We start from the raw sequence: 144,179 nt of genomic DNA, 5'->3' as shown, positions 1-144,179 counted from the left end.
TAAAGGTCTCCGTTTAAGGATGTACACCTCTGAGGAGCCAAACATTTCTAGAATTAAACTTTTTTTCTTAACCTGATTTTTGGGTTTATATGACTGTAAAAAAATAATTGGTGGAGAAAAAATCATGTTGTGATGCACTTCTTTTTTTGCTACGGCCATTTGAAAGTACCCAATTCTGATGATTTTCCAATTTTTCATCAAGTTTTTCCCATTTTGGGGCTATTATCATGAAAAAAATCACAGTTTCACAATTAAACTATTTTTCATACTTTCAATAAAGTTGAAGTTGACAATCTGAATAAATTTAACTTAAAAAACTATAGGTTGCATTTCTGTAAATATCAACAATGCAATTTCCCATAGGAACTCCTTTCACGGCTAAAGCTGTACCACTTTTACTATGAAGTTTTGAAAAAAAATATATCCTAGAATGGAAAGTTCTTATGCACTACTATTTTTTCAAAGGTCAAAATATAGGGCTGTGCGGCATATTTTCAACGTTTATATGCCCCGAACTTCTAAGAGTTTAAACTTACATTTAAAATTCTATACTACCCCTACTTTGACTTAAGGATTTCCACATATTTCAATTTTATCGCTATGAATATGTATATTTACCGGTAACATTCCCAAGTTATGTCTCTACGAGATGAAACATAGAGATCATATCCGGGAACCAGTACGTAAACAAAATTAATTATCTATGAATATTATATATCTCCCTAAAAGAGGCGTGGTTTGAGAAACAGCTGTATTTACAAAGTGCACCTTATAGGTAGGTGTTAATATAAGAAAGTTTTATAAAATGTTGTTGCTTTTTCGTGTCAAATTTACCATGCTGTCAATTTTGTAAATTTGGTATTTTTCTTTTTTTTGGGGACAAAAAGCATATTATTTCAACTTCTTTGTTATAAATGATAGAAAAAATACATATATAAGAAATTTGAAAAGAAAAAAATTGATATGGGATGTACACGTTTCTGGTAAAATCATATCTTGTAACCCATACCTATTTTCTCAACATTTTGGCTAATGTGACTGACTTGATTGGTAATAAAATTCGAAAATCTTATTATCGAAGAAAACTACTTATTGTAATTAGACAATTTTTTCACAGAGTTAAGTTTGATTATAATATTTATTTGAATTCATTGATATTTTCAACTTGAATCACAAGTTTTGGAAATAATTCCAGAACTAGATTTCAACGAGACTGAAACGCCAGAAGAATACATCCTTAATATGAGATAATGCTCATCTTAGAAACCAAGCGGTTAATCTAGTCTGTTTCCTTTAGACTATGTACTAAAAGTATAGGCCTCCTCAATGCGAAAATTTTAACATAAATATCTTTAAAAACTAAACATTATATACCAAATACCGTTGTCTACACAAAAGGAAGTTTTCGTTTTTTTTTGTGGATAAACTCATTACGAAAGTATTTAAGGACAATACATATGTAAAATTTACTCAGGAGAACCCTTTATATTATCAATACATTAGGAGTTCATTCAAATCTTGGTTAACTGTAAGCAAACATATTGTTTTCTCCTTCTACTATACATTTGAAGGTTTAAAAATATGTCCAACAAATAACAAGTTTCTATTAAACTTTCTGTATCATCCAGTACTATAAAGTCATATGAATAAAAGGAGATTTGAAGTAAACGACAATTACACAACTAAACAACGACACAAAAATTAAAAGACATTTGGAGATCAACATGTGTGTTTTTTTTTACAGTAGACAGGTTAAAACGCACATAGTGTACCAATCTGTCAACAACTCAAATAACCCTGAAAGACTTTAAAATACAACTAACGAAGTTCTGGACTTGTTAGAGGAACATGAATATCTAATGTCTGATGTAGTTAAATTTGTTTTTCAAACGTAATGTTAAAAATGAGAAATTGGATTTTCTTTTTAAGTATTTATCTCATGTACTATTATTAATTTGTGTAAAAAATTGATTAATCCACTTTGACATATTTGATTATATTATTCTCTAAAAATTATTTACATTTCAGGCAATTCATTTTTCATCATAATTGAATATTTTTTTTTCATTTTAAATGCTCATAGTGGTGTTGCTTAAAGCCGACTCAATACACTTTCATCTGTATTTGAACCAAATTTTTCGATCATTTTTACATTTTCCATAACACATTTTTATTGATGACTGTAGACAACTGTGGACTCTGTGCGGATTACCTATATACAAAATACCGTCCTGAATATGCATGAAATATTTGCCACTGGACGTTAAGCAACCAACAATCAATCAACCTATATACAAATATGAACATTTATCTGCAATTCGTACATTTTCCCCTTGATCTTACTGCCTAATTTTTAAAAGATCATGGACAGCAGGACTTGATACTCTCTCTCAAATATTAGGCAATGGCGTTATGTATCAGTGCAACAACGTCACGTGCTCAAGTCAATCCGCGTTTTTATCAATGAAATGCACGCGACTTCATTCGTAAAACCGGACAACTATCCCAACGTTTTGTACTCGTCAAAGAAGTTTTATTAAAGTCATATGAAACAAGTTTCTTGAAATTTTAATGCTATCGAAACTATTGAACTAATGCATGCATATATACTAAACTAAGTCTTGCATTAACGTTTTTTTTTAATATTTTTACACATCTATAACGTATTATCGACAAATACTATTTCATTTAGTGGTAAATCGTGATAGATAAGCGAATTGAAAGAGCCATGACACTTATTTTTATATTTTTCAATTTGTTAATTATAATATTCCTTATTATTTTTTGTTGTATTAAATTTGTTCTTTTAGAATTTGTTATTTCTATTTACCTTCAAAAGCACGTGTGTTTACATTCTTTCATCACGGTTTTCCCCTTGCACTTGCGCTATGCGGTGGCCGAAGTTATAGCAAATGGCTTCGTAGTTAAGGTCGCTGCATACGGGGAAAATATCTGCGAATTAGTGTCCGGGAAGTCAATAATTCAATATCGGTACATTTATGAAGATTTTGATCATATAAAGGATTTTCTTTAAAAAGAATTACCATTTACTTCTTTTAGAGTAAAACGTACCCATTCAAGTATATAACACATGTTCAACTTTTTTTTTAATTTGAAGTTTCATATGACTTTAAGCATTTCATATTACTTCATATTCTCAACCAAAAAAACATACAGTTAAGACAAATTGCCGATAAAAAGCGGGCTCGATTGATATTCTTGCTGATAAAGTCAGTGTCAAAAAACAAAAATGCCATTCTTTTATATGTAGATGTTTAAAATGAACTTAAATATAGCAAACGAATTAAGGCACATGTTTAATAATTGTATTATAGAGATTACATGATAATGATGAAGCCAGTCGAGAGAACATTAAAGTAATGAAGTAGTGTTAACCGAAAATCAATATTCAAAGTAGTTGATTTCACTCAATTTTTCTAAATTTACAATTGTTTAAAATAATTGTTTTATAGTTGCTTTTTTAATATAGCATCCCTTTCTCAATATAAATATCAATGTTCAAATTGCACATGTTGCAGAGGAGAAGATACAGCTGAAAAGTTGTACCACTGTTACAAAAAATATATATTTTGTCCTCATTCGGAATACTGTTGTGGATTCCTATAGTGAAAAAAATATGTATAACGTTACATGAGAGGGGTATTAGGGCCCTTTCATAAGCCAAATATTACTTTTTTGTAAAATATTGGAAATTAGTCATTATTTCTTTATTGACGAACTACTAATTGTTTTAAAGTTATAACTTTCTTATATTTCACAAAATGTTGTAAAATGTTTCTAAATAAGTACCCTAATACCTGTATTTGACAAAATAAATCAAAATTTTGGGTCACCAATGCTCTATAAGGTCGTACTTTATCCGGCCATTTTAACCTTTTTTATTCGAGCGTCACTTGTGAGTCTTTTGAAAACACAACGCGCGTTTGGTGTACAAATATTTAATTCTGGTATCTATTGTGACTTTGCATAGGGTTTGACTTGCAATGTTATGGTTTCTAGCATCATCAATAAACATACATTAATAGCCGAAATGGGCATCTGGTGCAGTAAAATTGGTACCGTTAATGCTATTATGGACGAGAGGAATTATACAAAAATCTTTACAATTACGTTTGTATCTCCTATTCATCTATATTGTCGCAATTTCAAGGACAATGAGAGCTTATGTGAACAAGAATATAACTAGCAAAACTTGATTGCGTGAATTAGTTCTGCAATCGGGAAGTTTGAAATGCAACTTAGTTATTTCATTGAAAACACTTAAACCTATCATATTTTGAAAAAGTAGCTATGCATATTTTTACAAAAGTAACTTAGAGTATTATGTGTTAAGATTAAAAAACCCCAATTGTTTGGCGTTTGCATATTTGATTTAATACGTGACGCTCGTGCATGTTCACAGTAGATGGGCTTCATTTACAGGCGTTTAAGACTAAAGTATTTTGATTTTTAGATACCAGAATAGTAGATTAATCGATGAATGGAACGATTGTGTCTTTTTCCTGGTTGTGACATTTTGTCTGAAAGTGGATACGCATGGCATGGCGGGGAATGCATACAGAGCGGGAGACGCGTAACTTCTTGACGCGCACAGTCTCGCTTCTTGTTGCGTTCCTGCGATTTCCTTATTAATGTTTTTACCTTGATCATGTTGATTGGTATCTTGTAAAAAGAAGTATGAGATTTGAACATCGGTAATCTATCTACTGTTGCCTCTTATTGTGAACATTGCTTTAAAGACTTACAGACCCTTAATTTTAACAAAAGTACCCGGCAACTGTATGTGTATGATGTTAGGAATACAGCAGTATTCACACAAAACACTTCAACAAGTTCAATTAACGATTGAAGTACGTCAAAAGGCAACAGAACTAACAAAAATACACATCAAAATATGACAAAATAAATCATAGCAAATTATTCCAGATAGGGCCAAGTAGCCCGTAACATCAGTACCGAAGGCATTTGGTTAACACGATTGGAAAGATATCCGTTTAGAGATATATATTGTACCTATTAGTCTATTTCCTTATATATTTCATACATATTCTTCTGATTTATATGATTATATATATATATATTATGAAAATTTCAGGCAATAACGTAATGCCTAGGCGTTAGCCTATTGCCTAGGATTTAATATTAATGCCTAATTTCATTCATTGCCGCTAACATATATATTATTTAATAAACCAAACGTTTTCTCTTTTGAATAGGTTTTTATCATAAAGCCCTTTATAGCATACTATACGACATGGGCTTTGCACATTGCTGGAAACCCTACGGAGACATAAACATGTAGTTGCATAAATCCGCGTCCTTCGGTGTCTAGTGGATAGTTAACTCATCTCCTTATTATTTATGATAACGAGGTTCCTGACTTAAGCGTGGAACAGGCAAATTAACATGTGATAGGGGTTTTGTGACCTTAATCCTCTCCCTTTTAATCTAGATCCTCTTTTTTTAAGTATCCTCTAACAGCTGTATACATTCTATATCGATATTTGCTCAACGATAGGCAAAAAATTGAAAATAATGACAAAAGTTAACAACTAAAATGCACTACCTAGCTAAGATTATAAGCTGTAATTATAAACCTGCAACCAATTGAATTGGAAATTTGGATATAATGTACAATTTCTAAAAGGTATTTTTTTAAATATCAATTGATTATTCGTTTATTCAAAGTGTATTCTGTGTAGGAGACGAAGCTTCAGTTCACGGCGATATCTTAACTTACCAAGAAATATACCACAAGGTGGTATCAAAAGAGAACTTGCACGCTTCCTGTGTCTACACCTTACTGTCATAATATTGCCTTTATATAATCTGTTTAATATTTCTATTGACAGGAACCAAGTGCTATGTCACGTTCAGGGAGAACACTACAATATTCGTTGATAAGTGTGATACAGTTGTTCTCAACTGCACTTGTTTTTCTGCAAAGGAAAGTTCGTGGAATGGTCCGAGTGGATCACACGCTATATCGAATGAAACTATACTCACTGCGTATGCAAATGGCCTACAAAGCAATCCCAACTTAACACTAACAAATGTCGTTATATATGGTAATTATACTATAGGAATGTGTCACCTGAAGATAAAAAACTTTTCGACAGCCAACGATGGTTTTTATGAATGCAGTTATTTCCGGTCTGGTAACTTACATATTCAAAGATTCAACGTATTTAGTAAGAGTAAGTTTAATGTAAAGTTTAACGGTGACTTTAGTTCGCAAATCGCGTAATTCTTGAATAAATTCATCCAATTTCTCTCCCGACCAAACGTTTTGGACACCATATAACGTCAACATGGTCTTTGGGAGTTTAAAATTTAATGAATATGTTATGTGTTAGTAATACTTTTCTCTCAAAACATTAGAGATCATTTACACTCTTCTTTATCATCCAATAGCATAGAAAATGATACCAATCTATCCATTATGTCATTAAGTAAACAAATTTATTGTTATGTATTTTAAGGATTAAAACCACACAATATTAGTTATATGTAACTACTATTGGTATACTTTTACTTGATTTTATCTGCATTGAAAGATACTCATATATAGGTACATATAATATCAATGAACATATATTGTAATTTCAAACAGAATCGTATGACTTATGTATACTTTCATTAAGTGTATAGCCTTTTTATTATAAAGGACCACCGTCAAATTTGAAAATAGTGAAAACTTCAGAGAATAATATCATATATGGGAAAGAGGGAGTTCTGATAGAGTTCAAATGTACTGTAAAAAATGGTATACCAGCAGCAACCTTGATTTGGAGTAAAAAAGGTCTGACTGTTTCAAATGGAAGTAGTGACACTCTGCTGTATAAATTTACTCCAACTAGATACGATCATATGCAAAACATCACATGTTACATCAATAGCGATTTGTTGACATCTCCATTGTCTCAGACAGTATACTTAGATATACAATGTAAGTCAGTAGATACCGCTACAAATGTAATTTAAATATGAAAATATATGATGTTTATTCTATACATAACAATAGTATGAATTAATGTTCAGACCATATACAGATGCAGATTTCCAATAAGCATAATATTCCTTAAGAAGGAAATGTGTATGCATATGTGTTTGCTTTCGTCTCTTTGGATACGATACATTGCCTTTTACATATAGGTATAACACGGTTGTCAATGCCTAGAAAGAGTAAACTTCATCAGGTATGCTTTGGACAAACTGTATAGAAATACATTAATATATTAATACATTATATAAACGTTGGTTCCAACACACTGGTGTATGCAACTCAAAATGATGGATTCCTTATGAAACAGATATTTTATGTTATTTAGAAATTTAAAAAGCCATTGTTTAGTTGAAAACCTGATGTTCTTAAGAGAAGAGTTCATTTTCGTTTAAATTACTCAAAGAATATAGTTAACCGATGTGTTAAAATGGGGATAAAAGCATCGGAATACAGTAATTTTCAAGCACATTTCTAAATTCATGAATGTAGGCTTTGTGAAATCAGTAAAAAAAAAAGATAAGAAAAAGCAATGTATATTATGATTTATTCAGCTTTACTATCATTTATTGTTTACAACAGATAAACCTCACTTGACAATTATTCGAAGCAAAAACGGATCAATAATTGAAGGTGAATCTGTGAAATTGTGCTGCTTTTCAAACAGTAATCCACCAGTACATTACATGGCATGGTATCAGAACAATTATGAAGTTTTTTCTTGGAGACAAAATGGTACATCTAAATTTGATGGACTCAACAAAGATTTCTGCCTCCCGATTTCTACAATATATAGAAATCATTCTGGAATTTACACGTGTTTTGCAGAAAATAACATTGCAAAATCGACTTCCTCAATAGACGTCACTGTTTTTTGTGAGTAATTTGTATAGTCTTATCGCTTTTAAACACTTTTTTTTCAGTTGTAATACATTGTTCAGGTCTAAAATATGAAGCCAACTGCGAAGGCTATTTCAACTTATATTCAATATTTGCTAAGATTGTTTGAAGATTTGAATAAATAATGAAGTTTTTCTAGTATTTCTCATATTAGATATCAGCCTGCGTTCTATCTACACAACCTAAAAAATTCATATCTACAAATAAATTTTTACTTGCACATTTCCATATTGGTCTATTCATCACTTTCAAAAATACAGATATTATATCAGTTTGATGTTCTACGTAAGTGGAAGAATATACATGTATGATTAATAGATAAGTACATGATCCTTTTTTCATCTGCCCTGTTATCCTTATTTGACCCGTTTCAAATGCCTCGGCTAAAATGACTCCTCTCTAGATGATGACCCGTCCGATATTGAAAGAGTCCATGTTTAATTCTGAATAATTGGGTACACTTGAAGATATACAAATTAAAATAAAATGAATAAAGGAGTTTTAAATTGCTTGTTCTTGAATCATGACATGATAAATTTCACAAAAGTGGTGTCGATTACTTTAGAATGTAATCAATTACATTACAATTACACTTAAATTCAAATGTTATTGATTACATCAGAATACTTTTCTTTTAAGTAATTATGAATTACTTTTTAAATTACTAATGATTTACTGTGGTATTCAGAAAATTTCATTTTAAATATTTGATACTCACATAAAAAAAGCTAATCTGAGTGAAAATTTGTGATTTTGATATTTTGAATATAAGCATTTTATTCATAAGAACTTAGAAAATGAGCAGTGCAATATTGTATTGTATGATGACATAATTTTATTTTAACAGATCTACTTTGAACGTAAATATCTCTGTTAAAGGAACAACATTGGGTGTTTTAGTATTTAAGCCTCAAATACATTTTCAATTTAGAAACGAAATTAACAAATAGTGATTATTTAATGATCGAGTAGCCTTTTTGTCTGTGTGGATATAGTTGACACTTAAATGTGTTTTACAGGTGTTAATCACTAATCCAAACTTTATAACAATAAATCAGCTTGGGTAATTAAAATGAATTGTTTTGATGGGAAAAAATAATACATTTGTATGCAGTTTCTTTTTTACTATATGCATGATTATGAAATTTATATTTTTATACAAACATGTTAAGAAAACAAATGATAAACAATTATGGAATTTTGTTATGCAAATTGTGAAAAAACCAGTTAGTTCAAACTTCCATTATCAATTTAAGTCAAACATCAAAGTCACCATAAAAAAAAAAAAATTGTACTTGACCTCAACAGTCTGAGAGATTTCTGCATCTCAAGGAAACAATAAAATATTTAAAAAGCAAACATATTATATCACAAGGACTCAATCTCAAAATGAAAGTTTTGAAAAGGTGAATAGATGTAGTAAACTGACAAAAAGCCAAACATATACACCCTACATACCCTTAAGCACGAGTATACAGAAACTGAAATTATTTAATAGTTCATCCACATTGAACCATGATCAATCATAGTAAACATTAGTTTGAGGATTTGTTTTATCTATGCTTGTATATATATATAAAAAAACAATTTCTATGTATAAAATTTGTAATCAGCAAGTTATCATTTGAATGTAATCTAAAAGTAATCATGACTACACATTTGTTTTAAACTGTAATCGATTACATTACGGTCACTTGTAATCAGAAAATGCATGATTACTGATTACATGTGATTACACTGCAAAATGTAATCGATTACAATTGATTACGAGTACCCCATAGCTGCAATTGCAACTGCATTGCATGAAAATACGTTTGAATGGTCATTGCATGTTTTAAAGGACGGATTTGTTATAAAGACGCCTTATAAACCTCATTAAAGGTACATGATCTATTTGTTTGTATATCAGACGGTCATTTCGTACTGAAGACTCATCAGAAACATTAGAGTGAAAGCAATGTTTGACATTAATTTGACAATTTATAGATGCACCAGATGTACAAGTTACGTACACAAATTCAGAGCAAAGCATAACTCTTCACTGCATTCCCGACGGAAAGCCAGACAGTTACACATTTTATGATTGGGAACACATATCAGAATACAATGAACACATTCGTCGTATTAATGGAACACCGGAAGGTCAACTTATTATAGAAAAATCTCAGATCAGGAAAGCAATTGAAGACGACGGTATTTACGTGTGTACTGTATCTAATGGTGTCCCTAGTCAAAAAGGGAATTTTAAACAAGAAGGTCAAGTTTGCGTTGAATCAAGTGGTAAGAGTGTATGTAAATGAAAATTAAAAGCACTAAAACGACAATATTTAAGTGTAGCATTAGTGATTTTACATTTTAAAATTTATCTAATATGTGATTGCCTTCTTGAAGCTTTGTTTACATCTCAATTGATTCAGTCCATTGGACGCATTTTAATCAATAGCAAGTTGTATTGTTTGGTTTGAATAGATATAAGAAGATGTGGTATGAGTGCCAATGAGACAACTCTCCATCAAAGTTACAATTTATAAAAGTAAACCATTATAGGTCAAGGTATGGCCTTCAACACGGAGCATTGGGCTCACACCGAACAGCAAGCTATAAAGGGCCCCAAAAAATTACTAGACTAAGTGTAAAACCATTCAAACGGAAAAACCAACGAGAAACGAGAAACACGTATGAACTACATAAACAGACGACAACTACTGTAATCAGATTCCTGACTTAGGACAGGTGCAAACATTTGCAGCGGGATTAAACGTGTTAATGGTACCAAACCTTCTCCCTTTTCTGAAACAATAGTATAACATCACAACATAGAAAAACACACTATAAAATATCAATTGGAAGGCTTAACTCAATCAAAAAAATGATTGACATGTCAGTAACTGCTAGAAGTCTGTTGTTATTTATGTATTATTGTCATTTTGTTGATTTTCTTTTGTTTCCTATTCTGACATTGGACTCGGACTTCTCTTCAACTGAGTTTTACTGTGCGTACTGTTGTACGTTTGTTTTTTCTACATTGGCTAGAGGTAAAGAGGAGGGTTGAGATATCAAAAAACATGTTTAACCCCGCCACATTTTTGCGCCTGTCCCAAGTCAGGAGCCTCTGGCCTTTGTTAGTCTTGTATAATTCTTAATTTTAGTTTCTTGTGTATAATTTGGAGTTTAGTATGACGTCCATTATCACTGAACTAGTATACATATGTGTTTAGGGGCCAGCTGAAGGACGCCTCCGGGTGCGGGAGTTTCTCGCTGCATTGAAGACCCATTGGTGGCCTTCGGCTGTTGTCTGCTCTATGGTCGGGTTGTTGTCTCTTTGACACATTCCCCATTTCCATTCTCAATTTTATTGAACCATGTTAAAGCATAAATGTATGAATTTCAAACTCAAATATTACCTATATAATCAAGTTTTAGATAACTGATCTTTTTCCTCGATATTTTATTACAATGTATGATACATGAAATATATTTACACACGTGTTAAATCAGGACAAGTTAACACAAATGGTTAATAAAATCTTTGCAGTGTTGATCTAAAATGGCAATGCATAAGCATTATGATAGTATGCGAATCTCAGTGGGCCAGTGTCAAAGATTAAAATCAGAATATGCATAAAAGAGACACCTTTTAATCATACATTGTAACGTGATAAAACTAAGTAAGGTATTGTTACTTCAGAGGGGAAGTAACATCTGGAGGCCGACTCGTCAAGTCGAGTCCTTATTCTAAATGTAATTCGTATCGTTATTTGAATTTGCAATGTTTGATATAGATATGACAAACCAAGAAGAGCCTCGATTGGTATGTTCTCGATCTTGACAATACAGTATAAAACTCCGAACACTGAACTCGGCTTCAAACAGCTACACAAATATAATCAGAGAGACCAAGGAAAATATATACATTTTAAATAAAAAAAGCTAAGCAATAATTGAACCATGGACATTAGACATGTTAGAACATGCCAATATAATATGTTAAGCAGTGGCCGACATCTTTACAAAACCAGAAGCGCAGGAATTTACGAGATATCATCATCACCTCACATAAAGTTAAAAAGGCAGCCATAAGAGTGCTTCGAAAAAATAACAGGGTAGATACATTATTTGTTCAAATAAAAAAATAAACATTGAACTATCACATGAAACCAACGCTCCTGAGTCATCCAACAGTCGATCAATTGAAACACATCAACATTTTATTCTTGATTGTCCCTGCTACATATAATCGTATTCTGTACAATCAAATAATAAAATGTGTTAATGTTATCGAAATTGTAAACATCAATTTAGCAACTCTTCTTACCTCATTAACGGTGAAAATCTCGAAAAGACAAGACCAAAGCTATATATGGTGATCAATTTTTAACATAAATGACATATTTGATTCTGCAGTTCCACGATACTAATCTTAACCACTGGTTTTCTTATACAAGCACATTTGAGAAATTACGATGCGAAAAAGAGAACAGTATTTAGTCAATGTGTGCCAACAGGCCATAACGTTGAGAGTTAAGGATAAATAAAGACTATATCTATTTGAAATAAGCCTGAACCGTTTTATGTGTTCGAGTTACAACTGTCATTTATTTTCACCAGATGGAGCATATTCATATATTTTGGATAGTACAAAAAGGCACATTAAAATACAAGTCGACAGATGTTAATGGATTTGTTTTCATTAATATGGTTTGGTAAATTAGAAATTATAAAAGCAGGTTTTAACTTTTTAGGACAGGGCGTGGGCATTTGGAAAATATCATTATGACGATGTCTATATTATTATTGACTCAAAAACTACTCCAGCTAAGTTAAAATGATGACATTATCACATCAAAATGTTTTCGTTCTTCGTTATTTTGTTTTTGATTGACCAGAGTTTCAGCTCTTCACTCTTTTAGGACATTTTAGCTATAGAATAAATCTCGGATGTCAAAGCACGTACATTATCACATTATGTCGGCATTTGCTCATTTGGGTTGGATGTTTGCAAAGCAGGAGTAAAAAAAACTAATTGAAGATGGAACCGGGGAATGTGTCAAAGAAACAAAAGAGCAGAAATGAGTCTTCAACAACGCACGAAAATCCTGCACCCGGAGGCGGGTTTCAGCTGGGCTCAACAATATGTACTAATTTAGCGAAACAGATAAAGAACCAAACATAAAAACAACATAAAAGACTAACAAAGGCCAGAGGCTCATGACTTGGGACAGGTGCAAAAATGCGGCGGAGTTAAACATGTTTTGTGAGACCTCAAGTATAATCATCATAAATAGATACAAAAAAAAACCGAATTGAATGTTTGAATGTACAAAATAATTTAATTAAAGTTGAGGTCATTGAGTTTCCTGTGAATAATCAGATTTACCTGAAAAACATGTTTTGTCTATTTCAGCATCACCAGTTTTTGTTGCAGACAATACACCAGTTCAAATTGGACAATATGGAAAAATGCTAAAATTAACCATTATAGTTTATGATAAGCTCTATAATAGCAAAGTTTTGATTAAGAAAAATGGTACGACTGTTAGGGTTAAGCCAACAATAGAAAATATAACAACACATGATACATCTTATGGGACAAATATACGAGTTTCTGGAATTCAATATACTTTTCACCTGCATTTGACATCAAAAAACGATTTCACGAGCTACATGGTGGAAGCATGCAACGATGTAGGATGTAATTATTTTGACGTACAAGTACCATCTGCAAGTAAGTTCCTCAAAATCTTGAATGAATATTTAAAAAACAAATATCTATTTAATTTGTTAGACATAATACACACATATTTGATTATCGTCAATTTGTTAATCTATAAAGATGAAAATGATTCAAGAAATTGTGAAATGCCAAATAGTATATTGTGTGACGAAATGCATTTACAGATGAAAATTATCAAGAATGCCCTCTCTCAAAAAATGGGTTGCACGCCACTGAAATTCAAACACATCAGTTACCATAAGAAACATTATCTACCAATTGCTAAAAGAGAGTTAATACTTTCTTTTAAATATCAAACTTTATTACTACTACACTACGATAAAATAAATCAAGAAATAACCAAGACAGTGTTTAAATTACAACATGTTTAGAATTATCCATTGGAAGTTCATTGTATGATAACAAATCAGTATTATAATTGTATTTGCCGCAGCTTGTGCCAAAAGTTACCTGGAATTTTTTTTTTGTTTTTTGTTAGAATTTCAAGTAAGATTGATTTTAACCAGCAAATGGAAAGGTAAACCTCAACAAATATAAGGAATTTTTAATGCTTGTTTAAAAGCGTCCCAGGGTTTTGAAAGATAGGTCAAATAAATATAAATTTTCAATATATTTTTTATGCCATTTTAATTCAGGAGGATAGAAAATTCGTTTCTATAAGTATAAAACAGATTATAAATACTGCTGTTAAGAAGTGTCGTTTACATCTTAGTTTTTGTTGGATTTCTTCCAAAACTAGTTCTTCTTTCCTTTATTACAATAAATTTTATTAGTTTTAAAAATGTTTCTAACGACTGCTTACGAAACTATTTTATTAAATCGTTTTCTGTTACACATTACATCTACAGGTAATCCGGAACAGCCATCAAATGTTTCAGTTAAGGCAACAGGACAGATAGTTACCGTCTCATGGATCCCAGGCTTTAATGGAGGTTTCGATCAAGATTTTTTCTTAGAATTTGACACAGACTTTAGTTTGAACTTTACAGTAGTAGTACCTGACAAGGATACTAAAGATGAGAACATGAACCACAGTTTAGATAACCTGATTCCAAATACAGCATATTTCATCCGAATATTTTCAAGAAACAGGATAGGATATAGTAATAAAACAGATTACGTTGCTTTCGTGACCTCACGTAGGTGCCTTCCAAACCTACTTATATACTGGACTTCAGCTTAACTGCAATCAAGTTATATTTTATAAAGCGGCATACCTTTTTATAAAGCATTAAGATTTAGAGTGCAAAAAAAAAATCAAATGAGGAGGAAAAAGCCTATGGGCGTCTTTGTGGTATGCACTGCGTCTATCAACATCTTAAAATGTGTTCACACTCATTATCAGTTATTTTTTTTAATTATATAACTCCTTGCATATATCCATTTTCTATGGGTTTCAAAGTTTTTGGATTGAGCGTTCCTGAACAGCGCTTTTGCAGAACCAATTTGTACAGTGTTATTTGCAATTTTTTGGGCATTAGAACCCAGGGGTATCATCGGATTATTTGTGCATACGTACTGAAATTATTATTAGCATATATATTTGCGAATTCGACGTAAGAAATTAATCAAATAAAATATACTTCAATCTTCCTCAGGCAATGTTATTGGCGGATTTGGTTATTCTTCGTTATATAAATCAAGATAAATCATAAAAACTTTTAAAGCTTTTCGGACATATCAAATTTATAAAGTATTACATGTATTTTCTTTTATTAATTGTAATCATTTCATTTATGCAGAGATATCACAACAAGAGTCTATTTTTCATAGAAAACTTATAGTACTACCAGTTGTTACCACGATTGGACTATGTTTTATTATTGGAATTGGAATTGTACTGTATATGAAACAGAAAGGTAAATAGTAATGTAAACAATAAAAAACACAGAAATCACATCCAGATTTATGGTGAGATTTGTGTTGTTCCTTACTTTTTTCAGTGAAGTGTTTAAAGACTGTTGATTGATGTTTCTTCTTTTTTACTTTTTGGCTATGTTGTTGTCTGTACTTTTTCCAAGTCATTTGTTTTTGTCTCTTTGTTCTGTTCTGCCACTTATTTCGACAAGATCCAATAAAGATAAACGTATTATAGTGGTCATTTAACCCCATAATATATTTGACTTCAAGTTCTTGCTTGAAATACACTAAAAACCAGTAAAAGTATGAAATGGCCTATATTTGTACTCGACTGTACTGATTTTTACTCGACCAGTCTGAATTGGTCTGAAATTTACTTGATAATACTCGACTGTAGTCTGAACCATACTTAACAGTTTGAACTTGTACTCGACCTTTACTCGACCAGTACTTAACCATTTTATTTTCGTCTGAACCATGCTCGACCTAGTCTGAACCATGCTCGACCTAGACTGAACCATGTTCGACCTAGTCTGAACCATACTCGACCTAGTCTGAACCATACTCGACATAGTCTGAACCATACTCGACTAAGTCTTAACCAACCTAGACCTAATTTTTGTATCTATCTATTGTATTTCATCAATTTAGGAACTGTTTTAACAGCTATTTCCCCTGGCTAGAAATTTGAACAACAATTTGAAATTTAAAATGTATTCAATATGGCATTGAAACCAAAATTTCACAATAAACATAATATAAATTCAACACCATATTTATCAACACTTTCATATATATATCACCTTTAAAATAAAAATAAAACAAGCTGATCAAATAATCTCAAAACTGAATTGTGACTAATATTTTCAATGTTATTCAAATTTTTTGAATGTTTCAGATATATTTTATGGTTACTGGACAATTTTCACCATTTACTTAAACCTTGTATAGATTTATGGTGTCAGTTGAGTTTAGTTAATAATGCAGTGAACATTTTTTTTATTAAAATATATTTAAAATAGTATATAAAGCAACTTAGTAAATTTTAAAAATAACACCTTATATTGTAAAACCAAGAATTTAATATAATCATGATAATAGAACTTCCATAGCAATCCTTGATAACCATTTAAAAAAGGAAATGTGTTCCAAAGTTGCAGAAAAAATTTATTTCAATTAAATTTAAATAACTTTTGTCAAAATTAAAGACATGGCATACAAGAAACACTTTAATAAGGTTTATTTACCTCAGTACATGTGTGTTTTACAGGTAAAAAGAAAGCCCTTTTTTTCTTAAACTCGTGTATTACTTATCTAGTGAAATCAAAAGGCCTTGCGACTTAAGTTTTACAGGATATGACAATTTTTAATGAATGTTAATTAGAAATTAATACTCTCTGACCAGGTGTGATCTTTTTAATGAGTTTGCCCCAAGCAGGAGGTATTACTTTATACTTTACCACTAATCAGAAGAAAAATTTTATCTATTTCTTTAATTTTTTTATCCATTTTTGATATATATTATATATAATGTATCCCAAATTATAATAAGAATAGATATATTTCTAATATAAGGTTAAACAATTTCAGTGATTTTTTGGCTGTTGTTACCTCATTAAAAAGATAATTATATAACTATTGTATGTAACCATGAAACCTATATAGTTTTTCTTTAGGAATTTAGGAAAATGAAGTTTAAAAAAAAAAAAAAAAAACACATGCCAAACAAGAAGCACCTTAATAAGGTTTTATTACCCTCAGTAAAGGTGTGGTTTTTAGTTAAAAGAAATTTTTTTCTTTAACAAAACTCTAAAACTTTAAAATTAATATAATTAAATTATTATATAAGATAATTTAATCGAACTATCTCTATTTGATAAATCTGAGAATCATGTACATGATGTAAGGATGTAAAAATATGTTTTTATATATTTCTTTATTTTATTGTGGCTGTTGTCATGTCAGAAAAAAAGAAATTAATTTTAACATGTTTAACAGCTTAATTTTAAAAAAAGTATGGGTTTTTTGGTCAAGTATGGTTCAGACTGGTCGTGTATTGTTCAGACCTTCGGTCGAGTATGGTTTAGACTGAAAAAATTGGTCGAGTACAGGTCGAGAATGGGTTAAGACTGTTTCAGACTGGTCGAGTAATAGTTCAGACTATTTTCAATGGCAAAGATAAGGGTCAAGTACAAATCAGTACGGTCGAGTATGGTTAAGACTGGGGTCGAGTAATGTCGAGTAAAATTCAGACCAATTCAGACTTGTCGAATAAAAATCAGTACAGTCGAGTACAGATATAGGCTATTTCAGACTTTAACTGGTTTGTAGTGATATGATTCGCTAATCCAAAATGATAGTTCTTTACGATTTTGAATTCATAAAATAAGTTATTGAACAATATACAATATACAAGGTCGTACATGTAGGAATTCTCTTGATACATCTTTAAATGCTATTTTTCTTGATTATTTTTGTTTACAGCAAAAGGAACAAATTTCAGGTATGTTGTAATAGAAAAGATTCTCCAATTTTATCATACGAAAATGGAATGGAACAATTGAGATAACTGAATGCTATATACATTTCTGTTAAATCAAGTATGTAAATAAAGATAGTTTTATACGCATATCGCAAGTTTTTTCCTCAGTGTTGAAGGCCTTGAGAGGAAGAACAGCAATAAAAGCGCTGATCATTTGTTTTTTGTGTCTTTGCTAATGCATGTACTGATTTTTTTTTATCATAGATGGATACCATATTGTTACTTTTCTATTATATAAATCAATGACAAATTTCGAAATAGTAATATTACGGTGAAATGATATTGGCAAATATAGTGCCCTCTCTTATGAAAATGAGCATTGAACATAACACAAAAGAATTATTTCTTAAATAAATTGCTATCACCATGATTACTACATTACTTTTCGCCAATGATTCTTGAAACAAAATCTTTAATACAAATTCATTTGATGCTGAAGATGAATAAATCGTTATTAATACATTATTTTAGCACAAAAGTGCCAAGTCAGTTGTTAATCATAACACCACAGACAGTGTCGAATTAAAAAAGTGATCAGTTATACTGTTGTGGAATGACAGTCTACATGACTTTAAGAAAGAAATATCACTGGAAAAGCAATAAATAAAGTGAAAACTAGGAACATTTTTCTTACTTGGAATAGTATTGCTATTCAAAAATTATACACATATTAACTTTACTTTTAGTGGCACTGAAGATGAATATGCATCGGATACTCAAGGTACAATTAAAACACAATTAATTGTTTAGTTTAATGAAAAGACAAATAACAAAAATACCAAACTCCGAGGAAAATTCTAAACGGAAAGTCCCTAAGCATATAGCAAAAGCTCAAACACATCAAACGAATAGATAACAACTGTCTTATTCCTGACTTGGTACAGGCATTTTCTTATGTAGAAAATGGTGGATGAAACCTGGTTTTATAGCTAGCTAAACCTATCACTTGTATGATAGTCGGATAAAATTCCATTATATTGACAACGATGTGTGAACAAAACAAACAGACATAATAGGTAAAAATGTCAAAAATAGGGGTACGGCAGTCAACATTGTGTAATAATCTTAATAACTACAAAAACAAGCAAATATTTCAACAAAGACAAACAAAAAGGCATATAGACAAAGCAAATTAGCAAAAACGCAAAATAAGAATACAAAAATTTACCGTAGCACAACAACACAATGACAGGATGTACAAATACCGAGCCACGTCAAATGGATACTGCCAAAATAGGCTAAACAGTAAACGTAACAATTTGTAAAGACAAATAAAAGAATACTATGACACGTTATTAAGATGATTATGAATCCATTAGCAACTGCATACTTTATCATAAAGCTTTAAAAAAAAACTTTGTAAAAGGTTATTTTATTCGAAATAAAGTGTATGAATAGAAGTAGTAATGTCATGATTATCTATAAGCTCGTTCATTCATTTTAAAGATGAGAATATGTGGTATGATAAACAAAGCTACAAATCTCCAGAGGAAACCACATGACACATAGGTTAACAACTAAAGTTCACCGTACGACCTTTAACTATGAATGATTAATTGTCAGTTGCTTAACGTCCAGTGGCAAATGTGTCATGCATGTTCAGGACGTCAACAAATCAACAATACATACAAAAGGTAGGTCCTGTATCAGAGGGCAACCGGAAAGAATGTCAGGGACAGCTACTGAAAAATGAGGATATATTAGGCATGTTAGATTGGGACATAAATTTCACATTGTAACAGGTCACTTATGAATCCCTCAAAGACTAAATGTAGAGACCATACTTCTATTTCCCAGTCACCTTTGGGGGTAAAAACATCTTGAGATTTGTTAATAAAATACATTATAAGCGAAGACCAAAAATATAAATAACTTTAAAGGTTGCAAAGATAAAGACTATTAAGTGTAAAGATAAGTGTAATGTGTTTATGTTTCATTTCTAGGGAGTTCCGTTGAAGACCGCCTGTACCAGTCTGCTGAATGTTTAGATCCAGACACCAGACGAGGTGAAGCAGAACTTGATAACCCAATAGCATCATCTTCGCATGAACATCAACTATACCAGATGCAGATGCAAACTTACAACGAAAATGATGGTAAATATTTTATATCGTTAATAAAAAATTTAAGAGGAAGATGATGTTAGAAATATCATACATACACATGTGCTTAAATGGGGGAGGTATTACAGTACGTGTCCATATGAACAAAGTCATGCTGTAAAATGTAGACCCTAAAAAAAACGGGACAAATTTGCAATTTCGTCAAGAGCAGATTTCTCAATGTTTCCTTAACGATACATCTTAAACGACTTTTTTCTGCATGTCGGTTTTTGTGTTTGCTTTTCACGAATTATACTACATTCGAACATACTTTGATACAATTAAAATCAATTAAATGGCTTCTGACAGGTATATGGAGAGGTGTCTTTTTTTAGTACTCAACTACCCAACTTGTAATTAGGTAAATTGAATGGCTTTTTTAGTCTGACTTCCTAATTGGAGGTATAATTTTTTTCGACGTTTGGCAAGGTAATTAATTTTTTAAGTTAGTAATTTTTTTCAAAAAAAACAAGATAGTAAGATTGTTTTCTGACACGCATAAAAAAAAGTAAAATCACAAAAATACTTAACTCCGAGGAAAATTCAAAAAGGAAAGTCCCCAATCAAATGGCAAAATCAAAAAAAACAAACACATCAACAAATGGATAACAACTGTCATATTCCTGACTTGGTAATTATTTGTTTGTAAATTGGTTTTATTTCATTAGAACGTTGTCCCGGGAACATTAGCATGCAAATTTGTACGTGTATTGTACGGATATCACATTCTATTTATCAAACCGATAAGGTACTTTCTTTTAGCAAACTGGGAAGTCAAAATAACGTTTTGTATTAATATCATTTGGGTATGATTTAGCCAGATCGGTGAATGTGTACTGAAACTTGTGTCTTACTTGTTTATTCAAAAATGTATCAGTGTTAGTCCGGATATGAACTAAAACCTGTAACGAGAACAACGATTAACACACCAAACAGTATACCCGTTACATTTTTATATTCACAGGTATTAAAGTTGAAGCTGATGAATCTCAATTATTGTCACATTAACATATTATATCTGTTTTGGTTGCTCACCCAATTTTGTAAATATAACGGAACTATAAATAGCTGTCATTGAAGTGGGAGGTGTAGCTAACTATTAAATGAGGTTAAATCCACCGCTATCTTCGGAAAATTCCTGTACCAAGTCATAAATATGGCAGTTGTTTTTCACTTGTCCCGTTGATTGACAGCGTTTGATTTTTTCAGTTTTTATAGACTTTCCCCTTTTAAATTTGCCTGGGAGTTCAGTAATTTTGTTTTAACTATTTACGCTTAGGTTAATTATGATATTCTACTTCATAGAAGTATCCATTTACCTTCTTTATTGGTGATCGTTTATAAAAAAATACGAATTAAAATTATGAAATGGGAGAAATACCATGGGGCAATGCCAGAGTCTAAGAAACATGGGCAATATCCTTTCTAAATAGAAAAACAACAATAAGATAGTAACAATAGATAAAATAAATAACGATAGCACAATGATCATAATTGCTTATTGCATTGTTTGTTTTTTAATGTTTAATCGTTCTAGGAAGGAGTTTGCAATGTGCATTAATTCAGAGGGTTGCGGAACAAGCAGTAGAACCTATGCCAAAGGTAAATGCATTATATTTTCAGAGTATAATATTATTAGGTTACTGTTTAAGATTGAAGGGGACAGAAAACATTTATAGATTAAACTTCATTAGTCAATAGAATATATTAGAAACGTTGAAAATACAAGTTTCATATCAACAAAGACACATAATGTCGAATAAGACGGCATGTTTTGCCAAATGGAAGTTTCTGTTTAATCTAAGAAGTGATTCCTTTTTAATCAACATTTAAAATATATATTTTAAATTGTTAATTTATATATCGCTGATGTATGTTACCACATTTTTGGCTGCTGGACCCCAGTTATTGTCACGTCTGTTTTGGTTGTTCACACTATTTTTGTCAATATATCGAACTGTAGTCAACTGTAATACGGTGAGAAGTTTAGCTAGCTATAAATAAAGGCAACAGTAGTATACCGCTGTTCAAAAGTCATAAATAGAGTGAGAGAAAAACAGCCAAAGCAAGTCAGGAATATGACAGTTGTTTTCTAGTCGTTCAGTTGGTTGATATAGTCGAGTGTTCGGTTTAATCTGTTTTTACCAGAAAAACGCTTCGGTCGCATGAAACTTATAACGTGTTGTTTATATTTTTTTCCTCTTTATTGAATTTACGTTGAAGTTGTTATTACATTTAACACCTCTACAGAATAAGATTAAACCCCCAAGGGTGACTGGGGAATAGAAGTATGGTCACCATTGGTCTTCCTCCGACCGGCAGTAAAACCCGTGCTAAAGTGGGGCGTCCGTTTGGCTGTGCGGGATGTACAAATTTGCAGCCACGTCCGGTCAGAATGGGGACGTTAAATCCGATGCCTCGTGTAAAGAGAGTGCCACGCTCTTTGCACGTTAAGAACCCTTGCAACAACTCTTTGAGGGGTCCGTAGGTGACCTGTTGCAAGGCTAAATTTCTGTCCCTATCCAATATACCCTCATTTCCCGTGGCAGTCTAAATTTCTCCGACCTTAATACCTTAATTTATTACAGAACCTACCTATTGTATTTATTGTGAACTTGTTCTCGTCCTGAATATGCATGAAATATTTGCCACTGGACGTTAAGCAACCAACAATCAATCAATCAGAATAAGATCCTACAAGATAATGTTAGTTTTATGCATCAGCATCTAACATTTATATGATTTAAATATCCAGTTATATGAAGTCTAATACGGTTTTGCCATTCTGGTTGAAATTAAAAGTAGTACATAAAACAGATCTTTAAATGGTCATATGTCGTGAAAGTAAGTATTGTTTTTCAAGTGAAATGTCAATATATATAACTAATCCACTTATGAACCCGTTTATATAATGTAGAAAAAAACATATTACTTATCTGCAGAGACAACAACATGTTTATCAAGGAGGTCGACAGATGTTTGAGAACATTTAGGTATTTAAAGATATATTTTACACGAACGTTTATAGACTGATTACGTTCTCCATTTTGTATCAACGACTTCGCAGCTTTAATCAATTCGAAAAGAGTATCTACATATGCTGTGTCATCTTTTGCTCAAACCATCATTGTCTGGCATAATACCCAACAAAGGCGAAAGATATTAAAGGGACATTTAAACTTAGAAGTCCAAAACAAATGACAACGTCATGGCAAAAAGCGAAAAAAGATAAAATGACAAACAACAGTATACAAAACACAACATAGAAAACTAAAGTCTGAGCAACACGAATCCCACCAAAACCGGTGGTGATCTAATGTGTTCCTAAATGATAAGCAGATCCTGCTCCACATGTGGGACCCTTCGCGGTCTAATCTATTTTTTATTTTCATTGGAAGGATTTTGGCTCATACTTATTGTATGCAAAGAAATAGACAATGAAAATAAATTGTTTCGCAAAGGCGTTGTGAGTTTATTTTCGATTTATTAGTTTGAAAGTCCCTTTGGTATCTTTTGCGTCTGTTATTTATGTACAGTACATTTACAATATTCCAATAATATGAAGTCGTTTTGCTTCAATGTTTTGTTTTCTTTATTAGAGTTTTAGTTTTAATTAAAGTGTAGAAACGAATGTGATCAATAACATGAATAAGAGTTTAATCCATTATCTGGCGCAATAAATATATTTACCCATCATATTACATTAATTTTATTTCTTTATTGCAGATTACTGAATCCGATTTGAACTATGCAGAAATTTTATTTGAGGACCGACAATTGCCTTGTCCAGTAATTATTCACGGCATTGATGATAAGACAATCTATTCTGACATAGTTATTGGAGCCCAACAGCAAAATCTGATATCCACCAACGACAGTTCAAGCGAAAGTGAAGATGATTTTGTATATGTAGACGGAATCGAAAATTATACCGACAGAAGAAAAATTAATGCATCTCAGCAATAATTGTTGTGTACATACCATGTATATATGTAATATTCAATTGCTATTGTGTTTTATCGCTATTTTACGAAATTTTCCTATGATCTTACTGACTGATAATTTACTTTCTCAGCACAGTAGAGTGATATGAAAAATTATCGCTAGAAACTAAGGGTGCACGTGCCGTTGTCAATGAAATTAACAACGTCGTCATAGGTAAAATAGCGATAAACAGATTATCATTGGTCATCTCAACTCGATTGCTTTTCTCACTTTCGCCGTACCGGCTCAAGCGAGAAAATCTATCTCGTTGAAATGACCAAAGATAATCTATAACTACATGTAAATTGTCAAAGACATCTGTATATATCTGTTAAAATGTTCTGTGTGACCTGCTAGTTACCGTGTTTTTTGTGATTTCTGATTTCTCAACATTTGTACAATATGCACAGTAGAAAACGAAAACATACAATTAAATAATTCGAATGTGTTCTTCAATGCGGAATAGAGGCAAAGGAGGAATCCACAAAATATTAAAAAATCGAACCCGATGAATATATCAAGAATAGATTTCACTGCTTTTTTTCAATAAATATTATTCATTCAAGCAAAATGTGATTTATCACTTGCTGTCATTTTGAATGAATTAAAACAAAACTCATCAAAGATACCAGGCTTTTAATTTTTTATACGCAAGACGCTCATCATTGGCACACAAACAGTTGGAAACCAAATATATAAAACAAAATGAAAGGGCATTAACAAACCGAAAATCCTAATATGACCAAGGCAAACTATGCCTAACAAAACATTCAATTTTAAATTTACAATCTTCAAGATATATCCGTTATCTTTTATATAAAACGCACAGATATGATTTCAGCAGATATCCTGTAGTGATATCTGTTGCATTTTGCATATTGTAGTCATTAAAAACCGATTACATTTTTAAAACTAATATATATAATAGCTAAATACTCTAAAAATTTCAAAACTCTATTAATGGATCATATACTATGATACATAATTTCAAATAATCTTCCACTACATGTCCTTGGTACATGTAGTAGATACTTAACCAGCCGTAAGCGGTTGAGCTGGGGACGTACTTCTTTATCTCAGTCAGTTAGAGCGCTGCCTTGTAACATAGAGGTCCCGGGTTCGAGTCCTGGAGGAAACAATGTGATTTTCTAACATGAATTTTCTCTCCGGTTACATTTGAACTTATTATACTTCACGTCAAAATGTCAGATTTTGATTGGATAATACAAGGGTGATAATTTACTCTATCCCATGGCTCAGCGGGAGACAATTTTTTGAATGTCACCCTCTCGTGCGGACAAATCAAAAATCTATTATTTAAAGGACAATGAATGGAAATCACATGAATGAATTAAAGACAAAGCTCAAGGTCTATGCTTTGGCTTCAGAAGAACTTTTTCATAGACTGCCATAATGAAAGAACTGTTACGTTATTTTGTACGTGACTTTAAAGTTAAGTACCTTAATTTAAAAGTTTACATTAAAAGACACTAATGATTGATCATTCAGTATAATAAATTAAATAGCACATAGCTGAGAGGGTGATGGAGCAGATTGGTACCATTCGAAAAAGCATTGTAACCTCAGTTGACAATGTTTCCTCGGGGAAACGATCTGCTCTATCACCCTCCTTGCTATGTGCTATTTATATATTAACACCTACTGTAAATATTTTGTAATAGAGTAAAAACAATAAAAGAACTGTAAAGATTAAGTTTTTTTTTTCTGTTTCTAAAGTATTATTATTTAGAAAAAAATCGAAAGTAGTATCTGCGGTAAAGGTACAATTTATCCCAAATATTAAGTCCATTATTTTGAGAGGAAAAATGTTTCAACTTGAAATATAGATATGTGAGAACGAGGAGAAGAAAGACTTTCTTTATCCTGTTTACTTTATAATGAACTGACATTAACATGCAAAAAAAAAGAAAAGAATATGGCAGAAAATCTTTTGAATTTTAACTACATTTAGGCACATGATTTAAAGAGCGAAATGTTCGATATGCTAAACATTCAGATCAGAAAGGTCGTTTGCCACCTATAACAAAATGTTAAAAGATCTTTTTATCTACGCATGCTCTATATGTTTTAAGTAATAAAATAGTATATGCATTGTCTAATTTTTCCATTGAATTTTATGAAAATTGAAAATGCTAGTATTGACATCTAAAATGAATGAGCACACGTAAATTTTGAAGAAAAAAAAACAACAACAAATAATCCAACGACATATCTCACCGTGTAGAATGCCACATACGGGGTGTCGGCTATGTTTGACACGGGGTTGTGGTTTTGAAGCGGAGAAAAACGATGAAGGTAAGTTCAAGTATCAAAATTTCTTTTTTGAGAATTGCTAGTACCAAATAATGTATTGCACGGAAGGAACCGAACCATAATCTACTTCCAGCAAGCAGAAGCAGACGTTTTCTTTAATATTTGGGACCTATCGAACGCCAAATTTGAACAACCTTCAAGCTAGGATGAATTTATCATCTCTTTTGACCCATTTGTGTCAAATTAAAACGATATGTCTATTTACGAATAAGGATATGACATGTATAAGATCACGTGACAGCTTAAAAATTACACATAACTTCAGCACGATTTAAGTTTATGTATATTACTGGAAGTTTATGAACTTTTTTTATGTGGCTTTTTAAACTCTTTTTAAGAGGTAAGAATCTTATATTATTTAGAAATTATTGTCTGAAATTTGCACATACATGTGTACAATGTCCTTTACTTGGAATTAGAATATAACACAAATGAATTGAAAGGAAAAAGGGGGGGGGGGAGAAAAATACTAAGATGATAAAAAAGAAAACGCCGCAAGTAGAGGAAAAACAGACATTACCATAGCCCAATATATGACGACGAAATGTCAAACTAAGCTTAGAAAATAAAACAGACCGTACTCATTGGGTCGAATACATCCGAAAGTGAATATTGGTGGTCCGAGAGGTATGCTAGTATAAACTGTTACGTGCAAACATTTACCAAATTAGTATAATTACACTTCTCATCCATACCAAATAAAACGTTATAACTAAATAATATTGTTTTACTTAAGTTTGATACGAGTAATGTACGGTTGGTTCGTATCTCTGACGTATGTACGAACTTAAAGGACTGTTTGGTTCATAATATCACAAGGAACCACAAACCAAGCATTTAAAAATGACTTATTCGCTATCGAATAATTGAAAAATTATTTATATTTATATCTGCCATTTCCTTTTCTGTTAATTAATCAAGTCGAATATGATAGTATCATGCTTAAATCGATACCTCTAAAACCATACATAGGTCAGTTTTATGATCCCCATCAAGAATATTTTGATACGATATGATAGTGTATCAACCCACTTGTAAGTGTTCGCAGTCTTAGATCTATAGATACCAGAATAGTCGTCTAATCTGTAACTTTACGATTGTGACATTTTAAGTGTGGATTCGCATGGCAGGTGATACATTAAGATAAGGAGACGCTTATCCTATCATCGATTTGGAGATCGGACAACTACTGCTATCTATATTTACAAAATACATGTTAGCAAGCAATACATCTGATTTTTTTCCATGCATTTGACATAGAATATATATCTATATATTTTTTAAAACAACTAGACGAAAATCCAAACACGAAGAAAAAACTCAAAACAAAAACCACTTCGTGTTGATATCTTTTGCAATACATATTTATATAACTATAGTTTGATACAGATTTACAAAAAAATGTCATATATCTAAACGTCAATTGGCATTTTCAAACCTCAAAATTATTTTAAAAAATATTGCTCTTTGTAATTGGTGTTCATGAAATAGCAATTCTGTAATTATCATTAAAGTTATAGACTCTAAAAACATTCAAAGGGAGATAAGGCGTCAACCAAAAATAAAATATAGTTAAGTCAATTTCAGATATGAAAAATGAAATCATGAACAAGCAAACCATGCAAACTACAGATTTGTAATTTCTTTTATTTACAATACAAAACTGGGTCAATGTAAAGTAAAACTTTTTCAAATGAATTATTTTCATGTCACAGACCTTATACATACAATGCAGTGCACATACTTTGTATTTTGGGATTTACATAAGAAAGAGCTCATACCTATTGTACATATTATTGTTTGGTGGAATTCTCAGAAAATATGTAGAGATACTATTGTTGTAAATTGATATAAATATAATAGGCTGTCGAAAATTAAAAAAAGGAGCGGTAACAAAAACCCTATAATCTATCAATCAGAGCTAAGGTTTTACGGATTGAATGTTGAGTGTTGCTATTTTTAGATCTATATAGATATATTGCTGAATGCTATTTGTAAACATTTGTATGGTAGAAAAGGTAAATGTATGGGTTCCTAAAATATATATTAAAATACCATTCAAATATTCATCAATAACGGAAGAAATACAGTAATGGATAATTAAACGCACAAAATTTGAGTATAAAAATAGCAAGTGTAAAAAAGGACATGACGGATAAGGGTAAGCTCAGAATAAACTCTTTCAGGAAGGAATGACAGTAAGGGCAGGTATGTTTCTTACTCATTTACTTATTAAAGCACCCCCTTTACTCCGACGAAACGCACATGAAACAAATATGACGTTATCGCGTAACGTCATGTGAAATTTAAACGGAATTTCAGGGTCCCTTTATTATATTATTTTTAACTGACAAAGTTACTTTTTTTATCCACTGACTAAGCAGAATAAAGTTTCTAATTTTAAGAAATAAAATGAAATTTTAATGCAGTTTGAAATCGATATTGAGACAATTAAGATTCGGCAAAAGAAATTGGTAAAAGAAGCATATACATATAAGTTCACCTATCCCCAGCTCAGTATATTTCTAGGGTTATGATTGGTAAACGCACGTCGTAACAAAACCCATCTCCCCGGGTTGTTGCTAACCCATATACCTGGACGTTGCTACTAATTACACAGGGGAACCTTATGCGCGTTTTTCTTAGTTCAATGGTTGTTCCTTGTGAAATATAGAATTCTGTAGATTATCCATGATGTCTGTAATTAAATATTTAATCAACTAACGATTTTATCTTATTATGTCGATAATTTACACTCATTTGAGTAAATGCTTCACTTAGCTTCCACATTGTCAATGAATGGGACTACTGACCTAGTTATGCAAATGACCCACGTTGACGTCACACCGTCTATGATGTAACTCTCAAAACATTGAGGGCCAATTTCGACCCATTCTAGTTTCTCTATCTCTGGATTAAAAACGTCTTATATTTGACTACCTGTAAGGTTCTACCAAAGGTAGTACCCTACACCTTGTTAAGAATATGTCAAATTCCCAAATTTCAATAAAAGATTTTTAAATATTAAAACAACCGTTGCTTTCACGTTACACAAGTTATGGTCGAATTTCTCTAAACATCGCAAGATTTGGATTGAGACCGGGAATAAATTCGTTATCTACGTATATATCCGTAGATAACTTATATTATCTTACAAAATAAAGTTGTTTCATGCAGACTTGGACTCTCAAAAGATAAATAAAAAAAATAAAAAAGACGGACCATTGTTGAAGAGGCCTATTTGAGGATAGCTAAATGTATTATTTGAAAGAGTAGGTTCGATTAACCTCTAAATCGGCCCCCTATTTCTAGCTTAAATTTCAAGCAATGATGTATTGACCAACATCAAAATCAATCATAGCTTAAACAAAGACTAACGTGAGGGTACCTAAATTGCCCCTATTTTGACATTTTTTATACGACCGCAACATTTTTGCGGTAATCTTATTTGCGGACGTAAAATGATATGACGTTGTCGTAGTCGTTGTCGTCGTCACCGTCCTAAGACATTTGGTTTCCAGACAACTACTTGAGTATAAGTGTATGGATCCCTTTGAAATTGTACCACAAGGTTTAATTATGAACCACAAAAGTAAGATTGTGATTGTTTGTGGGGGTTATTGTCCTAACAGTTAAGGAATTTTGAAGTTTCAGGACAATTACCTGTGTATAAGTGTATGGATATCAATGAAAATGAACCACAAGGTCCCATACCTCCAAAAGAGGTTGGGATTGATTTAAGGGGTTATTGCTCTAACCGTTTAGGAAAAGGGCCAAACACAATTCTTTTCTAATACTTTGTAGAAATTGCTTATTTCTTGGCCAATTTCAATGGATTTTAGTTCAAAATTTTAAAGTCTTGGGGTTCTTTAATATACTTAATCTAGCAATGTATTCTATATTTACTATGCCTAATGGTGGTTAAAATCCAAAAATTGTTGTCACATTTCACCAAAATCTCAATATTTGACCTATTTGGGGTGTTTATAACGTTTTATAAGAATACCTTGACGAACTTAATTCGAATACACTTTCTTTTATGTCTTTCCATCCATCATCTTGAAACATTTTTTTTTCCTGAAAATATGGACTTGATATTCGGGGCCAAACATGGTCCCTACCGAACGTTCACACAATCTTATCAAACAAAAGTTTTCCTATGTAATTAAATTATTAGTCGTTTGGTAAATCCGAATGCAAATATATTTGCTGCAACTCATTTATAGCCTTCTTCTCTGATGAGAAAGGTCAATATGCTTGATATACATACTGGAAGTGTGATGAGATGATTGAAGTTGTTAATTTTCATCTTGATAATATTTATGTACGTTTCGGCAACAAAGTTTATCGACAGGTTGTAGGTATTCCTATGGGCACTAATTGCGCCCCTTTAATAGCAGACTTGTTTTTGTACTGTTATGAATCACAGTTTATGAACAAACTCAGTAAAAATCCGTCTAAATTGCATGTAATTGATAAATTCAACAACACTTACCGTTATCGAAGACGAAACAATGATACATATTATGAAGTCCATGAGTTGTAAATTGTTAATTGTATATTTTTATAATTTGAATTAAGAAATAATTATTGGAAGCCATAGATTTGTTGGAAATTTACACACGGCCCAGGCCATGTGTAAATTTACAACAAATCTATAGCTTCCATGACTTATTTCGATTCTAATAGGACAAATACTGTCATTAAAAAACTGAAGCGAGGGTGGGTATTGCGTGTGTGTGGCTGTTCTATTTTACCCCTTGTTAGATAAATCTGAAAAAACTCTAATAAATTTGTAGCTTCCATAAATTACTTCTTAAATAACCGTTAGGAAAAATTAAAAAAAAAGGTAGTTAATTCTTTTAATTCTCATTTTTAATTTACATTTTTTCTCGTAAGCTACCGTCAAATTCACTGTTGACATTTTGTTGCTAAGGAGCCGCCATGTTGACTTCCTGAAATCAGTAAATGTGCGAATAATGCAATAGAATAGAAAGAAAAAAACAACACCTACCTCAAAACTTCATTTTAATACAATATTATCCGAATTGGGAGGGTTAACGCAACGGAAAAACTTCAGCTTTTGGCGATTTTGTTCGTACGACTTCATGTTTTGAAATGACGTTAATGCACAAAAAAAAAACATTATTGGAATTTCGCGGAATTTTACTTTATTAAGATTTTGTACATTTTTCCGAGCTTAAATGCATTAATTCTTTTTGCTTTGCCTCAGAATAAGAATAAAGGTTCTGTAGGTTTCTTTTTCAATTGCAATTTTTACACAGCGAAAGCGGCATAGCGTTTGCACATAGGTTACGATACATGTAGATTTGCGTGGGAGGTATATTTTAACAGCCATTATTATGTACATCTCGGAGTCTGCGCTAAGTATAGATAAATCGAGAATTTTATCACGGTGTTGTTTACAAAGCGAAAGAAGCACGCCATATTAGAATTATTTCGATTCTAATAGGACAAATTAAGTAATTTAAAAACTGAATCGAATCTTCAATCTTCAATCTTTGTCGTGATGACAGAGTAATCTCTCTTGTAAATTATCCTCTCTTGTAAAATCATAATCCCTAATGTAGTTTCTCCTTTGTACTTAAATGTTGTAGGTGGCGCTTTTAAAAAATTATAAAGAAAAAAATGTACTAAGAAAAAATTAAAATTTAAAAAATTGTATAATCAGGTTTTTGAATTGACACGAAAAAAAAGAAAAAGAATGTCTATTAAATTATCCACTAAAACGATTTGTGTCCTCTATGTACTCCGCTAATAATTGAATGATATTTTCTGCATTTGACATATTGATTGTTAATAAATTGTCTAAATCTGTTGGAATTTGACCTGTTATGAAGTAAATTTGATGAAATAATTTGTCTCTAGCATCGGAATAAAGATCACATTCAAAAGGTAGTGTTGTACATCTTCTTTTTGTTTGCAGTGATTACAGGTTTCAGAAGCGAAGGAAAGTTTGCCGTGGGTATTGCTGTTCTAATTTACCCCCTGTAAGATAAAAACTACACATTTCAAATAAATCTAAGTCTTGCATGAGTTATTTCTTAAATATTCACTAGAAAAAATGTGTTCAATCCTTATAATTCTTAACCCAAACATTTTTTCTTCGTTGGCTACTATTTACTACAAATCCACAGTTGGCATGTCGTAACTAAGGAGTGGGCCGCCATGTTGACTTGCTGAAATCCACAAATGTGCGAATAATGCAATAGAATAGAAAATGAAACAACACCTACCTCAAAACTCCATTTTAATGCAATATTATCCGAACTTAGGTCGTATACATAACGGCAAACCTTCAGCTTGAGGGTTTTCATTCGTTTGACGTCATGTTACGTTAATGCGCCAAGATCATTCATGACATTTCGCGGAATTTTATTTCATTTTGGTTTTATACATTTTTTAAGCTCTTGTGTATTAATTTTTTTGGGTATGCATTAGAATAGGAATAACGGTTCTGTAGTTTCTTTTTCAATTTCAATTTGAACACAACGAAATCGACATAGTGGTTGCACATAGGTTACGATACATGTGGATTTACGTGGGAGGTAAATAGTAACAGCCATCAATATGCACATCTCTGAGTCTGAGTCTCTACGTATAGATATATATCGAGAATTTTATCACTCTGTTGTTTACAAAGCGAAAGAAGCACGTCATATTAGAATATACGTTTTAGTATGTTTTAAATCAAATATGAGAATTTGAATCAAATCGGTGAACATGAATTTGAAAGCCAATGCCCCTTTGAGACATGTAAGACATTCAAGACTAAATAAGAATGTTTAAGTATAGTTTCATTTATTCTTATAAGGATATGTAATAATAAGAAGCTATTCATTTAAATGAATACTTTTCCCCTTGGTACAAGAGAGGGACGAAAGATACCAGAGGGACAGTCAAGCTCACAGATCGAAAACAAACTGACAACGCCATGGCCAAAAATAAATAGACAAACAGACAAATAATAGTACAGATGACACAACATAGAAAACTAAAGACTAAGCAACACGAACCCAACCAAAACTGGGGGTGATCTCAGGTGCTCCGGAAGGGTAAGCAGATCCTGCTCCACATGTGGCACCCGTCGTGTTGCTTATGTTATTGCAAATCCGGTAAATATTCTAATTCGGTAGGTCACATTCGTGAAAAGGGAAGGGTGTTGTAGTTACGACATAAGGAACATATCCGATATCATCTGTGAAACCGTTATTCCATTACGGTCAACCAACTCGTGATGGCGTCCGTAAAATTTACGAAGGGATGATTTCAACTTCACCATTTGGAACTCTTGGTTTAATAGCTTCCTTGTGAGCAGCAATCCTCTATCAAGGAAATCATGATAGGAAATACAAGCCCGGGAATATCGTATCAATTGGGAGATATATACTCCGTATGCAGATGATAACCAAATCAAGAAGCTAAAACCGTGATAGATTATTATTTTAAACACGAAAGTTGGATGTTCGCGAAGAAGTACGTAGCAATTCGAATTATCATCAAATCTAAGATTAGAACTATGTTCATAAAAACGCAATTAAGCTTCTGCCTCATTAATATTTAGTCATATACTAGGCATAACTGACATCTTTTAACCAGCAACTTGAGTTGTTTTGTTTATTCTATTTGAAAAGGTCATAAGTCGAGAGTCCTACCCTTGCTGCAAAGCCAGTCCAAAACAACGACATGTAGTCCCATGACATCCAGACATAATTTCTTCCTACCAGAACTTGGCAAAAGAGAGGAAAGAAATGTCCATCATGTTTATCAATATAGAAATCTGCAAATACAATTATAATTCCGTCGCAACATAAGCATAGTATGCGCAAACTTAGATCGGTGCAATAGCTAATTATTAGATAGAATTAAAGCACTGGTCTACTGGTCTAAGCTCCTCCCTTTTTTTGCTTTTTCGTTGAAAAGAGACATGACCCCTCTTCTTGGGTTGATAAAAAAACAACTTTCGTTTGCTGATTTTCTTAGTTGTATAAGCTTTTGAATAAGCATACTTTAGATGGACATTTAATGGCCACAGTGTACAATGACGTTTCTAAAGATTAATATCTCTGGTTTTTTTTTAAGCAAATGTTAACAAATTTAGGACTGCAGAGCCAATAGTCGCGTCTATAGAAAATTGCACAATGCTTAATTCGAATATTGTACTGAAAATTGACACCAACTTATAGTAAAATCAATTTTGAGAACATACTTATGACGGACAGACGACATGTTAAAAGCAGATTGCACTGAAAAACATGAAAACACACTCATACCACATCTTCTAACATCTTCATTAAAAGATTAAGATTAATCATTTTTACTGCTGAAAGTATTGTTAAAGAATTATTTAGTCCGGTATATTAAAGATTATATCGCGAAATGATATATACTTTAGAGAAACTTTTTTGAGGGTAACTCCGGAATTAAAACAGTGACAAAGTTTCTCGTATACATGCCTCTTGAATACACCAGAAAAACTAGTGGGCACACATGTTGACATTTGAAAATTAAAGAAATTGAGTACTAGTATATAAAACAATGTTTCCTTTCAAAATGACATTTAATTGATAAAAGTATATAAAACCGCCAAAAGTGCATAATAAAAATTCAAATAATTATTAACATTTGAATTGGTGAGCTCGAGTATGTTTAATAAAACAACGTACCACCATCATAAACCTGTGAATATGGTTTTTTTTTTTATCTTTATTCGCCAATTGCATATGTTCAAGGCCAGCAATAAATGTCTTGTCATTTCTACCGATGAATCTTAGAAACTTCCTCCGCAGAATCAATACCAATTTCAAAATATTCACATTTTGTCTATCCAGACTTCTGTGCTGGTCGCGGACTCCAAATCCAAATAGCTTGCAGTTACTAAACTCGAGTCTGTATAGAGCTAAGCAACAATCCTCACCTAGAAAGTTCTGGTCGTGAACATTCATGGCTCTGAGGTGTGTGTCTGAGTAAACCACAAACCATATAATTATCTTCTATGTAGCCTCCATAATTAGGACCGCCATAGCCAGAAATTCATACTCTTAGGATCCATGAGTTGACAATCCTGAATTTGCATTCTTGAGTATTCTGCGATTTCCTTCTCTGAAACTGAATGAATGAAGCGTTCGTCATAATCGATTTTAATATTTCCGATTGTTCGTATTCAACAAATGCTACAGATTTCTCTCGAGAAATAATCCTAGCTTAACATTTGAGATTCAGTCACACCAAAATAGTTCTCAAAACATCCGTACAAGTCCTTTTAAAAACGTAAAACGGATTGTGGCGTGGATAGAATGTATATTTTTGGTCGGACAATGTCTATAATGCCTAGTTAGTTCTTAAACAGTTCTTAATATGTCCACCTTTATTCCGCCTGAAGTTCGTTAATATCCTTTTCAAATCGGGTAGAATTGCCCATTCACTTCATGGAGACACAATTTCTAGTCAGTCCAAGCTCGTCTTCTTTCCGTTTGAACCGGTTCGTAACATATTCGTAACAAGTGCGAATCAGGAGCACAGTTTCTTATCTGGAGAAGTGATAATTTTTTTGTAAACGAGATGCATTGCAGGGAATCACAGACGAAATTTGACCTTTGTAGGAATAATAGAAAGTACTTGTTTATTCTTTTTAAAACATAGCCGTATTTAGCAGGACAAACATACATAAATTTGCCATGTATTTTTAACATTTATTCCAAGTATGTTGTATTTATAAAGGTAAATATCCATTTGCACTGAACTAGTACACATTTTTATTTAGGGGCCAGCTGAGGCCCACCTCTGGGTGCGGGATTTTCTCGCTGCGTTGAAGACCCATTGGTGGACTTCGGGTGTTAACTGCTCTTTGGTAGGGTTGTTGTCTCTTTGACATATTCCCCATTTCCATTCTCAATTTCATTTGCATGATCTATAATTTTGAGGTGTCCAAATACTATGACAATTATGTACCAAAGACGGTGGAATGGTCACTGAACTTATTGGACTGTGTTCTCAACCATAATCATTAGTAATAGGAGAATGGGTCCGTGTATATTTGCGTCCATTCGTTTTTGAGTTTGAAATATCAAAAACAAAAAACAAAACACGAGAGTGTTTTCATTTTTCGTTTTTGATTTCTCAAAAACCAAAACGAAAAACAAAAGTGTTTTCATTTTTCGTTTTTGATTTCTCTACAACCAAAACGGAAAACGTAAGTGTTTTCATTTTTTGTTTTTGATTTCTCTTAAACCAAAATGAAAATCAAAAGTGTTTCCGTTTTTCGTTTTTGATTTAACTAAACAAGAATTTTGTATTTAATTTTAATTATTTCTCGTTTTATAATGTACAATGTTTTCCTTTCTTGTTTCACAGTCATTGATAGTAAATAATGCCAATGTAAACACCCCGGTGTTCTTTCAACATAATGTAGACAAAATAGACCGCCTGACTTATGAATTGAACTACGGTGATAAATGAATCAAAGCCTTTCAAATTACCTTGTTTATATCTTTAATAAAAAATAAATTATTTTATTTAAATATTAAACGAATCATAAATTTAAATTGTACAATACAATATTATATAAAGATGGTACAAATAAATAGATTGATTACAACATCACATTAACAAGGGAGGTTACTACTTTCAAAAACTTATAAGAAAACTACCCCGGTCGTTAAAGTATACATGCACAGTCACTGTGGTTATCAGATCTTTACTCGAAGATAATGTCGACGGATGCAAAAGACTTTATCAATCTGAACAATATCAAAGGGTGCGTGATCTTTACTTTTAAATTTAGAAAGGTTGATCTCAGATGATTAGAATTCATAACCAAGGTCCATTATACGAACATTCAGGACGATAATGTGTTTTGCTTGATCAGTTGATTGAAAAACAAATTTCCGCAATTTCACAATTCAAACCGTGATTAGCATTCAATCATTTTGCCATTCGGAGCCTACTCGGTATAAGTTTTGCTTATTTTTGAAAGCTATATGGTGACCTTAACTAGAGCCTGGGTGTGGATGGGGGTTTACAGAATAGAGAATAGTGGGCAAAAAATATAAATAAAAGAGACAATGGACCAAGAAATAAAAAAAAAAAAAAAAATAGAATAATGAGGTGTTAAAATATAAAAAGAATAGAATAATTGGCAAAAAGTATATGAATGGTTCTTTTCCTCGTTGAAGACCCTCTAGCTACTTTCAAGATGAAGAACAGGAATAAAAAACCTGTTCATTGATAATTTGTATTTTTTCTATGTATTGTGTGCGATTTTGTCCCATGCACATCTCTTTATTTTCTATTTTAGGGCCTAAACACGGCTCAATGCAAGTTTAGCCCTTCAACATTAAAGGTCATGTGTTACATTATTGTTTCGGATAAGAGTGAATTTGTTACCTATTAAAACGTTTAAACCCGATGCATTTGTTTGCACCTGTTCTAAGTCAGGAACCTGATGTTCAGTAGTTGCCGTTTGTTGATGTGGTTCATAAGAGTTCTCGTTTCTTGTTTATTATATAGATTATACCGTTGCATAGTTTTCCCGTTTGAATGGTTTTACACTGGTCATTTTGGGGCCCTTTGTAGCTTGCTGTTCGGTGTGAGCCAAGGCTCCGTGTTGAAGATCGTACTTTGACCTACAATGGTTTTTCTTCTCTTTGGTCGGGTTGTTGTCTCTTTGACATATTCCCCATTTCCATTGTCAATTGTATTATCGGTAGGCATGTAAAATTGCCAAACCATACACGACCGTTCATTAGTCATCGTAGATCTATTCCAAGTCTTAATAAGTCTACACAAAGCAGAAAAGGAACTTTTACAACAAGGAAAATTACACAACTGAAGCCATAGTCATAAAGATCGATTGACTGATTGGTGTTCCTTTAACGTCGCCGCAGAACATAAAATTATTACCTGATCTTCATTCTCAACATCTTCAATCTCTATTGTTCCCAAGGAAGCAACCATTTGATTCTCTAGGGTGGGGCAGGGATTTTTACCCGAAGTCAATATTTATTTTTAACCCAGACTGAAAAACATGCCTTTATCCATGGCCACACACAAACACAATAATATTTTCAACATTTATTCAAAAAAAAATTTTTTTACACTTTTATATTTTTATGTTGTTTTGAAATATTAATTTGACTTGAATTTATACGAATTTACTAAATATACATGTTTATACCAAGCCAAGTCCGTTTATGTCTTGTTTCTCGCCTGACTATACAAAAGGCCAGGAGAGCTTTGGCCATCATTTGTCGTCTTTGATAGATATGGTTGACTGATAAGCTGTCTATATAAAGTAATGGGACAATGGCATGGAGACATCACCAAATCATCATATACAATACACAAAAAGACACCTAGAGCTTACCATATGGTCTTCAACTACCCACCAACAGGCAGTAAGCTCTGGTTGGCCTTAAACACAAATCCAAGGGCACAGCAAAATGAGAAAATATCCAATTAAAACTGGGTGACCTGGGAGGAAAACATTGGAACTTTCCTAAGAAATACAAATTTCACCCCCCTCCCCCCTCAACATTTTAATAAGGAGATGTGGTATGATTGCCAATGTGACAACTATCCCCAAAGTTCAAATGAAGTGGATGTAAGCAATTATATATAGGCAACTGTACCACCTTCAACAATGAGGAAAAAACCAGTAGGGTATAGTCGGCTATGAAAGGCTCTGACATGAAAAATATGAAACAGTTCAGTTGAGAAAAAGCGGCACAATAAAACGAAAAACAAATATGACAGACATCAACAAACGACAACCATTGAACTACAGGCTCCTAACTTGGGACAGGCACATACAGTATGTGGCGGGGTTACAATGTAAACATGCAAGTGAGCGCTCAACCCTCCCGTTAACCTGGGACGAGTTTTGTTACAGAACAACATAAGAACAAACTATAAAAATCAGTTGAAAAGGGCTTAACATATCAGATCGATACAAAACAGAAAAAAACATCTAACAAAAGCACAGACCGGACGTGGCAGGGTATTTATACATCCTTAACAAACAAAAAAGGACACAAAGTACAGATCTGAGAGTAATCGCAGTACTGACAGCTAGTTTAAAGCCAATAACAACTAATACAAAAATCATGTATCTAAGACTAAAATATCAATCAGTACACATCCAACTTCCAATGGATTTAGTGTAAAGACGTCATTAACAGTCGAAGAAAGACATGACCTTGTGCAATGCCAAATCATAGGTATCAACAGATTGTAGTACCTTGATTTGTATAACAATAATATGTTACACAGTAGTATAATTTTAAATTACAAAATTAATATTTATACCAATAAAAACAATATTCAAAGATCTATTTACAGTGTTCAATTGGTAACCTTTTAAAATAAGTTTATTTAAAGGATTGATAAGTTTACCCTGATCGTTTTTAATTTACATGCATACAATTTCTATTTATATTATTATTGATAAATACAATATTGCAGAAGTAGTGGAAATAGATCTACAAGTGAGGGAAGTTGTTTGTGACTTCTGGGAACTTTATTTGGATATGCCTGTTATGGTCTAATTGAGATTTACAAGACCTTCATTCAATTTCAGCACATTTTGTGAATGTATGTCCCATTTATAGGCATTATGTTTTTCAGTCTGTGCGTCCGTTTGTTCTTCCGTTCATCCGTCTGTTCCGCTTCAGGTTAATGTTTTTGGTCAAAGTAGTTTTTGATGAAGTTGAAGTCCAATCAACTTGAAACTCAGTACACATGTTCCATATGATGTGATCTTTCTACTTTTAATGCCAAATTAGAGTTCTGACCCAATTTACGGTCCACTGGACATAGAAAATGATAGTGCGAGTGGGGCATTCATGTACTATGGACACAATCTTGTTCAAATCCTTTATTAAAGAAGTTAGTAAATTTACTTCAGATAAAAATACTAAATTAGACGGACCAATCTAATTAAAAGATATATCTCTGATTTCGTTATACTTAATATAACTTTTTTGTATGAATTTTAATAAAATTACTGGACAAACGCGTTCAATCTTCGGACTTAATTCTTAACAATTTAACCGAGCGGAGCGAGGCAAAAAAAATAACGTCTTTCAAGCCAAATTTTATATGTATGCTATACACACAAATTTATTGTTTAAACTTGGTAATCAATTAATCTAAAATACAGTCCTAGATAATCAAATAATCATGAAATAAAAGGTCTAGTAATCAAATAATCACTAAAAAAAAACGGCCAAGTAATCACATAGTCAAAAACCCCATGAGGAATCATTAAAGATGACATATTTTTGTATTAATATTGATTCACTTATAAGGTCTTTGCATCGGAAATAAACTAATTATCTCTAAAACCAGTTGTTGGCATAATACGGGTCATTTTCTTCACATTGGTATAATTTACTAAACGTTTATTGAAACCTGTAATGTGAAGACGTGAATGAAAATGCGGAGTTTGTGAGACCAGGTTCAAGCAAGCAGCCACTCGCTAGCAGTCACTTCGCTAGCAGCCAGTTTTCAGATATTTATATAAACCCAAATGTTGCATAAGATTCAAACGTACTTTAAATGTTTTTATTAATATATAACCACTATATTATCAGTTTTTAATATACAATTAAGCAGTCAAAGAAACTATTCAATGAATTTCAAAATTTCATTTCTTGTTCATTAATGATATAAATACAATAGAAATTGCTTTCAATACATCACACAGCGTGCTGCACGCTTTACATTTCAAATAGTCAACACTTTTGAGTGTATATAGAATCGTAAATAATTATGAAATTATCAAAATGTTGGCAAAATTGCACTATTGTGTGAAATAGCTTTCCATATTCTCGGCATCCTGTCAAAAAGTTCATGAAACGTAACAACTGTTCTGCATTAGTAGAAAAAAAAAGTTGCACTCGTGCTTTAACTTTTTTTTTGCCACACAAAACTGTTTTGACAAAACATTCTACTTCTGAAACAGTGGATTTCGCTTACTAATGATTGGACGAAAGGTTTATTTTTTGTAATCAAAGTATGGTGGACAAGGAAATTATTTATAAGCTTCAAAAAATAATCCGTGCTATACCCAAACTGGGAATTTTGATCAAGTAGGCGCTAGGTCTCTAGCTTACGTTTGCACCTAGTGCGGAAAAAAGTATTGCCATAGAATTTTTGTTTGTTAACTCTTCGGTAAGGGTTGGGTAGGAGATCTGACCTCAACTTTGGACCTACTTTAGAAAAAAAACTAAGCCGAAATATACCCTGGTTTTTTCTACTGTAGACCTCAGCTACTAAGCTTCCCTAAATTTCTAAGTGCGGACAAAAGTATTGCCTTAGAATTTTTTTTTATTAAATTTTCGATAAGGGTGGGGTTGGGTGTCCGCGGACCCCAACTTTGGACCTACTTAAAAAAAAAACTAAGACGAATAACACCCTGGATTTTTTTCTCCAGTAGACCTCAGCTACCCAACTTCCCTTTGCACCTAGTATTGCCGTAGATTTTTTTTAGTAACTTTTCGGTAATGGTGTGGTAGTGTAGGTAGCTGAGGTCCACTTGAGAAAAAATTCAGAGTGATGTTCGGCTTAGTCTTTTTTTATAATGTAATAAGCTGGCAAATTATGAAAGCTCATGTCTTAATTGATAGGCATTGAAATAAAAAGAAAACGTATGATAACCAATAACAATCTACCGGAGACAAAATAACGTTGGTTTAGGCAACTAGGATGATGGTCTGGATACGGGGTTCTTCATTTCTGTATTCTTTGATATTCTATGCCGATTTTCTCTATTCTTTAATCAGTGTTTCAGGCCATTTTTCTCTATTCTTTATTTCTTTATACTTTTTGCCAATTATTCTGTTCTCTTTATATTTTAACACCTCATTATTCTATTTTTTTTTATTTCTTGGTCCATTGTCTCTATTATTCATATTTTTTGCCCTATATTCTCTGTTCACGCCCAGGCTCTAGTTAAGGTCACCATATAGCTTTCAAAAATAAGGAAAAACTAATACCGAGTAGGCTCCGAATGGCAAAATGATTGAATGCTAATCCCGGTTTGAATTGTGAAATTGCAGAAATTTGTTTTTCAATCAATTGATCAAGCAAAACACATTATCGTCCTGAATGTTCGTATAATGGACCTTGGTCATGAATTCTAATCATCTGAGATCAACCTTTCTAAATTTAAAAGTAAAGATCACACACCCTTATTGTTCAGATTGATAAAGTCTTTTGCATCCGTCGACATTATCTTCGATTGAAGATCTGATAACCACAGTGACTGTGCATGTATACTTTAACGACCGGGGTAGTTTTCTTATAAGTTTTAAAAAGTAGTAACCTCCCTTGTTAATGTGATGTTGTAATCAATCTATTTATTTGTACCATCTTTATATAATATTGTATTGTACAATTTAAATTTATGATTCGTTTAATATTTAAATAAAATAATTTATTTTTTATTAAAGATATAAACAAGGTAATTTGAAAGGCTTTGATTCATTTATCACCGTAGTTCAATTCATAAGTCAGGCGGTCTATTTTGTCTACATTATGTTGAAAGAACACCGGGGTGTTTACATTGGCATTATTTACTATCAATGACTGTGAAACAAGAAAGGAAAACATTGTACATTATAAAACGAGAAATAATTAAAATTAAATACAAAATTCTTGTTTAGTTAAATCAAAAACGAAAAACGGAAACACTTTTGATTTTCATTTTGGTTTAAGAGAAATCAAAAACAAAAAATGAAAACACTTACGCTTTCCGTTTTGGTTTTAGAGAAATCAAAAACGAAAAATGAAAACACTTTTGTTTTTCGTTTTGGTTTTTAAGAAATCAAAAACGAAAAATGAAAACACTCTCGTTTTTTGTTTTTTGGTTTTGATATTTCAAAATGAAAAACGAATGGACGCAAATATACACGGACCAGAATGGTGCTATATTTTCTTATATGAATGCGACGTTTTTCTATAAGCGATATGCTTGTATTATGAAAAAAAATCCAATGCGATATTTTTCTAATATCATTGACCTATATTTGTTAATGATTCTCCTTAAACTTATCTAATCGCAAAATTTAACAGTCACTATAAGCGATGCGAAACTTTCGCAGTCAATGAACCAACTTTCAAGGGGGCGAGGGCGTTTAATCTCTTTAAATATACGTGAATGCTAATACAAATACATACATGGCTTATGGTTGGGGTCCCCCTTTTAAAAAAACTTACCTTATCAATTTTCAAAAAGAAAAAAAGTTGATGCCGCTGACGCCACAGGAAACAGTACGCTTCCATTACTCAGTTATTAGGCGAGACAAAAAATATCTATACTAATCTTTGTTCGCCCTCTTATATCTGGAAAATCTATATTTGATGTAATGTTATTGTCTTTTATCGAATTATGCATGAAGATTCAAAAGGTTAAGAACTCCATTCGATAGGTAAACATTTGGAAACTAAGAACAAGACATTTCAGTTGTTTACTAGGAACCGGTTTTCTTTTCCATTATTTTCAAGTAATTTTTGTTTTCAAGCAATCATCTATATTTGAAACGACTAAAAACTCGCGTTTGGAAATATGACATTATCTAAACACATTTCTATCAAAGTGAACTTTGAACTAAGAACTTAATTAACCAAACTCTAACGCAGTAACTACGCTACAGGAGTATCAATTATAATAATACATTATTATTACAGATGACAGAATGAGCACAAATTATATAATATATAGAACTATAAAATTTTAACCTATTAAAACATATATAGATAAAGTAACTATAAGGAAACACATAAAGTGTAAACATGTCTTAAATAAAAACACTTTTACAAATATGTTTTAGAAGTAAAAGCTGTTAAGACTAAAACATTTATTTTTAAGCTAAAAATGATCCTAAACTCTTAAACACTTTCTTCAATCAAACAACATGTAACAAAATTAATAGTGGGTTAATGAATTAATTCCGGACTGAACGTATTTATATATTTTAAACATTTTTTTCATTGCATAAACATTATTTTTTCCTCATTGAGCATGTTGAGTGTCTGAATATTTACAATTTCATATTTGAAAATATCGCGATTCCACATAAGAAACGGTTTTCTCGATTTTCACTTTCTATAGACTTGTATACGTTCAAGCCAGACCACAACCCGTTTTAACGTTTTTTAAGGATTGGTTCAGACATTGTGAGAACTAGTTTGGTGTGACTGAAGCGTAACATCGATATGCAACACATGTAGTTTTTTATATATATATGCACTTCATTGATGCTATTTAAAAAATAATTACTAGTAATAGTTTAATTTATGTCATACTGATATACATTTCTCCATCCCCCTTCTGTGTGTCCGCGTTTTTGTCCGTCTAATGAATGTGTCATCGCATTTTTTCAGGAACTTCATTGCAGAGTTCCCTGAAATTTTATATCGTGCCTTAAGTGAGCATGTTGAATTGAATAACAGTTTTAGATTCATCGCTCATCGACGTTCTGGTTACCGAATACACATAAATTTTCAATTACATGTAGCAACATTCAAGCAGATTCTGCATATGGAGAATTTATCTCCCAGTTGATACGATAACCCAGAGCTTGCATTTCCTATCATTGATAAATGGTTGCTGCTGCAAAGAAGTTTTTAAACGCAGAGTTCCAAGTGGTTAAGTTAAAATTATCCCTTGTCAAATTTTATGGACGCCATCACGAGTTGGTTGACCGTCAAGGGTTACCTGTTTCACAGATGACGACTGTTGTGCTCCAATTGTCGTAATCACAGTTCCGTCCTCTTTTCCTTTAATTAGATGATAATTAGATTTATCATCGATTGTGTACTTAAATGATCAACACGCGGATGTCACATGTGGAGCAGGATCTGCCAATCCTTCCGGACTGGAGCACATGCGATCATCCCGGTTTTTGACGGGTTTTAGTTTCACAGTCATTAGTTCATTAGTATTCCATGCTATGTTTAGCGTACGTTGTTTGTCTTTTAATTAGGTCGTTTTCCGATTTTTTGCCATGACATTGCCAGTTTGTTTTTGTCTTATGTGTTTGAGTATCCCTTCGGTATCTTTTTGTTGTTTTCCAATGCATACAAATTTTCGCAGGAAGAGCTTTACAGTTAGAATTAAACTTCAAGTGAGTAAGTTATTGGTGTGATGTACTTTTACAATCATCATTAATCAACAGATCAACTTGTTTTTATTCAGCCATTCAAGCTGAGAGATACGAAAGCCTATTAGGGTCACACAAAAAAAAAAATTATCTCGTAATTACGAGATGAATATCTCGTAATTACGTGAAAACTATCGCGTAATTACGAGAAAACTATCGCGTAATTACGAGATAATCATTTTCTAACTCGTAATTACGAGATAATCATTTTTTAACTCGTAATTACGAGATAATTATCGCGTAATTACGAGATAATTATCGCGAAATTACGAGAAAACTATTGCGTAATTACGAGATAATTATCGTTTAATTACGAGAAAACTATCGCGTAATTACGAGATAAGAAGTTTTTTATCTCGTTATTACGAGATAATTATCTCATAATTACGAGATATTTATCGCGTTATTACGAGAAAACTATCGCGTAATTACGAGAAAACTATCGCGAAATTACGAGATAAAATAAACTGCTTCGCTGCGCGCAGCTGAATACGCCCGCAGAGGTCCAACCCTGAACAGTTGGGGAAAAAATTAACACAATATTCAAGCTTGATACAGGTCTGAATTTGGATTGTAATTAAATATTTGACATATTATAGGTTGCTGAATAAATGTAGTCAAAGAACTTGAAATTGGTTATATGAATTGAATTTATATTCAATTAAAGATTTCTTGCTGTTGTGCAATACACTGTGCTGTTGCGCAATACTTAGTTAATCTGTTGTCAGACTATAAACAAATAAAGTTCAATTAATTCTCAATGTCATATTAGGAATTTATGAAAATGTAAAGGGAGCTTACATCAATAGATATAAACTATTCACCAAAGTTTCATGAGAATTGCTGATAGCATTTTTGAGTTATTGTCTGAAAACTGGAAAATCATCCCTTTTTTAATGAATAAAACCCAATAACTCAGAAATGATAAATGAAAAATTTATAAAATTCTAAACAGAGCTTACATCAACAGATATAAACAATTCACCAAAGTTTTATAAGAACTGCTGAAAGCATTTTTTTTTTTGTCCGAAAACTGGAAAATCACCCTTTTTTTATGAATAAAACCCCATAACTCGGAAACGTAAAATCTAAAATTTATAAAAAACGAAAGGGAGCTCACGTCAATAGACATAAACAATTCACCAAAGTTTTATGCAAATTAGTTAAAACGTTTTTCAGTTAATGTCCGACATGTTGACGACGGACAGACGGACAACGGTATACCATAATACGTCCCGTAAACGGACGTATACAAATGATTATCTCGTAATTACGAGATAAAAAAATGATTATCTCGTAACTACGTGATAGTTTTCTCGTAATTACGCGATGATTATCTCGTAATTACGAGATAAAAAACTTCTTATCTCGTAATTACGCGATAGTTTTCTCGTAATTACGCTATGATGATCTCCTAATTCCGAGATAATTATCTCGTAATTACGATATAGTTATCTCGTAATTACGCGATAAATTATCTCGTAATTACGCGATAGTTTTCTCGTAATTACGAGATAATCATTTTATTTTTTATTTCGTAATTACGAGATAATTATCGCGTAATTACGAGAAAACTATCTCGTAATTACGCGATAAATAATTTTTTTTTGTGACCCTAATAGGCTTTCGTAGAGAGATGTACAAAATGGGGAAATTTATTATGCCAGTAAGTGAACCTACAAAATATCATTTATATAGGCAGTAGTAATATATTTTCGACAAACCATTAAGAGTGATTGATAAAAAATTGAAGTTGATTTATTTGTATTTGAAAATTTTCATGTGTAATTGGGTACTAAGCTAGATGTTTGATTCCGACGATTCAGTTTTAATAATTCAGATTTGATTTTGTGCACTTTCATACATAAGCTAAGTATTTTGCCAATCAGAGAGGCGACGGTTGACTTAATTCAGCAATCTTTTCTGTGTACTTTTCCTTTCAATTTAATGGTCTGATAACTTTATTAATTTTCCTTTGGTATCTTTTGATGATTTGTCGTTACCGCATATCTTAATGATGCTTATTCACCACATAGTAATGCTTGTTTATATACAAATTTTCACAAGTCACTCATGTTACTACATTATATGTAGTTGCGATTTGATAAGATTGGCATGTATTTCCTTTAAATGATGTTTATCTAATGAAAAATGTCCAGCTCACCTGGTACAACTTGTACCATATACAATTTGATAAAAATATCTTACTGAGTTACCCTATATACATGATATATAGCTAGTAAATACATAATTATATAAATACACCGAAAAAATGATTTATTTACATTTTCTTTTTTTTTTTTAGATTTAAGACGATTTCTGTACGGAGTTATTTCGTTTAAAAGACGTTTTTGTGCCAATTATAGCAATTTTTTTGTCTATTTTCTTGACAATTAAGATAGAAAGACAGGTACTGTATATAAATGATGAATATTACAAGATCTACAAAAATTATGATAAATAAAACACTACCAATTTTCAGTAGTCATTGCTTATAAATGAAAGATTATGCCCAAAATAAGAGTACTTATCTGTTATCCTGAAAAAGTAAATGGGTTTGACAAAAACAGGAAACAGTGACTATGACAAGAACTGCAAGATTATAAAACTGCTAATAAAATGCAGCCATTAATTAACTCATTATCATCGCTTCATTTTATCATATGTTCTATAACTTATATGGGTATAAACGGTTTGACAGATATCGAAAAAAAATCAATTTGCCCTTAAAATGTTTTTAATTACACATAAGTAAATTAACGGCTGCGCTTTTAGCGCATGGTACGCCCGTCGCCTTTTCATAGAATAACATTCCATAACTCCTAAATGTCAAATCAGTAATTTATAAAAGAGCTAAAGTGAGCTCACCTCAATAGAAATAAAGTATAGTCAACAATGTTTCATAAAAACTGCTGAGAGCACTGTTGAGTTATTGTCCGAAAACAGGAAAATCCCCCTTTTTAAATGAATTAAACCCAATAAATCGGAAACTTAAAACCTAAAATTTATATAAATCGAAAAACAGCTCAATTCAATATTAATAGATATAAATAATTCATCAAAGTTGCATGAAACCAGCTTAATTAAAGCACTGTTGAATTATTGTCTGAAAACTTGAAAATCCCCCCATAACTCGGAAACGTAAAGTCTAAACTTTATAAAAATCAAAAGGCAGCTCACGTCAACAGATATCAACAATTCACCAAAGTTTCATGCAAATCGGTTAATTCGATTTTGAGTTATTGTACGACATGTGGACGACCGGAGGACGGACGGACGGACAATGGTGTACCATATTACGTGCCGTAAACTTGCGTATAAAACCTGTAATCATGTATTGGTTGGTGACTACTTTATTGAGGGTAATTTGATGTGAGGAGATTGGAAATTAAAAGAGGCGTTGGCAACTATATTTTTATTTAGATCTTTTGCGTTAATATTATATTATGTGATCCTTCAACGATAAACAAATATTATTTACCTCGGCTCGAATTCAATTAGAGCACTTGAAACGCTAAAAAATTGAAAGTAATTAGTCTAGCGATAAAAGTGAAAGTAAATATAATAAAGGCGTTTTCAAAAAGCCTCGATTTTTACAGCTATCTATGAAATTTAAGGAATGTAATAACAAAGTACTAACCAACGGGGAAGTACATCATTATGTGAATTTAGAAAATTTCGAAAGACAAAGAAGTCATTATTTCTTTTGTTTAAATAGAAGAACGTGTATTTGTTTTCTATAATTGATAACTGGATAATATCATTCAATGCGTATTTAGATTTCTGCCAGAGCTACATTTTATAAGTGAGTAATATTCATTGTTATCAAAATCTATTATACTTCATTTTCCTTTAATATAAACTTTCAGTATTTTGGAACTTTCAGTGTAATTTACTCTAAATACTAAATGTTCTATAAATTAGTTTCTATTATAACATTTTACCTTAATCATTTTTTAAATTGAACATTTGGAATCGTACACTGTTTTATTAAAGGCGTCGTAGAATATACTCACACTGTTAGAGCAGCTACGTATTCAGACTACCCTTTCCTAAGAGTTCTATTCATATTTTTTATTTTGTTATGAAGATGTGCTCTCATTTTCTCCTATATCATGATCATGTCTATAACCTCTTTAACTTGTTAAACTTAGCTGTGTTTAGTTTCGTGTTTGATTTTGTTCGTATGTTCTTATTAGGTTTGATTAATTCTCTTGACTTTCTTTTAAAATTACATACATTTACCCAATACAAGATTGAAACGGATTTTAACTCCGCTATTGAAATCGACGAATTACAAGAAATTAGACCCAAACTCATTGCAGGAGTACAGAGAACACCAATTATGGTTCGAATGTATGGGCTGACACAAGTACGAACCGCAGTGGATACTATTTTTCTTAGTGTATGGTAAATTTCTGCCGTTTCCTTGCAGACTTAGCGGATAAGCATTAAGTTTTGTATATTTCAAATATAAAAAACGCGTTCAAATGAGAGAGAGAGAGAGAGAGAGAGAGAGAGAGAGAGAGAGAGAGAGAGAGAGAGAGAGATATTTCTAAACTGTACTTGTATGAGAAAAGGGGGGTTGTTACCTCTGTTATGAATGAAACTACTCTTATTAATCACCAGGGGCCTGATTTTCGAAAGTATCTTATGACTAAGGCATCATGTCTTACGATGGTCTTATGAACTGTCATAGTCGTTATATTTGTTTTCAATAGTGTCACAAGTTACGATATGTCTTTTATTTTAAACTTAAGAGCCATCGCGACATGAACTATGATGGTTTCATTATTATCATAAAAGTTACGACATCGGGAGTTCTCTTTTATTTTCTACAAGCTTCTTAGAACTGTTTACGCAGCAAGTTCACTTAAAAAAAACTCTTCCACTGTTCTGATGTGATCAGTGATATTTACCGCAGTCTGCTATTAAAATAATATATAAATATTCTTCTCCACTTCGGCAATTAGAATCTAAATCTCCAGCGACTAAAATTTATGACTCCTTTTCCTTCTCATGATTATATTTAATAAATACATATATTATTTCTTTTCTTATTAAATAGTTTATTTACGTATTTACACAGTAATTGGTTAAGCGAGCACTCTATGTACTAAATCTTAAAAGTATTCACAAAAAATAACACTTCATGTATAATAATATAGAATTCTATTATACATGTATCTATACAAACTAACGAAGTAGCATCAAGGCCCGGTTTTGGTCCAAGAAAATGATTTTTTTTTAGAACTATTAATGTTTGGAATTGCAAAAAATCAAGAGATATGAATGAGTTACAGAAGATGTTACAAGTTTTGACTTCACAATTACGTCACAATATGCACTATTTTAATACAAAATACGGAACTCGATTTTGGACTTCATCAGGAGTGAATTTTTTGCTCTGGAAGATGATGGCAAAGGCTTAGTTAGTACCGGTATTTCATATCTTAAATACATGTATTTGTTGTGTTTCTTTGTTCTACATTAATCTCTTTGCGGTGTTTTTAGAGACCGTCTAATATAGATACTAAGAAATTGATGTAAAACAAGGAAAACAAGAAATTTTACAAAATATACACATAGTTTGTTGCCATTGCAACTCGTTGAATGTAACATTTGTTTTTATTTACGGAACACAGTGTATCTTAGTGTAATATGTATGGTTACTTTTCAATTTGCACTAACATTTACGACAAATAAGGGTCTTATTGGCCCTACTAAACAAATTATCAACCTAGATTTTTTCCTTTTTATATATAATCTCCTTTTCATTTAAATGGAAAAAAAAGATAATGGTTACTTTATTATTGTTAATAATTATTAAAAAAAATGAAGTTTCACTTTTGTCATCATGAACAGATATATCATGTTAAGGAAGGGTATTTGCGAAAAATACCAGTCGAGAGAATGTTAAATTTCGCGAGCCGTAAGGCGAGGGAAATTCATTCTCAAGACTGGTATTTTTCGCAAATACCCCTCAAGAACATGCTATATCTGTTTAATTACACCGAATGTTAATGTTCAAAAACGCATTGATGATCGTGACGTTACAAGCGTCCAGTCGGATAGAGTATTTTTGGCAAATACCATGGCAGAGAGGGTAAAAAAGGCATATCCTTTTTGCATATACCCCGGCGGCGTTAAAAAATGAACGATATTCATTTGATAACAGTAAATTGGTGAAAAATACACTGGCTATCAACCAATCATGACCCAGGATTCTTACATAAAGTGTAAATATGGTCATAATAGCTTGATAGGTATGACTATCTTAGGACAGCCTCGATTTACATTTTATAACAAATCATATGATAGTCATAAGAAGGTCTTTTAAAAACTTTGTCATAAGATTTATCTTATGACCATATTTGAGGAGATTTTCGGAAACCACGGCGTTCTTACAATTTATCACAATGATAGAGATTATTGGATTAATGTGTAATGAAGAGGGAAGATGGATCTTTTAATTTGTTAACGAAAATGACATTTTTTTGACATTATATCAATATAGCGTTTGACGTTAATTCGTACATACAATTTTATCATTTAACTGGATATATTATATAGGATTTTGTGATAAAAATAGTGATACATAATTATGTATATACATTGTATACGGAACTCGATTTTGGACTTCATCAGGAGTTAATTTCTTGTTCTGGAAGATGATGACAAAGGCTTTAATACCGGTATTTCATATATTAAATATTTTTTGTGTGGTGTGTCATTATAGAGGGGATGAGGGGTGGGGGTGGGGTGCTCTTTGTAGTGCGAACAATTTCATGCAACCTGTCTCTCATAGGCCATAACAGTTTCGTTAATAGTACGGAATAGGGCCGCCAATGCGTCATTTTCTTAATAATTTCAAACAGAGCTAAGAGGTACTGAAGCACACGCAAGCGTAAGTGAAGTTTACATATACAGGATATATAAAAAAAAAAACCCCAAAAAACACCATTTTCCATTGTGCCATGCGTATTGTAAACATGAGGTTTGTCGTTTAAGAGGAGAAACCAAATAAAGAAACAAATGTGTCTCTATTGTATTTATTATAGTATTTTGGTATTTCCCACTTTGTTTTCATTTGTCATACAATTGTAGGAAGGAAATGAGTGGGAATTTGAAAACATAACGGAAACTTAAACTTCTTATAAGAGAAACATAAAAATAAAATGTATTTCATGGACAATTTTGTATTCGTCATCGTTTTGAGGTAAGCACAATATTACGACTGATGTTATTTGGAGGGCTTTATGTATTACATATAAAAGTATATGAAGTGCAAACATCAATCCGACAGTAATTCAACAATAGGCCTGGTTTTAAGACCTATGTTTGTATGTTTTTTTATTCATATATAAACACAATTGTGTAGGAGGATCACGAGGACGATCTAAAAAATTACCCCAAAAAGTCAAAATCTGAAGCTTTGGGTGTAAAAGGGTATGACAAACATCACGAAGAGAAACGTGTATGCATATTTTCAATTTCATTTTCCATTACACATATTTTTTTTCTTATAATAATGTCCGTTTACAAAGTTTCAAATATCGATGAAATCAGGGTAGCATGCGTGTAGTCAATGAGTACATTATGCATTTGTTTTGCACAAATGCTGACGTATTTCTTTAATGAAATTTTTCACAAATGCATAACGTTACAGTTTTGCATTAAAACATGCATCTCTTTAGAAATACCTTTAACAATTAAAAAAAAGACCACAAACACGGTAGGTATAGTGTCCGGCTAGGATCGGGGTTTTCCCGAGTGATTTAATCGTTTTTTTTTCGAGTATGACTACTTTTTTTTTCGAGTGAATATGATGAAAAAAGTAAACAAACAGACTTCCTTTCTGACAAGACGTGATATAGAAGCTTGAGTTTAATATACAAGATTATAAAGGTATGTTAGTATTTGAGATATTAAAAAGAAAATATCAATCCGACATTATGTTTCGTTAAGAAAAGGTTAGATTTAGCCTTACAATGCTTTTATTCAAAAATACAGAATAAAGCCTTTTTTATACACATATCAATGCAAATATCGAAGGAAATTCATACATGGAATCTTTATATCCTTAGATACCACACAAATATTCTTGTTATTGCATTGAAAACGATATTTTGAGATTAAATGCATTTCTATACGTCCGGTTTTTTTCGAGAGCTATCCGGGTTTATCGACTGATAATACAAATTTCCTATAGCTTAAAATGTTATGTGTCAGTGTATTTACGTTTTAAAACATTGAAAAAAAAGGTTCAAATTAAGTACTTTTTAAGGCATGAAGCCAATGCATTTATCAGTTTGATAATTTATATTTATTATACCCCAGTTGTCATTTTCTATATGGAACAAGTATACAATATTTTGACTATTTTTCAAATTGCAAGCGTTGAACTATTGGACCTCGCTGAAACTATTTGACCGCAAGCGTCTTTATATATCGCGGAATTTCAAAGGCAGCTACGGGATTGGATGATTTTGAAAAACACCGCGGGAGTTACGACGTCGCGTTTTACCTATTGTATCAAGGGTTGACCTCAGTGCAGGACGTAGCCTTAGCATTTCAGAATACTAATGCTGGACAGTAAACATTGAAAAGTATGGTTGGGTTTCTGCTTCTTATATTACGATAGTTGATTTATCCCCGCCATTTATTATCTGTTGTCTTTTTCGATACAATAAAACACTTACTGACTGGATATTCGTGAAATAGTAAATTTAATGTCCCCTCGGATACAACTATTGCCCTCGGCTACGCATCAGAGCAATCGTTGTACCTCGGGGACAATAAACTTACTATTTCACTCATACCTAGTCAATAAGACTTAGTATACAATATTGTTGTTTGTCACATCTTATAAATTACATTTTTCGGTATATATTCGTTATGTCAACAATCTAATGTAAGCATAGACATTTTGTATTGAAACGAACACATAAATATTGGTTAAGCTGATGAACTATTCATTTCATTGTTAATTATTCATGAAATTTAACTCAAATCGTATTGTCAATTGGGCCTTTTTTAAATTTTCATTCTTTCATTTGCGCCGATTTTATTTTTTCATTTGCGCCGATTTTATATTTGCTCCTAATTGCATTTACAGTGTAACATAGGTGAGTAAATACTGGCCATACATATCGGAAGGTCAGTACAAATGATCGCGAGAAAGGTATACTTATTTTTTCTACACACCTCAATCTTAAATGTCTTTGCAATGATATGTCTGCAATATTTATAGATGGAACTTTTAAGTGCTGTCCGAAATACTTTTATCAGTTATATACTTTACACGGATGTAAAAATGGAAACTAAGTATCTCTAATTTACGCCCTCTTACCAGCGAAAGATGAACAGTGTTATGAAGTGATGCGGAAAATAATTTGCGATCTCTGCCGTCAAAAACAACTTTCCTTTGAGGCCGAGGTTATGCATATTGACTTTGAACAAGCACAATGTAGAATAGATTGTTGTCGTTTTCATGGGCTGAGCACAGAGTATAAAGAAAAATTAAGTGACATTGGTAAATGGCTATCCCAATTTATTGACAATTCATAACATTTGTACAACTGGCTAACGGAAGATGTCTATGATGATAAATGAAAAATAACTTTCACCTGTAATTTACCTGTAAAAAAATCGGCGCAAATGAAAAAAAAAAAAAAAAAAAAATATTGGAATAGAAAAGGGGCTGATTAAGTGCGTGTGTGTTTTTTTTTTTATTAATGGTTTCTTTTTTGTGGGGGCGGTATTTTTTATTACATAGCATTTTTTCAGATTCGTCACTGCTGTTCAGTAGGTTTCTTCTCCTTGTTTTAAAAACTCGGGGTTTACCATAAAACAATAATTTTAACTGTAAAATCAAAAAGTAGCATGAAATGAAGTTGAAAAGATTATGAGTCCCCTGCACTATGTTCTAAAGACCGTTTATAAAAGATCCAATGATTTCTAATTTAACACTGGACATTGTGGTAAAATTGAGAATGGAATGTTTTTCAAAAAGAAAATTTGCATTGAACTGAAAGAGGGTAATTTTGTTAGACGTAGTAATATATTTTGGTGATTTATTTGGTGTTCTGATGTTCAGTAGTTGTCGTTTGTTGATGTGGTTCATAAGTGTTTCTCGTTTCTCGTTTTTTATATAGATTAGATCGTTGGTTCTCCCGTTTGAATGGTTTTACACTAGTCATTTTTGGGCCCTTTATAGCATGCTGTTCAGTGTGAGCCAAGGCTCCGTGTTGAAGACCATACTTTGACCTATAATGGATTACTTTTACAAATTGTGATTTGGATGGAGAGTTGTCTCATTGGCACTCAGACCACATCTTCTAATATCTATAATCATTGAATTTTGGGCTAAATACAATGAAGTTGTGCTTTCTTGTTGCTCAAAACATGTATAGTATTCAAAATAAGATGGGTAGTCATGTAAACAACTATTATAGTTACGAAATAGCAGTTAATTGACCTTATCGCATGTTTTATCACTCGAAAAAAACCGATCTACACTCGAAAAAGTGAACCGGTTCACTCGAAAAACCACGATCCTAGCCGGACAATATACTAACCTTGCCAAAGTAAAAAAACAAACAATACGTTGTCATCTAAGAGAAGAAGGGAATATCGAATTGTGTGTTGCTCGTGCAGACGTAGGTAGATGGAAAGAACATAAAATCAACATGTATTGAATAATATTAATTCTACGGATATGATACCACACGAATATATTTGACATGCCTACTTGAATAGTATATCGGAAGATCGTATGTATTTCAATTTAAAAAACAAGTGTACATGCAGTTGTATACCAGTAATATTACACGATTTGTAACATGAATCTCCATGATTTGTTCTGCTGTAAATTTATGCACACATGTAGATCTAACTATTTTCAAAACCCGAAGGATAGACTGGAGTTAAGAAATATGTTTAAGAACAATGGTCGTCTAACTTCATGCAGGCTTTAAAATCTTTGCTAACGCTGGGCACCCGTTTGAATGTGCGATATGTATTTTGCAGCCACGTCCGAGCAGAATGTGGACGTTAATTCCGATGGCTGGAGAAGGGAGAAGGCCAGGCTCTTTACACGCTAAATAATCATTAAGACAACTCTCCAACGATCCGTAAGTTGCCCGTATCCAACATACTCTAGTTTTTCAGTGGCAATACAAACTTCCTGCACCAATTGAATTCAAATAGGTTTCTGTGATTTGCCTCTTATGTTTCAACAATGCATCAAAACGAATAAAATAATTTCTATAAGAATACACATTGTATAATATAATATGAATTTAATATGTCATGTTTCAACAATGCATCAAAACGAATAAAAATAACCTCTATAAGAATACACATTGTATAATTATATATTATATATGAATTTAATATGTTATGCATTCTAAATTTTATATTATTCAACAAAATAGATGAGGTCTTGATTCTAAAATTAAAACTATCTAAAACTAATCTAAGAACCATGTAAATGTCGAAAATAAGAAAGTTTTTGCTGTGGAGTTTAAAAAGAAAAGTTACGTTAAACACATTTTGTTTATTATATTTAGGTATAATATGATATTTGCCGGAGCTGATGTATAAAAAATATCTAAAAAAAGTTTGAGAATTATCTTTTCGTGCAAGGATTTCGAATTATATATAACGTATTTGAAATATAGATTATATACGCTATTTCGAATCGAAATCCGGTGTCAAAATTATCATTTGACTACCATTTCCGAAATGAAAGTCAAATGGACGAAGAATTTCGCAGATGAAATTTCAAATACACATAGAACACATCCCACATAAAACCCTGGTTTTAATCATGTTAACGTTTGAATGAAAATGTGGAAAAAATTAATGGTTCGATTAAAAGAGAGACCTACCTTAATTGCATGATATATGTTGAGCTTATTGTTTTACGTCCCAACAGAAAAAAACCCTACTAAAACAGTTCGCAAGACTACTGTATCCTGATACAGAGATCTTGACTCTTTTTGAGGACGAACCAAACGGGAAGTACAATAAATAGCTGTAGGTTTTTTTTAAATCTATTTTAAACTTGTTTGCTCACAGGTAAATTTAAAAAAAATATTTTAAAATAAAACAACCTATCAAAAACTCAATCGCACTAGGTCATGATATGTTTAAATTTGAATTGTTGATTGCAGATATATATGAGTGAGGTAAATTTATTAATAATTCTTACTTAAGTACACATGCATGATTGTTTTATGTAATTGTAATGTTAAACATGACACTCAGACATGCTTGCATATATAAGCATACTTATGTATTTGCTTTGGTATCGATCTTTATTATGACTTTGACTTCTAAACACTTGAATTTTTCGTAGGCTTAACATGTCCGAATATATAATCAACCATTTTTTCCCACAAAAGGGAGGCCTTGGCCACTGTCCCTTGGATCCGACTATGAATAATTCATTTGTGCCATAAATTAATACTTTTTCTGCCAATTACCAGGTATAATGTAACGGAAATAAGTGACTTTCAATATTCCTATGTCATTGTTTTTAAATTTTCAAAGCGTTATTGGAATCCATATGTTTTTCTTAGTTGCAACATATTATTTGTTTTATAAAAAAAAAAAATTTTCAGAAAATTTCAATAATTTGTGCGCAGGAAATTTTCTTGTGGCAATGTGCATGATGTGTGAATTATAATAGGGTGAACGTTTCATATAAAACTGTTGTTATGAAACCTCGTTCAAAATCTACAATTCATTATTATACAAGCATATTTTATACTTCAGTAAAAATAACACTTGAAGATCTGCATCAAAAGAAATCAAGGGTATATGATATGTACAGATTTTCAAGGTAGATACTACACTCAAATTAACATTTTTTAATACGTTGCCAAATGTGATTTAAAATGCATATTGCCTTTTACAGTTAACTTATAATCGACTGACAAAAATTAGAGACATTAAATGCATGATTTTCATTCCTCAACACTTCTATATAGAAGCTGATATTGTTAAAATCCTAATCTGATTTAGCCAGATTTGTCTGTGTTCCGTTAGGTTTGTATGTAGCAGCTTTCGTGTCTTATATTGTTCAGTATACACATTTATTCTAGACTTGACATAGTCGAATAGATTCGACTACTGACAAAGACTTTTAACACTGGAAGTTTTTAATAAAATTAAATGTTTGAGGTCAGAAAATATTGTAAAAATACTGACATTGTTTCCGGTCATATCTGATACTCACATCACAGGGACTTGGTTAGCCGGATTTTTTTTTAAAGAAACCATTTGTCTCTTTTTTTTTGGGGGGGGGGGGGGGCAATTTTATTTTACACTACTTTTAAGTTTCGCAAGTAGTTACTGAGAACAGTTTTTTTTAAGTATACGGTCTTCGATAGTATACTGCGCGTTGCTAGTAAACACACCACTTGAAACCAGTGTTATTAATTAAAGATTAAAACATACAGTGAAAACGAAAAACAAATTGAATTATTATAATTGAAAAATGTCCCTAAGACGTATACTACTGAAGTTAATAACAGTCTAATATTTTAAAAGTTACCCAATTATTTTAAACTGAACTAAACTTAAATGTTTGTAACAATATATATGTTTATCAGTCAAAATGCCACATGTGTATATAATTGCCTGAAGAACGCGATATTGAAGAAACGACAATAACATTTTAATGCGTACTTTTTAAAAGGATCTTAATTTATAAAATCCAAAAATATTTTTTTAATGTACGCGAACACAAAAACAAATGCTTAAAATAAGTGAACTACATGTAACTAAAAGCTACATGTAGTTAAGTAAAACGTACACGGTTTTGAAATCTAAATAAAAACAATCAGTCTAGATTTTGCACCCTGTAACAAGGAATATTTGTTTGATTGTTGTATGTTTAACGCCATATTCAGAAAAGGTAACGCCAGCAATTACACATGTCACCTTTCGTGGATAGCGGAAAATATTTTACCAGCTCAGGGATCGAAACGTTGAAATCCTGCACTTGTAGATAGCACGCTTGCACGAGACCACTGGCATACATCTGTTACAGTACATGTTGTATAATGTTCGTTAGAGTTATCCTTCTTTAAATGGTTAAGTATATAAGTATTCTGAATTACCAACAAGAACTCAAAACGAGAGATCTTTCTTTTTTGTACTCACTTAAGGCTTGACAATAATTCATGTAGAATTAATAATATGTTGATGCACATCACAACTGGATAGTGATTTGTGTGCATCTTAGAATTGCTATCTATGATGTTTATTGATAATGTCATATTATATATATATATTGATATTCTTGTTTTTTCCTTAATTGTATTTGAATTATCTCCCCTTGACTTAGGTTGTCATTTACTGTTGCTATTTATTTTCTGATTCTGTCCAACATGTCGTGTCTGACCCTTATCTGTTAATGATCTCTGGTGGCCTCTCCTGGTTCCTCTCACGTTCAACATAATAGTATTGACAGTGATGCATGTGGCTAGAGGAGAAGGCTGATGCCATCATTAACCTTATCAACATATTCATGTACTCTAACCCAGAGTGATAAATGATGAGTATGATCTAGTAGATATTTATCATATATATGATATAAAATTAGCATATCTAACTTTTAAAATTTAGACTGTTATTGAAAAATTTAATATTAATACAATGCTTTGATCCATATAGATTCTATCACTGCAACAAGTGTTGAACAATATTTCTCCACTCAAGATAGTAAAATTTCAATATTTAAAGCGCGAGACCTGCCGAGCTTTTACAATAATTAAAATTTGACTGTTGAGAGTGATGGAATCTATTTCCCTAATGCTTTATATCCTTCCTTTTCCAATATTTGCCTTTTTTTACAGGACGTCCTTACAGTAAATTCAGAACAAATCAAGAAAATCTAACGTCATAATTAAATTTCGAACAGTCATTTTCTGAGAAAAGATTTTCCACTATAGTGATGACTAAAATTGAGAAAGGAAATGGGCAATATGTCAAAGAGACAACAACCCAACCAAAGAGTAGAAAACAGCCGAAGGCCACCAATTGGTCTTTAATACAGCGAGAATATCCCACACCCGGAGTCGTGCTTCAGATGACCCCTAAACAAAAATGTGTACTAGTTTATTATTCTCACACCGCTCAGTAAATGTTAAAAAAGCATAAAAATTAGAGAAATTTGTTTTTCAGTCAAGACACATAATTTTGTTGCATTTTGCTAATTCGTGTGTTTTTTAGAGGTGATTTTAGGTGAGCGATGCAGGCTAATTAGAGACAGAGCCTCTTGTTTCCACTTTATTTTAACAGCTGTGTAAAAACATTGTGCACACCGAGTTCACTGATCCCTGAAAAAAAATGCAATGTAATGGATAAAAAAATCAAATCAAGGCAAAACATTGCAACACCAATTAATGACCAACGCATAGTTTTTGGTCGTGTGAATTGTTTTTATACCCAATCTTGATAATTTATATTGATTACAGATTTTGTCTAGCTTTCTTTTTAAAAATATTTATATAAACCGCAGATAGATACCCGATAGTTTATTTGTTACATATATATTTGTTTGTTTTTATAGTAATTAAGATTATAACATAATGTTGACACCTGTACCTCTTTTTTTGTCATTTTTAACCTATTATGTCTGTTTGACACAACGTTGTCAATATAATGGAATTAGATGCAACTGTCATACACGTGAGAGGTTTAGTTGGCTTTAAAACAAGGTTTAATCCACCGTTTTCTACAGAGGAAAATGCATGTACCAAGTCAGGAATATGACAGTTGTTATCGATTCCAAAACACAGACAATGAAAAATATAAAACTAATGCAAGAATAACACGAACCCCTTCAATTAATCTAGGAGCGATCTGAAAGTTTGGTCTACCTTGTCGAAAACATCAATAAATTATATTACGGGTATTCTTATCTATTTTATGTATTCAGTGGTGACCTAAAAAACAATAGACCTGTGACAACTCTCAATAAATAACATGTAACTAAATATATAAAAATCACGTTTGAAATCTTATCTGTGTCTATACGTGGATTTAAACAATTAAATTTTATAGTTGTATTTATGTTTGTAGAAATTGTGCAAAATGGATGTCATTCTACTTCCTGAATATAAAAATTGCTTCTTCGCAGTGTTTGCATTATTGAATTTTGAGATTTCTACAGTACATACATATGGTATGTTATTTACTGCAAGCTAACATTCATAATCAAATTACAATGATAATTAGTTTAATTATTCATATAATAGCACAATTGCAATTGAGAAAAAAGCTTCTTTATTAACTCAATAAAAGTAATTACAAATGATTATAAATTTATTTACCGAAGCAAAAAGAAAAAAAGTATAAAAATGAAGAAGAAAAAAACAACATCGCTACCATCCAGGAGAAAAGTTCTCCCTGTTATTAAAGGTCTTCAAATAATAATCTATTTTCAAACACTGTACGAATACCGTATTTGAGGTAAACTACTTAAGTCTGAACATGAAAAAACGATCAAATTGATATATGAAAATACATTAACTATCTAGACTCTGTAGTGTCTGCATGTATTTTAAATGTCATTTTAATAATAACTATGCAGTTATGCATTTCTTTAACAATATAAAAACATCTGTTATTTTGCAAAAAAGTGTCAGTTTGTGTTACGCATGCAATAGGACCAGTTAAGTATATAACCTTGGCTGTATTTGATCAACATAACTGCACTTAACTGTTGTATACCTGTGTTGTATACCTGTCGATTTCACGCTGATTGCATAACATAGATATGATATAATCTAGAAAAATATTTAAGATTGCTTTCTCCTCTAAGTACAGTTTGAGCCAACCTGGTGAAAATGAACAAAAAGGTTGAATTGAAAAATAAATTTCATTGGCGAAATCATATTACTGTGTCAATCATTCTTAAGGATCATGTATTAGATTCTTAAATTGTCGAAATCAAACTTATAGGAACGACAATAGCCAAATATGCCAAAAAAAAAAGATTCCGTTTAAACAAAAAAAAAAAACCAACTGTAAAATGGGATATCAACATGCATTTAGCCCGTTATTTAGTCTTAATTTTTATTTATTTTTAGTAACACTAAATTTCCAACCCGAAATAGTGCGCATTAATCAAAATATAAACATTACATGTACAGTTTATGGCATAGACACTATTAATGATAAATTGACGAGACAGTGGTCTAAAGGACCAGATCTAATCTGTTATAATGGTCATCCTACTGATTCTTCTAAGTACACAGAAACATTACAATCTGGGAACCAATTCATCCTGCATATTAGTAATGTAACCGAGTCGGATGTAAACTGCAAGTACCAATGCCGATACGGGTTCGAATCACATGCAAAGAGCATAAAATCGTCGAAGGATGACTTCGAGTGTAAGTATACAGACATAATTGTATATTTTATCGTAGATCATATTGAAATCGGTATGGGTATATACATATACATGTATGTATAAAGAATGGTCTTGGTTGAACATCTATAAGAGTGCAAAAAAATATATCAAAACAACCAAAATAGGCATTTAGAAGTAATCGGTTGATTCTAATATCATCTTAACTGGTTCTAGCTTTAATAATCATATGCCAATTTTATATCAAAATCAGTCAATGAATGCAAACATATCACTTTTCAATGAAGTTGTTCATGAAAGACAATCTTATAATCCCTTAATTTAAACCAGTTTTCGGGATGCAGTGAAAATCAAAAGACAAAATAGCTTATCAACATAAGCAGAATTTTATATTTGTAATAGTTTATTATAGGACAGGTAACTTTATATCTTTCTTACATGTATTTTAGAAATGACTTGCAGGTAATTTCGATTAAAAAAAAATTGATAATATCTTAACGTGGTGAAATATAAAAGATTGATGATTTTCAAATGACAGTGTCAAAAGAAAATTAGTGCTATGACACATTAAAAGAATAAATGTTTAAAAGGTCAAACAAAAACTCACAACTTAATTTTCTCATGATTTTAGATCCTCCAGATCGAGAGGTTAGAGCTATTGTTCATACAAACGCAACCGATAGACGCTTAACTGTCAATCTGCACTTTAAGAAAGTATTCCCATTGCCGAGATGTACAGCTTTAATTGGGGTAAGTTAATATACAAAAATAGGTTTATTAATATGGATCGCCTACTTTCGATCGAATATTTAAAAAGTATCTTCTTCCAGATAAACAAAATATAATGAAAACTTTGTAAACTGATGAAAAGATTCGATGCATAGGTTATTTGTCCTTTAGAACCCCACTTCTAATATTTAAATATGAATATTTCAGATAAATCGGTTGACTTATTTTTTAATTTTTAATTCACTAAGTGGAATATCTTTTACCGTATATTTCGGAAATACATTCGATTGGCGATGTGCAACCTGAAATTGGAACTCCAAAGCGAAACGAAATCCATTCACAGACTTTTAAGTGTTAAACTATTTTAAACTGTCGAATTCTATGTGAGTAATAACATGATATGTAACAAGAAAAAGGGGTTTCCTCCAACGATAAGCATTGCAGATAGTTTTCCGTGAGTGGCAGGAGATATTCCTTCACCACTTTGTGGCATTGCTGAGTGAAATTATAGAAAAGGCTTCCTTGAAGAGATGCAACAACCAAATTGTTTTTGTAAGATTGCTCATCTAAGTTCACCCATCTCTTATTGAACACCCAATGCAAATTTACTCTCATGCCAGACTGTTTGTACGAATAAGTTTTTCCTATGTTTTGTTTAAAAGAAATTGAAATAACATGTTTGCGCATTTGATATCATGGACGTCATGGGTTTCAAATTTTTATCTTTTTATTGGTATTCTCCTGTTTCTTTTGCCCATTAGAATATTATCATAATTAAGAATATATCTGAAATAATTCGAAATATTGCAGATTTTGAGGGTGAAAATAAAGAAATTTTATCGACTTATACCTGGAGATGGGGTCTAAAGATGTCAAACTTTATTCTATTTTTTTTTTTAAAGTAGCTGTTGATCTTATGTTTTGGATTGATTACAGAAGTCATGTTAAGTGGCAGTTCTTTTACTTGGTATATGGAATTTATCTGCGATGTTAATGTTGGCATTTTGAAAGACAGCAGGATTGATCAAATTGTAGAGCACGTTTTACATTTTCTTGCATTTATAAATAATTTAAAGTCTTTAATGTAAAATATATCGAAAACAGACATTCAAGACATTAGATTTGAACATTACGTCAGCATAATGTCACACCATGGATATGTTGTTAGAAATCACATAATTGTTTAATTGAAAATCAAATGAAGATTTTACACTTTTTCTAAAGATGAAGTTAAACGAATTTCCTTTATTTGTGTTGACCCATGAAATTGAGTACAACTTAGTATGAGGAACACAATTTTTCAGCCGCTGACATAGAATTATGTATTTCATCTACATTATGGCTATAAAAACAAGTTTAATCCACCGTTTTCTATAAAAGAAAATGCCTGTACTAAGTTAGGAATATGAAATTGTTTTTCATTTGTTCGGTGTGTTTGAGCTTTGATTTTGTAATAATATTAGCTAGTATATGGAACTCTCCCTCTTGAAATTTATTGGAGTTCGGATTATTTGTTATTTTGATTTTTATCTAACATTTAATGGTTTATTTAAACTTGTACAGTTTTGTAGTTAGCATGTTCTATTCAGCAACATTCAACATTATTCTACAAAATATTGAAATCACAGTCAACAATAAGTCATTTTTTTAGATTATCATCGCCCAAGTACAAAGCCCTTTTGGTTACATAGACTTTGCATGATAAGTCAATTATGCATATGTTGCTTACATGTTACTGTACAATGTTAGAAACCATTTAGGAGAACCTGATTTATTCACATGATTATTCCCTACCGTCGAGGCGTTTGACGTTATCTATCTTTTTAATGTAGTTTGATTTTTATTTTGCATTTTTGTCTTTGGTATTTACTATTTTTGGTCTTCTCTAGCTAGCACTTGACAAAAATGTAAAATCTTACCAATTAAAAAATACGATTTTGTTGGTATGCATATACATAAAGACAAGGTGATATGAGTAAAAGTAAAATAATAAAAATACAGAACTCCGAAGAAAATTCAAAACGGAAAGTCCGTAATCATACGGCAACATTTAAAGCTCAAACACACCAAACGAATGGATAACAGCTGTCACTTTCCTGACTAGAAACAGACATTTCCTTATGTAGAAAATGGTGGAAAAACCTGGTTTTATAGTTATCAAAACCACTCAATTTTATGACAGTCGCATGAAACCTGTCAGAAACACAAGCCTTACAATCATATCATAAAGTTTATGAATACATTTAGCGAGAATTTAAATAGGAGCTTTGATCATCATACATATTTCCAAAAGCAGTATATGGTTTCGGAAAAAAAAAATTTTTGTTAATACGACAAACATTGAATTTATGTATATTTTGAAAGTGGTATTTCTAATATTTCAGAGTTCAAGCTTTTCTTTCAAAATAGCATCATCTAAAAGCTTTGGAAACTATTACGAGGTAATTTTTAGCCATCAATCTTCAGAGAAAATAATGTGCGATGAGAAAGTGATGGTAAAATGTATATTAATACAAGAGTACACCATTCCAACAGAGGATCTCCGGGTATGCTCTTTAAAAGGTATTTAAACTAGAAGAATGCTTATTATTTAGAAAATAAACGATATTATTTCATATCGGTTAAGAATAAGCTTCTCTCATTGGATGAAAAGAGGCCACAAGACATTCTTTATTCTTTAGTAATACATTCCATCGGTCTTTAACAGAACAAAACGGAGCAGAAAATCGGTCGTTAACGAACTTTTACATGTTAATGACTGGTGGGGCGTGGTTTTTCTGTTAATTACCTGTAGGGCGTGGTTTCTCTTTAAATGACCGTTGGGGCGTGGTTTCTTTGTTTAGAGAGATGTCTCTCAAATAAAACATTTTCCTGTTTTCAATTTTCTATTTAAGTTGTTGAATTGTTTACCATATGTTTTCGTAAATTATAAAATAATAGAAAACTTTATTTAGTATTCATATGCACTTAAATGAATGGCAGTGACTTATAGTTACATGTATTACTACGACTGGTTTTCCCTCTTTGCTATAGAAATCGTACAGTAACTCGAGTTTGCTTTGAACATTTAGAATTTATGAAAATTTGTAAAAACATGGTTCCTCAATGAAATCAACATAATAGTTATTGAAGAACTGGTCATTATAGTAATACATGGACTATAACTATTATGTAAGTATCAACATATTGACCATTTGATATATAAGAACTTTTCCCAACGAAATCAGTAACAAATTATTGGAAATGAACTAACTACTGTTCTTTTAACTCAAAAAATACAAAATGTTGTAAAGGAGACATACCACATCTCCTTATTGTTTATTGTTTCTTTCTTTAATCACTTTTTAATATATTGCGTAGAAAGTGTAGTGGGAATGTTTGGGTTCAAATTCAGAAATTGAATACATTTTAAAGTTATTGGCAATTAAAAAAGATACGGTGCTCATATCATTCTTGATTTTTTCATGAACAAATTATAAAAATGTATGTGACCAGTGACAAATTAATAGAGAATAAAGATGCATATAAGTGGTTTTCGTTTTCGTAACATCAACTTATTTGTATTCTGTTTCGAAATGTCTAACTATCTTTTGCCACAATTGCAACTATTCCTTTTTTTCAGGAAAGTTCACTGCAATCCGGATCCTTTCAGTCACTTATGCATGGTTTCTGTTTATGCACGGGTGCTATATTAGGCTTGTATTTTTTTTAAATCAAGCACTCACCGAAGTTAACAATTATAATGCACATATACATTTGGTAAATGTTAAAGTTGCTTTTCACGAGATTTCTGGTTTTACAAATGCTGTATATACATGCAAAGACATTGATGCGGTCTTTGAAAAGAAACTCTTTGTTAAATACAAATGTTATCAAAACAAACATAAAGCATAAAAATACTAAAACAAAAACTATTCGATTATAGTAAAAAGACGGCATCAGGTAACACAACATATAACTATAACAGGACGAGCGTATACGTAACAATATCAATTTGGCGGAATTTTAACTCTGTCATTATTCATAATGGGGTGTCTCAGTATATTATGTTGCAAACATATTTTGTCTTATATAAAAGATAGGTGACACTAGTTAACCTTGACAGTGTTGTTCTTTTCGGTTATCTGTATGATATAATCATATAATCGTGAGTTTACAAAAACGTCTTAAATATATGTTGAGATGTGTATTTTGTTTTAAATTCTTTAACGTTCTTAAAATTTCATCTGTATTTAAATTGCAAGACGATGAATCGAATGGTACGGTTTTCATTATAAATATGAAGATTAAAATTTCATTCCTTCGACAGGATATTCATTGTGGACTATTATTCTCATTAGATGTACATTAATGTTTCCGTCAAAATATTGCGTTCTCTTTGCAGAAACACTTTGATCATTCGAAGTAGATCACGAATGTTCATGATAATACACATCTATAATCAAATGATATCGCAATTGGCTCATATTTAGATTGGGTGAATACTTAATGTGTACGCAAGGCATCAAAGCGTTATTAAACAATGGTCTCGATCTAGAAATCAAAGCAAATATTAGATAAATTCAATTTACCTTCTGTCATCAATTTTTTTTAGGAATATAATTATTCCATTGTTCACAACAGGCTTAACGAGTATAATGTTTGTGTTTAAACGAAACCATATTTTATCCCAATCTATTGTTGTGAATCGAGAACAAGAACCTTTCGTCAGTGAAGCATTATAATAATATTCCGAAAGTAGAAATGTCTCGTTGCATAAGTTGACAAATTAGCAACACTGGCAAGTACAGTTTTGTTTTGTTCAGATCAACTGCTCATGATGATTGCTTTTGTTTCTGCTGAGAAGTTATATTCTTTCTATTTGAAAATGAAACTGCACAATTAACAGTCTCAGTATACATGTTATGTTATTCTTCTTTTTCAGAAAGTTTATCCAAAGAATTAAAACTTATATTACTTGGTACATGCATTCCTATATTTCTGATCGTCATATTTGTTTTATTTATGATAATCTTGAAAAAAACGAAAACATCACATGAAGATGGTAAGTATACTTGAATTTTGATTTTGTCTAGAAATGCTTCCTGAAAATAGTAATTGATCATGACAATGTAAACTGTAATTTGGTGTCTTCGTGGATAATAGTATTTGCTGTTTGATTTTTAAAAGTTAATATTGCGAATGATTTGATACTTAAGAAATCCTTCAATATTTCTAGTTGTAATCGAGTTACATATAGCTCTCTTTTTTGACCATCCTGTGTGCCGTTGAGATAATATTTTCATACAATTGACTTTCTTTTATTTAAAACAAATATCGATGTAATGCTTCTTTTTCTTACGGAATGTTCACGAATAACTATCTTATCTTTCATGGAAGTTTCCTTTTGCTTTCGAATGCGCTTGGTGACATAATCATGAAAGAAAAATTCCATTTGAACATGTTGAAATGCAAAGTCAATATCTGGATTAAGTATATAAACAGAAAAAAAATTCCATTTGAACATGTTGAAATGCAAATTCAATATCTGGATTAAGTATATAAACAGAAAAAAAAATTCCATTTGAACATGTTGAAATGCAAAGTCAATATCTGGATTAAGTATATAAACAGAAAAAAAATTCCATTTGAACATGTTGAAATACAAATTCAATATCTGGATTAAGTATATAAACAGAAAAAAAAAATGAAATCATAATTATGCTTTTTAGATATTTTTTTTTTTTATAGAAAATTGAAAAGAAAACCCAGAAAAAAATTGTTTCTTTTTTATCAAACTATTTCAGACCACGATTGGGAGATTACCAATTTTCATCAACTCATACTGTCCTGTTTTCTAACGAAGGAAAGAGGAAGCAACTGGAACAGCAGCATGAGGTCTAGCACAACCAGCAAACCTCTCGATAAATTAGATCAAACGGAAGCATGCCTTAATAGTGAGAAAAGTAGGTGTAATTACCTGAACTGTTAACTGTTAGGAGTTTTTGGTTCACATTATAGGGGTTCATTCCACGAGTGTCACCATTACAGTTGTGAGTATTTTTTTTTCGTATCAGGGAAATACGACGATGCTTTGATGCAAAATTCACCTGCCTAACATAATTGAATATCCAAGCAAGTTTGAAATATACATGCATATATGTTTTCTGATATGTTAGGTATAAAATGAGTAAGCAACACAAAATTTTAAATGACAAAAAAACATCAAATGATACTTACGGTACAAATTCTACTACAGCAGATGCGCTTTTCGACAAAAAGGTCTCTTAATTGATGCTCGAAGCTAAAAATATATAAAAGTCCAAAACCTATTGAAAGCATGGTAAAGACGAAGAGTGACACAAGAAAAGTCAAACATAGTCAAAATATGAGAACTATGCATGAAGGAGATACAGTAAATTGAAATAAAAACATTATCTCTATTTTCGTACTAGTACTTAAATGAGAATATACTGCTGTTTAGTTTCTAAAACAATAAACAGATTTCTATATAATCTGTCATAACGAGTCTCAACTCTAAAACATTTGTGGACGTTAATCTAATATATGCAACATAAACATATGCTAGTATATGACGTAAAGCCTGGTATGAAAACTTCTTTGTTTCTAAAAATAAGAATAGCAATATACTGTATTTTAAACATTCTATGATTTTAAGGCAAGTTTTTTTCTGAATTTATTGCTGTTGTTTTTATAGATGGAGAAAGCAAAAGTAATACGAAATCAGAAATCACTGAACATTTCCTAATAGGGACTTCAGAGTATCAAGGGGAATCAGGAGATACGCTGAATGGAGTTTCAGTAAACAGTTCGAAGGAAATTGACATTTTGTGTTAATTGTCCTTAGTTGCCAAATGCTTTTCTGAAATATTGTACAACTTCTAAATGATAGAAAAAGAAATCAGGGGAAGGAGATCTCAAAACAGAAACAAACAAAAAGATACGAATCCAAGAAAAACACGATGACCAAAAAAAAAACATCCATAACGATCAACCCGCCGAGTAATAATGGCATCCGTAAAACTTTCGTACACATGACATTAATTTTGCCATCAGGAGATATTGGCTCAGTTTCTACAAATTGGACGATGAAAACCAAAAAAAAAAAAAAAAACTAAAAATGCTTTTGCGGAATAAGTTTGTTTTTTTCCCATGGTCATGATTTGTTTGAGCTGATTTGTTATATTCGTCTGTCCTATGTGTTATTGTTGATATAATGAAACGCAAAAAAGGATAAATAACATTGCCAAAGATACTGTAAATTCAGAAATTATTGCGATGATTTTATTATTGCGACAAATGCGACAGGGTTATAATCGCAATAATTTAAACTCGCATTTTGAATTTTTTTATATGAATTAAACAGGATTTTTCTTAATATCGCAAAAATTAAAATCGCATTTTAGTCTAAGATGACAAAATCGCAATAATAAATGCACGCAATAATTTCTGAATTTACAGTATTGCATAGTTACTTAATTTTGTCTAGGTTTAATTATTTTTATGTAAGTGTTTTGTTCCCGTTGTTTTGAATAATTGATAAATATATATTGTACGATTCTGGCATTGTGCCTTTTTGTTTTTCAATGTATGTGTTTTTTACACAGGTAAAAGTCTGTTGTTGTCTCTTTGACATATTTCCCTTTTCTATTCTATATTCTATAATCTATCATTTGTCATGAAAAACGTGTTATACTGATATATATATATATCAAATTTTCACAGTTAGTTAAGTTTCATAACATTTACTTTCTGATTGTTTATTAATTTAGTGATGTTTAAGGGTTTGATAAGAGTCAATTTCCAATCCCACAATTTTGCGATGATTAATCATTTGATAAACCTATCAACGTATTGTTTTAGAAGTCACTCGGCTAATGTTGCATGTGGACCAGGATCTGCTTATCCTTCCAGAACACCTGCGATTACCACTGTTTTTGGTGGGGTTCGTGTTGCTCAGTCTTTAGTTACCTATGTTGTTTTTTTTGTGTACTGTTGTTTGTTTTTTCAGCGTAATTGCCGTGGCCTTGTGAGTTTGATTATTTCTTATTTTTTTTCACCTCTCGCTTTCTAAATAATATGAAATATTCAAGTTATTTTTTATAAAGTGTCAAGCGTTGCGTTGCAACTCATGATTTTTTTATTTTTTATTTTGTCTTGACATTTACATATGTTAATTTGTTTTGTAAACATGTATTTGTATACATCTTGTTGTTTGCAAATACTTTTTCTAGAGTTCTTGTAAAAGAATCATTGGTATTTAGTGATTGTTAATTAATATCATCTTTCATATGGCATGTGTAGCAAGACTTATATTTATTCATGTATAACTTCACAGAATATAATGTACTCAATAAGAATATAATGTACGGACTTAGACTGCGTCATGGTATAAGTGGAATAGATCATTCAATTATATGGCAAATTCATGAATTACTAATATTTTTTTTCCTTTTACCCTTTAAATTTGGTTTTTACTTTAAGGATATTATACAATTGATGAACTAAGGCTGTATCCCAAAATGCTTTAAGATTTAGTGTTAGTCTCCTAGATATCATGAGCTTTCTTTGGATTTAGAAAAAACGCCCACTATTTATTGGCATATACTAAATAATAAATTGTATATGGAGGAACACTATTTATCTATATTTTTGTTAATAATTGTGATACACTGCATAAGTTTGTGTCATTTATTACGGTAGAACATTAATGTTGAATTAAGGTAGCACAATACAAAAGCAACTAAATTTTATCAAAATTTCATTTTCAGCTGTTTTTGTTACTTCTTAATATTCCAAAACCACAGAAGAAAAATTCATTTACATATCTTGAACTGTTAATGAGTTTTGATGATAATTAGTTTTATAAACAAATGCACGTGTCTGACTGATACAAGATAAGAACATGTGGGTAGTACTATGTGGTTATTCAATAGAATCATTTGATAGCTTTATGACCACTGACCAGCAATACAAAAAACAGTTACGAAAAAGAGGTGGATTAGGGATTAATGGAATAATTAAGATAATGAATAAAAATAAAAATACATTTCATTATTGGAGCTGCCAGGAGAAAAAAAAAGTAACAATTTGGAGATATAGAGTGAATCAAAATATAAATGTACAGAAATTAAACAAATGTAATTGTATAACAATTAATGTAATGGAATGTCTTGGGGGAGAATGTTTAGATGTGAATTCTTTTCAAAAGAAAATACAAATCAAATATTTCATTTTCAAACTGCAAAATTGAACAAAATCTCCTATGTGTAAAACACCATATTGTCCTTGTATACAATTACAATTCTAAAAATCCCCCATAAGGATCCCCTAAACTAACAAACTGATAATTTTGTATACACATGCATAACTTACTTTTTGTAACAAAAAAAACAAAATATATTATGTTATGTTAAATGAATAAAATCCATATTGAAAAAAGTAAATGCAATGTGTAATTAAACTTCTGAGATCATTAGTAGTAAATGTTTATCATGGTGGGCGGAGTTTTGATCATATCAGTAGCAACTGACTTAAAACAAGGTCAATAATGATATAACATCTCCCGCCAGATCCGGTTTCGGTGCATAGGGTGTGCATTATCTCTATATATTTAGAATTGCTGAAATTGAATGCTTTCTTACTGGTCAAAACCTAATTGATTTATGATTGAAGGCCAATCCCGAAATATCCAAATGGCACATGTGTGAATTATATTGAAGTTAATGGGGTACAAGTAGGAAAATCCTTATTTATTCAATTGTGACACATTCATTTTTGTCATGAAAATGTAGTTTTAAATGAATTTAGCTCCTAGATGGGTGCCCCTATATGTCTGATTTTCACACATGTTGTTTCTTGACCAGTTATCTTCAAAAGGGTGTCTCAGATTTCCAAAAACATCAATAGAACAAATTTTATACCCAATTAAATTTAGTGATCTCTTATGAATTTAAGTTGCAAACTTCATTGAATGTTTATGAGAGAATGAAATACAATAGGAAATATCTGAGACACCCTTTTGGAGGTCAAACTGTGGTATACAAGAATCTATAAAATATTTTGGGATGCTATGAATAACAAAGAAGCTTTTTTTTCAAGTGTGGACATCTCAATATAGCAACTAATTACATAATAATTAATTATGTAATAATTATGTCAAATTGACATTTTCACCATTTGAAAGATTATTCTTTCTTCTTTCTTTTGGTACCTCATTTATAAAATTTAAAGCTGGATGAAAGAAATTACATCAGTTTAAAGTTGTCTGATTGGGGTTGAAAAAATCTTTGTATTGTGCTACCTTAAAAGCATTCATATGTGACTCTCGTTTCTTCCATATTTAACACACGTTTTATATCATCTTTTGATACACTTTATAATTTTTAAATTACATTCACATATTGTATCAAATATTATTATATTGATTATATTTGCTTCAATTATCTTTATCTACTGTAAATATTAGAAATTGATGATTATGTCTGAAGTTTCTAAAACAAAAAAGAAAGTAAAGTAAATGGAGCTTCACGACTGACATTCAAATGTTATCCATACTGTAAAAAACTTACCAAACTGTGTAATATAGATGTTCAATTGACTGTAGGTTATGATCCTTATGGCTTGATGGTTATATGTAAATAAAATGAAACACATTATTTACATTGCTTAAATCAAAGACGAAGATTTACATTTGAAAAATTATAGTGCTGAAATCTTTACCATGACAGCTCTACATTATTTACATCGTTTAAACTTAAGACGAAGATGTACATTTGGAAATTTAAAGCTCTTAAATCCGTAGAGAGACAGATTTTTCATTACAAAACCTATTTCATATTTACCAGCAGTGTCTCTGTACTGGCATTCTTTTTATCAATTGTTGTAGTTTATAAATTACATTAAAAAGGGAAGAAGGATTCCAAGGGAAACCACAATTAAAAGAAAACACCCAATGCCATTGTCTAAAAAAAAGACGATGACAAAGATGTAATTATAGGATCAAACATTCGCTGGCAAAGTTAGCGTTTGGCAAATCTGCATAGACCTTTACGAGTTAGACACTCAAAAATATATATTCGTGTATTTAACGTTTAAAGTTTTGGTCTGATTCATAATGGAGGGAAATTGTGTCTAAAATTTGTTTACCCTTCAACATTTTGTATCATCGAGTTTGACTTTACATCTTATCAAAATTATTGACATAGCTTATGTATTTGGTGAATTAAGCGGATATTTTATTGTAATTTTAAGTAATTTGCAAATTCCAATTCTTCATACTGAGTTTTGTTTTAGATCTTTATATTCATGTAATATTTTTGATTTTTACTTTGTTATTTTGATAGATATCATTATTTTAATTATTATTATACTTTTTATAATAATCATGATTTTAATATTTTTTTTCTATCTTTATAATAAAATACCAACATGAATTTATCTTTCCCGTTTATTTGAAGTATTTTCTCACAACTGAGTTTATCACATGCTTGTAATTAGAGATACAAATAAACGGAGTTGTTGGTTATACGTCAATCAAACAGAAACCTAGCAAAAGTAAAATAACAAACATACCGAACGGGAAGTCCCAATCATTTAACAAAAAGACTTAGTTGCATTCATGTTATATATATTAGATATTATTTATCAGATTCTTATATTTTGGGAAAAAAACCAATTCATTAAAAGATAAAATATTAATGCAATGATAAACAATGATAAACAAACTATAAATATGACATATTACTTTTCCGAACCTACCAATTTGTTCAAGATCAGGATTATATCTATTTTGGTCATATTGCTCGTGACAGCAAGTGTTATGGTATATTTACTTTAAACTATAGTTTTAATTCCCACAAGCATATTCAACCTAAAATGAATATAGCTATTCTTAAGGCCCTTTTGTTTGTATAAGTACCTTACCTTCTTGTCTTTAATGTTGTTATTGAGCGTTCCTTTTTTATTGTTAATTAAGAAAAGTGCCTCGGACAGACAAAAGTTATAAAGGGTTATTTTCATTTTCAATTTCTAGCACAGGGCACACACCCCTGCTGCTAGAGAGTAAGTCCCGAAGGTATAATCAGCTCATTCGTCAGTTCTGATATAATTTATAACAAACCTTTTTAAAATTATCTAACAAGTTTTCGTTCCTTATTGTTAATTTTCCTTTTTTGGATAGTGATGTTCCTTTGGCACCATCTTACGGTGTTTATATATCAAAACTCGTTCGCTATGCCCGTGTCTGTTGTTTGACGTTTTGGATTTTAATGAACGTAATCTATGTTTAAATGGTAAATTATTAAGTCAGGGAATTCGTTACCACAAATTACTTAAAACCTTTACTGAATTCTTCCATAGATATAAATATTTGGTTTTGAAATTTGGTTGTACCTGTAGAAAGCTTTTTTCAAACAGGATAGCGCATCCTCATTTTTACGGAGATGTTGTTTACCGAGTCCGGAAATTTAGAGACGATCCGAGTAAATTTAACGATCCTTTAAATAATCTTATTCTAAAAGGTTACTCGTTCAGCACTGTAATTAGATCTTTGAATATTGTTTTTATTGGTATTAATATTGATTTTGTTATCGGTAAATTTAAATCAAACTAAATGTTATAATTGTTATATACATATGCACATTCATGGCACTACAATCTGTCAATACCTGTATCTTGGCATTGCAAAAGGTCATGCTTTTCTCTGACTGTTTATGACGTCTTTAGAGTACATACAATCTAAGACTCTCTCATCTCGCAATAGTATTAAAACATTTGACTTTTCTACACTTTACACAAGTATTCCCCATTCCAAACTAAAAGACAAATTGAAAGAGTTGGTATTATTTTGTTTCATTTAAAAGAATGGCGAACGTAGATATAAGTATCTTGTCTTGGGAAGGGATAAATCCTACTTTGTAAAGAATCACTCTGATTCAAACAAAAAATTTTCTGAAACTGACATTATCAAGATGCTTGATTTCTTGATTGACAACATATTTGTTACGTTTGTAAGACATGTTTTTCAACAGACTGTCGGAATTCCAATGGGAACCAATTGTGCCCCTCTTCTTGCCGACTTGTTTCTTTATTATTATGAGACTGACTTCATAGAGAAACTTCTTGGGAAGAAAGATAAGAAGTTAGCAATATCCTTTAACTTTACGTTCCGTTATATAGATGATGTTCTCTCACTAAATAATACAATATTTGGTGACTATGTTGAACGAATCTATCTAACTAGAGATAAAGGATACTACAGATACAGTTAAGTCTGCCTCATATCTTGACGTACATCTAGAAATTGACAATGAGGGTCGGTTGAAAACAAAACTTTACAACAAAAGAGATGATTACAGCTCCCCAATTGTGAACTTTCCATTTCTATGTAGCATCATTCCAGTAGCGCCTTCATACGAGGTATAATTCTCCCAATTGATACGATATTCCCGGGCTTGTATTTCCTGTCATGATTTCCTTGATAGAGGATTGCTGCTCACAAGGAAGCTACTAAACCAAGAGTTCCAAATGGTGAAGTTGAAATCATCCCTTCGTAAATTTTACGGACGCCATCACGAGTTGGTTGACCGTTATGGAATAACCGTTTCGCAATTGATATCGGATATGTTCCTTATGTCGCAACTACAATACCCTTCCCTATTCACGAATGTGACCTACTGAATTAGACTATTTACCGGATTTGTAAATACATAAGCAACACAACGGGTGCAACATGTGGAGCAGGATCTACTTACCCTTACGGAGCACCTGAGATCACCCCCAGTTTCTGGTGGGGTTCGTGTTGCTTAGTCTTTAGTTTTCTATGTTGTGTCATCTGTACTATTATTTGTCTATTTGTCTTTTTATTTTTGGCCATGGCGTTGTCAGTTTGTTTTTGATCTGTGAGTTTAACTGTCTCTCTGGTATCTTTCGTTCCTCCTTTACACTAAAACTATTAGATGTTGGATGTGTACTGATTGATAATTTAGTCGTAGATGCATGATTGTTTTTAATTAGTTGTTATTGGCTTTGAACTAGCTGTCAGTAACTGCGAGTACTCTCAAATCTGTACTTAGTGTCTTTTTGTTGTTGGAATGTACAATCTGTGTTTTTGCTAGATGTATTTCTACTTGTATCCATCTGATGAGTTAAGCATTTTTCAACTGATTTTTATAGTTTGTTCTTATGTTGTACTGTTACACCACTGTCCCAGGTTAGGGGAGACTTAGCGCCTTCGAACTAGTTTAAACCCGCATCATTCTATATTTGCCTGTCCAAACTCAGGAACCTATAATTTAGTGGTTGTCTTTTTTTGCTGTTTCTCATATTTGTTTTGCGTTTATTGTTTTGCATAGTTTGTTCTTATGTTGTACATGTTGTACTGTTACACCACTACCCCAGGTTAGGAGGAAGGTTTGGCACCAACAAAACTAGTTAAACCCCGCCACATTCTGTGTGTGCCTGTTCCAAGCCAGGAGCCTGTAGTTCAGTGGTTGTCGTTTGTTGCTGTGTTACATATTTGTTTTTCGTTCATTATTTTGTACATAAATTAAGCCGTTAGTTTTCTCGTTTGAATTGTTTTACATTTGTCATTTCGGGGCTTTTTATAGCTGAGTATGCGGTATGGGCTTTACTCATTGTTGAAGGCCGTACGATGACCTATAGTTGTTTATTTCTGTGTCATTTGGTCTCTTGGGGAGAGTTGTCTTATTGGCAATCATACCACATCTTCTTTTTTATAAGCTAGTAAATATAGAACATCTTCTTTTATTATAGTTCTGGAAACCAATACATACAATAGTAAATCACCAAAATCGTGTTTTGAACTTCGCTTGCAAACAGGGGAAACAATAAAAAAGGAAAATCAAAACTTTAAGTAATTGTAAAAAAAAAAGAAAACACTAATGTAAAATAAATTGTCTGAATATCCCCACACAGAATACATAAAATTAATCATTTCGTGCTTCAATTGTGGTACCAGACATATTAGACATGATAATAAAAAATAATGTGTAAAGTAGCATGAGTTGATGCCACAATCAAGAAAAATCAAGATTTTTGAAAGGCAACACCTAAGTGGGCGTTTGTGATAAAGATTTGTCATAACTATAAGTCATGTAATGATAATGTCAATAGAATTTCTAATAAATGATTTCATTTTACTATTAGAAAACTCAAGCCCTGGAACATTCAATCTACTGGCCGATATAACTTTCAGTAGTTGGTTGACGAATATTGTTTAAAAAAATGGAAAAATCAAATAGGACTCGTGAAATAATTTCCTGTTTAGATCATTGTAGCTCTCATTAGTGGTCTTCATTATTTCCAATTAATCATTATCTTCATTTGACTCCATTGAAGATTTGAAGGTGTGATTCAAGTTTTTCGATTCAAATTATCGATAATTCGTTCCGGAGAAAAGGGAAGTTGACAATGTTACTATCATTAGTTATGAATTAGCTAGCAGAAGTACATGTATATAAGAAAAGGGAATTGTAAGAAGTTCAAAACAAATGTTTAAAGTTTAAAATAGTCGATATATTTTGATTCCAAAACACGTGTTTCTAGTTGAAATGTAGGTAAAAATGACCGTGTTAAAGGTATTAATGATAATAAGAATAAACTTGTCTTTAACATAGAGAGGGAATTGAAATGTAGAATAATGATTTAGGATCAGGACATTTGTTTTTCGGAGGCCCGTTTTAAACAGAAACATTTTTATGTCATCTTATCCAATGCCACTCGGTCATAAAAAATCTGGACAATTCCTTTAAATAGCTATTGGTCAGGGTGGATTAAGAAAAAAAAGATTAAATATATAATTGTATTTTTTCAATTTCAATAAAGGCAGATACTGTATGCAGCAAGTTTCTATTAACCAACATAATAGATTTGTCTTGTTTTTGTAAATTTTGCATGTGGAAAATAATGATCAATTCTTTATCGTTTCTATTGTAAATTCAATTTGGTTCGTAGGAGGATCGTGTAATTAGAGATTACGAATTATGTGATGACTGCTTTCAAAGATCTTTTGAAAAAAAAAAATATATATAACAAAATTACCGAACTCAAAGGAAAATTCAAAAAGGGGAAGTCCATAAAACTGACAAAATCAAACAATGTCAATCAACGGAACGAGTGAAAAACAACTGTCATATTCCTGAATTGGTACAGGCATTTTCTGAAAAATGTTGGATGAAACCTGCTTTTATAGCTAGCTTAACACCCCCCCCCCCACCTTTGCATGACAGCTGTTGATAGAAAATGTAGGTTGTTTATAGAAAATAAAATTAGCTATATAACAAGGATTTTTGATGCTATCAATAGTAACTACAATTTTGCCTACTTCAAAGATTTGACTTCGCTTGTGCATTCTTGTACCTATATCGAATAAATTGCATTCAAGATTTAAAATTACAAAAGGGAGTGACAGACCTTTCTCTTGAATAAGAAAAAATCAAAACTGATTGTTTTCCCGTAGAAATATAGTCCTGTTGGCAGTATTATTATTTAACCGACGATATTGGAATTGTTTAAATATTGAAGAATAGTATTTAAATTTAATTGAAATACAATTTTACTGTAACTTCGAAACACATTTCCTTTATTAAAAGGTCATCAAGGATTGTTAAGGAAGTGCTATTATCTTGATTATATTTAACAAACTAAAGGTGTATTTTTTTAATTTGTTGAGTTGCTCCATATACTATGTTATACATATTTTAATTAAAAAAAAGTTTATCTGCATTATGAAATGCAAGTGTTAATGAATCTGGTGTTGAAGTTTTATCATATTTATTGTGAAACCTTGGTTTCAATGAATATTGAATACATTTTAAATTTCAAATTGTTGTTCAAATTTCTAGCAAGGGGGAATAGCTGTTGTTTAAACACTTACTAAATTGATGATATACAATATAGATACATGTAGATACAAAAAAAATAGATCTAGGTTGGTTAATGCTTGATGGAATATGTTTCAGACTAGATCGAGTATGGTTCAGATTAGGTCGAGTATGGTTCAAACTAGGTCGAGTATGGTTCAAAATTAGTCGAGCATGGCTCAGACTAGGTCGAGCATGATTCAGACGTGTATAAAAAGGTTGAGTACTGGTTGAGTAAAGGTCGAGTACAAGTTCGGACAGTTAAATATGGTTCAGACTACAGTCTAGTATTATCAAGTTAATTTCAATCCAATTAAGACTGACCGAGTAGAAAGCAATACATTCGAGTACAGATATAGGCCATTTCAGACTTTAAATAGTTTGTAGTGTATGACAAAGTTACAAAAAACATTTGTAAAACACAAAGTATTATGTCTTTCGTAAAATAACGCCCTAAATATGATTTTCTATTATAACATGATTAATATGAACAATCTAAAAATTACACTGTGACCTAGATTACATGTACTCCAATTTTCATTAAATATCTATACCAATTGTTATCTACTATGTCAAAATTCAAGATTGAGGAAGACACCCGAGACATCCCTAAATCTAACTATGTGTTTTCATTCTTAATGCTTAGTTTACATCTGAATGGATGCAGTCCGTTTGACGCCTTTTAATCAATAGCAAGTTCCATTGTTTCGTGTGTAATATGCTATATTGAAATTATAATTTTCTTTGACCACTGAATTAAAATCCTTTGTTAGTATTGTGATTATTGTCACAGATGAATTGATAGGAAGGAGACCAATTAAGGTCTGTTTTCATTGCAATTACTAAAAAAAGTGAAATAACAAAAAAAACTAATCTCCTAGGAAAATCCTAAACGGAAAGTCCGTGATCAATGGCAAAGACCAAACCTGTTTACAAACATTTATTCAATTGAAGTCAACACACGTACATTATCCATGTTATCACATTATGTTTTTGGGTTTGATGTTTACATAGAAGGAGTTTGTGTTTTGTAACTGTTAGAAAAAGGTGTACTGAACATACATAGATATACAAAAAAAAACCGAGTTGAATGTTTCAATGTATAAACTAGTTTTAATTTGAGTTGAGGTAATCAAGTTCCGTGTGATTAACAGATTAACATAGAAAACATGTGTTGTCTATTCCAGCATCACCAGTTTTTGTTGCAGACAATAAACAAGTTCAAATTGGACAATATGGAGACATAATAAAATTAACCATTATTATTTATGATAAGCACTATAGTAGCAAAGTTTTGATAAAAAAGAATGTTACCAATGTACATGTTAGGGTTAAGACTACAATGGAAAATATAACAACACATGATATATTTTATGGAGCAAAAATAAGAGTTTCTGGAATGCAGTATACTTTTCACCTGCATTTGACATCAGCAACCGATTTTACGTGCTACATGGTGGAAGCATGCAACAATATAGGATGTAATCATTTTTACGTACAAGTACAATCTGCAAGTAAGTAAATCATAATATTGAATGAATATTTTAAAACGATAGATTTTTGTAGATAAAAGATAGATTTTTTAAGATATATAAATACAAAAGTTTTTGATTTCTGCCATTTTGTTAACCTATAAAGACGAAAATGATCCAAAGACACAAATTGTTATGCGAGTTCGTACATTTTGTAACAAAATGCATGGACAAAACAATACACAAGCAAATAATTGAAAAAAGTGCTTAAACTGATGAACATTATCAAGGATGCTCACTTTTAAATAATGGCATGCAACTATTATGATCTGAGCGTCACTGATGCGTCTTCTGTAGACGAAACACGCGTCTGTCGTATTTTACAAAATTATAAGCGATAAGCGTGGTTACCGTACCTTTGAAACTATCAACACCACTTGGTCTAAGCCACTGCTGATGTAAGTTTCGTCTCCGAGGTTATCACCAGCCCAGTAGTCAGCACTTTGGTGTTGACATGAATATCAATTATATTGTCATTTTTTATACATTTACCGTTTGCAAAAGTATGAATTATTCGAAATACTAAGGATTTTCTTATCCCAGGCATATATGAGTCATTAATGTTCTTCATCTTTGTACTTGTTTGGCTTTCTAACTATTTTGATCTGAGCGTCACTGATGCGTCATATGAAGACGAAACGCGCGTCTGGCGTATTAAATTATGAGCCTGGTACCTTTGATAACTATTTACGCGACAGAATCACTACATTTCCACCCAATTAAACAAATTTCTACCAATTGTTATTAGAGTGTTATTACTTTCTTTTAAATCGCAATCAATATTTCAACTTCACTACGATACAATAAACCAAGAAATAAGAAAGATGATGTTAAAATAAAAACATGTATAAAAACACCATTTACCAATATTGTATTTGTATTTTCCGCAGTTTTTTCTTAACGTGTACTCGAATATTTTGTTGTTTTTGTGAGAAATTCAATAAGATAGATTTTAACAAGCAATGTAAACATTAACGACCTGAGAATAGAAAACACAATTATGTTGACCTAACATATTAAAAATGTTCAATACTTGTTTAAAATCGTCACAGGATTTTGAAATATAATTTGAAAAAATACAAAATTTAAATATATTTTTTATACCATTTTGATTCAGAACGATAGAAAATTTAGACCGATTTTGACCTATAATGGTTTACTTTTACAAATTATGACTTGGATGGAGAGTTGTTTCATTGGGATTCATATCACATCTTCTTATATCTATCAACACCGATGTTCAAACGTGTCGCTAATAACTTAAGGTGTAAATTCTTTTTGTTAGATTTCTTCATAAACAGTCTTTGTTTCCTTAATTAAAATCATTTTTGTAGTTTTAAAAAGCTGTTTCTAACGGGTGCTCACAAAACAATTTTGTTATATTTTTTCTGTTACAAATTATATTTACAGGTTGTCCGGAATCGCCAATAAATGTTTCATTTAAAGCATCAGGACAGATAGTAACAGTGTCGTGGATCCCAGGTTTTAATGGAGGTTTCGATCAAGAGTTTGTCTTAGAATTTGGAACCGACTTCAATTCGAACTTTACAGTCATAGTACCTGACAATGATACTAAAGAGGAGAACATGAACCACAGTTTGGATAAACTGATCCCAAATACAGAATATTTCATCTGCATATTTTCTAGAAACGAGATAGGAGATAGTAATAAATCAAACTTAGTTACGTTCGTGACATCACGTAAGTTTCTTCTGAACCTGTTCCTAATTATCCATTGTTATATACTGGAAACCAGTTCTATTATCTAAAGCGGCATATTCTTTAAAAAGGAATCTGTTAACAATATTTTTTTATAATTATTGCAAAAATACAAAAAATAAGCTATTGATGGAAATGGATGTGGGCGTCTTTGTTGTTCGTACCGCATCATGAGCATTATTAAAAAAGTGTTTTAGCGCACTTAACATGTTCAGTGTAAGGTATTGATTCTTTTTTCGTTTTAGCGCACTAAACATGTTCAGTGTAAGGTATTATTTTCTTTCTTCGTCATTAGAGCCCTATGGTATCCTCAGCGCAGTCCTGAGAGCACAAGTTCTGAAGATTTTTAACATAACTTTTTTTCAATTCGCCTTGATAAGAAATTAGTAAAAGTTCCAACTCCCTCAAGCAAAGTTGATATTAGATGGATTATTGTATCTAAAGCTGTTTGTATTCTGTATTTAGCTGTAGTTGAATACTCTTCTCAGTACCAGAGAACAAGATCGTCTGCATAAAGTGCTGATTGTACCCCTTTTGGTAGCTCAGGTACTAGGTTATTCATAAAGAGTATAAATAGAGTTGGTGGTAATACTCTTCCTTGTGGGACCCCTTGTTTTCAGAGAACTTTCTGTCCACATTGTCCATCAACCAGCACCCTGGCTCTTCTATTGTACGAGTACGATTTGGTCCATTTTTACATTCTTCCACTTATGCCATATCAAAGTCCATCTTTCCATACATTATCGAATGCTCTTTGTAGATCTACGAAGACAACCAACGTTACTTTCTTGGATTGGTAGGCATCCTCTACTACCTGCGATAGATGTGTAGTCTGGTCTTCTGTGCTTTTGTATTGTAGGCATGATAAAACGTAACTTTGTTACGTGTGTATTTTAGTCTAGACGCCATCTTATTATCTATCGAGTTGACCTCCAAAGTCATCCATTGACAATATAAGCGATGTAAACATAAATAAAGATATAAATAGATAAAGCGAACTCGTGCTATTGGATTTTTCTAGGTCAGTTTAATTTTATATTATAGATTAAAAATATATGTTTATCATCTTTTTTACATGTATAAGAAAGATTTTTGGTGGATCTAATCAGTCAATCAAATGATTTAACTTAGTTTCACTTTCTTTCAATGTTGACATTCTTTTCCTTTAAATAACTTTACACATACAATTCGCGTGTCATCCAGCTCTAGTTAAGGGGTTAAATTGAAGTTCACATGAACACGGATTCAATGAGGTCGAATTATTCAGTTACAAGTGAATAATTCATAATCAATGTTTCTTAGCTTATTTTGACAAAATTGAACCGTACTGGCTGTTAAAATCGAATAGTTATTTCACTATTTTACTTTCATTAATGTTTGAATAAAAAAAAATCATATATTAGATTTATATATATTTCGTAGCTAGTGCCCTTTTAAACATTATAAAGGTGCTTCTTGTTTGGCGTGTGCGTGTTTTTTTTAAAACTTAATTTTCCTATATTCCTTAATAAAAACTACATAGGTTTCATGGTTACATACAATAGTTATATAATTTTCTTCTTAAATATGAGTTAACAACAGCCAACAAATTTATTATAATTGTTTAACCTGATATCAGAAAAATATCTATTATTATAATGATATATATCAAAATTGGATAAAAAATTAAATAAATTTATAAAATTGTTCTTCTAATTATTGGTAAAGTATAAAGTAATACCTCCTATTTGGGGCAAACTCATTAAAAAGATCACACCTTGTCAGAGAAATTAAATTCTAAATATCATTCATTCAAAATTGCAACATTCAGCTTCACTTAAATCGCAAGACCTTTTGAAATCACTAGATAAGTAAAACACGAATTTAAGAAAAGAAGTGCTTTTTTTCTAGTAAAACACACATGTACTGAGGTACTTATTAAAGTGCTTCTTGTATGCCATGTCAAAATTTTGACAAAAAGTATTTAAATTTAATTGAAATACAATTTTACTGTAACTTCGGAACACATTTCCTTTATTAAAAGGTCATCAAGGATTGTTAAGGAAGTTCTATTATCTTGATTATATTTAACAAACTAAAGGTGTATTTTTTAATTTGTTGAGTTGCTCCATATACTATTTTATACATATTTTAATTAAAAAAAAGGTTATCTGTATTATGAAATGCAAGTGTTAATGAATCTGGTGTTGAAGTTTTATCCTATTTATTGTGAAACCTTGGTTTCAATGAATATTGAATACATTTTGAATTTCAAATTGTTGTTCAAATTTCTAGCAAGGGGGAATAGCTGTTGTTAAAACACTTACTAAATTGATGATATACAATAGATACATGTAGATACAAAAAATAGATCTAGGTTGGTTAATGCTTGATGGAATATGTTTCAGACTAGTTCGAGTATGGTTCAGATTAGGTCGAGTATGGTTCAAACTAGGTCGAGTATGGTTCAAAATTAGTCGAGCATGGCTCAGACTAGGTCGAGCATGATTCAGACGTGTATAAAAAGGTTGAGTACTGGTTGAGTAAAGGTCGAGTACAAGTTCGGACAGTTAAATATGGTTCAGACTACAGTCTAGTATTATCAAGTTAATTTCAATCCAATTAAGACTGACCGAGTAGAAAGCAATACATTCGAGTACAGATATAGGCCATTTCAGACTTTTAATAGTTTGTAGTGTATGACAAAGTTACAAAAAAATATTTGTAAAACACAAAATATTATGTCTTTCGTAAAATAAAACCCTAAATATGATTTTCTATTATAACATGATTAATATGAACAATCTAAAAATTACACTGTGACCTAGATTACATGTACTCCAATTTTCATTAAATATCTAGACCAATTGCTATCTACTATGTCAAAATTCAAGATTGAGGAACACACCCGAGACATCCCTAAATCTTACTATGTTTTTTCATTCTTAATGCTTAGTTTACATCTGAATGGATGCAGTCCATTTGATGCCTTCAATAGCAAGTTCCATTGTTTCGTGTGTAATATGCTATATTGAAATTATAATTTTCTTTGACCACTGAATTAAAATCCTTTGTTAGTATTGTGATTATTGTCACAGATGAATTTGCCTGCATTTGACATCAGCAACCGATTTTACGTGCTACATGGTGGAAGCATGCAACAATATAGGATGTAATCATTTTTACGTACAAGTACAATCTGCAAGTAAGTAAATCATAATATTGAATGAATATTTTAAAACGATAGATTTTTGTAGATAAAAGATAGATTTTTTAAGATATATAAATACAAAAGTTTTTGATTTCTGCCATTTTGTTAACCTATAAAGACGAAAATGATCCAAAGACACAAATTGTTATGCGAGTTCGTACATTTTGTAACAAAATGCATGGACAAAACAATACACAAGCAAATAATTGAAAAAAGTGCTTAAACTGATGAACATTATCAAGGATGCTCACTTTTAAATAATGGCATGCAACTATTATGATCTGAGCGTCACTGATGAGTCTTCTGTAGACGAAACACGCGTCTGTCGTATTTTACAAAATTATAAGCGATAAGCGTGGTTACCGTACCTTTGAAACTATTAACACCACTTGGTCTAAGCCACTGCTGATGTAAGTTTCGTCTCCGAGGTTATCACCAGCCCAGTAGTCAGCACTTTGGTGTTGACATGAATATCAATTATATTGTCATTTTTTATACATTTACCGTTTGCAAAAGTATGAATTATTCGAAATACTAAGGATTTTCTTATCCCAGGCATATATGAGTCATTAATGTTCTTCATCTTTGTACTTGTTTGGCTTTCTAACTATTTTGATCTGAGCGTCACTGATGCGTCATATGAAGACGAAACGCGCGTCTGGCGTATTAAATTATGAGCCTGGTACCTTTGATAACTATTTACGCGACAGAATCACTACATTTCCACCCAATTAAACAAATTTCTACCAATTGTTATTAGAGTGTTATTACTTTCTTTTAAATCGCAATCAATATTTCAACTTCACTACGATACAATAAACCAAGAAATAAGAAAGATGATGTTAAAATAAAAACATGTATAAAAACACCATTTACCAATATTGTATTTGTATTTTCCGCAGTTTTTTCTTAACGTTTACTCGAATATTTTGTTGTTTTTGTGAGAAATTCAATAAGATAGATTTTAACAAGCAATGTAAACATTAACGACCTGAGAATAGAAAACACAATTATGTTGACCTAACATATTAAAAATGTTCAATACTTGTTTAAAATCGTCACAGGATTTTGAAATATAATTTGAAAAAATACAAAATTTAAATATATTTTTTATACCATTTTGATTCAGAACGATAGAAAATTTAGACCGATTTTGACCTATAATGGTTTACTTTTACAAATTATGACTTGGATGGAGAGTTGTTTCATTGGGATTCATATCACATCTTCTTATATCTATCAACACCGATGTTCAAACGTGTCGCTAATAACTTAAGGTGTAAATTCTTTTTGTTAGATTTCTTCATAAACAGTCTTTGTTTCCTTAATTAAAATCATTTTTGTAGTTTTAAAAAGCTGTTTCTAACGGGTGCTCACAAAACAATTTTGTTATATTTTTTCTGTTACAAATTATATTTACAGGTTGTCCGGAATCGCCAATAAATGTTTCAGTTAAAGCATCAGGACAGATAGTAACAGTGTCGTGGATCCCAGGTTTTAATGGAGGTTTCGATCAAGAGTTTGTCTTAGAATTTGGAACCGACTTCAATTCGAACTTTACAGTCATAGTACCTGACAATGATACTAAAGAGGAGAACATGAACCACAGTTTGGATAAACTGATCCCAAATACAGAATATTTCATCTGCATATTTTCTAGAAACGAGATAGGAGATAGTAATAAATCAAACTTAGTTACGTTCGTGACATCACGTAAGTTTCTTCTGAACCTGTTCCTAATTATCCATTGTTATATACTGGAAACCAGTTCTATTATCTAAAGCGGCATATTCTTTAAAAAGGAATCTGTTAACAATATTTTTTTATAATTATTGCAAAAATACAAAAAATAAGCTATTGATGGAAATGGATGTGGGCGTCTTTGTTGTTCGTACCGCATCATGAGCATTATTAAAAAAGTGTTTTAGCGCACTAAACATGTTCAGTGTAAGGTATTATTTCTTTTTTCGTTTTAGCGCACTAAACATGTTCAGTGTAAGGTATTATTTTCTTTCTTCGTCATTAGAGCCCTATGGTATCCTCAGCGCAGTCCTGAGAGCACAAGTTCTGAAGATTTTTAACATAACTTTTTTTCAATTCGCCTTGATAAGAAATTAGTAAAAGTTCCAACTCCCTCAAGCAAAGTCGATATTAGATGGATTTGTTTTTTTTTTATTTCTACTTTGGTCATATAGCTCATAGGCGCTGCCAATACATATTTTTGACTTTCATATATTGAAGTTAAATCGTTCCTTACGAAGAAAGCATCATTAATCAATATGCAATTATATAAATCGTTATTTTCATTTCTTTTTTAATTTCTTGTTATTTAATTCATCCAGAGAAATCACAAGAAGGGTCGACGTTTCATACATCATTAATTGCACTACCAGTTGTTACCACGATTGTACTGTTTTTAACTATTGGAATTGGATTTTGTCTGTACATGAAACAGAAGGGTAAATAATATAATTTAGTTAAACATATATTGTTTTTCACATAATTTTAGTATATGGATAATTGTTCACCTTTTTTAAATTTACGAAACTGCTGATATTCGAAATGAACACATATAAAATAAGACCACCTGCTTTAAAACTATGGTTATTGTTTTGGACAAAAAATGCAGTAATGAATTTTATGTAAAATAGATATCCCCCAGAGATGAGCGTACATGATATAATAAAGCGGTAAGATATGCATGAAAGCAATACCTTATCTCTCTTTTGAAATTTGACAGCTATGAAATTGTGAAATGACTTCAATTATTATAATCTAAGTGCATACATGAATACCAATAAAAAAAGACTCAAAATACCAAGAAATAATACTTCCCCAAGCATGTTACGATCGAGTTTTGAACCCTTGAATCCCCATATAACATGTACAGGTATATCCTAGATACTATAAGTAAGCTTATAAAATGAGGAACAAAAGCTATATAGTGAATATAGTGCACAGATCCGGTTTAAGGGGTAATGGAGCGCCCGAATATACAAAACGGCCAAAATTAAGAAATAATACTTCCCCAAGCACCTTACGATCAAGTTTTGAACCCTTGAATCCCCTAATAACAGGCATATCCTAGATACCATAAGAAAGTTAATAAAATGAGGAACAAAAGCTATATAGTTAACATAGTACACAGATCCGTTTTAAGGGGTAATGGAGCGCCCGAATATAAAAAAAAACGGCCGAAATTAAGATATAATACTTCCCCAAGCACGTTACGATCGAGTTTTGATCCCTTGAATCCCCTAATAACAGTATATCCTAGATACTATAAGAAAGCTCATAAAATGAGGAACAAAAGCTATATAGTGAATATAGTGCACAGATCCGGTTTAAGGGGAAATGGAGCGCCCGAATATACAAAACGGCCGAAATTAAGAAATAATACTTCCCCAAGCACGTTACGATCGAGTTTTGAACCCTTGAATCCCCTAATTACAGGTATATCCTAGATACCATAAGAAAGCTTATAAAATGAGAAACAAAAGTTATATAGTGAATTAAGTGCACAGATCCGGATTAAGGGTAACGGAGCGACCGAATATAAAAAAAATAACAGCCGAAATTAAGAAATAATACTTCCCCAAGCACGTTACGATCGAGTTTTGAACCCTTGAATCCCCTAATAACAGGTATATCCTAGATACCATAAGAAAGCTTATAAAATGAGAAACAAAAGCTATATAGTGAATATAGTGCACAGATCCGGTTTAAGGGGAAATGGAGCGCCCGAATATAAAAAACGGCGAAATTAAGAAATAATACTTCCCCAAGCACGTTACAATCGAGTTTTGAACCCTTGAATCCCCTCATAACAGGTATATCCTAGATACCATAAGAAAGCTTATAAAATGAGGAACAAAAGCTATACCCAGAGGGAAACCAACAAACATTATTATAAAAAAACAATCCATAATAAACAAACAACAACACACAAACACAAACAACACCTAGCGATGATAACAAAACACAACTATGTGAACCAAAGATTTGTTAACCCAAACCCAAATCAAAACTGGGGGAAATTAAGGTTTTCCGGAGGGTTATGCACTTCAACTAAAGTCACCCATTATGATATTCATCGCAAGAAAATATACAGTGATATAATAATCGACGACAGCCTGACGGGATTGTGGTTATGCATAGTGGAACATGTTATTGTCACTGGAATACACTCTGAAATATAAAATACATATGCAAGAGCTGATGAGGAAATTTTGCTACAAAACAAATTGAAACTTTATAATATCAAAACTGCCATCATCTCGTTAACAAAGTTCACAATTTTTCTTTTGTCGTAAAGTCGAGTTTTCAACCGACCCACTTTTCAATTTTAGATGTGTATCAAGATATGAAACATACCGTGTATCTGGGATTTCCTTTATTTAAAGATCATTTAGACAAAATGCAAAAAAGAATGAAGGAAAATAGTCGTCAAACTTTGAATTATTCGACGTATTTAAAGCGACAAATGAAGTACAATGTAAATAGGAGTTTCATTACATTTTCTCGAGAGGCTTTTTTTTTAAATAAAGGCTGCATTTGAAAATAAGGAAATAAGTTAGCAATATCTATCTGACGTGCACATTTGATTTCAATAATAATGGCGATTGTCAGTCGAAATACAGTTCTTCTTATTGTTGGTTATATGGTGTCAATTGAACAATAAAAAAAAGAGATGATCTCCTGTTTTTTGTTTGGTTCATGTTGCTCCTTACTGTCTTTTCTGTGAAGTGTTTTGTAAATTCTGTGACTTCGTTTTTATTTTTGACCATGTTATTGTCTATTTCGTTTTTTGTTCTGCCTCTTTTTTTCGACAAGAACTAGTAACCATAAACGTTGTAAACCGATCATTTGTCCCCAATAAACATTTTAGTTCAAGTTCTTACTTGAATTGTGATTCGCTAATCCGAAATATTAGTTCATATACGATTTTGAATTCATGAAACTAAATTGAAAATTATATAATGTCATAGAAATTGTCTCGATTTAATTTAAATAAAGTTTCTTCTTGATATATTTTTTTTGCAGCAAAAGCATCATTTGAAACAAATATGAGGTATGTTGTAATTGAAAAGATTCTGCATTTCTATCATATGAGAATGGAGTGGAACAACTGAGATATGTACATAATGCCAATATTTACGCATTGCGCGACTCAAAGAGGTCTCTCTACAGGTTCTACGTTTAGAAAGTCTAAACAGGAAATAAGAACGGCAACAAAAGCGTTGTTCTTTTTTTTCTGTTTGCTGTGCATGTTCTAATTTTGTGTCATGGATGGACACCATATCCTTACTTTTCAATTATAGAAATGAATGACCAAATCCGTAATAGTAATAGTTTGGTGAAAAGGTAATGACAAATAGAACCCTTCTATATAGATATGAGCTTGCACATGACATGACATATTTAAAAAAATATTATTTGCTTTTACTATATATATATATAACTTTTCCGCCAATGATAATTAAAACAAAGGTGAAGTCAGTTGTTTATCATTACATCATAGACATTTACAAATAAAAAAGTAGCAAATGATCATTAGTGTTGTTGAGGAATGACAGTCTGCATAAAAATAAATTAAGTAAAATTTAGGAAATATTCGGCTTTGGAATACTGTATATTCAGAAATTATTGCGTGCATTTATTATAATAAATTTTAAAAAATGGACAGAAATTCGAGATTATTTATTTCGATATTAGAGAAATTGAATACAGAACAATGTATCATATATCAATATGCATGTTCTTATTATTGCGATACTCGCCAAGTCACATTATTCGCATTAATTAAATAGAAACTTCGCAATAATTTCTGAATTTACAGTAGTATTGCTATGAAATAATGACATACATATTAATTTTAATTTCAGTGGCACTGAAAATGAATATGCATTGGATACCCAAGGTACATATAAAACACAATGTTAAAATTGTTAAGTTTAATGACTTCATTAGCTTCTGCATACTTTATGATAAAGTATAATAAACATTGTGCTAAAAGCTTTTAAAAAGGTAATTTTATCTGAAATAAAGTATATCGGTAGAAAAGATAACGGCATGATTATTTAGAAATGTTTAGTTCATTCATTCATTCTAGAGATTAATAAATGTGGTTTGATTCACAAAGAGAAAAAACCGTTATAGGAGACCACATGTGTAGAAGTTAACAACATAAAGTTCACCATACGATCTTCAAATATAATTAATTGTTTGTCGGTTGTTTAACACCCAGTTTCAAATGTTTCATGCATGTTCAGGACAAAACCAAATCAACAGTATACACATATAAAAGGAAGGTCCTGTATAAGAGGGCAACTGGAATAAGCTGGAAAGGTTACTGAAAAATGAGGATATGTTAAATAGGGACAACAATTTAGCCTTGCAACAGGTCACTTATGGATGCGTCAAGGAATTGTTGAAAGGGATTTTAACGTGAAAAGAACATGACACTCTCTTTACTCGAATCCAGTCATCCTTGGGGTATAAACACCTTTAAATTGGTATATAAAATACAATATTATTGAAGACCGAAAATAAAAATAGCTTTAAATGTTAAAAAGATATAAACCATAAAGTGTATAGATATGTTTACTGTTTTAATGTTTAATTCCTAGGGAGTTCTGTTGAAAACCGTTTGTACCAGTCTGCTGAATTTTTAGACCCAAAAACCAGACGAGGTGATGCTGATGTTGATAACCAATTAGCGTCATCTTCGCATGATAATCAATTATACCAGATGCAGATGCAAACTTACAACGAAAATGATGGTAAAATATTTATTTTATCAATTTAAAATTTAAGAAGTAGATGATGTCATAAATTGCATACATGGGGGAATGCACTGCAATTCATTTCCGTACGAAGCAAGACATGATCCTTTATTTATGACACAAAATGTAAGTACTAGAAAAATGGGACAGATTTGCATTCTTCTCCAGAGCTAATTTTCTCATTTCTCAATGTGTCCCTAAATTTTAAACGACATTTTTCTGTTTGCTAGTTCTCACGAGTTGTGCCACATTCGAACATACTATTATACAATTTAAATTAATTACATACGATGTTCGTCGATTTTGACAGGTATATGAAGAGGTGTCCTTTTTAGTACTCAATTACCCAATTCGTAAATAGGTAAATTGAATTGCTTGTTGGTTTTGCTTCTTGATCAGAGGTATACATTTGTTTGACGTTTTCAGTTTTGCAATGTTATTTGTGTGTTACGTTAGTAATTTTTCATTAAAAACAAGATTGTTGCTTAGACACATTTTTATTCAATTGTATATTGCTTTTATTTTATTACAACATTTTACCGGGTACATAATCATGCAAAGCTGTACACGTCGGACATCACATTCTATTTATTAAACCGATATGTTTCTTTTATTTAGCAAACTGGGAAGTCGAATTAACGTGTTTATATTCATTTTAGTATGATTTAGTCGGATCGGTGATTGTGTCCTGAATATTTGTGTTTTATTAGTCAATTTAAAAATGTATCCGTATTAGACCGGATATAGACTTAAACTGGTCACGAGAACAACAATTAAAAAATAAACAGTATACCCGTAACATTTCACATTCACGACATTCAAACATATTAAAGTTGTGGTTGGTGAATCCCAAATATCTGTTTGGGTTGCTCGCCCAATTTTGTCAATATAACGGAACTATAGATAAATATCATTCAAGTATGAGGTTAAGTTAGCTATAACACCAGGTTTAATCCACTAATTTCTTCGGAAAATGCATGTAGCAAGTCAATAATATTGCAGTTGTTTTTCACTTGTCCCGATAAATTAATAGCGCTTAATTTTGTCCTCTTTTATGGACTTCTCTTCATTAAGATCGACTTGGAATTTGGTATTTTTGTTATACATTTTTAGCTATGGTTAATTATGACATTCAGCATCCGTTTACCTTCTTTATTTGTGATCGTCTTAAAAAAATCTCTGTCATGGAGCAATGTCAGAGTAGAAGAAAAATGGGGAATGCCCTTTCTAAAAAAGAAAACAGCAATAACAATTTGTAAAATAGAATATTTTTTTTTTATTGCGCATTATTTGTTTTTTAATCTTTAATAATTACAGGAAAGAATTTACAATGTACATTACTTCAAAGGGTTGAGGAATAAGCAGGAGAACATTTGCCAAAGGTAAAACAATATATTTTCAGAGTATATTGTAAGTTAAAAAAGACATTAATATATAACACTTAATTAGTAAACAGAATATCTTAAAAGCTTTGAAAATATAAGTTTTTTATCAACGTAGAATCAGACGATATGTTTTGCCAATGGACATTTCTATTGAATATAGCTAGTGACTCCTTTTTAATTATATGATTAGTCTGATTTTGCTATATCGATCATGTATTGATCATGTCTGTTTATACAATTCTCGTCCCCTATGTTTAAAAAAATAACACCATTTTTCATCAATATAACGGAACAATCATAGTCAAGTGTAAAACAAGTGGGAGTTGTAGCAAGCTGTAAAATCAGGATTAACCCACCATCTTCTTCGAAAAATAGTCTTTACCAAGTCAGGATTGTATGTTTTATTTTCCATTGGTTGACAAAGTCGAATGCTTGATTTTGCCAGTTTTTATAGACATTCCCTTTTTGAACTTACTTTGGTGGTCGGTGTTTTTTGATACTCCCAATTCATACTACTGCACAATTAAATGGATTAAATGTATCATAGACGTTCTTTAACTTTTATGTACAATATCGTACAATTATAAGATTCATGGAAGCAGTGTGTTTGTTGAAATTAGAAATTATTATTATTATTATTATTATTATACAGTATTTATAACAGCGCATTATATAATATCAAAAAATTACCCTAAGCGCTTTACAACATATTCACACACATATATAAGCATTAACAATAAAATATGAAAGCCCATGTTATGAGATCCTAAAACAAACATATTTAAAATAAATGGCATATAAAACTATACTATTAAATTTACTGATCAACAATAAAATTTATATAAATGGGCATGGTAAAATAAAGGAGACATTGAACCCGTACAAATAAAAATAAATTAAAAATATTTGCTTAAAAAATTCAAAAAATATTTGCTTAAAAATTAAAAAAAAAAAACAATATTTGCTTAAAAATTCAAAAATTACAGCGATATAAAATATTTTAAGAACTATGAAAAAGCATGTCTGAATAAATGAGTTTTCAGGTACATGAAAATTATCTCTGACTGGTCATATGTAGTGAACGCGAATGTTGTATTACCACGTGAAATGTCAATACATATACATAATCTTCGTATTTCCTCGTTTCTATAATGTGAAAAAAACACTATATGATTTGCGGTAACAACCACATATCTTTCAAGGAGATGAGACAGATGTTTGCAAACATTTTGGTCATATACAGAACACGCACGTTCAGAGACTCATAACGTACTATAGTTTGTATCAACGACCTCGAAGCCTTAATCCATTCGGAAAGAGTTTTTATGTATGCTGTTCTATTTTTTGCTCATTCCCTGGCATAATCCCCGTCTAAATTTACTACTTTTTTGATTCAATGTTAAGAATATTGGCTTATACGAATTCAATGCAAACAGATAAAGAACGAGAATAGACGTGTTTGTACAATATATTTACAACATTGTCGGTATGTTTTAAGTTTTGTTCTATTTATTAAGGCTTTAAATGCAGTGTGTACGAAAACGTTGATCAATAGATGTATGTTTAGGGAATCTGGCGCAATAAATCTTTACCCATTATATAATTGAATATGATTCGTGATTGCAGATAACTGAAGCAGACCTGAACTATGCAGAAATTGAATTTGAGGACCGACAATTGTCTTGATCAGTTATTATTCACGGAATTGATGATAAGACTATATATTCTGACATAGTTGTTGGGGCCCAATTGCCGAATCTTCTGTCTACCACTGACAGTTCAAGTGAAAGTGAAGACGTTTTTATTTATGTAGATGGAATCGAAAATTACACTGAAAGAAGGAAAATGAATGCATCTCAGCAATAATTGGTGTGTACATACCATGTAAATGAAACAATAAATTCCGATTGTGTTCTGCATTTTTCTGTATATAACTTAACACTGTACAAACAGACGTCATACTTTTGTACAACATTTACAACCAATGCATACATAACATCACTATGGAATACGAGGCATTCAACATTACTCGATAAAAGATTTTCTACACGAGAGAGCACAGAACGTCGTCCTCGAAAACGCAGATCCAATCATGTATCTGTCCAGTCGGGAGTTCCTCATGACAACGTCTTGAGTACAAAATTTTGTCCAAAACTATTGCTGCTATACATCTATGCCTTTCCGTATTACTCCGTCAACAAATCATCAGTTCGAATATTTGCCGATGATTGCGTCCTGTTCATACAAATAAAAAGTAACCGAGAAATGGACATATTCAAAGAATATATGAAGGCACTACGAGCATGGACGAATACCTTGCTAATGAAATTTCATCCCAATAAATGCGATGTCCTACATCGCATTACCAACATGACGTTAAACGAAAATATAACATGTATACCCATATATGCATGTCTGAAAGGCAGATGAATAGTAAAACATTTGGGAGCTAACATATTCAAAACAATAAACTGTAGCACCCATATAGAAATGATGAGAAAAGCCATAAACAGAAGAGCTTTCTTGTTATACCTACCAGTGCTTACGCAAGACAAAGGAGCTTTGCTATAAGATCCCTTTAAGACCACAGATAGAGTATTTCAGCATCACATTTAATCCATACGTTAATAACAATGTTTTTGACCTGAAAATCGTACAACATTGGGCGTCAATACCGTTATTGGCGACTATCATCGAACCATAAGTGTAACAAACCTTTTTCTTCAACGGCAATTGCTAACCCTACAAAAAAGTCGAACTATGACCAGGGTCATAATGCTGTTTGGCATTGTCAACCACCTGGTTGTAATAACAACAACCTTTATAGCTACTTAGTTTCAAAAGGAACAAAAGACGACACAATCAAAGATTCGTGGTTCCATTTACAAGAACGTAGTTATACCAGTTTTCGTCCTTCCCCGGCACTTTTCCATAATCAAACATCCTTTGATCGAATACCATTACTAGTTACTAAGCCTGAGTTTCAGAAGACAAAAATTTGTTAAGAACTCTGGCAGTGATTTTATTTCTACATACTGGATTAAACTGCACTATAAAACAGTTCGATAATCGAGGGTACAGTATGGAGGATTGACATTTAAATCATCAACATGGCAAAAAGGAGACAAAATTGATGATTTTTGTTTTCCAATTTTGACAAACGCATGACAGAAGGAAAATTTTGATAAAATAAAGCATGTTTTGATCAATTTCATATGTGACCATGGACTGTTTTTGCTCTTTGATCGGGTTGTTCATTTTCCGCTTCGATCGATTCTGATTTGAATGATAAAATTATAAAAGTTATAAGTTGGTTTATTTAAACATTGTATGCGTTCGTTTTACTATAGGTTTTGTTCATGTTGTCACCAATCATTTTTGTTGATGTGTACGTCAATTGTTTTAACATTTTAATGCAACAAACATTATTGTTTAATATTTTTTTATCGACGTATGGTCTATATATTTTCAGTAATATAAAACAATTGGACAATTATCTGTGTTTTCCTTTAATTTTATGAAAATTGAAAACGCTATTGTTCAGGTCACACAAAAAATAACGACGACGTGAAACAGCATTAACAGTTCCAATTGTACAGCACCAGATGCGCACAGATGCGCTTTTTGACAATTTACATCTCTTCAGTGATGCTCGACGCCAACATATTTTATTTGTAAAATTCAATACAAACGTTGAAGAGCTGATGATTTAAAAAAAGGTTAACAAGTAGGTTAAACTCGAACAAGTAATCAGAGCTATTCCAGAGGGAGGTACACTCCTTAATTTAAAATGATTTGGATATTTTATAACAGTAAATTGAAATAAACTATTTTTTTCGTATGTTCGTGCTAGTATCGATGTTGATATAATCTATAACTTATCTTTTTATTGCTTCAACACTTGTCTAGTCTTATTTGAAATTTAAGCTAGAAAATGGGGCCATGTTTTAAACGCCTTTATTTAATTTATACTGAAGGTTTGAACACTTGTGTGACTTTTAAGAAAATGCACTTCTATGTTAGAGTTTTTAATCCAACACCAAGGACAGTAAAATACAGGATGTGTCTATTTAAAGTATATAAGTGTACTTGTCAAAACAACTTTCAACTATAATTAGAGACAAAAAGCACGATACTTAAGTGATTATTGGACTATGTATTAGTTCATAAATGATCTTACTCTGTTTTAAAACTCTTTAATTCAAAAGGTAAGACTTTCATACTTTTTTCTAGATCTTTATACATATTCAAAAGGTTATCTGGATCCTGGACTTAATATTTAACGATAACACAGATAACTTAAAATAAATTAAAACACTGACAGCTCATAAGACAAGTTTTCTCATCTGGACAAATTGAAGTGCAATAACTCTCATTGTCTTTATACATAGATTAAAAATACTCTGTATATAGTTTGTACTGCCTTATATACTAGTCAACAAAAGAAACTATAAACAATTTTGAACTTAAATTCATAAAATATAATAAATATGAGAAACTGTTTAATTATCCAATGAAAAACATTCATTTACAAAGGAAATGCATATGATAAAAAGAATTTGACCAAATTGGAATGTTACAAAATATCGAGTTATCAAACACAGGTGTCAAATCTATTTTGAAAAAATGTTCGCAAAAGTCGGCAATTAATTTCAGAGATTAGAATTAAGAATTCAGAAATCTGCAAAGCATTCATATTTTTAGCAGAACATGTATAAGTTTAAAAAATTAAAATTGTAACATCGGTTTTTGAATTTTTGGGTGAAAATACGATTTTTGTATAAAAAAGAAAAAAAAAAAATTTCTCGCGTTTTTGCCTTAAATCAATGGTTTTGATGAGAAACATAAAAAATAAAACTCTGAAAAAATTAGACCAATAGGGCAATTATTAACCTCGGTACAGAGTATCCAATTTCATTATATATGGAAAATACAATGCCTTGTATCGTTTCTTTTGTTGACTAGTATATGTTTCTTTATATTTCTCTAAATATCACCTTATAATTCATTATGAGACATAAAGCTATCTCGTTATAAATTATGTGTCATGTGTTTAAATTTCGGATCAAATTGATATCCGTGTGTATTCAAATATCTATACAAGCAAAGAGTATTTAAGTCTCGAATGATAATTATGTTTAATAAAACATAACTACATGATTTCTAAACAAATACCCAAAGATCATCGTTTTAAACTTTTTTTCTTGCATTAAATCTAAAAATGGGTTCACAGACATCCGTGTACTCAAAAGTACAACATATGTGCTTTATGGATATTCAAATGAAACTCTTGGGGATCTATAATTCGAAATGCTTGATTTAATTTAAAATGAAATGCATGTATATGTATATGTTTATGTATAATTAGCTAAATTGTTTTCCTCTTATAGTTGATGTGTTTCCCTCGGTTTTAGTTTGTAATCCGGATTTATTTTCTGTCAATCGATTTCTGACTTTCAAACAGTGATGTACTACTGTTGTCTTTATTTAAGTGACTTTTATTTTTTGCTTAAAAGAGGAAACGATGCAAAGGGGCATTTAGAACCCTCAAGTCGAAGAAAAAAGACTCCACCATTGTCAAGAGAAAATCGATTAAATAAAAACACAAGTCCTCGAAAAAACCTACACAAAGAAACAATTGTCGATGACAAAACAAAAATCAAATGATTTTGACGAATCATGGTATATGTTGTTTTTAACTATAACCGTTACGGTAACTTTCAAATAATTAATGACTCTGACAAACCGCAATACAAGTTGAATCAATTTGACCCTTACGACAGTCGAAAATTACGGTCGACGACCGGTAAATAGATAGTCGACAACTGCATCGCGTGTGATACGATATTTATCCACTTGAGACAGTTAAATATTCAAAATTGAACTTTCGAGAGTGGTTGAATATCGTATTACACGAGATTTGATGGTGTAATTAGTTTCTCTAATGATTTATATGCAGTATGCAGACAAACTTGTTCCTTCTACTCGAATGATCTGAAGAAGTTTTTTTTTCTAAGTGACTTCATCAGGCATTGTCGCCTTTTTTCATAACTTAACGTAAGCAAGAAAATTTGACGTCATAATCCAATTTTGATCAATTAATAGCTGTCAGAGATCAAACGAACCACAAGTTTATGAAATAAAAACAATCAACTGGTTTGACCAAATGTTTCAAACTGAGTTGTTTTTTCGAACTAGTCCGAGTTGTCTGTAAAAATAGTCATAGTAAATTTGCCAAGTTGTTTTGGTCCGATTTAACTTCGGTCTGATTTGACTTCGGTTCTACAATTGTCCTTATTCCACCTCAAGTTGCCAAGATTCCCTTTTTACCGATAAATCTTTCAAATCGTGTTCTTCAACAATAGAAAAACATCATTGGAATAGTCTAGGTTTTGAACCGACGGTTTATATTTACACTTTGAAACCACTTTGAAACGATTCAATATTTAAAGGCTAGTACCTGTAACATCGCAAGTGTATGACATGTTCTGCAAATATCTATTTATAGACATTTATACATATAGATTAAGAAACACAGACAAAAGTTATATGTAGTAAAGCTTATTCTTATTAAATCTATACAATTTGTTGTCACAATTCGTTAAGAGGAAACATACCCTAGTTGCACGTCGAATTTAGAAATAATTCATGGCGGCTTTAATATATCGTGATTTTACCACAGGTTGGCCCTTTATGACAAATATTTTACCCTGATCGAAGCGCTCTCGGTGGAGGCAAATATTTGCCGTTCCCATAAATAAACGCACTATTAAATGTGCGTAAAAGAACGGAGCAAACTGAATTAGTGACATGCTTAAACTAATTACGATAACGTATTTAGATAGATTGGGATGAATTTAAATGATAATTTACTTATATGTATAAAAAAAATATGACAAGAGAAAGAAAAACTTAAGAACGCATACACGTTGAATAATTTTTGCACAAGGAGCTATTTTCTAAACATTGAAGTATTACATTCCTTAGTATTTTCCAATAGTTAAATAGTTAAAAAGTTGCCTAACGAACTAGATTTACGCATTTCAAATGATGGTAAGATGGTATACAAAATATAAGAAATAGTATTCATCTAAATAGAAATAGAGTAGTTATGGATAAAACTATGCAAAACTACCAGCAAAATCGAAAATGACGTACAAGATTTGGCTAAAGAAAACTCGAAAAGAAATAAGAGTCAATATCTATACATGTGTGTAAGTGTTTAACTTACCGATTCTTATTTTTGATAAGTCTCCCCTTTTTTAATATGGCGTTATGTCATTTAAAAAGTATTTCTTTTAGCATATACATTTGTTGTACTGTTACACCATTGTCCCAGGTTAGGGTGAGGGTTGGGATCCCACTAACATGTCTAACCCCGCCACATTCTGTATGTATGTGGCTGTCCCAAATCAGGAGCCTGTAATTCAGTGGTTGTCTTTTGTTGATGTGTTACATTTTTTTTTTCTTTCAAGTTTTGTACATCAATTAGGCCGTTAGTTTTCTAGTTGGAATTGTTTCACTTTTGTCATTTCGGGGTCTTTTATAGCTGATTATGTGGTATGGGCTTTGTTGAAGGCTGTACGGTGACCTATAGTTGTAAATTTCTGTGTCATTTGGTCTCTTTGGCAATCATACCACGTCTTCTTTTTATCATTTGATTTTTTCAGTAAGAAATGCCAAACAAAAACCGAATATTGAACTTTTAGAAATCAAATAATAATTCAATCATGAAGATTTGAAGTAAAAAAAAATGAGCAAATCAAGCATATGTCTATTATCTCACTTCTCTTAGCAAAAAACACAGTGTTGAATCGGACGTGGATAATTAACGGACTTTCTTTAATTTAGAAGACCATCAATTTCATTTTTAATGGTAGCAAAATTCATTCTTTGAATTTGTATTACATGCTCACAAAATGTGTCCAGCAAACCATTGTAAAGAAGGGGTGGGGTATCATTGGAAATTTACAACAAATGATATGCATTCATGTACAAGTGCATGCTAAAATTCCTTTTCAATAAAAGAAAATATCGATGAATAATCGTTTCACTCAAAACGGATATATGGATGATCTGCACAATTTAAACCACAAATATGTCTTATATAAAGAATGACGAATAAGTGATATCATAAGAAAATATTGAACGAAAAGAAAGTTGAAAAAAGTAAAATAACAAAAAACGAACGAATCCGGGTTAAAGTCAAAACGGATAACAACTGTCATATTCCTGACTTGGTTTACAGGTATTTTGTCATGTAGAGAATGGTGGATTGAACCTGGTTTTATATAATATAGCTAGCTAAACTTCTAACTTGTATGACAGTCGCATAACTGTAACTTTCAGCCAATGAAGTACACGAACTTGGACCAAGTTCTTCATATGACACAAACTATAGCTATTAATTTGAAAAAAGGAAGAACACGCCTGTGGATGGAGAGTACAATAGACGTTTAAAAAAGAAATTGCAAATTAATTTCTAGCATTTTAAATAAAACAACTGTGACTACTTTTATTCGATTTGGTCGTTGTTCTATTCCACATTCTAAACTAAACCGTGACCGTGACTGTGCCAACAACTATATTAATTCGAAGTCTGAGAAACGAAATAAGTCAACAGAATTGATATACAAAGAAAAATTAAGTTGCATGTATATGAGCAAATATGGCCGTATTTTCACCTCAAAAACTACTCTGTGTACAGACTTACCTTTGCAGTTTGGAAAGTTTTAAGGTCTGGCATCCACTAGATATATAAAAGTTAAATACATTTTGTGTTTCAGAAAGATAAAATCGTTTTTGGGATTTGATGGGCATTTTTTTTTCCTTCCTGCAGAAGGTGTAAAAATAATCAAACACCTGAATTGCATTTGATATTGTCCACTCAATTACTACCTTTAACTAACCTATAGATGTGACGATATCTATTGTCCATGCCAATCAAGGAAAATCAATACAATAGAAACCAGTTGTTACTTGAGAGGGAGCATCTCAAAGTTGTATCCCAACTTAGTTTATTTTTGCACCTTCTGCAAGAATGAAAAAAAAATGCCCATTAAAATCCAAAATTTTATCTTTCTGATATATGCAAAATACATTTAACTTTTATATAGCTAGTGGATGCCAGGCCTTAAAACTTTCCCAACTGCACAAGTAAGTCTGTACACAGAGTAGTTTTTTAGGTGAAAATACGGCCATATTTGTCCATTTGTTATGATGAAAGATAGACAGAACGAATGATTGGCAGTATCTGTTATGATTTTAATTTATTTTTACATGATTTCCAAAACCAAAGTAGAATCCGGTGAGCAACACAAGCTATTGAGAGCCTCTAATTTTGGTACCTCCGATGTTTGTACTGAAAACTTTACTTCTCTTATACATGTAGTAAAATCGATAGGTGAAGGAAAAGGTTAAATGTGGATGTTGTGGTAAAAGCAGATGTGAATCAAATAGATGTGCATTTGCCTGTAGAAAAGCAGTGCAAATGTGCAATAGTCGATGCCATCCACTTTTAGTTTGTTACAATATAGATTATTGTTTTTTGAAATATTGTTCTTAACATTTTAGTATATTGTGCTTAATATTTAATAATATTTAAGTATATTGTTCCTAACATTTTAATATGTTGTGCCTAAAATTTTAATGTATTGATGTTATCATTTTAATATATTTTGCTTAACATTTTACAATTTATGTTTATAATGATGTTTTAATCTGATTTTAAATAATTAATTATCTAACTTTTATTCAATTTCTATGTAAACAACACTAATTCATCATTTCAGTTATTATGTATAATTCCTGACATTTTTTCTAACGATTATACATAATCCCTGAAAATTTTAGTGATTATATATAATCCCTAAACTGACCAGTGATTCTACATAATCCCTGAAAATTTTAAGGATTCTACATAATCACTAATTCTCCAAATTCACTGTAACATATATGCACTAAATACAATTGACATAATAACTATTTTTAATAGGCCTACTCAACTGTTAAATTTATTAGTATACTAGTATACATATGTTCGTTCACATTTTCGTTCGTCCGAGTTTACGTCCGTGTAATAAAATATTCGTCGCATTTTTCTTAGAAATAACATAGCAGAGTCATCATGATTTAAATGGGTATGCAGTATTGTATGATGCATTTTCATCAGATTCATCACTTTTTAGCTTCCAGAATTTACCTTTATCAGGAACGATTAAAGCCGAATAAGGATGTATAAGAGCCGAAAAAATATAGTCTTACTCAAAACTTGGTCATGTATAGAATGATCATCGCCTTTTTCTCAGGAGATATAAATTCATTTGGAATCAAGCTTTGTCAGCTATTACCTCGTCATTACTCTTACATAGCTGGTTATGACCGAAATAAAAGTTTTTTCCCACTACCTTGAAACCTTTTCTGTTATCTAAAAAAGATAAACAGATCCCCCTCAAATACCCTTTTAATCAAATTTAACCATGTTTGATTATATCTAAAGAACTTTGAAAGATGACTGAAACTATAAAACACCTCATGTTTGTCCTTTTTGATAGTTTCCACATTAAACAGTGACAGTTCTCTTTCAGATCATTTTTTTAGCATATCAGACTGTTCATGTCACGAGAATTGATAAATAAAAGGATATTCACTTAGTTTTCTCCTTTTTCTTTTTCATTGTTTCCAAGTACATTGAACAATGGCTTAAACAAAGTTGTAAATTCCATGAAGACGACTGGAGCAGACAACATTCTGTACAAACATCATCACATGTTCCCTCAAGTTTGTTATGACTTTTATGTCCTCTGAACGTAGTAAAGGCTTATCATTGTTATAAAATTGACAAGCCATTATGGAACATGTATATAGATATATTTTAAAGTTAAATATAAAGTGTAAAATATATTGATTAAAAGTAGCAACAGTTGTAGAAGACGTCTGTCTCCACTGGTGTGTAGATAAACAAATGATCTTTTACTATTTTTAAACTTTGGTGAGTTCTTGAAAGGGAAATAACTCTTGCAGATTTCAGGCAATGTTTTGCATTTTTATTCATTTTTTTGAAAAAAATCTAATTAGCCCCAAAACGTTTTTGCATAAATGAGAAATATCAAACTTTTTGAATAAAAGCTATTGTTTAGTTTATTCAGGAATGGATGCGTTCTGGCATAAATTAGGAAGAAAGTTGGTTCATAATTGCATTGAAATATGCTAAAATTCATACTTCTAACCTAGATTAAAAATGTCAATTTGAGTTTAATATCAGAAAAAGTGTAAAACTGTCATTGAACAAGTAGTTTAAAGAATTTGGTATGATATAAGCTGCATCCAACATATTATGCTGTATATAAGTGACTGTAAGCCGAGAATAGCAAAATTAAGCTATTTTCTACATTTTAAAGTCTGTTGCCATGGTAACCATACATAATTCAGGGTGACATGTGCAGACTTTTTTTTCATATTTTATATCAATGATTGTTGTCAGAAAGTTTCAACAAAATCGGTGACCACCCGTGCCCAACTTTGGTTGATGGTTACAGAGAATGGGTGTTAACGTCTGAATAGATATGATAACATCGGAAATGAAAAGAGGAGTTGGCAAATTTCAAAAAAAAATTTTTGGAATTTTATGTAAATATTATATACATTTAATGTAGTCCATTTACGAAGAAAATATACTGTATTGCCCTCAATTTTATTTTGTGAAAAAGATTTCTCTAATTTGTGCTTTTTTCACATTTCTTAAGCAGTGTGGAAAAAGTATTTCTCCTCACTAGTGAAATATTTGTTCTCAGCAAATGACTGGTAGAAATTTAATTATAACGTTAAATGTTCTTGATTTCTTCTGATTTTGCTATTGTGACGTCCTAAAAAAAGGCAACCATGTCTGATGACGTCAAATATAAAGAACACAACTTTCTGCAAATCTTTGAATAGGAAGGACAAAAAACTTTATAAAAACAGATTCCACCCCTAATTCTCGTGTATTACGATATTTCTCCACTCTCAACAGTTTAATTTTAATTATATAAAAGCTCAGCAAGCCTCGCACTTTAAAAATAATAAATAACTGTCTCGAGTGGAAAAATATCGCAACACAACTGTTATGTTATGTAATTACATTCATATTTTCGCCAGGTGTGCAATGACCCTCGTAATCTCTTTGTCTACATTTTGAACACAAAAATGTCACTAATTAAGAAACACAAAACAAAGGCTTGCGGGTGAATGTGCATGGCAAATCATCTAAAGATATATCATACTGTAGGAAAATTTCAAAAATTAAACATTTATTAATCATTTCGTGTTTCGATTAAAGTCATTATGTCTTGATAAGTGATGCATATAGATGCACGAGGCTCATACATAGGACTTTTCACGTGAGTAATACACTGTATAGTGACAAAACATTGCTTTTATTTTCATCAGCTTTTAGCAATTATACAATTGTAATACTATTATATTAATAGATTTTCAGTATTTCAGCAGTTCCAAATACATTTTTTTTTAAATATATGGTGTATAAGAGCTTTTTGTTATCTAGCGTTTAAACACATTTTCTTGATTTTTTTTTAATTTTGATTTGCATCATCGAAGACATATCTTTATCATAATATTGTTTCAACTGCAAGTAAAAAAAAAACCCAAAAAACAAGGTCATGTTTTTGGCATATTTTTTTTAACGCCTTTACACTTAATTCAGAGTTTTGCATTTGTTCCTGTTTACATGTTATATTCAAATCTTGTGTGAAGGGATTGTTTCTCTTAGTACATGTCACTTAAACTTAGTCTGCGGTCAATTATCTAACAAAGTACTTTTTTAGCTCAGTCGTTAAAGGCGCCTCGTAACACAAAGATCTTGGGTTCGAAGCAATGAGGAGACCAGCATTTTTGTAGTTAAAATCATGATCTCAAGTTACATTTGGCACCAAACTAAAAAAAAACATGGGAGTTAAAGAGGATTTCTAGTCACAGGTTCGAAATCTGGAGGACACAAGCGATTTTTTAATGAAAATCATGTTCTTCGGCTACATTTGTAATTTGCTAGTTATTGCTATAATCCACTTCATTTTAACTTTGGTAGATAGTTGTCTCATTGGCACCGTATTTTCATATTTAAACTAGTTTTCAGTAAACATAGAAACTACTCTAAATTGGTACTTTGTGTCTTATGTTATCTATGTTATCTGTTGTGTACTTTGTACTAATCTGTTGATTTGAGCTAAGATTTCTTCATGATTTTCACAGTGTGTTCTAATGTTATTTTATCGTTATGACATTACTGAGTGACTAGGATATAGGTTGGGTTGGGGTGAACACCCCGGTACAAGTTTAACCCCGCTATACTCTTTATGTGCCTGTCACAAGTTAGATGTTTGTAGTGCCGTGGTTGTTGGTTGTTGTCTGCCATATTAGTTTTCGTTAATTTTGTAAAAAAAAAGGAGACTGTTGCATTTATCTTTTTGAATTGTTTGACATTTTGTCAAGTCATGGCTGTTAAAAAGCTGATTAAAGGGTATGAGTTTTGCTAATTGTCGATAGCCAGATGATGACTGTAAGTTCCTAACGTCCACGTCATTTGGAATCTGCTGGATATATTGTTATTTTTATACTTTACGTAAAAAATGCCAGATTTTGATTGGTTCATACGAGGGAGACAATTTACTCTTTCCCATGGCTCAGCGGGGAATAAGTTTTATTGAATGTCACCTTCTCGTGCGGACCACTTCGCCATGGTTGACAAGGTTTTCTCGGGGTAACAATCTGCTCTATCATCCTCTCAGCTATGTGCTATTTATATAGGTTGACCATCATACCAAATCTCCTTGTCTCAATTTGTTTATGCAATTCTTATATGTGCAGTTATAGTTAAAGGATACACGTGCGTCTTATTACTTTGGTGTTGTCTGAACAGCAGTTTAATGTCTTGTTGGATCCGTACAAAAATAAAGTCCATGCTTAAAAAGGTAGTCCAATTTGCTGTTCGGAATGTATAAATACGTAACCATGTCCAGTAGGAAAATGACGTTTGTTTTATGTTTCGTACACTGATTTCATCAAATACATCTAGTATCGATAAAACCTGAAAATCATAAACGACATTTTCTTAAATTAAAATATATAAATAGAGGTATTGATTTTATTAACTTATCTAGCATATTCAATGACTCTTCCGTCTATAGCCAAATACCTCCATATTTTGATAATATAGAACCACCCATTATTTCGTATTCTTATAAAAAGCCGAGCAGAAGTTTGATTTTTAATTATACGTCAGTTACATCAGACGTCAATATAGAAAATAATGTTCCTTCCACTTGAGACTGTGAAACATCTAGTTTTAGATATGTTGCCTATTGTTAGGTTATTACCGTGAGGTCAAAACTTTTCTAAAGAAAGGACCGAAATACCGTCCTTTATCTATAATAGATTGGAAACAGTGTCGTCAGGTCATTAAAGACATGCAAACGTGAAAAATCTGATAAAAAATCTCTAGATAGTTATTTGAATAAAATTATGAATACTGTTAATATTCGAATATCTCATTTTGAAAACAATTCTGAAATTAATAATAGGGTCCATGATATTCCCATTTCTAGAATAAAAAATAAACTCCAAGTACTCGCAGAGCGGTTTGTGTTCGTACCGGCAGACAAGGCAGCCAATAATGTAGTGGTAGTATGACGCATATACTACACGGAAGTTCTTCAAAACAAAATTATCAATTCCTCTACATTCAGGTCCGTACGCACCACTGAGAGTCAAATCGTTAACAAGCATATCACTGCCACTACCCAGCTTAAAGCCTCTTCCGAACATTTGAAAGTCCCAACCATGTACTGGTTACTGAAATTACACAAAAAAACATTTAAATTCCGTTTCATCTCCGCATCTAGTAAGTGTTCTACTACTAATATATCAGTGGTTCTTACTACCTCCCTTACTACTATCAAAGAACAGGTTATTTACTTTTGTAATAAAGCTTATGAAAATACTGGTATTAATTATTTTTGGGGTGTTAAAAATTCTTTAGAGGTTTTAGATAAAATACATGCTTTTGATAGTCCTTTTGGTTCTGTTGACAGTTATGATTTTTCTACTCTCTACACTACACTTCCACACAATCTAATAAAGACAAAATTTTCATATTGTAAATTTATTTGCTGGAACTCGTTTAAAGCCTTTTTCTGTGACGAAAAAGGAAAGTATGCTAGATACACTTACTGGAAATGTGAAGATATGATTGAAGCTTTAAATTTTCTCCTAGATAACATATATGTACGTTTCGGCAATAAAGTGTATCGTCAGGTAGTAGGTATTCCTATGGGCACTAACTGTGCCCCTTTAATAGCAGATTTATTCCTGTATTGCTATGAATCTCAGTTAATGACCAAACTCAATAGAGACACATCATTGTTACATTTGGTTGATACATTCAACAATACCTACCGTTATCTGGATGATATTTTTTCGTTAAATAATCCAGAGTTCTCTAAATATACTACCGAAATTAACCCAAAAGAACTTACTCTAACTAAATCTAACATAAACAGCAGCAGTTGTCCTTTTCTAGATTTAGACATTTCAATTTCTAAAGGGAAACTCCATACTAAAATTTACCACAAAAGAGACGATTTTTCATTCCCTATTGTTAATTTTTCTTTTTTAGACGGCGATGTGCCTTTGGCTCCATCATACGGTGTTTATATATCCCAACTCGTTCGGTATGCCCGTGTGTGTAGTGATGTCATAGATTTTAACGAACGTAATCAATGCATCACTGGTAAATTATTAAGTCAGGAATTTCGTTACCATAAATTACTTAAAACTTTTACTAAATTATTTCATAGATACAAAGATTTGATTAGTAAATTTGGCTGTACCTGTAGAAAACTTATTAAAAATGGTATTTCACATCCTAAATTTTATGGTAATATTGTACTTAAAGCGCTTAAATCATTATGTGATCCGTGTTAACTCATCGAACCTTTAAACAAACTTATTAGTAAGGGTTATTGCACCAATGTTGTAATTAGATCTCTGAATATAGTTTACATTGGCACTAATATCGATTTTGTCATGAGCAAATTAAAACATAACTAAATTTGTATTTTCTTTTCAAACGGGATGTAAAGAGACACACACACGTTCAGTTTTATCTATAAAGAAGTCACTACTAACTATCCTACTACCTATCGATACATTTATTTTTGGCATTGCACAAGTCATGTCTTCTTTGACTGTTCATGACGTTAAAATACTAAATCCCTGGGATGTATTTTAGTCGATTTTAGTCTTTGATGCATGATTTTTTATTATTAATTGTTTTGGCTTTGAACTAGCTGTCAGTAACTGCGAGTACTCTCAAATCGTACTTTCTTTTTAATTTGACCTGTTGATACTATTTGTAATGCTTTTTTTGTTATTTAATGTTGTCTTGTCTATATACAAGCTTTGATTATTTGGTATTGAATTACTACAAATTTTCACTTCTTCGTACTATGAACATCAAAATTATTTCATTTTTTCTTAGATGCTATTCTTGGACCTGTACAGGAAGTTTTATCTAGCACTATTTGTATATTTTTATTGTTGATATTCACCCGATATGTACCAAGTGTTAGATTAGTTTTATTGATATTAAAGAAATTTCTTGGTATTCCTAAACGGAAGATTTTATACACACAGAAGAAGAAGTATACATAACAACAACATTATTTTCATTTACCTGTGTATACTATGACGCAGGTTTCTTCAAAAGTGATGATTTTCTATAAATTGTTTGAAATTTTACAGTGATAACATACTCTAACTTTGTTTAAACCTGTTTATTTACTTTTGACTTTAATTATTTATCCCTTGTTATTTTTTATTAACAGTGTATTTGCATTCAGGTGTCACAGGTCAAATTTATTCGTTCATTGTGTGTGAATTTACGTTTTTTGATTGAGTTAAGCCTTCCAATTGATATTTCATAGTGTGTTTTTCTATGTTGTGATGTTATACTATTGTTTCAGAAAAGGGAGAAGGTTTGGTACCATTAAAACGTTTAATCCCGCTGCAAATGTTTGCACCTGTCCTAAGTCAGGAATCTGATTACAGTAGTTGTCGTCTGTTTATGTAGTTCATACGTGTTTCTCGTTTCTCGTTTTTATATAGATTAGACCGTTGGTTTTTCCGTTTGAATGGTTTTACACTAGTAATTTTTTGGAGCCCTTTATAGCTTGCTGTTCGGTGTGAGCCAATGCTCCGTGTTGAAGGCCGTACCTTGACCTATAACGGTTTACTTTTATAAATTGTAACTTGGATGGAGAGTTGTCTCATTGGCACTCATACCACATCTTCCTATATCTATAGGATATATGCTTACACTTTCAAAGCAGCTACCTGTTGTATTGATATATCATTGTAAATAGTGTAGTAGTCAAAAGCGCAGCATTTCCCTTATAATTGATCATCGACCAAAGGTCAATAACTCAAATAAAAAAAAGATTTATCATAATTATTCCACCAAAAAATGTAGATCAATATTATTTTCCACATAAATTCTTTTACCAAGAGGCATAACTTCTGTGAAAAAGAAAAGTTTAGCCGCAATCTGCCGACACCTTACTGACATAAAAATAAACGATAGAGATATAGTTTCAATATTACATCACATTTTAATCATAAAAATACGATGATATTTTGACAATTTATCAAAATGAGGTACGGTATTGGCATAGATTACCCATATAAACGTATGACGAAGAAGGAAGAAGGAAGAAGGATATTTTGACCTTTTTCATCATTTAATTGCAATAACTTTTCCGATTACAGACGTACATGTACATCCTTATTGAAAAACTTCAAGGTCTTATAAATGTATTTCGTATTCTAAAACTAGTTAGATAGTATATAAACATATGCCCGTAATGGAAGTTTATTTTCGACGTTATAACGAATTTTGAAATTTGCTATATCGGATTTCACATTTTTTTCTAGAGAAGGGAGTCAAAGGCCTGGAAATCGGTATGATACATATCTTAACAGATACCTACAGATCGGGAATTGTCCAGAGAGGTCGGACAAGCATCCCCGACAGTTAGGTGCGTCCCGTAACAATCGGGGAAACTCGCAGATGTTGTCTAGTCGGATTACATTAACTATTTTGTGACATATTCTGATATATCGGATTAAAATCACAACTCGTTGATGTGTATTCATGACGTTGTCCTCTGGAACGTACATGATTTTGAGAACTTTGTTCCTGCTGAGTTTTGCCTATTGAGTCCAGATTCCCTTAGATCTTGCCGAAACCGTTCAGGAATATTTTCGTTATTTATACGAATTTCGGCAATGATACCCACGTCAGACTCCCGACAATTACAGATCACAATACGACTGTGATAGGATTGTGGTCCGGCAGTACTTGCTCATCCCGAATATGGCCACAGTTTTCTAAACGGATGTCCTCCGTCAGCGTTGGTTCACTATCTGGTCACTGTTTGATCTCTGTCGGATCACACTCGGAAAAATCGGGACGCTGTCGGGACAGATTCGGTCGTTTTGTACCATGCGGAAGATTCAAAATAGATGAAAATCGGATTAGGAACGGGATAATCGTAACAAATTCGGTTGCGAACCGGCTGAATTAGGACGCTTCTTGAACAATATATGATTGTTGTCGTGATTCCTCAAATGTTTTTACAAATTTTAATTAGTTTGAATGTCCAGCCAAGATTTACAGGACTTTTATCAGACTTTTGACAAGTTTTATTAATCGGGAATGGTCCTGTCAAGGACGGCAGTAAAATCGAGAGTGTGTGACCTAAGCTTAATCAAGATTCTGTGATTCGCTGCTGGAAATTTGTAAAAACATTTATTTAATCGATCAGATATTATTCATGGAGCGTTCCGATTAGTCCGCTTTCAATCTGATTCTTATCGAATTTGTAGGTTTCGCATGAAAAAAAAAATCTAATTTTTGTATAGTCATAGATCTCTGATTCGTTATACGACGCAAGAATTGCACGATAGATCGATATTTTAATTATATTTGCAGAAACACAACGACCAAATATGTCACTTCAGCGCCAACGTTTTCCTGAATGCGACCCGACAGACACCAGAGAGTGCATAGACAGTTAGCTGGTACAGGGCATTGTTTCGATGTTAATATAATAATTCGAAATCGACTGAGTTTCCCAAATGTTTCGGGATGTACCTTACTGTTGGGAGTGCATTGTCAAACTCCCCAGATCTTTCATAATGTAGTTATTGTTAATTTGTTCCCGTCCTGAACATGCATGAAATATTTGCAACTGGACGTAAAGCAAGTAACAATCAATTTCAACAGTTCTTTTTATATAATCTTTTTTTTTATATTCTAGTAAACAGAACATTTGCAGTGTTGCGTTAAAAGGAACCAATGGTATGTGATATGCACAGATTCTAAAAACAAATACTACACAGAAATAATCATTTTAAAATTCATGATATGTTATCAAATGTGAATACATTAAAAGATGTCTTGCTTTTTAATAAATCGACTGAAAAGTATTCAGAGCGCATCATATTATGTTCACCTCTCAACGCTTCAAAATCTAATATCTAATATCATTATAATTATCTGAATATAATTTATATATAAATATATCAAATCTTTCTCTGCTTCGTTAAGTTTGTATGTAAAAGCGAGTGTCTTATTTCAATGAGTATTCACACTTATTCTAAATATTAACAATGACAAATTTTGATTTATATATATCATATAATATTGTTAAAAACTGACATGGTTTCGGGGCATATTCGATACTCATACCACAGGGACATGGTTAGCCACATATTTTTAGTGGAAACCCTATTGCCTTCTGATTATCAGTACTTTTTTCTTCTGCCAAATTTATTTCTTGCACTTTTTTTTGGTTTCTCCAGATGTCGTTTACTGAGAAATATTTTTTTTTTTCAGTACACGGTTTTCGATAGTATACTGCACATTGCTAGTAAACATACACCTCTTGAAACCAAGGTTATTAATTTAAATACTACTAGACAGTGAAAACGAAAAACACATTAAATTACAACATTTAAACAAAATTATATCTAAAATCCAAGTCCCTAAGATTCATACTGGTGAACTTACAATTTCATATTTTTTTGATAACCCCATTTTTTTAACTAAACTTAACTTAAAAACTACACGGTTTTGAAATCTTAGTAAAAGCAATCAGTCAAGATTTTGCACTTTTTAACAATGATTGATTAATTAATTGATTGATTGTTCTATGTTTAACGCCACATTATGAAAAGGTAACGCCAGCAGTTACACATGGCACCTTGCGTGGATAGCGGAGAAGTTTCTACGAGGTCAGTAATCGAAACCACGTGGTTAGCTCGCTAGCACGAGACCACCGAAGCGCTTGCAATGAAAATGTGTATACTATGCGTTAGAGTTATCCTTCTTCAAAAAGAGGCAAAAGATACCAAAAGGGACATTAAAACTCATAAGTCGAAAATAAACTGCCAGCGCCATGGCTAAAAAAGAAAATATAAAAACCAACAGACAAATAATAGTACACAAACACAACATAGAAAACTAAAGACTGAGCAACACGAACTCCACCTTAAACTGGGAGTGATCTCAGGTGCTCCAGAAGCGTAAGAAGATCCTGCTCTTTATATAGCACCCGTCGTGTTGCTCAAGTTAGTACAAACCGGGCAATAAGTCTAATTCGGGAGGTTACATTCGGGAAAAGGGGACGGGATTGTAGTTACGACATTAGGAACTTGACGGGAAGACGAGTTTGTGGTAATCTATACATAATGGACTGATCCGTTTACTGATTTGGTACTCTTGAAGTATAATGAATTGGCCGTTGAACATAAACAAAATAATTTGGGTGATGTTGACATGTTGATGAGGTTGATTTTGAGTAGTTGTTTGAATTGTACTATTTACATTTTATAGATTGTATATGTTAACTTAAAGAATTTGTCATTTTAGACAGTTTGATTCATTGAACATAAAGACTTTAAACTAGAATCAATAGCCATGATCCACTAAAGAGCGTAATCTCTTCACGAATTTCGATTCCATGAGTCAACTGTCCCTACTGTTGTTTGTCTTTTTCTTTTATGCCATGGCGTTGTCAGTTTATTTTCGACTTAATAATAAGTTTGATGGTCTCTTATTCATCTTTCGCCTCTCTTTTAAATGAAATTAATTCTTCATGATACCATGATACTGAATAGAGAGAAACTCAATAGCAAAATTTTCAACACTGAAATAGCTACAGATTTTGATCCATTTTTGCCAAAACTATAACAGATAGAGAATATTCAAAGAGTAAAATTTATCAACAACATCAGATCAACAAATCAGTCAACATTGTTGAAATAGTCAACTGACCTCTTACAGAGTAGTTGCCCTTGAAAGACAATTTTTACCCCTTTGTGCATGTTTTCGAAAATTTATGATAGATCATGTAAATAGACAGGAAATACATATAGCAAACATGTTAAGCTAAAAAATGATCTACAAATCAGTCAACATAGCCGAAATCGTAAATGCATTTCTTATTGGAGTTATTATATAATAACTTACACCTTAAATAATTAGTTTTCCCCATTAATTTTGGGAAACTGCAGCAGAAAAATAGAATCTTCAAATAGCAATAATGATCAGCACAATAAGATGTATGAATAAGTCAACACGACCAAAAGGAATTCAATTGATTACTTATAGGATTTGTACCCTTACACGATGATTTTGACCTGGGTTTTTTACAATTGCTTTTTTGCATTATTAATTTTTTTTTATCAGCATACAATTAGATACACATCAGCCAACATGTAGGAAATATTCAACTGACTGACCCCTTTAAAGGAGTTATTGTCCTAGCATGGACAATGAGTTTTTGGTAAATTTTGTATTTTTTTCAGAAACTTAAATTTCTGTTTATAATCTGTAAAACGTAAAAAAGATATACAGAAATGGGCTCTTGGCAAAAATATCACCAATAAAAGGCTTTGATACATTCAACACACAAACTGTTGTTGCATTGTATATTTTTTCTGGACCAGGTGAGCGATACATGCTCATGTGAGCCTCTTGTTGACCTTGATTAAAGAGCTATTGTACACAATTCCTCCCAAATTAGTTTCTAGATGGAATAATATAAATTTAGATTTAAAATCCACACATCATAAGGATCATTCATGTCAAGGTTTTTTTATATTAGCTTATAGTAGTTTACATGTTCCGATCTCTGAAACAATATATGCAATACAATGAATAAAAAGGATAAGTTAAAGGCAATAACATCAACAAATGGCCAATGCACAGATTTTGGTCATGTGACTTGTTTATATACCCAGCCTAGATAATTTATATTGAATAAAGATTTTGTCTAGCAATAATTTTTTTTTTAAAGTAAACCGCTTTAATTGGTCAACTATTTAATATGATGTATATAAACAGTAAACAGATAGTTTCCGTTTATCTATTAGTATTCAAGTTTTCAGGTTAAAAACTAAAACTCAAAAAAAATAGTCAACAAATTCTTTAATACTTGGATAGTAGCTTCTACAAGGGGGCATAGGTTAGTTTTTTTGATACTATCAGATTGGTTGATCCTTTATCTCTGATCATTTTCGATGTTTACAGTTCTATCTTTCTATAGTGTTTAAGGTAATTGCAGAAATACTGAAATTGATAAAAAGTGAATGCAGGGTTTCAACAATATTGGCATTTTTATAGATTTGTTTTTATGTTAAGTTTATAATTTTGTTCCTTGTTGTACAAAACACTAAAAATTGTAAATTCCTGGTCTCAGTCATACATGTATTCATTGGTTTATTTATAGATTATGTTTTGCTGATACAGTTTCTGTCTAGCTATTAATGTTTTCAATTGTTTTGCAGCATCTGCGCAGTTTGAGGAGGTCCTTAATAAAAGGCTTTTGAAGACATATGAGGAGTCAAATACTATTTTTAGACTTCTTGCCTAGTAGATGCTGATCAACGTTGCACATTTACACTTTCTGTTTTTTGTAGATAACAGACAAAAACGGTAAAACTGGTAAAAATTGTCATTTAAAGACAATAACTCAAAACATGTACTACTTGGAGTCGTCTGACTATTTGATCGAAATGGAAATCAGATAGATCATATCTTTTTGAGCCTTTGAAGTCCTATCGGATTGACACTATCTATGATTGAATTTCAAAAATAGAGATAGTATACCAAGAGAACCAGGTAAATAACAACTATTGAAAAGTCTACACATAGACTGAATGGATCTAAATCGACTGTAAGCGAATTGTCTGAACAGTACGCAAGAGACTGAAATGATCATAATAATACATTGTTCTGTCTTTTAAGATCTACTCAGGTCAAAATGAGCGATTCAGATCAACATTCGTTTACAAGTGTTAGCGCAATAAAAACCAAACGTCGAATAAAACAGATAAAACAATGGCCAAAAATGAAAACTTAGGTCGAAAAGACAAAGTCTTCAAAGTACACACAAGCCTTCACAACAAAAGAAAAAGTGAGCAACACGAACCCCACTAAATGACGAGGGCAAGCAGTTCCTGCTTGCTCCACTAGTGACATTGCTTTTGTCTTGGTCCTCTTGAAAAGACATTCCAAAATTCATTGATATAAGACTACAGCCCTTATATAGTGAAAACTTCCCAATGAAACGTGTAAGTTGCAAAGGTGTAATTAGTGTTTAGAGTAAGTTAGCATGCATTTACAAGAAACATCTTCAAATCTTCAATTCTGTACATCCACGGGGACTTGCTGAAACATAGCTTAAATAGTCAGTGAAAATGTTGCAAAAACATAGATTTTTCCAAAATTTTTCCTTCGTGCGTGTCCGTGGGACAGTTTCTTTTTCTAATGAAACGTATGCTTTAAATATTAAATGGATATCAAAAGTTACATCCCGTGCACCATAGATTGTACTTAAAAAAAAACCAAAGCAAGAATAACAAGAACCTTTTTAAACAAAACTAGGAGCGATCTCAATCTAAGGTCGTCATTGTTAATTACAACAATATTACGGGGATACTTACCTATTCTATGACTTCAGTGGTTACCTTGACTGAATTAAAAAAATATAAAAATAACGTGTGATAACGATACTTCATGATATGATATATATAGATTCTACCACTGCATCGAGTGTGATACGATATTTATCCACTCGAGACAGTTAAATTTTCAAATTTAAAACGCGAGGCTCGCCGGGCGTTTTAAATATTTAGAATTTAACTGTCGAGAGTGGATAAATATCGTATTACACGAGATTTGGTGGTGGAATCTGTTTCTCTAATGATTTTCAAACAATATGCAGGCAAAGTTATTCCGTCTTTTCGAATGATCTGTAAAAACATGTGTTCTTTCTATGTGACGTCATCAGGCATGGTCGCCTTTTTTCATGCCGTCACAATAGGAAATTCAGAGGAAAGCAAGTAAATTCGACGTCATAATCGGATTTCAACCAATGAAGAACTTATATCAAACGAACCACACGTTGATTAAATTTTTTTTATACAATGGGTGCAGAAAGGGATAAATTGTCGAAGAATTAGAGAAAAATATATATATATATACCATTTGATATCTTAAACTATGTCTGTACATGCATTTAAACAAACAATGTATCACTGTATCTATATTTTAATAGGTATTGTGCAACATGGACGTCATTCTACTTCCTGCATTTAATTTTTGCTTCTTCTCCATGTTTGCATTATTGAATTTTGAGATTGCTACAGTACATACATATGGTAATGGTATGTTATTAACTGCAAGCTAACATAATATAATCAAATCATTATGATAATAAGTTTAAATATTCATACAACAGCATATTCAGTGAGAATCTAAAGGACCTCTAAAGCTTAATGAAAGCAATCAGAAAAGTTTGAAAATCTATTTTACCGAAGGCAAAAAAAAAAACCAAAAAGAATAAAAATGAAAAATAAAAACCGATTGTATATTTTCTACCTATAAGTTGTATTGAATTTCATAAATTGTAATAAGTATTTATGTTCCGTGTTTAAATAAACAACGAATTTAACGAGTGAAGATCTCATCTGATCATCTGATTGCAAGTGCCAGGCTACATAATAACACGTCTGTAGTACATACAGAACGACCGAAGAAGCGACGCAATCTTATCTTGCAATCGACCTTTCCAATATACAAATAAAGGTGTACAGATAACACAAAGCGATAAACTCATATTATAGTCTCTTGGTATCCTGCTTTTCTTGCAGGCGAACAGTTATATTGAAATTACTGTTTAAATCACATTTGAAATTGGGGTTCTCAATGCGGTCCACGTTTACATATAAGTCATGTCGATTTCATTCCAAAACAAGTTTAACGATTTGGATTGAATACAACTGCATTTTATCAAAGAAGCTAGATCATTTTATTTCACATTCAGATATATTGATGATGTTCTTTCCATTAACAATCCAAACTTTTCTGATTGGGTTCCATTAATATAACCTCCAAAACTAGAAATTAAAGAAACAACAGGCACGGCTACCTCTGCCTCATTTTTAGTCCCCTACCGACGAAGTCGAAGGGGACTTTAGGTTTGCACTCCGTCCGTATGTCTGTCTGTCTGTCTGTCTGTCTGTCTGTCTGTCTGTCCATCCGTTAGTCCAGCAAATCAGTTGTCCACATTTTTTTTCTTCATGATTGAAGATATTGATTTGATAGTTGGTACATTGTTTTATCATGACAAGTTACAGATCAAGTTCGAATTTTGTTCTGGTCTGATGATTTTTTGCAGAGTTATAGTCCGTTGACTTAAACAATTTACTTAAATAATCAGTTATCCGCATTTTTTTGTCATTCTTGAGGATATTAATTTGATAATTGGTATATAGTTTTATTAGGACAAGTTACAGTTCAAGTTTGAATTTTGTTCCGGTCTGACGATTTTGTGCAGAGTTATGGTCCTTGGAAAATTCACTTAAATAATCAGTTTCTACACTTTTCTTCGTCATGCTTGAAGATATTGACTTGATATTTGTTATATAGTTTACACCATGACAAGTTATAGATCAAGTTAGAATTTTGTTCCAATACAATGAATTTTTAACCGATAGGGGACTATGTATTGCCATGCAATACTCACAGAAATGCTTGTTAGACTTATACCTCGAATTTGACATAAGCGGTCATCTCAGTACCAGAATCTATGACAAACGAGACGATTTTAATTTTGCAATTATCAATTTCTCCCACCTTAGTAGCAATATACAAACTTTATATGGGATATAAATTTCCCAACTCACTTGGTATTCAAGAGCTTGTAGCTGCTACTCAAACTTTGTAAAACGTCACCAGTGTCTGAGCAAAAAGTTGATGAACCAGGGGTATGTCAAAGAATGTCTCATCCTTTCTCTAAAAAAGTTCATCGGAAGATACCAAGACCTTGTTGATGAATATTCCGTATCAACTTCACAAATAATACACGATGGTCTTGAAGTATAGACTCTACGTACTGACGTTGTTTATCATCTTAATAATGTGCTATAGTATTCTTTTATTTGTCTTTGTAAATTATTACTTTTACTGTTTAGTCTATTTTAGGAAATATCGATTGGACGTGGCTCGGTATTCTTGTCTTTCGTTTTTGCTATTGTGCTTTGTCTATATGCACTTTTGTTTTTCTTTGTTGACATATTTGTTTGTTTTTATAGTGATTAAGATTATAACACAATGTTGACTGCTGTACCCCTATTTTTGAAATTGTTACCTATTATATCTGTTTGTTTTGTTCACACATCGTTGTCAAATATAATGGAATTTTATGCGACTGTCATACAAGTAAGAGGTTTAGCTAGCTATAAAACCAGGTTTAATCCACCATTTTCTACATAAGAAAATGCCGGTACCAAGTCAGAAATTTGACAGTTGTTATCCATTCGTTTGATGTGTTTGAGCTTTTGATTTTGTCATTTGCTAAGGGACTTTCCGTTTTGAATTTTCCTCGGAGTTCGGTATTTTTGTTATTATACTTTTTATACGTTTAAGCTCAATGTTGATTGCAGGATGAAAACAATATTCGTACAGTGTAGGAAAGTATAAAATGTATTTGTACTCGCTATGATCTAGGAGGAAAGTTCTCTCTGTTTCTAAAGCTCGTCAAAAAAATTATATATTAGCCTATACTGTACGAATATTGTATATATCATCAACATAAGTGCACTGAAGTGGTTATCTGTTGTAAACCATTCGATTTCACGCCGATTGCATTAACATACAATATTTTGGAGATTACTTTCTCTCCACATGCTACAGATGTAGTTTCAGCTAACGTGGAGTAAATTAACAAAACTGTATGATTTAATTTTCAAATCTTGCACTAGCGAAATCAGATTGTTGTTTCTATCATTTCTTGACGATCATGCTTGTATTCGTAAATTCAAGAAATTATAATTATAGGAACGACAATAAGCCAACTATACAAAATAAAGTTTACTGTTTAAACAGATAAAAACAACTTTTAAAATGTGATATCAACATGCATCAAGCCCGTTATTTAGTATTAAGTTTTAACTTTTTTTAGTAACACTGAATTTCCAACCAGAAATAGTACGCATGCATCAGAATATAAACATTACATGTACAGTTCATGGCATAGACAATATTAATAATAAACTGACGAGACAGTGGTCTAAAGGACCAGATCTGATCTGTTACAATGGTCATCCTATTGATTCTTCTAAGTACACAGAGACATTACCATCTGGGAACCAATTCATACTACAGATAAGAAATGTAACCGAGTCGGATGTAAACTGCAAGTACCAATGCCGGTACGGGTTCGAAGCACAAGCAAAGAGCATACAATTCTCGAAGGAAAACTTCGAATGTAAGTATATAGACATAGTTTAATAGTATATCGTAGATCGTATTGAAATGGGTAAGGGTATATATATAAATGTATTTTCAGCCTAATTTGTTCCTATTTTATGCACAGCGTGGACACATTTTATAACTTTTCAATATCTATATATAAAGTAGTGTTTGATAAACATCAATGAGAGAGCAAACTTAATCTAGCAAAGCAACAAAAATCGACATGCAGAAATAATCTTGGATTTTAATATACATGTAATTTCAAATGTTTCGCATTAACTTAAAAAAATCGGATCTCAATTTTATTTCGACATCTTCTATTGCATGTAAAACAACACTTTTCAATACATTTGTCCCTGAATGACAATCTTATATTACCTTGCTTTAAACAACATTGTGATGCATTGAAAAAAGGACCAAATAGCAAATAAACACCAGCAGAATTTAATTCACAATAAAAAAAAAACACAGTAGGTCGGACAATGCACCTCAGAAAACAGCAACATAATCCAACAAAACCCAATCGAATGTCGAAAACGCATTGCCATGCTAGAGCTTTTTTAACCAATTTAAACAGTCTCCGGCATGACTTTTATTTGTAAAGTCATTTGTGAGTATAGTTTGGAAATAAATAATCCGTTATTAGTATCGATCTAGCTCAGTAGTGTATAAAATTCGCAACTGTTCATATGGAATAATAGAATATAGGCAATTTGTTGCGGACAACAATATGAGGACATACAACGAAATAAAGAGGAGACACTATATATCAACAAAAAAACCAGGCACCTTTATTATCTTTTCTTAAATTTTAGAAATGATTTAAATTCATTTCGATTAAAACAAAGTTGAATATTAAACGTGGTGACATACTAAAGTTAATGTTTTAAAATGACAGTGATATGAAAAACTATAACAGAATACATTACCAAAAAGGTCAAACAAACACTCAGAACATAAATATCTGATGATTTTAGATCCTCCAGCAAAAGAGGTGAGAGCTATTGTTCAAATAAACGAAACGGATAGACGTTTAACTGTCAATCTGCACTTTAAGAAAGTATTCCCATTGCCAACATGTACTGCTTTAATTGGGGTAAGTTTATAAACAAAGGCAGGTTTATTGATGTGGATCTCCTACTACCGGTCGAATATTTCAAAAGTACCTTCTTCAGATCATCCAGATCAAACAAATTATAATGACAACTTTGAAAAAAAATTCGTAAGGGTTCCGCGGAACCCAGTGTCTCGCCTACTTTTGCTGTTAATCGCAGGCTCAACAAAAATGAGGAAAAAAATTAATAAAAATATCCTCTCTATACTATCTTTGATTGTAATTAGCTTCTGTCTAAGTTTGGTAAAAATCCAGGATAGTTTATGAATCTAATAAATGTTTTAAAAACTTAAACTGCAGACTGTATGTAATGTTAACTGGAAGAAAAACAAAGTCCATTTATAAGTATAAAACGGAAAAAATGGAACAAAATTTTAACAAAATTTCCTTCTAGATACTAGCTTTTAATCATGAACAAGCTTCTGTCCAAGTTTGGTACAAATCCAGGATAGTTTAAGAAAGTTGTTAAAATTTAAAAAAACTTTAACCACAGAGTGAATGTAATGTAAACTGGCAGAAAAATTAAGTCCATTTATAAGTTAAATACGGATAAACTGGATTTTATTTTACAAATTTTACTTCTGGATACTATCTTATGATCATAAACAAGCTTCTGTCCAAGTTTGGTACAAATCCAGGATAGTTTAAGAAAGTTGTTAAAATTTTAAAAACTTTAACCACAGAGTGAATGTAATGTTAACTGGCAGAAAAACTAAGTCCATTTATAAGTAAAATACGGAAAAAATGGAATTTCTTTTTTACAAAATTTACTTCTGGATACTATCTTATGATCATAAACAAGATTCTTTCCAAGTTTGGTAGAAATCCAGGATAGTTTAAGAAAGTTATTAAAATTTCAAAAACTTTAACCACAGAGTGAATATTTGTGGACGCCGCCGACGACAACGACGACGACGACGACGACGACGCCGACGGAATGTAGGATCGCTATGTCTTGCTTTTTCGACAAAAGTCGAAGGCTCGACAATGATGGAAAGATTTGAAGCATAGGGTATTTGTCTGTTCGACTTCCGCTGCTTATATTTGAATATGGATACTTCAGATGAATCAGTTGACTTTGTTGAATATGTTTTACCGTGTAGTTCGAAAATACATTGTCACTGTCGATTGGCGATGTGAAACCTGATATTGGAACTCCCAAACGAATTGACATCCATTCACAGAATTTTAAGTGTTGAACTATTTCTAACTGTCGAATTTTATGTGTGTAATTACTTAATCTAAAACACGAAAAAAAGGTTTTCCTCAGACGAAAAGCATAGAAACTCACCGTGTACCGTGTGGGATTTTGAAGGACAGCAGGATTGATAAAATGGTGACACACATTATACATTTTTTGTGCATTTATATATATATATATATATATATTTTATTTAAAATTTTTAATGTCAAATAAATCGAAAAGAAGCAATCAAAAAATTTGATTTGAACATCAGATCAGCATACTGTCACACTATCGATATGTTGTTAGCAATATTGTCAAAAGCACATCTTGTTTCAATTGAAAATTCAATGACGATTTTACTCTTTTGCTAACGGTGAAGTTGAACGAATTTCCCTGATTTGTGTTGACACACGAAATCGAGTAAAATTTAGTATGAGGGATAACATTTTCAGTCGCAGAAACTGAATTATGTAATTCAGCTAGCCATAAAACCAGGTTTAATCCACCATTTTCTATATACGAAAATGCATGTATCAAGTCAGGAATATGACAGTTGTTTTCCATTCCTTCGATGTGTTTGAGCTTTTGATTTTGCTATTTGATAAGGAACTTTCCGTTTTGAGCTTTCCTTGGAGTTAGATATATTTGTTATTTTACTTTTTATCCAACTTTTAGTGGTTTATTTAAACTTGTGCATGTTTGTAGTTAGTATGTTCTATTTAGCAACAACCAACGTTATTCCACAGAATATTGAAATCACAGTCACGAATAAGTCATTTTTTAAATTATTATTGCCCATATACAAAGCATTGATGGTTACGTAGACATCGCATGATAAGTCAATTATGCATATGTTGCTTACATGTTAATGTACAATAATGTTAGAAACCATTGAGGAGAACCTGATATAATTCATTTAATTATTCCTTATTGTCAAGGCCTTTGACTTGTTTTGCAGTTATCTATCTTTTTCTAAGATTGTAGTTTGATTTTTTTTTTGCATTGTTCTCGTTAGTATTCACGTTGGTTGGTCTTTCTAGCCAGTATTTGACAAAAATGTAAAATCTTATCAATTACAAATACGATTTTGTTCAAATACATATACATAGAGATAAGGTGATATGAGTAATACGTCTAAGAAACACCAGCCTTACAATCATATCGTATAGTTCATGAATACAAATAGCCAGAATTTTATTAGGAGCTTAGATCATCATGCATATTTTCAAAAGCATCATGTGGCTTTGATGAAAACCAAGTTCTTGTTGCTCCGACCGAAAATGCATTTATGTTTATTTTGAAATTAGTATTTCTAATATTTCAGGGTTCAATCTGTTCTTTTAATATAACATCATCTCAAAGCTTTGGAAACTATTATGAGGTAATTTTGCGACACCAATCTTTAGACAGACTACCGTGCAATGCGGATGTGATAGTAAAATGTAAATTAATACACGAGTACACCATTCCAACAGAAGATCTCCGGGCATGCTCATTAAAAGGTATTTATACTAGTATGATGCTTACTACTTAGACAAATAACGGTAGTATTGTTAATATTATTGTATTAACCATCTGATATATAATAAACGTTACAAAATGTTTTAACTCGAGGAAACATACCACATACCACATATTTTTTTTTTTTTTTAGTATCTTTTAATCTGTACAAGGTTTTTTTTAATTAAACAAAAGCGTTGTAGAAATTTTTAAGGGATTGGAAAGGAAAACGATTCAGTTCGCACTCTTGATTTTAGTGGAGTGACCAAGCCAACAAATTTTCAACTTTAATGGACCACCTTAACTGCAGGCTAAATTATGAATTTTCATTTAGAGAAATGTTATAACTTTAAAGTTTGCCTGGTCGTAGAATCGTAAAATGGTTCAAATTTGTAAGATTTGAGGTCAAAGTTCGGAAGTTGAGTTTTCCATTAGTGTAAAGAAAAATTCACAAGGGGTTATAAAAAGTCAGGAAATGATATCAGAATTGTGAAATAGGCATGACATTACTCCTTTGACGAAAGAATAAACAATAGCAGTTCACTTTCGAGTCAATTTGAAGAAAAATGTTATCACCAAAGGCGCATTTTAGGAAAATTTAGGTGGGCAACAAGAACAAGGCAAAGACAAAACAGGAAATGGATTTCAATTGATATTTTGTACATTACATGTACATTTAAAGATATATATCTGGTTTTCACACGGTTTCTTAAGAAAGAATCGAAGTTTATTTTGTTTTTGTTCAATGATATACCGGTTGCAAGCGGCAAATATTTCACTTAGTAACCGAATAAAATGGTTTAAATGAAGTTCTAATAGGTAAACATATATTTTTCTGTTGTGAACATTGAGATTGTATGGGCAGGAATTTTACATCAGCAGCATACTATAGTCCTCTCAGAAAGAGCTGCAAGGGTCTTTTAAATGCAAAGTGTACAACATTTTCAGAAAACTGGCCTTACTTCTCATTGTTTTTCCCTGGGTTTAAAATTAAACATAGTCAAAGATGTAACCACCATCCATGAGTTCTACTGTAATGTGTGTATACGAATTAATTTTCCAATATTTCTGACTTTACATAATTTGTTTAGATATCGTTTTCATCGTCGTCTTCTTCAGAAACTGCTTTGTGAGATGATTTCTACATCCCTCAGACCATCCACACGATCGAATACAACTTTTTTTTCAAGCTCGTTACCCTTGCATGTAAAAACAAGGTATTGAAGGAATTAAGATGACATAGGTCTCTCGATGAAAATCGCTATGTGTTCTTAATTCTTCAGGCAAATGTGTGATCTTTATAAACAGTAAAGAAATCACCAAAGTCTTTAGTGCTTTTGGACAAGACAAAACATGAATTTCGACAGTCAAGGAACGCCGTCCATACTTTTGGTTCAATGCTTTTTATACAGTTTATGTTTCTTTATCATTTGAACAATGCTTTAAATAAAGGAGCCATGAGTGCATCATAGGGCAGTATTAATTCTGAGACACTACGATTAAACTGTTCGCAAATAAGAATACGCCTACTGTATTTCGAGCATAAACTCCAGTTAACACATATGTCATCTAGCCTAGCTGAATTTAATAACTTACTGATTGTTGCTATAAAAGAAAGACAAAAGCCAATGATATTCTTATATTATTATAAACGTTTGACATAGGAAATATTTCTTATTGGGCATCAGCATGCAATTGCTGGTCAAACGTTTGCACAGCATTTTGCTGAATATATCCAAACATTATTTCATAGGGATATATTTAATAAACTGTTGCTATGTTTGGTGTATATGACTGGAGCATAACGTAGAAAAGTATATACAAATTTTAATTCTTTTAGCCTTTTATAAGCTGGTCCTAATTCGGGAAAATCGTGTCAGTGTTTTCTGCAGAAATAGGTATTGGATCTAAGTTTTGTTTGAAATAAGTTGGAAAAATATCCAAGACTTGTCCGAAGTATCGATTTTTTCCTTAAAACAAAACCGAATCTCCTCATAAGCATAAACAAAACAAGGTCAATAAGTTGTTTTAGCTTGTCCATTGGTAATAATGTCAAAAGTTTGTTATTAGAATCATCATACGTCAAAGATCTGTCTTGTTCAAGCTCAATTTTAAAGGGACTTATGATAACGTTTGAAGTGTCTGTTTCCTACTGAAAGACAGCCATAAGTTTGGAGTGAAAATTATTTCTACCATCAATTGTCTCAGCATTGATGTCAATATAATAAGTTCCGCTTATATTATACAAACACCTTCTTTAAATGCAGCAGGACCCTAAGGTAAATATGACATGTTTGGATTGTGCCTATTTCCTAATTTTCTAAGCTAGTGAGATATTTTCGTACTTCCGAGTATCATGAACGAAAGCCGTGGGAATTAAGATTGACATTTCCATTATTTTTGTCCAAACTCATGGTGTAGTTTTAGATAAATTGGTATAAAAAATAGTTGCTTAATGTAACTGCACATTCTGCTATTGCTAAGATTTTAAACATCTTGTCATCGAGAAGTTTAGAAGTTACTGTAAAGACCCTCACCATTGTAAGCTTAAACATCAACTATCCACAACAAGAACTTCGTAAGCAAGCAAAAAGTAAAATCACAAAAATACTGAACTCCGAGGAAATTCAAAACGGAAAGTCCCTAATCAAATGGCAAAATCAAATGATAAAACACATCAAACGAATGGACAACAACTGTCATATTCCTGACTTGGTACAGGCATTTTCAAATGTAGAAAATGGTGGATTGAACATGGTTTTATAGCGCTAACACTCTCACTTGTATGACAGTCGCTTCAAATTCCATTATATTTACAACGATGCGTGAACAAAACAGACATAATAGGTAACATTGTCAAAATATGGATATAGCAGTCATCACTGTGTCACAATCTCAAAACAAACAAACATTTAACAAAGAAGCACAAAAAGCATCTATCAAATTTGACAACCACATTCATTGCTTACTTATATATGTATTATAAATCAACCCATAAAGGATTGTTGTATGGAATATGAAATGCATATTTCAGATGTTGTTGGGTTAGTCCCATTTGTTGGTTCTAAGGACTACATTTCAGTAGGAACTATTGAAGCTCCTGCATGTAATGTTTGGTCTTCATTGCTAGTTAGTGTCTTAATTTCAATTTCAATTTCTGTCAGCATTTATCCATATTTTACATGGTAAGCTGCTTGAAAGGCTTCCGAAATCAGTCAAATACTGAACCCAACATTTGATTCTCCCAGCCCTTTTTGTTTCCGTATTACTATTTATTTTGCAGAAAGTTTTTCAAACTTGCACCATAGCTTTGCTGAATCGTACTTTGTTTTCAATTCATGAAGTAGGAAGCAGCAGTATTGATCAGTATTTTACAAAAAAGAAAAGACATGACAAAGGCTTTTTGTGCACAAGCAGATCATCAAGGATAACACAAAACAGACAATGCGAAGCCTTCTCGTACATGTAAAACATTCAACTCATCGTTAAATCTTCTTTCTTCGGATTGCTAAGTTGATACAGAGCAAACCCTGTAGTAAAGGGCCTTGGTTTTAAACTCTTGTGAACATGGAGTGACTTTATTTCTTAATGTCGTTTAGATAATTTTATTATTTTGTGGAGCCCTTCATCAGATTCAGGGAAACGTAGATGTTTATCGCGTTTCTACGATTTGTGCTTGCAGAACATATAGCAGTCAAGTCAAAAGGCATGGGCATTTATCTAGTCAGAACAGACTAGGATATATAATAAAAACGATTGCGAAGATGTCAGCATTATTGGACTACGATACGTAGATATATTGTCAAAAATTTATCAGTCGAAATCTTTTTTGAAAACATTGTTGAATAAACCTGTGATACACAAATTTATATCAATACTAACATATTTAATATGCAAAAACACGAACAGTAGTATGATGAATTTCTGAAGCGATTCGTCAGTAAAAAGTAAATTTACATCGTATTGGTAGGAGAAATATATCCGGAAATCCATAGAATTATAATGTATATTAAAATATGTCGAAACACGCGAATTTATTAGAAAAACTGAGCCGGAGAGGTCTCATAACTGTACAAATTGAAGTTTTATTACTTTTTAGCGCAAAAAATTTGAAAGATACCGATGCAATGTAAATTTACAAATGTTGTAACCATTCCATGGAAATAGAACTAAGTGAAAACGAACAAAAACAAGGCAAAATAGAAGAAATCATAGTTTTTTCAATATAAGTTAGTTCTTAAATTTTCATAAAATGCCAAATCAAGAGTTTGATGACTATAAAAACAAACACAAGTAAAATAGTTTGTCGAGTTACATTTTGAATGAGAAAATCAAAATGTCTTTTTATTTCCATTTTATGAAAAAATGCACCGTAGGAAATGGCTACGGCCGGGTAAAAAAGTAAGATTAATGTATTAGCTTTGCAAATAAATCATTTTCAGCCTGTAGTTATGCCGGTCCATAAAAGTCGTAAAATTAGCACCTTTTTCTTGATTTGTCACTCCACTATTTCGTCAGGAACAAATTGCAGGTATACATGTGATAATTGATTACAAATGACAGAAACTAATGATACATATTTTGGAAGTCGTTCAATTTTCTTAACATCAAATTACATGACATTGTCTTTGTGTTTTATTTATGTCAAAATTAATTTTTCAATCATAGCCACTATTCCTTTTTTTCAGGAATGTTAATGCAATCCGGATCTTTTCAGTCGCCTGTGCACATGACGTGGTGTTTCTGTTAAGACCACACTGGTGCTATATGAAGCTTGTATTTCAAATCAAGCAGTTACCAAAGTTAATAATTCTAATGCACATATACATTTGGTAAATGTTAAAGTTGCTTTTCACTTTGAGTTTTCCATTTTTTGTCGTTCCTGCGACATTTGTCGCAGAAAGCTCGACATAGGGATAGTGATCCGGCGGCGGCGGCGGCGGCGGCGGCGGCGGCGTTAGCTAATTTCTTAAAAACTTTGTATTTTAGAAGGTGGAAGACCTGGATGCTTCATACTTTGTATAAAGATGCCTTATGTTACGAAGTTTCCGTCTGTCACATGTCCATTGTTCATGACCTCATTTTCATGGTTCAGTGACTACTTGAAAAAAAGTTAAGATTTTTTGTAATGTTAATTTCTCTCTCATAATGAGTAATAGGATACCTCTATTTGGTATGTGCGTACCTTGCAAGGTCATCATGCCCGTCAGATAGTTTTACTTGACCTCGGCCTCATTTCATGGATCAGTGAACAAGGTTAAGTTTTGGTGGTCAAGTCCATATCTCAGATACTAGAAGCAATAGGTCTAGCATATTCGGTGTATGGAAGGACTGTAAGGTGTACATGTCCAACTGGCAGGTGTCATCTGTCCTTGACCTCATTTTCATGGTTCAGTGGTTGTAGTTAAGTTTTTGTGTTTTGGTCTGTTTTTTCTTATACTGTATGCAATAGGTCTACTATATTTGGTTATGGAATGATTGTAAGGTGTACATGTCTAGCATGTCTAGCTGGTAGGTGTCTTCTGACCTTAACCTCATTTTCATTGTTCAGTGGTCAATGTTAAATTTTTGAGTTTTGATCTTTTTTTTTTCTTATACTATATGCAATAGGTAAGCCATATTTGGTGTATGGAAATATTTTATGATGTACATGTCAGTCTAGCCGCTTTTATTTCACCTTGACCTCATTTTCACGGTTCATAGCTCAGTGTTAAGTTTTTGTGTTTTGGACTGTTTTTTTATTATTATAAGCAATAGGTCAACTATATTTGTTGTATGGAAGGATTGCAAGCTGTATATGTCTGCCTGGCATGGTTCATCTGACCTTGACCGCATTTTCATGGTTCATTAGTTAATGTTTAGTTTTCTTGGTTAAGTCTGTATCTTAGAAACTATAAGCAATAGGTCAACTATATTTAGTGTATTGAATGATTGTAAGGTGTTCATGTATTTCTTGTTTGGTTTATATGACCTTGACCTCATTTTCTTGGATCATGTTAAGTTGATGTGATAATAGTAGTAAAGCTTTATATTTAGAACTATCAACATACTATCAATGATTAGTAAAGAAGGCGAGACATTTCAGCGTGTGCACTATTGTTTAGATTAATTGTCATGAAATCAAACGGAAGGTTATTCAGGTTAAAACTTACATCATTCCTAATCGGTAATGACTTCTCCATACATGAGAAAAATATTCAATTGCATTCGTGATATGCAGCGAAAACCCAAAAGATTTCTTTATTTTTTTCACGATTAATTGTTGTTTTACATTTTCTACTCCCAAATATTATAAAGAGTTCTGACTATAGGAGTGGGAGATATGTTGCATCACCTTGTCAATATGTAAGTTTGTCGTCCAACAAATATGCCTGTCAAATTTTTCTCATGTATTTCCTGTTTTTCGATACTTTGAATATTTCAATATGTTTAATTAACTTAACTTTTTTCGTCATTGATTTTTTTACAATACTACTGAATATTTGGTCAGTACCCTGTTAAAACATGTCACACTCATACTTTATGTTTGCTAAAATTTTGAGAATATATTGAAAGAACTTTAAAATTACGTCATGCATTCCTCTAGTGCTACTCAACACAATCAGTTCATATTTGGTCCGCTACCTGAACTCATATACAGATGACTCAGGAACTAAAGTTTCCGCCTGGCAATCATGTCGGTAATTTATTAATCATTTTCATGATTCAGTGACTTCTTAAACAATGCATAGGATTTTATATCAAGTGTTTTTGTTCAGTTATATCAGCACTTTTTAGTTTAAAGAATAATTGCAAGAAATCGTGTTCGTTAGATATATTCGCCTGACCTTCCCTTCATTTCATCGATCAGTGATTAATGATGGGTTCCGTGTTTAGGTCCGTTTCAGATACTATATGTAAAATATATTGGTTGCATATAATGATTCATGGGATTGTTAAATGTGCATGTACGTCAGACATTTTAAGCCTAGTACCTTCTGCTAGCTATTATTCGTGTGTTTCTTTGTCCTATATGTTCTCCCATTTATTTGTATTGTGGTCCTGTCATTTGATGTTGTCGTTTTGGTGTTGTGTTTGACGTGGCCATAAAAGCGGGAGGTTTGGCATGCCACAAAACCAGGTTCAACCCACCATTTTTTTCTTAAAATGTCCTGTACCAAGTCAGGAAAATGGCCATTGTTATATTATAGTTCGTTTCTGTGTGTGTTACATTTTAATGTTGTGTTTTTGTTGTGTCGTTGTTCTCCTCTTATATTTGATGCGTTTCCCTCAGTTTTAGTTTGTAACCCGGATTTGTTTTTATCTCTAACGATTTATGAGTTTCGAACAGCGGTATACTACTGTTGCCTTTAATAAGGTCACTATGATCTTGACATTATTTTCAGGTTTCTTTGTTCAACTTTAGGTCTTCTCGATAAGACGGTTATGTAGATACTTTAAGTTATAAATAAGTGAATTAGAACGTGTTAGACCACCAATTTAAAACCATAAAATATTCAATAATTTTTTTCAATTTTTTACAGCTTTCTTATTTTTTTTTAATTTCATGGAAACCAGGTATATCCTGAATTGTACTTGATCACCTTTTTACATGCCAATATTCAACCAATGTTTAAAATCTTGTAATTAAACACCAATGATCGGAAGCCAATTGTTACTAAAAGTTTCCTCTGGTTTTCTTGAGAATCTAAAGTAAGAATACTATGAAGTATACTTATCCTTAATTTTAAATGCAAAATCATGGACAAGTATATTTTGGATCGAGAGGGTAAACATAAATTTTTCTTTCACCAAAAGTTCATTTCTGCTAATTCGTCTGTTATCTTCAGTAAACAATGACACCGAAAACCCTTTCAGTTGCCAGGGAAGGACTGTCTTGTGTATTTTTTAAATTGGAGTGGGTGAATAGATGGTTTAATACCTAAACTCTATGTAGAGACTTATCTCGATTTGTTTTTTTTTTTATGACCGACTAACGCATGGTAACCTCTCAGGTCAACCGGCGTAAATGACGTAACAGCAAAATCTGTTCTTATTGTGATGTAACAATAATTGAGTTGTGAAATAGTAAATTTACGAGAACATGCAGGAATTTGAAATTTGACTAAAGAATGTTAGTAACGTTTGAATGTCCGACAGACAATGTAACTCTGTCCTCATTTGCACGGTTCTTTAATCCAAGTTAAGTTTTGGTGATTATGTTCGTTACTGTAAATCGTAGTTCAATTATAATTGATTATTTGATTATAAAATGATTGTTTGATTTATATATTTGTTTTCAGAGTTAATCTTGTGTTGATTTTATTGCTTTAAAGAAATATTACATTTCTCTGTAAAGTCATTACATTTTGTAGCTGTTCATTGTATGAATACCAATCACAGAACCGAATGTTTTATATGAAGATGCAAAGGTCATTGTAACTTCTTAGTAATACAATCAAGCTTTTATCTTTTTATCGTTGACGTTTGCAGATATTTCGTTGTACAAATGCTGTATATACATGCAATTACACTGATGCTGTCTCTGAAAAGAACCCTTTCGTTTAATACAAATTTTATAAAAACAAACACAAAGAATTAAAAAAAAAAAAAAAAAAAACTAGTTAAATGTCACAAAATGTTCATGATGATACGAATATAACACATTTTATCGCGATTGGCTCATATTAAGATTGTTTGAATACTTTATTGGTACGAAGTGAATAATAGCTTTATTAAACAATGGTCTCGATCTAGAAAAGCGGAGCCAATTGTCTGAAGAAAAAAATCAATATTAGGTAAATTAAATTTACCTTCTGTCACCAATTTTTATAAGAACATAATTATATCACTGTTTCTAACATGCTAAACGAGTATGCTGTTTGTGTTTTAACGAAACTATATTTCATCCCAATCCATTGTGCCATTGAGGTCAAGATGATTTCTAAAGTTATGTATTATAAATTTTTTCCTGAAGCATAAATGTCTCTTTGCATATGTTGAAAAATTAGCTACACTGACAAAGACAGCTTATTATTAGTTAAGTTAAACTGCTCATGATAATTGTTTAAAAGTAGTTATATCCAGTGCATTTGAAGATGAAACTGCATAATTTACAGTTTCGGTATACATGTTAAGCTATTCTTCTTTTTCAGAAAATCCATCCAAAGAATCAAGACTTGTATTACTCGGAGTATTTATTCCCATAATACTGCTTATAGTATTACTTGTATTTTTGATAATCTCATATCGAATGAAAACATCACATGTAGATGGTAAGCCCAATAAAATCCTTTATATTGTCAAGCAATATTTGATGTAAAAATTGATTTAATTATGACAATTGAAACTTAACTGTAACCGCCTATCTGTTACAACTGCCTATATGTTACAACTGTTAAATTTTGTAAAGTTCATTTTTTAGGGATTTGATACTTAAGTAATTCTAAAAAAAAAATGCATTTTGTATTCGAACGACATAAATGTCTTTTTTAACCCTGTTGTGTGATGTTAAAACAATATTTTAATAAATATACCTTTTTATCTAAAACAAAAATAGATCTTATGTAACCTTCACTACGTAATGTTCACAATATAGTGTTCTTATTCTTGTAATGAAATTACCCTTCTCTTTCAAATATGCCAGGTGATCCATGAGCCTGAAAGGAAATTCCGTTTGTAATTCAAAATTTATTTCTGGATGAAATTGATAAATGGGAAAACCAAAAGTGGAATCAAAATATCTATCAGTTTGTTTTATATAGAACTGAAAATTTATAGTTCAAATGAAGAAACTCGAAAAAAAACCCCAAAAATATGTTTTTCTTATTACAGGGTGGGAGATTGCAAATTGTCATAAACTGGGAAGGCCTTGTCTTACAACCAGTAAAGGAGAAAGCAACTCGATTAGCAGGATGAGCTCCAGTACATCCAACATGTCCAATATAAACTCAGATGAAAGTTTAGATCTCTTGGAAGCATGCCTTGAGAGAGAGAAAGGTAGGTGTAATGACTCCAACTGTTAACTGTTGCGCGTAATGTTTTTACATTAAACGTTCAATTCCAGAATCTCCTTATTTTACAGTTCCGAGTAAAAGCACATTAAATATGTGTATACAAATTCAACGATGTGTTAGGTAGATATGAGAAAGCAATCACATATTAGAAATTACAAAAAGGCAAAAACACATTACAAGAACGGTACAAATTTCTCTGCAGCTGATATGCATTTCGACAAAAATTTCTTTACAGTGATTCTCGAACCAAAATGTAAGATTTTCTTAATTTACTGCTGTTGTTTTTATATTGATTGATTGTTTGCTGGTTGCTCATGGTCCAGTGGCAAATATTTCATACATGTTTAGGACGAGAATACATGTACAATACATACTATTGGTAGTTCCTGTAATATAGGCCGTACAGGATGAAGGTCGTGGAAATTTAAACTGTCACTAAAAAATAAGGGTAAATTGGATAGGGTCAGACAGTTTGCCTTGCAACAGGCCATTTGCGGACCCTCCAAAAGAGTTGTTGGAAGGGTTCCTTACGTGCAGATTGCATGGCACTCTGTCTACACGTTGCATCGGATTTAACCTAATTCTAACTGGACATGACTGCGTACATGTACATCCAGCATAGCTAAACAGACGCCCTTCTTTGGCAATGGGTTTACTGCCAGTCGGAAGAAGACATGTAGTGACCATATTCATATTCCCCAGTCACCTTTGGGTGTTGTTTAATAAAATAAAGTAATTGTAATACGCATTAACAATTAACTGAATACGTGTAAAGAAATATTGCTTCAATTGCAACAAATTGGAAATTGAAAACCAAAAATCGAAAAATGATTTTGTGGAATAAAGTGTTTGTATGTTCTAGAATATATTGCTTCGAGCAGATTTGTCATATTAGTCTGTCCTATTGGATGTGGGTCATATTGACATGACCATCGTTTTAACATTTGTAATTCATTGAATAAAACGTAAAACGGATAAAAGAAATTGCAAATTATATCATATATCATTTAATTTTATCTTAAATTGGTCTAATTATTTGTTTTGTTTTTAAATTCTAGGTTTCCTAATAGTTTGATAATTGATAAATATATATTGTACCATTCTGTCTTACTGAGAAATAAATACTTTCTTTTATTTAAAACAAATACGATGTAATGTTACCTTTCCATACGTACTTTTAATAATATACTGGTCTTAATCTTGCATTAGATTTTCTTTTTCTTTCGAATACGTTAGATGACACATAAACCTGAAAGTACATTCTATTTGTAAGCAAAACCAATTACATGATATAATTGCATTGATGATAATAATGACTAGTGAAAATTTCTATCATGTTTTTATATAGACAAACAAAAATGTACATGTTTGAATTTTCATTGAAATAAAGGAACTTAGGAAAAAAGATATCAACAATTTTCTTTTTCATTAGAGTCGGAAATTGCAAAATCCCAGAAACTGGGACTGTCCTATCTTGCAACGAAGGAAACAGAAAAACATTCGTACGCATGACCTACCTAAAGTTTGCCATCAGGAAAAATTGGTTTAATTGCTACAAATTGGAAAATAAAAACCAAAAACCAAAATGAGCATTTGTGGGTTAAAGTTTTTTTTTCTAGGTCATGCATTGTTTCGAGCGGATTTGTCATATTTGTTTGTCCTGTTGGTGATAGTTCATATTGACAAGAATGATCATTTTCACATTTATAATTCATGGAGTTACACGAAAAAAGGAAAAAATGAAATTGCCAAAAAAATATTCCATAATACTTAATTGTGTGTAGGTCTAGTTATTTTTATGTAAGTTATATGTTTCCTTTTGGTTGAATGATTGATAAACACAAAATATGAAATATGATACGATTTTGTCTTTGTGCTCTTTAAATTTGTATTGTCTTTGTGCTAAATTTTTATTGTCTTTGTGCTTTTTAAATTTTCATTGTCTTTGTTGTTTAAACTGGTTACAGTCTATTGTTGTCTTTTTGACACCTTCCCCGGTTTCATCCTTTATTTTATAAGCTATCCTTTGTAATAAAACAAGTGTATTTATCTTTCAAATTTTTACAGTAAGTAACGATTCAGTGTTAAAACATTTACTTAACCGATGGTTTAATAGTTTGTTATGAATAATGATGTTTAAGGGTGAGATGAGTCGATTACCAATCAAAATATATTTTTTAATATCTAATCATTTGATTAAGCTTATCAATGTATTGTGTAGGAGCAACACAACAGATGTTGCTTATAGACCAGGATCTGCTTATTCTTTCGGAACACCAAAGATGTTGTGTTTTGTGTACTGGTGTATGTTTTTTGTCGTTTGTCGTTTTTTTGCCATGTCAGTGTCAGTTTGGTTTTGACTTATGATCTTTATTATCCCTTTGGTATCTTTTTTCCTCTATCTTACTAAAGAATATCAGATATTCAAGTTATTTTGTTTAAATGTAATATGTGTTGTGTTGCAACTCATACATTGTTTATTTCTTATTTTGTCTTGATATAAATTTGTCTTTGTTTTTGTTTGTACAGGAATTTCATTCTATTTGTGATTCAAAATGTGCAGCAATATTTAAAATGCATGGTGATGTTTTTTCTTGTAAAAGGTGGGGGAGGGGTAGTCTATTTTGTTTTTGTTTGAACATATATTTGAACATCTTTCGGTTTTCAAATACTGTTCATAGAGTTCATGAAACAGAAGCTTTTTTTGGTATGAACTGATTGTTTTATATCATATTTCATATGCATGGGTAGCAGGACTATTTTTTTTTAATTTAAAGCCTCCCAAAATATAATGTACTAATCAAGACTGCGTCGTGGTATAACATGTGGGAGTGGAATAGATCATAAAATAATATGGCGTATTCATAAATTACTGCTCTTCCTTGTAGTTGTAAAGACATTTAATCTACTTATCTACATCAATATTATATTACCTTTTACACTTTTGAGTTTGGGGTTTACTTTAATGATACATCTTGTGAACAAAATACCAAAGCTAATGCTGTTTCAAATAATGTAATAAGATTTGGAGTAAGATAGATATCATCGAAATTTATTTAATTGATAAAAAACGCCGTATATTTATTCGCATCTATTAAAAAATAAATAACATATGTTCTATTTATATACACTTTTTGTTAACAATGGCGAACCACTGCATATATTTTAGTCAGTTACTGTGGTAGAAATTAATGTATTAATGTGGGATTAAAACATTTGTATATGACTCACTTTACCATTTTACTTATCATATTCAACACAAGTATTGTATCAACATTGAAACAAGTTTTAAATAATATTTTGATACACTTTATGTAGTAAATTACACTTAAATGTTTTATAAGTTATTATCATATTTACTTGATATGCTTGAATTTTGTTTATCTCCTGTAAATATTTGAAATTGATGCATTTGTCGTAAATGTTTTAAACAAAAAAGGAAGTGTTGCCATTCACTCACATCCATACTTCAAAAACACTTTCATAACAGTGTCATATAGATGTTTAATTGACTGTAGGTTATTGTCATTTTGAACGTAATGGTTATATGAAATTAAAACGAAAAAAAAAAACATTATTAGCATTGCTTTCATCTAAGACAAATATGTACATTTGAAATATTATAGTGCTAAAATTTATTACAAAGACAGCTGATCATTATTTACATTGTTTAAACTAAAGACGTTGATGTACATTTGAAAATTTAAAGCTCTTAAAGCATTACATACTAGATATATTTTCATTACGGAAGTACTTTGTTATGTTCATTAGCCACTGTCTCTATACTGGCATTCTTTCTATTATTTGTTATAGTTTATAAATTACGTATAAAAGAGAGGAGATGATTCCGAGTGGGACATCACAAATAAGAGAAAAACACTCAACATAACTTTAATAATCATAGTTCTCATTATTCATATTTTTATATTCATAATAAAATGGCGACATAAATTTGCGTTTTTACTTTATTTAATGTATTTTCTCTCAATTAAGGAAGACATTTTATCACTTGCTTGCACTGCGAGTTCTAAATTAACGAAGATGTTCAATATACGTCAATTTGACCTAAACCCAACAATACACATAACACAATAGACAACGCTGCATGCATTATATATTGTATATACATATAAGTATCAGATATTCATAGATTTTGGTACAAATCAATTCAATAAGATATGAAAGCAATGATAAACAAACTATTAAAAATACATGTTCTTTTGGATATAAACATACACAAGATTCACTGTTGAAAAATCTAAAATAGAAAAAAATCCAGTTCAAAATCTCTCAGAAATAACAGGTCTGATATGGATATGGCTATTCTTTTTATGTCCATTTTGGTTTGGTCGTATAGCTTTTTGGGTGATTATGCATTCATGGAGTTTAAGTTAATTTTATAAACCATTTAAGTACTTTTATTTGCAAAAGTCAATACAGTCTTATATCAATTTTCTACCTTTGGTAGATTATCCTTCTGATGTTATCTACCGCACACCTTTCTTAAACTCTTTAGTAATTTAAGCTAGAGGCTCTTAAGAGCCTGTGTCGCTCACCTTGGTCTACGTGCATATCAAAGAAAGGACACTCTCAAACATTGTAGACGAGAATAGACTTCATGACAAAAATCTCTATTTTGTTGATCTTGTATTACTGATCTTTTAGTCTGTTTAATTTCTCTCTATCTTCTTTACATTTTGCTCAAAACACAAAAGAGGGTAAAAAAAATCCTCATTTAAGGGCAATCACTCCTTTGAAGAGTCTACTAACTATATCGGCAAAATTTGACTTTTCAATAGATCTTGCCTTGCTTATCATTTATGTGATTTAAAGTGTTAATTTACCTATTATAATTTAAATCATATAATGCATAACGTTTTTCTCTAAATATCATAGTTTTCATGATAATAGGCAAAAATGAAAAAAAAGGTAAAATTTGTGGGCAATAACTCCTATAAGAACTTGTCTAACAGTTTTGAGGTATATGGACAATTGGTAGAGTTCATTATTCTGAACGAGTTTGCTCCTTTCAGATTTTCTCTATTTACACATTCATGTTATAACGGTTCAAAAAATATTAGACAAAACATACATTTTATCCCTATGTTCTATTTTTAACCATGTTGGGCGGGGTTATCGGACACATTTTTAAACTAGACACCCTAATGATGATTGTGGCCAAGTTTGGTTAAATTTGCCTCGGTAGTTTCAGAGGAGAAGATTTTTGTAAATGATTACAAAAATTTACCAAAAAATTGTTAAAAATTTACAATTAAGGGCAATAACTCATTAAAGGATCAATTGATCATTTGAGTCATGTTGACTTATTTGTAGATCATACTTTGCTGAACATTATTGAAGTTTACTGTTTATCTCTATCTATAATAATATTCAAGATAATAACCAAAAAGTGCAAAATTTTCCTAAAATTACGAATTGAGGGGCAGCAACCCAACTACGGGTTGTCTGAGTTGTCTAAAGACTACAGGGCAAATAGATTTTGACCTGATGAACAATTTTACCCCATGTCAGATTTGCTGTAAATGCTTTGGTTTCAGAGTTATAAGCCAAAATATACATGGCCTCTATGTTCTATTTTTAGCCATGGCGGCCATCTTGGTTGGCGGAAGGGGTCATCGGACATATGTTTTAAATAAGATACCCGAATGAGGATTGGGGCCAAGTTTGGTTATCTTTGGCCAAGTAGTTTCAGAGGAGAAGATTTTTGTAAAAGTTAACGACGGACGACGACAGACGACGACGGACGACGGACGCCAAGTGATTAGAAAAGCTCACTTGGCCCTGTTGGCCAGGTGAGCTAAAAAATAACAAACTAAGGTTTTATCTCCAACTCATACTTTATTTAAAGTGTTATGCTTATTCTAAATGATTTATATTTGGTAATCTTTGGCCAAGTAGTTTCAGAGGAGAAGATTTTTGTAAAAGTTAACGACGGACGACACCAGACGACGTCGGAGACGACGGACGCCAAGTGATTAGAAAAGCTCACTTTGCCCTGTTGGCCAGGTGAGCTAAAAAATAACAAACTAAGGTTTTATCTCCAACTCATACTTTATTTAAAGTGTTATGCTTATTCTAAATGATTTATATTTGGTTTTACAACATGTTTAATTTTATTCGATAACAAATATTTCCAGAGCGTAAATGATAAGCACGCTGTCGTCGAAATACATTAATTTACGTCGTTTGACTGTCATACAAGTGAGAGGTTTAGCTAGCTATAAACCCAGGTTCAATCCACCATTTTCTACATAAGAAAATGCCTGTACCAAGTCAGGAATATGACAGTTGTTATCCATTCGTTTAATGTGTTTGAGCTTTTGATTTTGCCATTTGATTAGGGACTTTCCTTTTTGAATTTTCCTCGGAGTTCAGTATTTTTTGTGATTTTACTTTTTTTGATATATGAAAACAATTGCTAATTAGTATTCTACAAGTTATAATCAACACAGAAGCTCCTCTAAACAGTGTCAAATCCATCCAGTTATTTAAAAATGGCATAACAACTATTTCTCATATTCTGAATATTTGTAATCGAAGTATATAACAATAAAACTAACTGACGTCTTTACTCAAACTTTCCTAAGAGTACTGATATTTCAGTCTGAGATTTATCTGGTGGTTCAACACCATGTCATAGAGGAAAGATAGGTGTACATTGACAGTTTTTCACTACTTTATAGCCTTATCCGAATCGGAAAGACTACACACATTTTCACTTAACTCTTTGTTAACCGATACTTACCTGTAATATAAGTTGAAGGTTGACTTAGATTTCCTGAAATGCAAGGTGACATTAAGTGGGACCACGTAAGATTATAACCAATCCCTTGAAATCATCAGCTTTTAAAGAGTGCAATTGATTTTTAAAACCTAAGGGAAAGGGTAGGGAGGGCACTTGGTCCCACTTAATGTCACCATGCATTTCAGGACATCTGAGTCAACCTTCAACTTACAGGTAAGTATCGGTTAACTAACGATTTTCTTATATTGCAATGTGACAGTGGAACCACGTGAGATGTTGAAAGTAAAATCTAGAGCACTTAGCAACTCAGCAACTAAATAAATTTTACAAAAGTGCATAGATATCAATCTACTGTTACAGTAGTAATTTATCTCCCAAATAAGTGGAAGGTGCTCTCTTTTTCTGGTAAAATCTCCCAAACACACTTTCATTACTACCGCCTGTTGCTTTAGGATATAAGTGAAA

The 144,179-nt window shown here is 31.7% G+C and overlaps 1 protein-coding gene and 2 long non-coding RNA genes across 5 annotated transcripts; all 3 read left to right on the top strand.

Annotated features, from left to right (window-relative positions):
* The first annotated feature begins 61,737 nt into the window (after positions 1–61,737).
* Positions 61,738–140,899, top strand: LOC127717957 (uncharacterized). Of its 3 annotated transcripts, none has more exons than XM_052223837.1 (10): positions 99,374–99,487; positions 114,650–114,690; positions 118,314–118,515; positions 119,954–120,056; positions 122,861–123,166; positions 124,131–124,249; positions 126,778–126,955; positions 136,088–136,207; positions 136,767–136,931; positions 138,381–140,899. In XM_052223837.1, exons 4-10 carry the CDS (start codon positions 119,966–119,968, stop codon positions 138,458–138,460), a joined length of 1,059 nt encoding a protein of 352 aa, XP_052079797.1. In that variant the 5' UTR covers positions 99,374–99,487; positions 114,650–114,690; positions 118,314–118,515; positions 119,954–119,965; the 3' UTR covers positions 138,461–140,899. The 3 variants fall into 3 exon arrangements, with proteins under 3 accessions (XP_052079798.1, XP_052079797.1, XP_052079796.1); XM_052223836.1 differs by having other exon boundaries at positions 119,954–120,062; XM_052223838.1 differs by lacking the exons at positions 99,374–99,487; positions 114,650–114,690; positions 118,314–118,515; positions 119,954–120,056 and adding an exon at positions 61,738–61,865.
* LOC127717970 (uncharacterized) lies at positions 68,047–73,783 on the top strand. The gene is made up of 3 exons (XR_007989495.1): positions 68,047–68,829; positions 69,572–69,730; positions 70,483–73,783. It is a non-coding gene; the product is annotated as an uncharacterized LOC127717970 (long non-coding RNA).
* On the top strand, positions 93,740–97,825 carry LOC127717978 (uncharacterized). The gene is made up of 3 exons (XR_007989504.1): positions 93,740–93,891; positions 95,212–95,276; positions 96,906–97,825. It is a non-coding gene; the product is annotated as an uncharacterized LOC127717978 (long non-coding RNA).
* Positions 140,900–144,179: the final 3,280 nt, after the last annotated feature.

The sequence above is a fragment of the Mytilus californianus genome, unplaced genomic scaffold, assembly GCF_021869535.1.
Source record: "Mytilus californianus isolate M0D057914Y unplaced genomic scaffold, xbMytCali1.0.p SCAF_10, whole genome shotgun sequence".
NCBI lineage: Eukaryota > Metazoa > Mollusca > Bivalvia > Mytilida > Mytilidae > Mytilus > Mytilus californianus.
Note: the sequence above shows the minus strand (reverse complement) of the source record. Positions and strands in the feature narration are given on the sequence as shown.

Bases quoted from the DNA above. Each gene is read 5' to 3' on its own strand.
- LOC127717957 (XM_052223836.1), top strand. From the start codon at position 119,966: ATGGACGTCATTCTACTTCCTGCATTTAATTTTTGCTTCTTCTCCATG. The intron at 126,956-136,087 runs GTATTTATACTA...CTTCTTTTTCAG, and splicing joins CCGGGCATGCTCATTAAAAG to AAAATCCATCCAAAGAATCA. The intron at 136,932-138,380 runs GTAGGTGTAATG...CTTTTTCATTAG, and splicing joins ATGCCTTGAGAGAGAGAAAG to AGTCGGAAATTGCAAAATCC.